This window comes from Chanos chanos, chromosome 5 (assembly GCF_902362185.1).
Source record: "Chanos chanos chromosome 5, fChaCha1.1, whole genome shotgun sequence".
Classification (NCBI taxonomy): Eukaryota; Metazoa; Chordata; class Actinopteri; order Gonorynchiformes; family Chanidae; genus Chanos; species Chanos chanos.
The window spans coordinates 46761548-46892643 of NC_044499.1; the positions used below are offsets into that span (position 1 = coordinate 46761548).

Below are 131096 nucleotides of genomic sequence, written 5' to 3' on the forward strand. Positions count from 1 at the left end.
TTAGGAATTGGTACAAAGTGGAAAATAAATATATTTAACTGACATGCTTTGAGAGGGAATGGGGTAATTTGTGTCTTTAATTGTCATGCTGAACCAGGGGGAATGTCAAAGCAATAAATAATGACTTTAAAAAAAATATTCTTGTGATGTTGCAAGTCAACCCACTTTAAGAATTCAGCAGCTGATCAGAACCTAGTGACAGTAACATGAAACATTCAAAATGTTGAGCATTTCTCCTACCATTATGTCGTACCTAACCAAAATCACAGATGGTTTTGAACGTGGGAAAGAGAAAAAACATTAATGCAATGACACTTTTACAGTACAGTCTCAATCTACTTCTGTCAAGATTTGAGAGTAATTTGAGAAAAAAAAAAAAACCCTACCTTTCACAATTTGCCCGTTTCCACAGAGGCAGACAGAACACGCACAAAGGCCTGTTTGTGCTACCGGTTGCTACATAGGTCATCACTAATGTTTCTCTACTGGCGCAGGTCTGAAACATGATAACTATTTGAAGATTCAGGTAATGCCATAGCAACCTGACCCCCAGCCCGTCATGATACTCTGTGTTTCCTGCAACTGAGGTGAGGGGAAAGAACACTGTTCGTTATTTAGCCTATTTATATTAATTAACTAAATATGTTCCTTGCTCAAGTGTTTAAAATATGACGTTAAATATTACGTTGAGTTCATGATTGAAATTGTTTCTTTTTCTTTCTATTGCTTAGAAAATAGAGTATGTGAGTGAGTGAATGAATGAAGGAATGAACAATGACATAAAAATGATTGTCTCCTTCATTTAAAATACAGTTTTCTTTATTTTTATTTTCTTAAGCCACATTTATATTTCAGAAACATTCACACTTGTGCCGTGTTCAATGTGGTTTGGCAACAAGTGGATTTAAATACCAATCCACATAAGACTGTGATCTGAGCATTATTTTAGTCGACACATTACTCAACGCACCCTGGTCTGAGATCAGTAATGTGTTTCGCATATAACAGCTGAGAACAGGAACTGACTTCGTCAAGCTGATCCTGGCTGTACATGAGGGGGCACAAAGCCGGTTAGGGGCAAAGGGTAACAAGTCAATCCACAATATTTCCCTACAGGAAGTGAAATTTATACACACCAATGACACACCTACGGGAAGCTGATAAGCAAGCATGAGGAAATATGATATAGGGATGATGCCTCTCAACACAATCTCTTCTTAAAGAAAGGTAAAAGACATTTTTTATCTATGATATGATTTATTGTAGACGTATTGTGACGCGTATTCCTGCCGACAGCGTTCTTCAGTTTAACCGCCTCATGCTACCCAGCTAGCTGTTGTTTTATTGGAAAGCCCTCTTAATTTGTGGCTCGCTAAGTGGCTAAATAGCTACGACAGTGCAACAGAATAAATGATAATGAAACTGTGGTATATTTTCTTAACTCGTTTCCTAACCTTATTGACTAGCAGACTGCACAAACATAAGTGAAGTGCCAGCAGTATAGCATAACTGCATATGAACTGTAAAACTGTCTATTGAAATCCTTCGGCTAACTTGAGTGAAAGACAACTTCAGAATATATCCGATGTATCTAATTTAATCTGGTCTCTATTGTGTGTGTTGTAAGGTAAACATATGGACTTCCTCTCTCTGTTTGCAATTTATGTGGCGGTCGTTCTGACCTGCATAGCCCTGGTTTGTAAATACTCCGGTCAGCAACAAACTCCCTTTGGACAGCTATTCAATGCTGTATCAACGGTAAGTGCTTGACGCGTACACTAGATGGAGCTGGGCGCCAACTGAAAAGAAACAAAAAAACTTATTTTTATTTATTTTTTAGATTGAGTATTGTCTCCCAGCTTTCTTGCTGTGCTGTTGAATGTCAATGAATATACTGTTATTAACTATGTAATACAAATACCGTTCAATTTTCGACTGCGTAGGTAATCTCTCCTTGGATCCCACAATGGCTTCAAACTGTTTTCAACAAAATTTTCCACAAACTTTTTCATCAAAGGTGAGACCTTCTAAAACAGGGTTTTTAAACATTTTGGCATAGATTTATGATAAACTATGAGATGTAGTTTGATCTCAAAGACAAAACAATGTCTACATGTTTGTGTGTTGTACATCCCCTTGGGAGTCATGAGTGCTGGGGACAAAGAGGTAACTTTTAGTTTGTCACAGCAAAAGTGCTTAACTCCCATTAGCCTATTATTCCCACTTGCTAAGTGTATGTGATTGTTCTATTAGTTTCAGTTACCGACCATCAAGTATATTTCTTAAAGAGAATCCAGCATAAAATATCACAAATCCTATTTACTTATTTATTTAGTTATTTTTATAACGTAACCATTCTTTACTCTGAAGTTATGTATTTTATCCAGGGAATATTTGATTCATCCAGTGAAGAATATCTCAATGAATATGCTCTTCTACCTCTTCTAGAACAACATCTCACACCACATATCTGTTAAATGCATATTTTGTGTTGTTATTGTAATTTGCACTTTTTTTTTTTTTCATTTTCCTGTAAAACAGTATTGTATACCAGACATCCGTTAAATTTGTATTGCACTGTTCTCATACTTCTCAATTTTGCTTCACACCAGGAACAAACTGTTTCTATACCTGCACCTTCTACTCGAGGTTGCAGTATATGGAGAATTTTCTTATGAGGTATTTGGCTTTTGTATGGAGATGGACACCAGTTTGATCAGCTTGTCTATCCCATACGTGCTTCTGGCACTGAAGTCTTACCTATTTTACCTCTGTTGTAGTAGAGACCCAGGTAAGCAAGAGAGAGTTTGTTTGTTCTAGTGGCCTGTGGAAAATTTAGGCCATGCCGTTGACCTTCTACTTTCTTTTCGTAGGTACAGTGACAAAGAAAAACCATGCTGCACTACTTAAAATGTATCCGTACGATGAGAGGTTGTTTCATCAAGGAACGAGCTGCCCGACGTGCCTTCTGACAAAGCCTGCCAGGTCGAAACACTGTCGTAAGTAAGAGCTAACTTACAGGATCGCTGCCGAAACTTATATTTTCTTTGTAGGAGCTAAAAGAATTTGATGCCGTCCTCTCTCTTGGTTTGATTGGCTCTTTAATGGATGTTCTCTGATTTATTTTGACCAGGGTTGTGCAACAGATGTGTCCACCGATTTGATCACCACTGCGTGTGGGTAAACAACTGCATCGGAGCTAAAAACACCAGGTTTTTCCTGTTGTACCTGCTTAGCGTGTGTGCCATGGCTGGAGACATTGCACTGCTGACAGGGGACATGCTACTGCACGCTGTCCTGCGGTCTGGTCTCATGCATGCTTACTACATTGACGAGAATGGTCAGCAGCAGTCTACAGGACTGCTCTTTGTGATTCAGGCAAGTGATGAATTACGTCGGAGATGCTGCAGTTTGATTCTGTAAAAATGAAATATAGTATAGTATAGAGTATGATGCTGTTTTCTGTTATTAAATATATCCGCTTTCATGAGTTCTTGCCATTATACTGTTCAGTACCACATTGAATTGTGATTCTTGTAAGATTATATGTATGCTTTATATAATTTTAATTAGCATCAATTGCAAATTAAAGGGTGAGAAATAACTGTGGTTGAATTTGCGGGGCAGGCAATAACCATCATTGACTTTGATTGCACATCCATGCTTCTGGCAAAGCAAAAAAGTCAGTTTTGCTCAAAGTGCTCCAGCTGACCTAAGAACAGATTTATAATGGAAGTATTGACACACCTGAATTTGCTCTTCGTTTTTTTATAGCATGCAAATGTACTCATATCGTTGTGTTTTCTTTTACAGCACCTCTTCCTCACGTTTCCTAGAATAGTCTTCATGCTGGGTTTTGTGATCTTCGTCTTTTTCCTGTTGGCGGGATATACTCTGTTTCACTTCTACCTTGCCTTTGTTAATCAAACCGCCAATGAGTGGTTCAGAGGGAGGGGCCATGGCTGTCAGCACTGCAATCCAATGTCGGGACATCAGTGCCGTCCATCGTACAATCCCCTCAGGGGTTTCTACAATAGGGGCGTCCTGAGAAACCTTGGGGAAATCTTTAGGCCCTTAGGTCCTACTCAGAAAAAAGTCAATTAGCCAGATTTCTAAAATATGGTGCTTTTTGTCTACTAGATGTATTTTTGTACAGATATCGATATTGAGTGGTTTGAAATAAATGTTTTATGCAAGCGACATACCCCTGTGTCCAGTTATTAAAACACACTGTTTGGTAAGATGTAGACAGGTAGGAGGCTAATCAGGTTTTTGGTGTGGGAAAGGTTATGGTTAAAATCAGTGTCAAATGTGAAATCAGTTGCTTTAATTCTTCTGAATCTTTTGAGTTCCTGTAACATATTAGATATACCTAGTCCAAACTAAGCGGCAATTCTGTGATGTTGAGCGCACATATATGGTTTGTTATTTCAAAAATTCAGTGAGATCGGCACCTGAGCGTATTTGACCAAAAACATGTCCCAACGAAAGCTCGTGACATTTTCAAAAAAGTGTCAGCAATATGACACCGAATGTAGCTTTAACGAGGTTAAAAGTGCGTTACTGTCTCTTTAAGCCGGTGCGGAAGTATGCATAAAGGATAGTAAAGTGACAAGGTCAGGATATGTTCTTTCGCCGCCTGAATGAAACGCTGCCCTAATTGTGAGTACATGTGGTAACTTTGCAGTTTTTCTTAAAACTAGGAGATTCAGCTTAGATACTGTGCTACTAAGTTAAACAACAGCCAGTTCTACGCTGAAACAGGGCGGTTATAAACAGAGGGTGGTATTTTTGGAAACCGGTGGAAGACGAGACTAACCGAAGGAACACCTCAATGGCTGTGTCAAAATGTACCCGGTTGAGCGGACCACTGATCAAGCAGTTGCTTGACTCTGTGGATAATGTACTCTTTGATTGCGATGGCGTGATATGGAGAGGTGACGAAGCTATTTCTGGGGCACCCGAAGTCATCAATTTATTAAAGAAAACTGGCAAAGGAGTGTATTTTGTAACCAACAACAGCACTAAAACCAGAAAAATGTATGCCGATAAACTGGCCAAGTTGGGATTTAATGCTACAGAGGAGGAGGTGTTCGGTACGGCATATTGCTCAGCAATGTACCTCAAATCCGTTTGTAAACTTGAGGGGAAAGTGTATCTTATTGGAAGCAATGCGATGAGACAAGAGCTTGAAAAGGTTGAAATCGAGCAGATTGGTGTTGGACCCGATCACGTCTCAGGCACTCAGTTCGACTGGGCTAATGTGGCTTTGGACCCAGAGGTCAAAGCTGTGCTTGTCGGATTCGATGAACATTTCAGTTATATGAAACTGAACAAAGCACTTCAGTACCTCTCTAACAGTGACTGCCAGTTTGTGGGAACCAACACTGACACTAGACTTCCACTGGAAGGTGGTAAAGCGGTTCCAGGTAGGTTAATCTGTAATGAGAATGAGGATGTAATAAATCTCTCTCAAATGTTTGCCGTGTCATGCATGAAATGCAAAGATATGACCAGTTGAGTTGATTATCTCGCCGTTGATTTTCCTTTTTTTGATACCAGGGACTGGATGCCTTGTCAAGGCAGTGGAGACAGCAGCACAGCGGCAAGCTCAAGTCGTCGGGAAGCCTAACAGATTCATGTTCGACTGCGTAGCTGGCAAGTTTAATGTAGACCCCAATCGGTGTCTCATGGTAGGGGACAGGCTGGACACAGACATTCTGCTTGGTTCAAACTGTGGACTGAAGACACTGCTGACTCTGACTGGGGTGTCAACGGTAGCTGATGCGGAGACACACCAGAAGAGCGGATGTCCAGTTCGTCAAGGCATGGTGCCGGACTACTATGTTGATAGCATCGCAGAACTCTTGCCTGCGTTGCAGGGTTAGAGTAGCTTTAAGTTATGAATGCTAACAGGCACACTCAAAATTATAGCGCACTTCACAGAATATCTTTAAAAGGCAACGGAACTTAATAAAATGAGCCCTATTTTTTTCAAGATATATATAAAAATAAATAAATAAACGAACAAGTAACTACATCTGTTTAGACCGGCAAATGATGCTAATGCTGCTAAATGTGTAATATTGTGATCAATCTCAAGCTGAATATGAAAGGTCGATTTATGAATATTTCAATGTTTCGTCAAATCACCACCAGTATGGAGCAGTCACTTCAAAAGCATTTGCTCTATCAACATGATCGCAGTAGACAAAGCAATTCATTCTTAAGGAACTAGCCTTGCCAAAAGTCCTAATTGAGAGACACGAGTCCTCTGAAAGCCAAACCTACCTCTGTCTCTTATTATTTTATAATAACATCAGTGTCTTTTGTGCAATTGTATGGCTGAGGCAGTATTCAGGGACTTGTACGTTTGTTTTTCTGAAGTTTTCCTTGAGGCAGTTATTGACATAGATCCAGTGTTGTAGGAACAGACGGAGCGTACCTAAGTTATTTTTTATTTTAATGGTACGTTATGTTCTTCAACATATTTTGTGGAAAGAATGCCCCATGACTAGTCCTTTGTGTTGTCTTGCTCATCTTAAACTTGAGATGATCTGCAGTGTAGTCTTACAGTTGTATGGAATGTGCGGATTGTGTTTTGTCAGAAAGTGTCTGTTCCGTAGACCACATGTTTATAATACATAGTGTGTGTCATTGTAACAACTTGCTTTTAGCAATAACAATACATTCATATCAAACATTCACTGCTTTCCGTCCATTTTCGAGCTTGAACTCAGTGTTTATCTTGTAACAAGTCTTCAATAAAAAAATCATACTTTCTGAACTCAAAAAAAAAAAAACTGGAAGCGTGAAATTCATTCCATGATGGTAATAGTTATGCTTGCATCAACATAGCCGTGTTTATAACAGTGGCAGAAGTGATTAAAGTCACCTTGGTCTGTCATCAGTTTCTAGATAGGAGCAATGCTGTAAAATTCCCATTCCGTGATGACAAACCCTGTCTTCAGCGGAGAACCTGTCTCCCCCCCCCATTGTCCATTGTCTAACGGAAGGTAGCTGACCCATGGGTTGGACTTTCACGTGTTTGACTGAGTGTGAAGGAGGGGTACAGAGTGTCAGGAACAAGCTGGGCAGGTATGCTAGCCTCAGTCTCTCTCCCTCAGTCCTGGTAATGAGTACAACCCAATGCAGATAGGCGAGCGACAGGTATTGTGAGGTGAAGCCACTGGAAGCAGGATGGTGAGGTGCTGGAAACGCTCAGAAGCCTGTTTGGAGTTCTCACGATGCATGGTGAGATATTTTGCATCCCTTGCAGTGTTCCTCTCACATAGGTTTTTTTTTTTTTTTCTTTCATTATTAGGTACAGCTGTTCCCTTGGTTATGTCCAATGAGTAAACCAAGCAATAGCTTATTTGAACTATTTATCACCGCGTTGTGATTATTTTGCATTCTATTTTTGATTGCCAAAGCATAGAGGATAATATTACCATGCTACCATGAATAGCCAAAGAGTATGTCAAATGCTATTCAACTATTATACTGTTTCTAAAGTTCAGATGAACTCTATTTTATAAAGAACCTGCTTGATTTTGCCATTGTACAACTCATCGTTACAGTCAGCAAAAAAAAAAATAAAAAAATACAATAAATCATTACCTGTTGTCAGAGAGGTTCTGATAGTGTGTGGTTTATCATTTCCTCCAGGACTGGGGCACAGTGAGGTCCCTAAAGCTTCCTCACGGGGTGTTTTTGGGGACCCTCGCAGCCATACTACTCATAGTTATCATAGCACTGGGTGTCGCTGGGCAGCTAGGGTTCCAACCCAAAACACAGGTAAGAGAATGGATATCAACTACAACTGTGCTACCATTCTGATTGTCTTTACATACCAGCTCCAATAAACAGCTTCCTAGACGCTCCAATATTATGCTTGCTTTTTAATACTATGGTTTTGTTGTTATTTTTGAGGAAAGATTTAGCACAAAAAGGGGCATGTTTTAACATATCAAAGCAAGCTATTTAGACTCTTGTTTATGATAAAAGTTACATTTCTGACAAAATAATAGCAAGAGCATATTATTATATTTATTAATAGTGTTAATATTATTATTATCCATATTATTAAACAGACAGCAAATGTTACTCGAAGTGAATGGACACCGAATTGCTTAAGTATGTGTTTTTATGCAGTCTACTTCGCAGATTGTCCGAATCACGTTTTCTGACCAGACTGGTGCTTTGATAAACCAGTCTGCATTAGTGGACAAGCACAACAGTGTGGTGACCTATTCTGTTTCATCTCAAATCAACCACACATCCACTGTGCTTTTTGACATGAAACATGTAAGTCCCTTTGTAAGTTTTTTATGGTGTGTGATGTAACTCCAGTGAAAGAATTAACTTTGGGGAATAAAAAGCTGTTTCAATCTCATTTCACTCATTCAGGGATTGATATGCTACAAACCAGACAACCAAGACACCTGTTTCCTCCGCAAAATGGAAAAGTCAGATTATGAAAATATGCACGTTGTCCTGAACGAGACAGAGCAACAGGTATTTCTCTCTAGATGTTTCCGTGTCTAATATCTACTGTGTAACGTGTCAAACATCTTCTGTTTAATATCTATTTAAATGAGTGGACGTTACTGTTAGAGGAAATATTCCCGTTTTAATTAGTATTCTAGTCATTTTGTCACACTTGTTTCCTCGTTAAAAACAGACAGGATCAGATTACACAAGTAATCAGCCTTGATTATGCCTTCACAGCCAAGGCACCTTAATGGCTTGAGGCTTGTGTTTAGGTTTGCTTCCCCTCCCTAACAATGTGTACATGCCAGGTGAGGTGGCAGGGCAGACTGACTGGACACAGCACCACCCCTGTGCTTGCAGACAGATTAGAGAGCTCTCGTTGGTTGGTTGGTTGGTTGGTTTATCCACAGTGACTCCAGAAAGGGAGTAATGGACCGTACAGTGCTTAGAGAGCTCAGTGTGGCTGGGCTTGAATTCCTCAGTACATCTGATCTCCCTCGATTCTCTACCCCCTGGATCTCATTACAGGATGGGACCAAAGGGTGCACAATAGCTACACTGTTGCCTTTTTTTTTTTCTCTTATAAGTCAAAGCGGGAAAGGAAGAGAACCCTTCCGTTAACAGGCAAGGACCTGCACTAGCCACACTCTTCTTGGCTCTTTATGAGGTGTCTTTGTGGTAGCTCATGATCTACACAGAATGTCAGTTGTTGTCGTTGTGTTTAAACTGATATATTTTTCCTGATTCCGATGGAAACCTCTTAGAAGTTCTTAGTCTTAGTGTTGCGTCTCTCCAGAGATTACCTAATTGCTTTTAACAGAAAATTACTTTTTAGAAGGCTGTAATTTAATCTGACCTCTTGAATAAAATTCACTGTCCAGTTCAAAAGGCTGTTGGGAGTAGATTTCTCCATTTTTGAGCACAATATGCTATTGACAACTGTAAATAGAAAGTTTTCGGCGTCACCAAAGCATTATGCCGTTCAAACCATCTAATCTCTCACAAGAGTAAATGGCGTAATTACAAATGCTCATTGTACTAAAGGAACAACACGTAAACCCCATCACACGCAATTATGCAATCCAGATTAATAGTGTCATTAGTGACACAACAATTGAAAGTGTTTGAATGACATCATACAGGTCTAATTTACTGGACACAGATATACAACGCAAGATATGCTTATTTTCTCAGGTTAGTCAGATCTGGCTGGTGGGAAATGAGACACAGAGACACACTGAGTTTTTGGGAGTCTTGGCAGGCAGTCGTTTGGATGCCTCAACTCTTCAGGAGCCCATTCAAGGCCTCTGTCAAGACAGCCCTGTCTACTGGACCAGGAGGGCTGAAGGTAAGAATTTCTACATAAAACCAATCCACACTGAAAAATATGTCTAACATATTAGTGAATGTATTACTCTCCTAAAGTACCTAAATGTAGCAAATACAGCCATTTTGGTATTGAACAGTTACATGTTCTTAAATCAATGACTTTCATTCATTGCATTTCTTTAAAACGGAATCTCTCTGGAGAGATACACAGAGCATTTTAGAGGTGCACACAGAAATCACAGGGAGCCAATTTCATAGGAAGGCTTTTAAAGAGCTCTGAGTGACTCCAACAGAAACATAATCCTTGACTCCACTGCATAGTGACCTTTTCCAGAGTAGGAGTGAGTAACAGGAAAGAACATTTGGAATGAACATTTAGTGTAGTGGATTTTTTTTTTCTCTGCCGCCACGATGAAATGTTCTGCTCTCTTTGAAGGTCCCGGAAAACAAAGACTGATTTACTTCTGCATTGATATCTGCTTCCCAAGCAACATATGTGTCTCTGTCTGCTTCTACTACTTACCAGAGTGAATGATTGTGGTAAAAAGTGAACCAGACACCAGGGCAGCCGACAAACATGCTGCCACTATCAGACTCTGCTTCAGGAAGAGCATCTGCACGGCCATCAAGAAACGCAACTGGAGCTGCTACTCCGCTCACACACACACACTCCTTTAATAAACTATCCATCTGTCTGAAAGGGTAAAAGGGTCATGTTATCTGCAAAATTTCTATCATCATCTTCTTTGGGTGTCTAGACCCATTTCTGCAGTGACATCTGAAGGTGGTTTGATTCAGTAACTTAATTCTTGCTTGTATTTCTTGTAACCTGATGCAGCTGAGTGATTGAAAGCATTGTTGGTTTGCAATAAAGCGCTATTATGTGAAATGATCAGTCTGTCTACGTATGAGAAACGAAATTCAACGATGGGAATGCAGCGAGCACGAATATGAATTGCTGTTTGAAATTCATAGGCATGAATTATAAAAATGAAAAATAAAAGCTTCTTCCATAGAAGGCGATTCCATGAAAACAATTTACAAGGCACCTCAATGTGCAGGCAGTCTTTATTTACACCAGCATCCATATCCAGTAGTGTACTTCAGTTCCCGCCCTCCACTTTTATGTACATTAAAAAAAAAAACAGTTATAAGGGTTGAAAACAAGTACTGTGATTTTGGAGGATGAGTCTTGGGTCATGTACAGTTTTGTGGAAAACACCCAAGCATGGATCTTTGAAATCTTTACACTTCTGATTAGCATAGATGCAAATAATTCTGCATTGACATATCACATGTATTATCAGAATCCCATAAATATGAAACAGTGACAAGGTATCATACGTGGTTGTGTCACACAAGGTCTTGCCCTGGTGGTTATGGTAGGCAGGACAGCTGGTATGGCAGAGAATGGTCCATGAGGTGAACAGTGTTTGTGTTTTAACCCAACACACTGTCATTGAAGGCCAGACACACAACAGCCTTCTGATGACCGCTGTACTCTCTTTTAATCTCTCCTGTTTCAACACACCACAGTCGAGCAAGATTATCTGAAGACGCTGGGGAGGGGAAAAAAAAAAAAAAAAAGAGTCATTGCCCTGAACAGACATGCATTTTGATCCTATCACTGCACTGAGGTAGGGCACTGAAACCTGTGTTCCTATCACTGAATCAGAAGGTAAGGTCACTGTTTATTTAGGACCTTCTGTGGGAAATTTCCACTGGGCAGCTTAAGTGCTGAAAACAGTCATCTGCACGCGAGTCGTTTCTACCTTATACAACAAGGGGGAGAAGGATGTGTCTAAAAGGAACTTAATATTGCTTAATATTTCACATACACCGATGTGTAAATCATTGAAATTTCCTAAGCACCAACTAAGTGTGTCGTAAGTTCCTCGTTTGTGTTTCCTAACGTAAAGGGAGATTTCTTTATGTTACGAAAAAAAGGTTTTAAATAAAAGCACTGCAACAAGTAACCAGACGAGTAACCAGTGTACTTTTGCGTCCAGAGGCATAACCAGGATTAATATACAATGACCGTTTACTGAGATAAGTCTCCTGATAAGCTGGTTTACTGGAGTAATTCAGGTGCTTTGTCAGTATGTTACGCGTGTCACACATCACCGACCTGTCACGATGTACTGAGAGTCTCCGGAGAAGGCACAGTCCCACATCCAGCCTCGAGACGTCTCGCCGGGATTATTACTCTTGATGCTCAGTTCCGTCATCAGAGAGAAATTAGAGGTCCTCCAGATCTTGCAGGTCTGGTCAGCAGAGCAAGTGGCCAGCAGTCTGTCACAAAATCACATGCAAAATGTGCATTTGTCGTTAACAGACCAGAAAGGACCTGCTGGCCATACACACGTTCCAGGGGACAGGTGTTGGGACAAAAGCAAAGAACAACAAATGTCTGCGTAAGACGTACATCTAACGTGATAAATGTCTCTCGTTCTCCTGAAATCAAACTAACTATGGTTTACAACCTCTTTCCACAGGGATGTGAGATTCCTCAGTGGGCGCAGCCCCATGTTAACCGCCATGCTTCAGGCTATACTTACGTTGAATCAGGGCTGAATTTGCAGCGTAAAGAGTAGCGTTTGTGTGCCGGGATCTTGGTCTTGGGAATAAGTTGTGTCACTTCATCACCCATTCCTCCAGCCAAATTCCACACATAACAGTTGCCCTGGAAAACAGCACAGCACAGAAGCAAGCACACCATTACCCTTCTTTGTCTTTAATACATAAGTAACTACACCATGCAGAGAACTTCATTTTTATTAAACAATGGTGTTACAAACCGAGCTATTGACGGCAGCCATATAGCTAGCATCAGGATCAATGTGAACCGAGTTGATGGACACTTCTGGCTCTGGGATCAGCTGTTCATTATGGTCTGTTTTCAGATCCCAGATGTGGATTACACCACTTTGGTCCCCAACAATCAGTTCAGCCTGAAAGAACCCCCATGGAAAAACACTTATTAGACTATCAGATTGTATTCATTTTCAGAGTGCCACGTTGCACGTACTGTGAAGTGTGCTGCTGTTCAGAATCGTTTCCATTTTCAGGCTGTTGGCCGATTTTTCAACTGCATTACTTAAGGTTTTGATAAAGAGAGAGTTACTGCTTGGACCTAATTCATTTAAAGGAAGATTCTCTGTTGTGCATTTGTTCCAAGTTATGGAGTTTCACTTACAAAAAATTACATTACAAAGACTTTTAGTATTTCTGCAATCATTTTTGTTAAATTGCCTCAAGTGAAATGGTTCTTGACCTGTTGTATGCAGACCACACCAAGAGCCCCCTGATGGCTTAATTTATAATAACATTTTGCACCACCTTGTTTAAAGAATAAAAGCATTACTACTGATATTATTTCATCTCATTATCATTTTTATATCACTCTTTAATATGTATATTCATAAACTGTCTCAATAACCATTTTCACTAATTTATTAACTGCTGCATAAAGCCAAACTACCTGATAAGTGTCATGTAACTTTTGTCAATCTTCAGCAGTCTTCACTCAAGTTCCAGAATAAAACAAAGCTGCACAACATAAATAAGGTAGAAATGGACTATGCATAGTATAGTAACAACCAGAGAGAATAAATGTATAATACTCATTTAAACATGCTCACCTGATTTGGATGTAAGCACACGCAATTAATGGGGGCATTGACTTGAAAGATTCTCTGACACTGTAGATTCCTGGATCTAAAAAAAAAAGATTTCATATAGCATAAGCATCCTCAATTTTTCAAAAAATTATTTAACTCCCGAATACAAACAACTTCAAAGCAAACAGGCTTAACATACCTCAGGTCCCAAATGCGAGCCATACAGTCTTCCCCTCCAGTATACATCCATCGGCCATCCTCATGGAAACCAACTGATGTAATATTTTTGCTAACCCCATCATAATTAATAACAGGGTTTGGATTGTTTGAATTTAGATCATACATGCGTATGTGCTGATAACCTGTAAAATACATAAAACATAGCACAAGAAACTAATAAATATCACTTTAGTTTAGATTTACCAAAGATGAAGTAAATGATTATGTGAAGGTAAAGTAAGCACTACTCCAGATTTGGGACTCACCAGCAGCTGCAATCATGCTTCGATCGGGTGTAACTTCAAGGGAATTTACCTGCTGAGGACTGGGTTAAGGAATGCTTCCTTTGATCTTGTGACGCATTCAGTGAACAGTTAATATGACAGTTCGCCTTCCTCAACCAGGTATAGATAGTCTGTGACACCAACACTTATTTACAGTAAATACACTGCAGTTGCAAAAGTAGGTTTCGAATTATTGTATTCTTTTTGTGATTGCTACTGTAGCTACTTGCTTTGTGTTCTCTACAAAGAGGATACAGAGTCTTGGTGCTGAACTGTTCTTGTGCAAATACCGCTGTGCGCTTGCCAGAACCGTACAGTGTGGTCATATCCAGCGGTGGCGAGGATCACCGGGTCGCTCCCAACTGTTCCTTGGTTCACATTCATGGTGAACGGTACAATTATTCCTGTCCTATAATGGCACAACAGAAGACCTTTAGTTACATTCTGTCGAGGAGCGTTGCATGAACAAAGCATGCGCTGACACAGTCGTAGACATCTGTAAATCAAACGGAATATTACATCTATATTAATATCAGAATAGTGTTGATGTAAAACTGAGCGATTATTTTGTTAATTCGAGTGGCTACTTTGATGAGCTACAGATGCAAACTCCTTGACAAGGGGCAACTGTAGCCATCAAGAAGAAAGCTGCCCAAACGCGTCATTCATGAACTTCTTTTCTTACCAAGAGGATGCTGTGAACAAAACAGATGTGACGCTGGACAGGATAAAGAAAGATAGTATGTCGGCCCGTCGATGTAATTAATTTGCAAGATTCACATTGTTGTTTTACCTAGTTAGCAAGTCCAACCCGAGTCCTACTGTAAGTTTGATCCGTGCTGAGACGAGCACACTAGAAGAAAGGTTCCGGCAGGCAAAGAATTTCTAGCTCGCATTGTAGGGAAAAGCATAGAGAGACCTATGAAGTAAACAGGTGGTTTCACATATTGAAATACTTAAATCTATATTTAAATACTTTATACTTGAGTGTAAAATCTATATTCATTTAGTAACCTGACATTAGTTATTTGATTGCAGTTGAAGCATAAAATGTATTTGTTTATGTTTTTACGAATGTTTTGTGGCACCATGGCGTTTTTCTCAATTCAGGTTTGCTCAGCTGTAATGCTATTAACTGTGGGCAAATGTGTGAAACACAACGGTACAATGCAACAGTTATTCTCAGCACTAGGCGCTGAGATCATATACTTCGGAATTTAACTTACATCATCTGTCGCAATTGGCTTTATTAGCGAGTTTAGGTGGCTTTCATGGTATGAGCACTTTCCTGTTTGAGTGCTCTCTCGCTATCAATTGTCCAGTGAGCTAAAGTACTAGAAAGAGGCCATACAATGGGAATCAACGTCAAAAGGGTGAACGGCTATGCAGGTACCTCGCAGCGTGTTGGAAACTGAGTGATAGATTAGATAGATTAAAATGGATTATAAATCACATTCTTGATATAATAATAAAGCGTGATCAATAAATCAAAGTGTATTTAAATGTGACTGTTTGCCCTGAACACGAGACAGGTTTACGTCTAAACCCGCACTCTGCTGAGCAAGACTGCTTTAACTAAAACATGCATTTCACGTTGTTGTTAAGCTTCTCAAGGTTCAAAATGACTCCTAGGAATAGCTGATTAAGGTAGTCTGTATAATAGTAACATCACAGAGCACAATATGGTGGCTCAATTACATCAGATCAGAGTCAGCCTGAGTATTTGATGTGGCATCATGTTCTTTTTAACTCTGATTTTAAATTTAAAAAAAAAAAAAAAACATACTTAGGGATTTTAACAGGGAGAGTGCAACTCTGCAAATTACCTTATATAGTTTACACCTTCTACAGGAACTGATGGCCTAAACCATCACCGATAATTCAGTAACATGGTCTTGTTCCTTTAATCTACTGGAGAACCACTTTTCTAATAGTCTGGGTGCTATTTTAAACAATACCATCAGTTACATGAAATAAATAAAAGATCTGTAAGAACCACATCTGAGGCTCCTGGCATACAAGTACAAAAAAAAAAATAAAATAAAATAAAAATCTTATCTTGAAGCCCCTTTTGCGTGGCTGTGATGCAGAAAGAATGTGAAAAAAACTGTGAAAACCATCCCTACATTAATTGTTCAACAGCACAAACATTTATGCCAATATTAATAAAAGACAAACAGACAAACAAACAAACATACAAACAAAAGACCCTGTAGCTTTCAGCACACAGATCAAGCCTAAATTTCAGGGTATAGCAGTTGTTTTTGTTTTTTTTTAGTTGAATTTAATTATTTGCCTTTTTTTTAGTTTAGTTCTATCATAATTTTTAATGAACTAGGCTGAATCCATGTCCACAAAACTGGGTCAGTGACTGCTGGCATAATGGTTTGGATAAGTTTTAAATTATAAAAATATTTATTGAAAATCATGATTGTTAGCCCTTGATAAAGACTCTTGACCTACAAAAAATTGGAGACTTACAGCACAAGGCAACAATGAGAATTAAAACAAAACAAAACAAAACAAAACAAAACAAAAAAACCGTCCTGCTAAAATTTTAGATCAGCAGGTGTAACATGGTATTGTAAGTTCATAAGAGGCCTGATTCAAAATAATGACTACAGCATGACAACAGAATAGACAGAATCTTTTAAATGTGACATTTAATGATAAAATATTTACAGTGTAAATATACTTCAAAACAAATCTTGAAACACTGAACCATCAAGCCTAATAAATGAGGATGTAGACTGACGTTGAGTATTTGCATCACATTGTCCTCAACCTATGTGAAGACAAAAGTGGAACATTCCATTTTTAAAAGTATTCCAGAGACCCATTGATGTGAAATCACAAAAGCAGTTCAGCTCTAAAAAGCCTCTATGACAAGCTGCATGGTCAGGAATTAACAACAATGGGGACCATGTATTCTTTGGCTTTGGTCCACTATAAAAGTAAGGGTTCCAGCAGCCTGGATGTCAGTGTACCTCCAGCATCTCTAACCAGAGGAGCAAACCACACTCACTACCGCAACCATGGGAAAGGTAAACTCTATGACTCTATGTCTTATCTATGAAAAATTTGTATTGAATCCTATGTAAAATTCTTATTGCTTTTCTGGGTTATTTCAGTCTTAACATTTCGCTTTCACATGTTAACCATAAAACAAATTAATAAATAACTCTATGTATTTCTAGATCATCTTTTACGAGGACAGGAACTTTCAGGGCCGCTCTTATGAGTGCATGAGCGACTGTGCTGACATGTCCTCCTACATGAGCCGCTGCCACTCCTGTAGGGTGGAGAGCGGCTGCTTCATGGTTTACGACCAGCCAAACTACATGGGTAATCAGTACTTCATGAGGAGGGGCGAGTATGCTGATTATATGAGTATGTTTGGATGGAATAACTGCATCAGGTCCTCACGCATGATCCCCATGGTAAGCTCATCAGGGTAATTTGGTTATCCTATGAGTTTTTTCTTTTTTTTAGGCCTGCAATGTGAATAATAAAATGTGACTATTAATGTGATGCATATATATTTGCTCTTCAACAGTACCGAGGATCCTACAGAATGAGGATCTACGAGAGAGAGAACTTCGGAGGTCACATGCATGAGTGCATGGATGACTGTGAGTCATTCATGGACCGCTACCACATGTCCCACTGCATGTCCTGCCACGTTATGGATGGCCACTGGCTCATGTATGAGCACCCCCACTACAGAGGCAGGATGATGTACTTTGGACCTGGAGAGTACAGGAGCTTCAGTAACATGGGATATGGCAACATGAGATTCATGAGCATGAGGCGTATCATGGATTCCTTTTACTAAATAATTGACCAAAATAAATTATCATCTCTGGAGGATCATCTCCATAATTATTTTTAATAAAATCTTTTACTCAATTTTACTTGAGAGTTATGTGTTTTATGTCAGCTATGGCTTACAGTTTTCTGTCCGTTTAAAAAACCTTTCAACAAATTTTTCAAGTTTTATTATGATATTTATCTACATTTTTAATGAATAGCCCTGATTAAATTGGACATTCACACAAAAACTAGTTCAATTTAATTAAATTCATTACAAAACATACATATCTAAAATGATTTTTAATTACATGGCCTGTTAGCACAACAATGATTATTAGTTTCTAGAGAGAGTTCTTGTGCTCTTCAGCACGAAAGTGAGAAGACTGCAATTCTATGACATTATATCACCAATCATAGTTATGTATATCACAATCATAGTTAAATGAAAGTTTAAGTGTTAATTTGATAAAATCCACTAGTATATGAAAATCTTCACTCTTTGCAGAATATGCAATTGTTTGTCTTTGGCTTATACAGATGGCAACACTGCATGTGTACTGTCATTGTCCTATTTTAAACAGAAAAGAGTGGTGTTTTGGTTCACAAATTATGAAGGATTTACAGAGCCTGCTAAATAAGAATATGAAAATGGCAAAAGCACACCAAGGATATACATATAACTGCTGTACTAGGCAGAGAATGCACTCCAATTCTAACAGAAATATGAATACTGCTGAAAAGTAGCTTGAATACTGCTTTAATGAATCTATAAAGTAATCAAACACGAATCAACTTCCAACTGCAAAATCACAGTAAACATCTTCTATAACATTTGATCTACTGATTTCCCCTATCTGTATGTTTGAATACCTCAATTGTGCTGCGGTTTTTACTGGTCCGAAGAACTGGAATTAACAGAATGCTTTACTTGCCTGTAGTAGACTAATCCAACTGTAATACCTGTCAGATACAATTTAAACATTTTCGGTTTAACAACAATAAAAAATGAGGTCAAATTAATCCATGAGTTCAGGAGTTAATTAAAGCCATAGATCTGGTTGTTACACATCTTAAAATGTGTTCTTTTTAAGATGGAATATACACATCACCGTGGGTATGACAACAAAGCCACCAGCCTAAAATGGCAAAGGATACTCATAAAATCATACACCAACTGGTGTCTCACTGGCTCACAATCAGCTTATATGAAGCTTATATGAATTTTTGGACTCAACATACAAAATGCAGAGAAAATGCCCTCTTTCAACTTATGGAGCAGCAGGCTTACGGTGTGGTAACTGCTGGTACATGAAAGTGGAAGGTGAGGCAAGATAAATATTTAAGGGTGAGAAACTGGAATTCAAAAGTGTCATCAAGATTTCAAGACTGATTTGCTTGCTTCAACTATCCAACTTTAAATTGGTGTAAGAAGTGTGATGGAGGCCCTGATACAGGGAAGAATGGAGTGAAACAGGTGCTGATCACTCCCAGAGACACTGGAGAGGTCTTTACTGCCTGGTCTTTGAGGATTGTGGAGGCACAGCTAATAGCCAGGAAGAGCCACCACAGGACTGCACAGATCCATCAATAGCAAGGATGAGTTGGCTTGATGATGTGGTGTTAGGAGAGTGTGGCCACAGCCAAATCACAGGAGAGCAGATCAGTCGCTGCCAAAGTGGTACAGGGTCATCTCAGAGAGAGTGTTACTGACCCCTTGGAGGGACTGACTGGCATTTTGGCCCAGTGATCATCCCCCTCACTGCTGTCCAGTGCCATGATCCCCACCCCAGCTGAAGAACCTATGTCCTCCTTGGATGTTTTAACACGTCCTCCTCCATCTAGACTGGCTCGCCTGCAAGGGACAATCATCTGGCATTCCAACCTCCCCTGCACCAACACCATCTTAGCCTGTTGCTATGTGAGGTATCTCCACTGTCTACACTTCCCTTGTGTTATTGAAGAATTCAGCTATGGAGCTCTTGTGAACGTGGGAAACCACCATATCTATCATCGAGGCAGGCTTCTCCCGGGCACAGACCATCCTTCACCCAGATTGTGGGAGATGATAATGTCCAGGCTGTGGTCTGTGATGAGGGAGGTGGTACCCATGTTGGAGCACTGACCACGTTGGACGGCTTTGTCAGAGTTCTGGCTCGCCAGTATCCTGGACTCAGCGGTTGGAAGAAAGGATGGACCTCTCCACAGTGGGAGCTGTGCTGGACCTGAGCAAGTGTTTGCTGCACGTGGTTAAGGTCACAGTCCCCTCGCCAGTAACCCTAGACACAGAGAATGACATGAACCAAGGCCACTGACTCCAATAGTTTGGTGGCAGTCTCCAACTCTGACATGAGTGCTGCATTAAGTGAAAGGAGCTGTTGCCAGATGACAACACCAGCAAGGTATATCATCATGCAGGGCTATCTCTGCTGCTCTGAATGAGAGTTCGAGAGTTCTGAATGAGAGCTTGCAGTCTCAGAAGGAGATGAGCTCCAGGCACAGAGAAAAAGAAGGGCTGTTCCTGCTGCTATGAACAAGAAGTTGATACAGGAAGGGGAGCAGGTGGTCCCAGAAGAAGACGGGAGCCTGGAGCTTGTGACAAGACAGGCTGTGACAAAGTTGTGGCAATGGAGCTGTGAGGGAGCTGAGAGCAAAAGAGTACACTAGTGCGAGACGCTGGTCTTTGCCCACCTTGGCACCTTTGCTGCCAAAGATAAAGACTGGCAGTGCAGCCTCCATCTAACTAAACGCTCACTGGCTTTCACCGGTAAAGAGTAAGCCAGTAGAGGAGAAGGAGATGACAGAGGCTGGCATCATTAAGCCATCTTGCAACCACTAGGTGGCGCCAGCTGTGCTTGTTAAAAAGAATGACAGTAGCTGGTGCTTCTCCATGAAGTACTGAAGTCTAAATGCCATCACTAACACTGACTCCTACTCACTGCTCCACACTGATGATGCTCTCAACACCTTTTCAATGTTGAGTCCAGGTGGTTCAGCTTACTTAACCTCCACAGCAGCTGTCCGGTGGCGCTTGTTTCAGACACCAGAGCAAAGATGGTTCACCCTTGTCCAGGGACTGTGGCAGTTCAGGGAGATGCTTTTTGGGCTGTGCAACACTCTGGACACATTTGCTGGATTGTGTGTTCTGTAGCTACTGCATAATCTACTTGGACGACCTCCTTCTGCATACCTCAGACATCAATGGCTGGGCCAGCCAGCCATCAGAAAGCCTGGGGTGAAACTCAGCCAAAGTGTGACCTACTTCAGCTTCAGGTTAAGTTTCTGGGGCATGTGGTGGATGGCAGTGGCGTTGCCATGGACCCAGAGAAGATAGCAACAATGCACAACGGGCCAGTGCCATGGTCTCTAGCTGAACTCCAGAGCTTCCTGGGCCTGGGGTCCTACTTTCACCATTTTTTAAACAGCTTTGCTGACATCGCTCCATTTGACAGCCAAAGGGTCCAGGTTGAAAAGGTCAGCAGAGTGCAAGGCTGCCTTCCAGGGGCTGAGGGAGGCCCTCTCCATTGTATCAGCGCTGACCTTCCCTGACCTAGCGACCCCATTCATCATAGACACTGAAGCCAGCAATTTGGGCACTGGGGCCGTCCTCTCCCAGGTCTGGGAGGGAGAGGAGAGGTTTGTGGAGTACTACAGGTATCATCACAGCAAAGCAGAGCGCACTTGTCAAGAGCTGCTAGTGGTGGTGGCAGATCTGTGCCACTTCTGTTCCTACCTGTCAGAAGTAGGGTGATGGTGATGGCGACACCTGGGCCAGCAGGGGCCACAACTGCAGGTGAGACAGCAGCAGAGACCACAGCTGCAAGGATGTCAACAGAACTTCACAGCCTCAGCCCAGTACAGGTGCAGAAGGCACAGGAAGCTGACCCAGAGCTGTCATGGCAGCTGGGCTAACACTGGGATGGGCATAGGCCAGGGAGGTTGGTCACTGTGTCGTATAGCTGTAGGACAGTCTGGTGGTGTGTGATGACCTTCTGAATCAGAGGAGGGCTTTCACCAGGACACTGCTCAATATCCATTACTGCAAAGCCTGCACAGCCAAAAAGGACCCAACGAGTGCTCCCATTCTCCTCTCCCGTCTCCCCGCAGACGGGCGCCCATGGAGAGGCTGGTTGTTGACATCCTGGGCCCTTTCCCCACCACCGACACTGGTGACTGCTTTGTCCTTGTGGCCATAGACTGTTTCATCAAGTGGTATGTAGCATTGGTGGCTATCCATCAGTACTGCCTCTGCTGTCTCTCTCTCTTCTCCTCCTCTAGTTTAATTGTTAATCATGTTAATATTGTTGTTAATTTTGTATCTTTTTTGTAACTGGTGAATTATTTTGCGGTAACACAGTGGCACAGTGGGTAGGTCCTGGGTTCGATTCCCGGCTGGGCAGCCAGGGTCCTTTCTGTGTGGAGTTTGCATGTTCTCCCCGTGTCTGAATGGATTTCTTCCAGGAGCTCTGGTCTCCTCCCACAGTCCAAAGACAGGTAAGTCTGGTGAATTAGAGACACTAAATTGCCCCTAGGTCTGAATGTGTGTGTGAATGTGTTTGTCTGTGTGTCTGCCCTGCGATGGACTGGCAGCCTGTCCAGGGTGTTTCCCCACCTTTTGTCCAGTGAGTGCTGGGTTAGGCTCCAGCACCCTGCGTGACCCTAATTAGGATAAGCAGCCTAGAAAATGAAAGAATGAATTATTCTGCTGTATAATTTCTTAATTAGTGTCACTGTGTTTCCCTGTCTGAGTGATTATCCTATCAGTGTGCAAACTCTTAGACTGGCTAAATGAAAGAACGCTGAAAATTAGGCTACCAGTTTTCTTACATCATTTGTAGTGTGGGGGCATAAATCATAAGTATGGACAAATTACTTCTATCAGTGCAAATTTTCCTTCCCATACTGCAAAAGAAGAGCAAGACAAAACTACTATCAATCAAAATGTTTATTTTTCTCCAGATATCGTTAGCAAGAACAGCTACCCTGAAATTTGCTAGGCAAAAGGTCATGTTATCCTATGATGGGATCTCTATATTTACACGTTAAAAATATCTACCCATGTCCTGATGATGATGAATTAACTATACATATAATATTACATTAAATACATTATTATATTTTCCAGTGGCAAAGTTTTACTGGCTTGAGCTCTCCAATCTCATCATGTCATCTACAACAGCGTAAATGTAATGTCAAACAGGGGTCAAAAACTCACATCAGGGGAGTTCTGTAGACAACTGAGTAAGCAAAAAGGAAAAGTAAATGTTTGTTTAAACATAATGGTGCATCATGGACAACTCTGCTCATCCATATATTATGTAAGTAAGTAGATCAGCCTATTTTTTCCATTTCTGTTCCTGTTTCTGTGTCTGGGGGGTTAACACTTGACATGTCTGCGGCTGGCCATGTTGTTGAATATTTACCTCCTGTGTGGGAATCACTTGTCTGCACAGACCTCACATGCCCATTTCATTTTAATAGTAGTGTCCAAAGAACAGCGGCTTGTTCATCAATGCCTCCCTTAATGGGTGTCAGCTTGAACAATGAAGAAGAGAATATAAAACATTTTTTGAGATTAAGAAATTAAATATGTTATGGTCACTACAACAAAAAAATTGCATTTATATTTATTCAATTAACAATCACTGTTATCCTAAGTGACTCACTACAGTGCATACAATTTAGAATATAAAAATCCAGTTTAGAATGTAAAAACTCTGCAAGGTTTAACTGAATTTAATACTTGTAAATGTTACCCTTGTTTATTTGTAATAAAACATTAAACATACGTTTAATGCTTTATTTATTTAATGTCATAGAAATCAAAAGTTAATTAAAAATGGGAATGTATTTAGTACAGGGGACAAACTTCAATAAGTGGTCAAATATGAATATTTAAACTGTGATATGCCTTCATTTAAAAACTCATTTAAATCAAAACATAATTCAGAAGACCACTGCGATACATGACACATTTCAGCTGCACATTATATTTATACTGAGAGCACATGTATATGTCAGTAAAGAGTGAAAGAGAGCACTTTAAAATAAGTAAACAATATTTTTTCAGTGTAAATAAGTGATCATTCAATTTCTAAGCAAAGAATCACTAACAAAAATGTCACAATGTTTTAGACAATACTCTGACAAAAGCTTTTGTAAGCAATGGTGACAAGACATAAATTAGCTCAAATAGGAGATGTAACATAGAATATTCCAACAAAACAAACTCTCTTGTATTGTCTCTGTGAATGATGACCATTGGGGTGAATGAGCCTACTTGCATCTGCTGGAACACACTGGAAACACATATATGTTCTGGCTGAGTGTCAGAAACAGTTTAACACAAACAAAAAAAACAAACAATGTTTTTCCTCTTTATCAATGTAAATGAGTGTTCATTTGATTTGGTTATGATGAAAGATAACAATCACTTGGACAGTTGTCAGTTAACACTATTTACAACAAAAGATTATGTAAGGGAATTAATAAGAAAGAAAGAAAGAAAGAAAGAAAGAAAGAAAGAAAGAAATCAAAGAATTTACATGTGCTAGGACATTTATTTATTTATTTATTTAGTTGCCTTAGCAAATTACTGGACACTATCTGGATAATTATCAGATTAATTATTTTGCTAATTAATCAGGCAATGACAAATAATATAGAAGAAAATGTGCCTGGCTTAAAATAGTATTCATATAGATCCTTACCAGTAAAAGAATAAAATGACATTTTGTATCAAATAGTGATCAAATGGGCTGGAGTAGGTGAATTCTTCAATAACAAACATTCTGCTTGATTTTATTATTGTGATGGTTGTTTTCATCCTGATGCTATGAGTCCAAACCAAAAATTCTGTTTTTAAAAGTGGACCACAGGACCATTGATGTGAAAATGACAAAAGCAGTTTGGCTCTGAAAAAAGCCTCTATTCCAAGTTGCTTGGTCAGGATTTAACAACAATAGGGACCATGTATTCTTTGGGTTCGGTCCACTATAAAAGTAACGGTTCCAGCGGTCTGGATGTCAGTGCATTCACAGCATCTCTCTCTAGACCAGCAAACATCACAACCAGCACCATGGGAAAGGTGAGCGATGATAATCCTCTACTTCTCAATGTCAAAATTTTACAGTAATCCCATGTAAAGTTCTGATGGCTGTTGCTGTTTGTCTAGGTGTTTTGCTTTCTAATAACTGCACAGTGATGACAAAACAAACTTAATTAATAACTTTCAATGTATTTCTAGATCATCTTTTACGAGGACAGGAACTTTCAGGGTCGCTCCTATGAGTGCATGAGCGACTGTGCTGATATGTTCTCCTACCTGAGCCGCTGCCACTCCTGCAGGGTGGAGAGCGGCTGCTTCATGGTTTACGACCGTCCAAACTACATGGGAAACCAGTACTTCATGAGGAGGGGCGAGTATGCCGATTATATGAGTATGTTTGGATGGAATAACTGCATCAGGTCCTGGCGCATGATCCCCATGGTAAGCTCAACAGGGTAATTTGGTTATTCTTTATCGAAAAGATGCTGCCAGTTGTGGGTCTACAAAGTAAATAATAAAAAAAATGCCACTGTTAATACGCCATGTACCTTTGCTCCTCAACAGCATCGAGGATCCTACAGAATGAGGATCTACGAGAGAGAGAATTTCGGAGGTCACATGCATGAGTGCATGGATGACTGTGACTCATTCATGGACCGCTACCACATGTCCCATTGTATGTCCTGCCACGTTATGGATGGCCACTGGCTCATGTATGAGCACCCCCACTACAGAGGCAGGATGATGTACTTTGGACCTGGAGAGTACAGGAGCTTCAGTAACATGGGATATGGCAACATGAGATTCATGAGCATGAGGCGTATCATGGATTCCTTTTACTAAATAATTAAATCGTCATCTTTTGATGACCACCGCATTCTGCTTCTCAATAAAGTCTGTTACTAAATTGTACCTGAGAGTTGGGTAGTTTATGTCTGTTTAGGCTAATTGTGTGGTTTGTGTATGCTCAGGTTATGTCTGCTCCTGAATGTTCAATCACTATATATCATAACTGAGGCTCATACAATGTGTTAGCCTCTGCTGTGATATTTATGTAGACCTTTCGCAAAAGACTGTGATCAAGCGAAGACATCACACCAAAACTCATAACTTGATTAAATTCACACACCAATCACATATGTGATTTTTTTTAAAGTTGTCCGTCAGTAGAACAATGACAATTTTTTTTTGAGGACAATGTTCTTGCTCTGACATCAGAAATGAAAAACCCTTACATTGCAGTTTAAAGAATAGTTAAGTTTAGGATCATTCCAAATCTTTCGTATTTGCAGAATAGAACCATACACAAAGTACTGTGCTGTTGTCCTTGGTTGTTTATACTAATTAGAGCATTACATGCATGCTGTCATTACTAGAATCTGAGACAAGATGAGGATCCACTAGTGTTTTTAGGATCACTTGTGCTCAGATTCCAAAGGCCTTACAGAGGCACACTGATCAAGAATATGAAAATAACAAAATGCATAATAGAAGTTGATATAGGTTCACATAGGTCAAAATCATATAGCTTCTGAATTAGGCAAAAACTGCACTATGATTGTAGCAGAATTATGAAAAGTTCTGTTATGCTGACTGCATACTGATTAGTGAAACCCCAGTCATATTAACAGTGAGATCAACTTAAAGCTATCAAAAAAAGGTCCTCTTTAACATTTGACCTAATAATTTTCTTGAGCTGCATACAGGAACACTTCCATCATATTGGAATCTAAATTGACCAAATATTGGAACAAGCAAAATATTTTACAAGTGGAAAACCAATTCTGCAAAACCTTTCTCTGATTGAACTGTCGAACTACTTGAAGGTTTATAACAACAAAATAAATAATGAAGTCACATTACCAGGTCAATTACCTTAACAATTAAAGCCAAATTTGTGTATATGTCTCAGAATGTATTCACCATTTCAGTTGGAGCCCTTTTTATATTTGTGATTAAGCATATTTATTTGGATGGTTCAACACAAATTCCAAGCAAAATAATTGAGAAAGTTAGGGCAAGTTTGCAAACAACTCAGAGAACAACATATTTATAACCTCTAAATGCATAGCTTTAATAGTTGTAACCATAAAATCCACACCATGAGACTGACAACACATACCATCAGCCTGACAGAGATGTCAATAAGGACACCTTGAAGGAAACGTTAGCAACTAAATGTCATAACGCTGAACATCATGTTATTCAGACATCATAATTTTACACCAAATACGTTTTGCTTCACTCCTAACCGGTTATTTAGTGATTGAATTGCTTCTCTTTACCATGTATTTCAATTTCATTGGCTGGCTGAGAGGCTCAAAGAGACAGCTTGTGAAGGGAAATGAAACATTGTCCACAAGAGGGGTATAGTGTGCAGCATAATATAACAAAAGTATAAAACCCCACATTCAGTGCCATGTCTTATTAGCTTATCAGCATTGCTTAAAAAGCAGGATGCTGAAGTTCCCGTATAACAATTTATATATTTACACACTTGTTCACACATGTCTGAGGGGTTTCCTTCTGCACGTGTTGGCACAGATCTGGATTTTCTAAGTGATTAGGAATTTGAACCTTTATTCAAAATGGTTGGCTGTCCAGGTTAGTATAACTGTAAATATAGGAGAGAAGTCTTAGAGTGGTGATGAACCCAAGGAGTATTTCCGAAAGTGACATGAAGAATATATCAAATTTTGACTTTTACCTCGTTCATTGTCAACACATCATTTACTGACTCCACTGCAGAATAAAGACAGTGATACAGGTTTACTTTTATTGACTTTGCAATACTGTTCATATAAATTCAAAAATCTAAAGGCAGCTTAATTTTTTATTTATTTATTTATTTTTTCATTTTTGATGCCATTTTATGGCGCTAAAGGAATGTTATTTCCTAGCTGTCTCTTTTGCTCATCCAGCTCCCCACTCTGTCATAACTCTCTTTTACAACTGAGCAGCAGATTAACTTCAACTGTGTCAGTTGGTTGAAAATTAACAAGGACAAAAAAAAAAAAAATCTTAACCTATGTCTCTATGTCACATTTAAAAGGATATAATAAGGATGTGTATAATATTTGCATTTGAAAACATGCAAATTTTGATTTCAGACACACTCACCACAGTGCACAGTTCTGAAGCAACTTCATACAGCATAAATATGTTCCTAGTTTTCTTAATAACGTAAAGCCTGATGAGTATTTTATAGTGAAGAAACTTTCTGAACCAGCATCTGGACTTTAAAGAACACGGGGCTGATACAGCTGTATATGTTCTGTATTAACTGTTTTTAGGCAGTAATGGCAGGGTTCGAATTATGGGGTGGGTTCAGGGGGTCTAACCCTGCTAATTAAGACTTGGACCCCCCCCCCCCAAAAGTGGTAAAAACAACGATTTGGGGGAATCGAAACATTTATATATCCTATGCTATATAGCCCTGGAGAGAAAGTTGACACCAATTGTGCCAACTGACATTGCATAATTCGCACTCTGAGTAATGGGATAAAGAATTAGAGGTAAGAAAAAATGGAATTCTAACTTTGTTTCCAGGTAGATGTTTTATGCATGAAAATGTATGCGAAATATTTAAAGAAAACTGCCTGAACAAATGAATGAATACCAGCTTTTATCAATAAATCATCTTGCATCAGTTTCTGCATTAAGAACCCTAACCACACCATGAAAAGTAGGAAAGCTACTGTTACATGTTCTGCCTGGAGGTTAGGCTATCAGTGTCCTTCACCATAAGCATACTGTTTGGACACACTTTCCCTGTTAACTCACAAGCCATTTTCTTCACCGAAATAGCAAAATGTGTCATTAAACATGAGCGAGCAATGCCAACCTTCATTTGCCAAAAGGGTACCTTAGGTGTCAGACAGGTTACCATCTACCATTATAAATTCAAATAATTGTAACATCTGTGAAAAGTTCCACCAGTTTGTATATTCTGTACAAGAGTAATATGACTACAACACCAACTACACATGGCCAATCTTTAATGTCAACACTTAGGCTAGGTTCACACTGTCAATCCAAATCCAATTTTTTGCATATTCGATCAGAATCTGACCTTCCTGAATGACCGTTTGCATTATATATTGCAAGTGATCAGATCCGATCCAAGTATCTGGGTGGCTATCCTCATTTTCGGTCTTATCCACATTGGTTGCTATAGTAATAAGTAGTTGATATAAACAAACTAAAGTGGAGGGTGATGAAATGGGCTTGCTTATTTACAACATGGCAATGTGGAGCGGCGGCACAAGTTTTATCAAAAATAATGAGACAGCATCAGAGACGGAGGAGGCTTGCTGCCTTGTTTTGTGCAGCCGTCACCTCCGGTATCACTGTCCAGCGATCTACAACCGCTCATCAATGGCTTCCTCCGCCACCAAACTAGCATGTTTCCTGTACGTGTGATGTACATGTGAACTTTACATGGTGTTAAAAATCACAAACATAAAAAGAAAATACCTTAGATCCGATCAGAGCAGTCAGACCTAAATGGATTTGCAAAAATGCGATTTAAATCGGTTTTCAAAGCACATACAAATGTGGTTTGAAACGTATTTGTAACAATTGGATCTCATGTGAGTTTTGGCTGTTCAGACTCGCTACATATGATCGGATTCCAATCGGATATGCACATAAATCGGATTTGGACCGACAGTGTGAACATAGCCTTAGACTATAAAGCGGTGATTCTCAATCCATTCCATGTGAACCTCGTGTCCTGCACATTTTTGTTTCAGCCCAGTACTAGCACACCTGATTCCACTGATCAACCAATCACCAAAGCCTTGACAAGCCCAATCAGCTGTGATACTGAAGTGTCATCACAAAGTTATGCAGTGCAGAAGGTCCACAAGGAGTGGATTGAGAGCCACTGCTTCAAAGCAAGAAAACCTCAATGCCTGTAAGCAGAAGCTGCTTAAGGGGAACCTAAAGAGAGCCCTGAATGAGCTGGAGCGTGGAAAGATATTTATCTCTCTTCTCCGGAAGGAGTAATGCGAAGCTTTGTCACTGAGCTGCTGTGGTAGGATGGTCAGTGGTAGGTGTTTGGAGTGTTTCATTATCTCAGCCATTATCTCATATTTAACTGAATATAATTAAATATGGCCCAGATCCGGCCTAGATCCATAAGTCGCGTTCACATCTCATCCAAATGTAGCACAGACTCTTTTCTCTTTCGGACTGACATTGTCTCTGTCTCTGTCCCACACTCCAATATCAACACTTTCATTTTTACCAGTCACCCATCTTCATTTCTCTTGGATAAATAGCACACTAGGTCAATTAACCTAATAAAACTGAAGTCAATTGAGCTGAAGTCATCAACAGTGACTGTACCGATTATGTTTCAGTTGTATTTCATTGTTATTGTTGACAGTGCACCAGCTAAGGACTCTGAACAAGTGAATTAATTAGACTTATTCCTATTTTATGTTACTATAGAAATTACTATTGCAGATTGTTCCTTCTGTTTATTGTTAAAACCACAACTCTAGCTACCCTGAATTGACCAGTTAAACAGTCTTGTGGAAATATTATCTCTCTCTCTGTGTACTTCTACTGCCATCTATTCACTTACTTACCCGGAATAATTCAAGAGGCCGAGCCCCTAGTACAATATCTACGTACAAACATATCATTAAAACTGTTTCACATAATTATTCAAGTTTTGGAATAGTAAATATTTCAACGAATAAGAGGAGACTGAATAACAACAAAAGTTATTGAATGTTTCATGACATTTTCACCCCATGAAAAGGTGCTGAGAATGCAAGCTGTTTCTTATGTGTGTGCAAAGTAAAATTTATTACATTTAACATATTGATCTTAAATCGCTTGATATTGACTTTACCGCTGCATGAAGTTCAGTAATAAAAACTTATTTGTGCTTTCATTCATTGTTCAACAGAACTGTGCAAACAACACCACCTACATCATCATGCCTCCCAACTTTATCTGTGAGCATGAGAATGAGCGTGATTTTTGAGAACAATATTTTTAGGAACAAAGAAGTCAGAATAGGTCAGGATTTGTAAAACGATATGATTACAGGGAAAGAGACGAGAATTACAAGTGTATTAATTTATTTAAAGCGTAAATAATTCAGCGTAAGTACAAACAATTTAAAATATAAAATTTCACATAAAACTTCTGATGATGTCTCTTGAGGTCTAAATGTGTCTTAAGCTATAGAATAGCATGTTTATTTCTAATAAAAGCTCAAACACACTGCAAGTGGCACAACATGAATTTTCAAAACTGTAACATGATTACTTGTGGTGCATTATTTCAAAAAGCACAGCCTCATAGCCATTCACCACAGTACTTGAGAAATAGCAACTGTATGATATAGGAAACATGTTCCCAAATCCCTGATAAAATACATGAAAATAATAGAAAATTTGAGTTTAGTCATTTCTTTAGGGGCGTTGATATGCTATGATTGAGATGTGCTTTATTTTATCACATCTTCTCATGTAACAATCTGTTTAAAAATTCAAGTACTATTTCTGTCAAGGATTGGGGTGGTGATAGAAAAGATTCAAAATCAAAACACTTTCTACCAGTTGTTAAGTTCGAGCACAAGTTTGTATTGGTTATGAACATCGCCATTGCCTTGGGTGTACTACCTTCTTGGACTGTCAAAGTGAAAGAACAGAGAATGAACATACTTGGTTCAAAACAAGTGTACAATGCTTTTTCTATGCAAATTTGTTATAATCCCATTCATTGGCCAAACATCATTGAAACAAGTATAACAGTAATAATATTTGGACACCATTTTCAAGTGCCTTTATCAAGACTTTACTAAGCAACTGAAATAAAAAAACCCCCAAAAAAACGGAAGCTGATTTTTTAAAGAACGATTTACTACTTTGCCAAATCTTGAGGATTATTAAACTAGAGTACATGAGCTTGTAATATTATACTGGTCTCTTTGTTTCTACCATAATAAGGAAGTATCCAGGTTTTTCCTGTTGGTATTCCTGTTTTCTTCATCATGCTGTGAGCTGAAACCAAAAAATTCCGTTTTTAAAAGTCTTCCATAGAACCATTGCAATGAAAATGACAAAAGCTGTTCAACTCTAAAAAAGCCTCTGTTCTAGGTTGCTTGGTCAGGAATTGACAACAATGACAACTACGTATTCTTTGAGTCTGGTCCACTATAAAAGTAAGGGTTTCAGCAGCCAAAGGTCAGTGTGTTCACAGCATCTCTAACCAGAGGAGCAAACATCACAACCATGACCATGGGAAAGGTGAGCTCTGTGATATCATCCACTTCTCTGTGTCAAAAAGGATGAAATATATTTACAATTCAAATGGATATTTTTGATTAAGTTTGGATAGTTTCTACAAAATAAAAAACTGATGACGTTCAATGTATTTCCAGATTATCTTTTACGAGGAGAGGAACTTTCAGGGTCGCTCCTATGAGTGCATGAGCGACTGTGCTGACATGCACTCCTACATGAGCCGTTGCCACTCATGTAGGGTGGAGAGCGGCTGCTTCATGGTTTATGACCGTCCAAACTACATGGGAAACCAGTACTTCATGAGGAGGGGCGAGTATGCTGACTACATGAATATGTTTGGATGGAATAACTGCATCAGGTCCTCGCGCATGATCCCCATGGTAAGCTCAACAGGGTAATTTGATCATGCTTTATGAAAAACAACTTTCAAGTTGTGGGTCTACAATAATAAAATGTGAATATTAATGCCATTTGTATATTTGTTCCCTGACAGCACCGAGGATCCTACAGAATGAGGATCTATGAGAGAGAGAACTTTGGAGGTCACATGCATGAGTGCATGGATGATTGTGAGTCATTCATGGACCGCTACCACATGTCCCATTGCATGTCCTGCCACATTATGGATGGCCACTGGCTCATGTATGAGCACCCCCACTACAGAGGCAGGATGATGTACTTCGGACCTGGCGAGTACAGGAACTTCAGCAGCATGGGATATGGCAACATGAGATTCATGAGCATGAGGCGTATCATGGATTCCTTTTACTAAATAATTAATTTAGTAGAATAAATGTTGATCTTTTGATGATCATCTTCAGATTTTTAATAAAGTCTGTTACTCAATTTTACTTGAGAGTTGTGTGGTTTCTTATCTGCTAAGATTTTATTTTTTCTGTTTGTTCCTAAATGTTCCATTCAACAGCTTCTACACCACTAGAATAAGCCAGGAATGATCCTATTTTAGCATCTATTATGAAATTCATGTGCATTTTTAAAGAATGGTAAGCCAAGTATTTCAAAAACTATTTCAACTCAGTTAAATTACCATCAGTTAAATCACAAAACAATCATGTACATATCTAAAATTATTTTTTTGGATCAATCTTAATATAGGGCTTTTCCTCTCTCCAGAGCAAAAATGGTGTAAGAGTGAACATCCTATCATGTACTCTTGCTGATGTTGTGGAACTGAAGTAAAAAAAAAATCCCCCTCTGATTTTACTCTTAAATTGTATGGCTAATAAATGTGACGTTTAGTGATATATCATTCAGCTGCTAACATTCTTGTAAAGGCGTCCTCATTGAACCCTTGGCTCATATATCAAATCAGTCCGGTAGCATTTGTTGTTAGTGCCATGAAGTGGATTTCATGGTTGCAGTTTTTAAGTGTGCACTTTTGGAATTATAATGAGTTTGCTTGTTGAATTTCAATCAATAAAACATATCTCTCATGGAAAACACTGTGGCAAAATTTCTCAAAGTTGTTTATAAAATTGTCCAAATCTGTTCTTTTATTGCTTGTAAGACTGTGCCTAATTATATAGTAAGCTTAGAATAAAGTTAAATATGTGGACTGTTGTGCCCATTGCAACCGGAACAGTGAACACATTTTAAGGAAAATACTAAGATCTGCAGTTTTATTGAACTGGTAGACTCCTTGATTTGTGTGATTTGACTTCCTGTTTTATTGTTTTTAATCTGCAAGTAGTCTAACTGCTCTTACAGAAAGAGGTGTTGCAACTGGAGTAGTTTGCCACAGGGAAAACAGAATATTTGTATACTTCCACTTCTCAAGGATAATATATGCTGCTCCAGGCAGCATGTATTCACACAAACATATAAAAAAAAAGATGAGATCAAATGTTGAAGAGGACCTCTCTGGTGATTTCACTGCTTGAAGTTTTTAATATTGTTATTTTTTTCATTAGAGTTCCACTAAAACAGTAGGAAAGCTATATAACAACAGCTGTAACATTTCTGTTAGAATCGGATTTCATTATTTATGTACTTGAGACCCTACCTTTATAGTGTTTTTTTGTCAATCCTCCATTCCTGTTCAGTGTGGCTTTGTAAGGAAAGGCTTTTTGAATTTGAGAAATAATATTCCTCAAAAATACTGTGGATCCTTGTCTTTTTTGTTCAGATGCTTCATGTGGCAGTATGTATGCAGTTTTGTAATTCAAAACGTTGAATGACCAAGGACTATTCTCATAACAGAGAATTAGAGTGTTTGACTTCCTTCACCTCTAACACTGGAACAGCAAATGTCTTCAGATGCTCAACGAGTATAGCTCTTTACAAAAATTATTTCAATCATCTCCTCTCTTATTTTAATGGCATAGATGTACACAGTCTAAATGCTAATGAGGAAAATAATTGAATTTAACTTTAATGGTATGAAAGCTGCTAAATGGGGGTAGACAAATATAGTGTAATGCATAACTGACATCAAACAGAAAACTCCCAAGTAAAACTGAGTAGTAGACTTTATTGACATCTGATGATGATCATCAAGAGATCAACATTTGTATCACTACATTGATAATTTAGAAAAAGGAGTCCATGGTACGTCTCATACTGATGAATCTCATGTTGCCATATTCCATGTTGCTGAAGCTCCTGTACTCACCAGGTCCAAAGTATCACATCCTGCCCCTTCCTCTTGTGACATGAGAAGACTGATTGTGTTGAGAGGCTCACCATTAAACTTCTTTAACTGAAAACTCTTTACAGAAACAATGTGTATCCCTTCCACTGATGTTCTTGGCAAAAATTCAAATGTCCATCTAAATTCTCTCAAAGAAAGTACAGTTCAGAACTTGAGTTTGACAAGATGTGGCAGCTAAAAGGATAAGTTTGAGTAATGAGCTTGATTTCCAGGCCCAAAAATTCAAATGATACTTTTGCCAAACACTGGGAAGGTGATAGAAAAGAAATAGAAATTTAACACTTTCTGACAGACTCTTTAACTATGAGCATGTGCATGTGTAGGCTACGAGCATCTCCAGTAATATTTTCATACGATTTTCTCGGACTGTCTGTGTGAAGGACGGATGAACACACTTGTATAAGTTTGAAAACAGTGGTAAAACTGATATATCTTTCTGTAAAAAGTAAAAAATAATGGTTTGAAACAAGCATACAATGCTTTTTCTATGTGCTTTTTTAAAATTTAAAAAGACTTTCCAAATCAGCTGAAATATTACATGAGATATTACCTAACATTTTACAAAAAATGTACAAACCAAAGCTGTTGTAAAGAGTTTTTTTTTAAGAAAAGACTCTAAGTTTTGCTTAGAAACTTAAAAATTTACTACCTTGCCAAAGCTTAAGACTTGATATATTAGTGGATACGAGCTTAAATCACAATGCTTTCTTGTTTTGCAAATTCATCAGGCGGTGAAAAATAGCACATAAGTTAAAAATAAACATGTGGCTTGAAGTAAAATGACAAAATCACACTCTTCCAAAGAAAGGTCAGACAATAAGGAATTTTAACATAATAGGGAAGCATCTAGGTTTTTCCTTTTTGTATTGCTGTTTTCTTCATGATGCAATCAGCTGAGACCAAAAAATTCCGTTTTTAAAAGTCTTCCAGAGAACCATTGCTGTGAAAATGACAAAAGCAGTTCATCTCTAAAAAAGCCTCTGTTCCAAGTTGCTTGGTCAGGAATTGACAACAATGGAGACAATGTATTCTTTGAGTCTGGTCCACTATAAAAGTAAGGGTTTCAGCAGCCAAAGGTCAGTGTGTTCACAGCATCTCTAACCAGAGGAGCAAACATCACAACCATGACCATGGGAAAGGTGAGCTCTATGACAACCTGCACTTCTCCACATCAAAAGAGATGAATACTATTTCAAACTCTTATGGATATTTTTGACAGAGTATTTTTTCACACTTCAGTTTTTACACAGCTTGTACTAAGTAAATAAACTGATACCTTTCAATGTATTTCCAGATTATCTTTTACGAGGAGAGGAACTTTCAGGGTCGCTCCTATGAGTGCATGAGCGACTGTGCTGACATGCACTCCTACATGAGCCGTTGCCACTCATGTAGGGTGGAGAGCGGTTGCTTCATGGTTTATGACCGTCCAAACTACATGGGAAACCAGTACTTCATGAGGAGGGGCGAGTATGCTGACTACATGAATATGTTTGGATGGAATAACTGCATCAGGTCCTCGCGCATGATCCCCATGGTAAGCTCAACAGGGTAATTTGATCAGGCTTTATGAAAAAGAACTTTACTTTCAAGTTGTGGGTCTACAATAATAAAATGTGAATATTAATGCCATTTGTATATTTGTTCCCTGACAGCACCGAGGATCCTATAGAATGAGGATCTATGAGAGAGAGAACTTCGGAGGTCACATGCATGAGTGCATGGATGACTGTGACTGCATTATGGACCGCTACCACATGTCCCATTGTATGTCCTGCCATGTTATGGATGGCCACTGGCTCATGTATGAGCACCCCCACTACAGAGGCAGAATGTGGTACTTTGGACCTGGAGAGTACAGGAACTTCAGCAGCATGGGATATGGCAACATGAGATTCATGAGCATGAGGCGTATCATGGATTCCTTTTACTAAATAGTTCATTTAGAAAAAAAGTTGATCTCTTGATGATCATCATCAGATTTTCAATAAAGTCTGTTACTCCATTTTTCTTGAGAGTTGTGTGGTGTCTTATCTGCTAAGATTTTAACGAGGAATGATACTCTTTTAGGATATGTTATAAAATTCATGTGCACATTTCAAGAATTGTCCTGAGTAAACCCAGTACTTCATTCAAAAACTTTTTCAGCTCAGTTAAATTCCCATCAGTTAAATCACAAGCCAATCACGTATATATCTAAAATGATTTTTTTGAATTACTCTTAAATCAGTTTAATGATGAGCCTCTCAAGACAATCAGTCCTCTATTGTCAGAAGTTAGAAAACTCAAAAGCCCTGACATTATTCATATAAGTTACATGAAAAGGTAAATTTAGGTGTCATTTTGTCCATTACAGTTTTGGGGCTTCGGAGGGCACAGGCCACACTGGAGATTTGATTGGCCATTCCGGATGCCATCCAAAAATCGTAGTCTATGATTGGCCATCAACCAGGTCGAAAGCAGGACTGCCACCCTTGAATGAATCAGTGCTCCACTTGGGCCACCCCAGTCAAAAAAGTCTAGAATCGCCACTGTCCTTAATGTACTTAACTGTGGGAACAACTTCAAACTGTGAAACTGCAGTAAAGGTCTTCTTTAGCAATTGATCTGATCAGTTCCTTCACTGGAATTGCCTCCATTTGGAGGGAAGGTAAACCGTTCAAAAAAAGTGCATCTAATAAGGGTATTTACATGCCTGGTAACAAGCAAATCCAGCAGCAATACCTTTCAACTGTAATACCTTACAGTTATACTAACCGCAATAAAATCAGAAGTGTAGTTACATCAGTGAATCAGATGATTAAAGTTAATTAAAGCCAAATATCTTGATATGTCTCATATAGTCACTTATATACACACCTATATTGTCATTTCATTTGGAATAGACACAAAAGTTGACTCATTTAATTTAACTATATGCTTGTCCTATGTTTAAATGAGATGTTTAAACGCAGTCTTACTCGCAATGTAATTTAACAAGTAGGGAACCTATTATGAACAACTCAACGTTGAAGCAATGTTCACCATTTTAAGTATAGTTTAATACTACACTGTCTCGTAAAACCTTACAGTTACAGGAACAACAAAGAAATATATTTCAATGCAATGAAATTAAACAATTATATTTAAAACTTCCAAATGAATACACAGTGACTGACGACAAATGTGACCACTCTGGACTAACATAAGAGTGAATGAAGACAACGTTAGCATTAAATGTCATATCTTTGAACAGTATGCTGATCAGCAGTTGTACTTCAGAGTAAAATCAGAAGGCTACGACGGCTTTTTCTTTGCTACACTGCATGTACAATAGTAGCTTTTGACATTCCACTTTTTGATATGCCACAATAGCAGCTTTGATATGCCACTTCTTTTTATTACTTTTTTCTTATTTATCTTTTTATTATTATTATTCATCTGCATGGGCTGGTGTGCATATGTGTGTGTGTGTGTGTGAGCGTGTGTGTGTGGGTGTGTGCGCATGTATGGAATGTTAGATGACCAGTTTCAGGAGCTGCACAACAAATTTTGTTGTATGATAATGTGCAATGACAATAAAGGCATTCTGTTCTATTCTATATTACACAGTACCAATCACACACAAGTTATTTCTGGTCCAAATTGCAGAGACAACCTGTAATAAAAGAATTCTTTTTGGTGACGCTAAAGTCACAGGCAAAGGCTCGAATACCCATGCCAAACTTTTCAGAGATATTACAGTTCAGAAAGCTGTTATACAGAGATGAGATGCATGTAGGATTGATTGCTCTATGAAAAGCACAGAGAATATTTTTCATTCAACTGCAGACAAAGTTGCCAGTCCCCCAGACCTTGATGTAAATTCCTCATCTCTCCAGCAGAACTTTCTATTTCACTGGTGTCTCCTAAGACTCCAAGAGTCTCATTAAATCTTCAGCTTGCCGAAGCAACAGTGAGTGTGTTCATAAGAATGGTATATGAATTAAAAATCGAACTAAATAAAATATGTTTGTAATAGTGTGCACTGACCAGGTATTTTGTCCCCTAATAGTCTCTCTTCCTCATCCAGCCCCCAACTCTCTCATAACTCTCTTGCATGACAAAACAGCAGCTGGCCTCAACTGTATGTGATGGATAATAAATAAATAGATAATTAAACAGCAAATGATCACACAAAAGCGACTTAAGCAAAATTTTGGGTAATTTCAAATACAATCCTGATATATCATTGAGTAAAAGGAATAACAGTCTGCACTTTGCAACAATTAAATACCTCTTCCAAGGTTGATGATAATAATCGTGTTTTTTTAAAAAAAAAGTTTCAATCATAGTGTTGTAAAAAATATTAAAGCGAACCAGAGGCTTTGTAATGAAGATCACTTAAAGGAAAGATGAATAACATTAATTTTACCATATCTCCCCCTCTACTTCCACTGGACCAGAAATGGATTTATTTAAGCAGTAACAGACTATGTATACCTATTTATCATTCAGTGTCTGTCAGTTGAGAGGATTGTTTCATCCCAACTACCTAGTGTAACTATGGGTATTTTAAGAAAGAAATACTTAAATTCCAAATGTTTGAACTGTTGTTCCTCAATAAGCTTATTGAGGAGGAAACATTTCAACAAATGGATGAATACGAATATCCAGAGATGTGACCTTCCTCTGGTCCATCATTTAAAAATTCATGACTTAACCCTTTTCTGTATGTATCACATAGCACCTGCCTGTCATGAAACAAACATGTCTCTTACATGTCTCAAGATATTTTACATAGACAAATTGACATATCAGTGCATGGTGAGCTTGTGATTTGGTTAGCAAGTTGACATAAGAAGGTTTCGATTTGTCTCTGTTCATAACAGCCTGTCATTCTACAATCTATACAAAAATTTGTATAGCCATTTTACTGAACCCTGGGGTGGTGAAACAGAGGAACAGAATGTTCTTACATATTTACATACATACTTACATATTTACTAACTCGCTAAAGCTGCGTTAGCAATGTGGGCTAGAATTTTTGCTATTGTATTCTTCATGATACTATGAAACCTAAATTCTATTTTTAAAAGTCTTCCAAAAGCGGTTCAACATGAAAAAGCCTCTGTTCCATGTTGCTTGGTCAGGAATTGACAACAATGGAGACCATGTATTCTTTAGGTCTGGTCCACTATAAAAGTAAAGGTTTCACTGGTCAGGATGTCAGAGTATCTACGGCATCTCTAGCTAGAGGAGCAAATATCACAACCATGACCATGGGAAAGGTGAGATATGACATCCCTCACTTCATTATGAAAAATTGTACATGAATATTTGCATTCTGATTGATGTTGTGGTTTGTTTGATTTTTGAAACTATTGTTTTGTTCACTTTTTACAAAATTGGAAAAGTAATAACTTGAAATGTATTTCCAGATTATCTTTTATGAGGAGAAGAACTTTCAGGGTCGCTCCTATGAGTGTATGGGCGACTGTGCTGACATGCACTCCTACCTGAGGCACTGCCACTCCTGTAGGGTGGAGAGCGGCTGCTTTATGGTTTACGACCAGACAAACTACATGGGAAACCAGTACTTCATGAGGAGGGGCGAGTATGGTGACTACATGAATATGTTTGGATGGAATAACAGCATCAGGTCCTGGCGCATGATCCCCATGGTGAGCTTATGTGTTTTATCTAGTTATACTTTAGAAAAAGAACGTGGGCCCACAACGTAATAATAAAATGTGAATATTAATACTTTTTATACTTGTTCTTCAACAGTACCGAGGATCCTACAGAATGAGGATCTACGAGAGAGAGAACTTCGGAGGTCAAATGTATGACTGCATGGATGACTGTGAGTCATTCATGGACCGCTACCACATGTCTCATTGCATGTCCTGCCACGTTATGGATGGCCACTGGCTCATGTATGAGCACCCTCACTACAGAGGCAGGATGTGGTACTTTGGACCTGGAGAGTACAGGAACTTCAGCAGCATGGGATATGGCAACATGAGATTCATGAGCATGAGGCGTATCATGCATTCCTTTTACTAAATAATTAATTTAGTAAAATATATGATTGTCATTTGATGATCGTTAAGAAAGGATCTTCAATAAAGTGTGTTACTCAATTTTAATTAAGAGTTGTGTGCTTTATTACCTGCTAAAAAATTATTTTGTCTGTCTCTCCCTGGATGCTCCATTCAGTAGCTGCCATGACACTACAATAAGTGGAAAGTGTGTTGACTCTGTTAATTCTGTTGACTTATATCATGACATTATGGATAGTTTACTGAATGATCCTGAGTAAATGTGGCACCTCACACAAAAACTATTTCAACATAAATTCATCACAAGATGATTACATACACATCTTAAATGATTTTTCTGAAGTGCTCTATCAGTTTGAATGGGTTGTTGCAACAAGCAACTGTTCCACTGCTATCAATACAAAAGAAAAATCCCATTGTCCTTATGAGTTTAATGAACAGTTCAGTTTAGGGCTGATGCAGACCATTAGTATTTTAGTGTTCCTGGTCATTTAAACTAAGTACAACACTACATGTATCCTGTCATGACTGTTTGATAATTTGTTCTCAAATAAAGACAGCCACACTGTTCAAGAACATGAAAATGCAAAATGCAAAATTCGTTTAAGTTCTAATTAAGGTAGAGAATGCACTCTTACAAAAATAATAGAAATGTCGGCGTATTTCCGTCTTGCTCATAAAGAGATTCCGAATATGTATAAGTGCAAACTAGAAAGCAAATCAGGCATCAACAGTCCTCGTTGACAGAACACTTAAGCTACTAACAGGTTGACAAAAATATGACAAGAAATGAAGATGGCTCAATCAGTTAAACAAGCCCTTCATTAAAGCCAAAAAATCAGGGTATATATTATAAAATTAGTTAATTGCTTCATTTGAAAAAGACACAAGAGTTCACATAATTCAGTTAACTGTACACTTCTTCAACATTCAATTTTAGGTTTAAAAAAAGGTTTTCCCTGCAATACAAGTGATTATGTTTGGGATAATTTGGCAAACAGCTGATTAGCGCAGAAAGGCTTACCACTTAAAATACATCTCATTCATTCCAGGAATATTTTCCATGTCACATAGATTTGCCCATTGAAGTTCTACCAGCATGGTTAAAAATTTCCAAATGCATACACTTAAGACTTGAATCCATGTCACAGTATGGACAACAAATGCCATCAGACAAAAGTGAATGGGGAGCAGACGAGAACAATTTAAGATACCATAAACCCTAAAAGTCATAGCCTATAACTGAAGACCATGTTGAAAAGATGGGCTATCCTGAAGTAAAATCAGTTTTCTTTACTTCCACTGCATCAGCCAGGGGACATTACACGATATCCTCAATCTATTTCTGCGCCGAGGAGCAGAGAAGTCCTGGAATAAAAGTACTCTTCATAGTGATAATACATGTCTCCTTATAGTGTCCACAGCAAATATTAAAGTATCCATCTAAAATCTACAACAGAAATTACAGATCAGAGGATCTATATGGTGCATGTTGGGCTGATCTTTACAGCTTGGTGAACAAGACAGGTGATTTTTCACTGACCTACAGCCCATCAAAGTAATGCTGGTCCTATTGCAATGAGAATGACGCAAAACTCAAATCTGCTCACAAAATATGTCAGTATCTGCAATTTTAGCGAACAAATAATCATTTTGACTCCAAATAAAATAGGAGCATCTGACTTTGAGGTAAATTCTGTCTATGTCGCTAAAGACATCAAAGTAAACTTGTGCATCTGTGATGAAGAGTGCTTAAAGGAAAAAAGAAAAACATTCATCTTTATTTACACCTCAATTTCATCTGGATCCAAAAATAATTTGTATGGATCAAAAACAGAATTCCCAATGTATTCCTGTATCTCTGTCAATGTCTGCACAACCTGAATGGACTCTTCATCCCAACTATATGGCTAAAGAATTGACTTTCTAAGAAAGCAATACTTAAATTACAGGTAGGACATGAATTCCAAGAAAGTACTTCTTGTAGGTGAAACACTTGGCTGAATATGAATATTCAAAGGTGTGATACACCTAATCTTAATCTCAAAGCAAGTACACACGATTTTATCATTTATGTAAATGGCCAATCTTTCAGTTTCTAAGCAATAATCATTAAAAACATATCACAACAATTTGGACAATTCTCAGACAACACCATTAATAAGCACTAGCCATCTTAAATATGAGGTATTACATCGAATACTCAAAACATTGGCTATAAAAAGAGTGTATATTAAAAAAAAACACACACACACCCCCTAGAGGCACACAGTGGTATGAGAACATACTTAACTGACATATTCTGAGAAACACACGTATTTACTATATTGCTAAAGTAATCTGCCTGAGAAAATTAGTGGACTAAAATTATGAGCTATTATATTGGTTATGTTTTTGCAAACTCATCAGACATTGAATATTAAGACAGACAAAAAACATGTATGGTCCAAAATAAACTTTAGATGGATCCTCACCAAATAAATAGTACAATGTGAAATTTTCTAGCAAAGAATACATGTCAGATGGGCAGTTGCAGGTAAATTCTTCATGAACAAGGAAATATCCAGGTTTTTGCTATTGTTATGGCTGCTTTTTTTAACAATACTATGAATCCAAAAATTCTATTTTTAAGTCTTCCAAAAGCAGTTAAACCCTGAAAAAGCCTCTGTTCCATGTTGCTTGGTCAGGAACTGATAACAATGGGGGCCGTGTATTCTTTAGGTCTGGTCCCCTATAAAAGTAAGGGTTTCAGCAGCCTGGATGTCAGTGTATCTACAGCATCTCTATCCAGAGGAGCAAACGTCACAGCCATGACCATGGGAAAGGTAAACTCCATAAAATCCTTCACCTCTCTATGACAATGTTTTATCAGAATATGTATTATTTTTATGGATACTGTGGTTTGTTTGAGTGTTGTCAGTTTTCTTTTAAACAAATTTTATAAAATAAATTAACCAGTGACTTGAAATGTATTTCTAGATTATCTTTTACGAGGAGAAGAACTTTCAGGGTCGCTCCTATGAGTGTATGGGAGACTGTGCTGACATGCACTCCTACCTGAAGCACTGCCACTCCTGTAGGGTGGAGAGCGGCTGCTTTATGGTTTACGACCAGACAAACTACATGGGAAACCAGTACTTCATGAGGAGGGGCGAGTATGGTGACTACATGAATATGTTTGGATGGAATAACAGCATCAGGTCCTGGCGCATGATCCCCATGGTGAGCTCATCAGAGTACTTTGGTTATTCTTTATAGAAAAGATGTTTACCAGCTGTGAGTCTACAAAGTAAAGAATAAATTGTAATTGTTAATATGACATGTACCTTTGTTCCTCAACAGCACCGAGGATCCTACAGAATGAGGATCTACGAGAGAGAGAACTTCGGAGGTCAAATGTATGACTGCATGGATGATTGTGAGTCATTCATGGACCGCTACCACATGTCTCATTGCATGTCCTGTCATGTGATGGATGGTCACTGGCTCATGTATGAGCACCCTCACTACAGAGGCAGAATGTGGTACTTTGGACCTGGAGAGTACAGGAACTTCAGCAGCATGGGATATGGCAACATGAGATTCATGAGCATGAGGCGTATCATGCATTCCTTTTACTAAATCATTAATTCATTAAAATAATGATTTTGCATTTGATGATCATTAACAACAGGTCTCATTAACAAATGAGAGTTGTGTGCTTTATTATCTTCTAAAACATATCTGGATACTCCCTTCAATAACTTCTATGATACTACAATAAGTAGTAAGTCTAATGATACTTAAATCTGCTGACTTACATTCTGGAATTATGGACAATTTATTGAATGATTCTGAGTAAACTGGCACCTTACACAAGACAATCACATACATGTATGTTGTCAAATACCAAAAACAACAGTGTACAAGAATGAGAAAAAGTCAAAATGCACAATTCATACAAGGTCTGATTTAGCTACTGAAACCATTCTTATAAATACATATATTAAAAGTGTTGATAGATGGCTGGGGTATGGCTTTAGTGAATCCCTAATTGAATTGACAATGAGAAAAACTTTAAGGTACCTAATTACAGTAAAAGTTCTCTTTAATATATAACCTATTTATATCCATCACATGCATGCTAGCATATTTCCATCTAGCTCATATCTAAATGGTTCTGAATATGTGTACATGCCAACTGGCAAGCAAATCAGGCATCAGTAGTCGTCATTGGCAGAACACTTAAGCTACTAACAGGTTGACAAAAATATGACAAGAAATGAAGATGGCTCAATCAGTTAATCAAGCACTTCGTTAAAGTCCAAAGAATCAGGGTATATGTCATAAGATGAGTTCATTGCTTTGGAAAAGACACAAGAGGTCACATAACTAAGTTAACTGTACACCTCTTCCCCTTCCACTCATGGGTTTAAAAATTTTTTTCCCTGCGATACAAGTGATTATGTAGGGATAATTTGGCAAACAACTCACGAAACCACACGAAACACATCTCGTTCAGTCCAGCAATACTTCCATCCTCAAATACAAGCTGATATGGAAAATAATTTAACAACTGACAACAAATACCATCAGACAAAAGTGACAGACCAGCAAATGTAGACAACTTTAGGAACCACAGTGCTAAATGTCATATAATTGAACACTGTGTTGATCATCTGTGACTTTCTGAGGTGAAATCAGTTTGTGAGAGCACACTTCTTTTGTATCACTTCCACTGCACAACTAGGGTACATTACACAATACTTACCCTTAAGCCACTTCCACTTTGAGGATGAGGAGAAAGGACTTGTAATAGAAGAATTCTTTTTAGTAACTACATATATTCATCCTAATAATGAAGTCCAAAGCAAATAGTCAAATATCCATCTCAAATCTATCAGAGAAATTACACATCAAAAGATCTATTTAGTGCATATTGCACTGATCTCTACAGCTTGCTGAACAAGATCATACAGTTTTTTTCATTGGGCTATGGAGCATCCAGGGAAATATTTACCAAATTACAAGGAGAATAAGGCAGAATCCAAATTCTGCTCAGAAAACAGGCCAGCAATCTCGGCAAACAAATATCCATTATGATGGAGAATAAAACAAGTAGATCAGACCTTGAAGTAAAATTCGTATTTTTATGTGTAGCAAAAGACATCAAATCAAACTTGCACATCTGTGATGAACAGTGGTTAAAGGAACAATGAAAATCATTCATCTTCATTTAAATCCCTATTTCCCCTGAATCAGAAAAGAGTTAATATGAATCAGAAACAGAATTCCATATGTATTCCTGTATCTCTGTCAATGTCTGCACAATGTGAGTGGACTCATCATCGCAACTACATGGTGTAGAAATTGATTTCTTAAGAAAGCAATACTAAAATTACATGTATTCCAAGAAGGCATTTACTGTGGGTAAAGGACTTCACCAAATGGCTTAATATGGATATTCAAAAGTGTGACACACCTTAATGTTGTCTATCATCTTAAAACTCTTGACCAAGGCCATCACAGCACTAGTCACATAGCACCTTAGCCTTATGTAACAAACATCTCCAAAATATCTCAAAATATTTTATGCAGACTTACTGATATATCAGTGTATGGTGAACTTAGTTATTTTATTTTGGAAGTTGATATAACAAGGTAGAGATTAGAATCTTTCCATAACAGCCTGTCATTCTATAATCTATGCAAAAACTGCAAAAAGTAGTGAGAGGGAACTCTTCAAAACACGTAAACACTTTTTTTAGCAATATAAATGGCTGATCTTTCAGTTTCTAAGCAGTTACCAATGGAAAACTATTACAATGCTTTGGACCGTTCTCACACAGCACCGTTTACAAACAATCATGACAAAAAATGATAAATCATCTCATTTACAGGGTATTAAATCAGATAATCCAAACAAATGCTGCAAAGGGAATGACTGACAAACCCTACAAGCAGACACTGACATTAGCACACACTTAACTTACATGTGTTGAAAAGCACACACGTTTACTACCTTGCCAAAGTAAGCTGCCTCAGCAAAATAGTAGATTATAAGAACAAGATATAACAACAGTTACTTTTTTTCATTGGGCAATGACAGATGAGACAGACTAAAAGAAACATATTTGATCTAAAATTGTCTTTTGATGAATTTTTACCCCAAAAACGAATAAAGTCAAATTTTCTTGCAAAGAATAAAAGTCAGATGGGCATTTGCAGGCCAATTCTTCAATAACAAGGAAATATCTCGTTTTTGCAATTGTTGTTGTTGGTCTTATCCTCACAATACCATGAATCCAAAAATTCTATTTTTAAGTCTCCAAAAAGCTGTTCAACCCTAAAAAAGCCTCTGTTCCAAGTTGCTACGTCAGGAAATGACAACAATGAGACCATGTATTCTGTAGGTCTGGTCCACTATAAAAGTAAGGGTTTCAGCAGCCTGGATGTCAGTGTATCTACAGCATCTCTAACCAGAGGAGCAAACATCACAACCATGACCATGGGAAAGGTAAGATCTATGATGTCCTCCACATCTCTATGACAAAATTTGACAGTAATCCCATGTAAAGTACTGATGGCTGTGTTGTTTCTTTGAATGTTTTTCTTCTTACAACTGCACAGTGATAAAAACAAACTACTAATTAACTAAATGAATATATTTCTAGATCACCTTTTTTGAGGAGAAGAACTTTCAGGGTCGCTCCTATGAGTGTATGGGCGACTGTGCTGACATGCACTCCTACCTGAAGCACTGCCACTCCTGTAGAGTGGAAAGCGGCTGCTTTATGGTTTACGACCAGACAAACTACATGGGAAACCAGTACTTCATGAGGAGGGGCGAGTATGGTGACTACATGAATATGTTTGGATGGAATAACTGCATCAGGTCCTGGCGCATGATCCCCATGGTGAGCTCATGTGTTTTATTTGGTTATACTTTACAAAAACTGATTTTTTTTCAAGTTCTGGGTCAACAATGTGAATTTTAATACAATTTATACTTGTTCCTCAACAGTGGCGAGGATCCTACAGAATGAGAATCTATGAGAGAGAGAATTACGGAGGTCAAATGTATGACTGCATGGATGATTGTGAGTCATTCATGGACCGCTACCACATGTCCCACTGCATGTCCTGCCACGTTATGGATGGCCACTGGCTCATGTATGAGCACCCCCACTACAGAGGCAGGATGATGTACTTTGGACCTGGAGAGTACAGGAACTTCAGCAGCATGGGATATGGCAACATGAGATTCATGAGTATGAGGCGTATCATGCACTCCTTTTACTAAATAATTAATTTAGTAAAATAATTGATTGTCATTTGATGATCATTAAGAGAAGATCTTCAATAAAGTGTGTTACTCAATTCTGATTACGAGTTGTGTGGTTAATTATCTGCCAAGACTTTATTTTTTCCTATATTTCTCTGAATGCTCCATATAACAGCTGCAATGACATTACAATAAGGGCTCTGTTTTAACAGCCTAAGTGCATGGTCTCAAGCGCATGGCATAAGCACATTTGAGTTGTGTCCAAATCCACTTTTGCTAGTTTAATGGCGGATAATTTGAGTGCAAACTAAGGCACAATGTGTAAAGGGGTTGTACTTAGTCTCTTACTTAATCGTAGGTGCGTTTTGGGCATAACATGCAATAAACCAATCAGAGTGTCAGCTCCCATTCCCTTTAAAAGCCGCCTGCACTGGCATCTTGACGGATTGTTATTACAACGGTGGACTTGACCAACCGTTGTAAAGACCAACCGCCCAGATGGACGCAAGTTCATTTGCTATTTAAACAACATGCGCACTGGACAGGAAAATGATAACTGCATCAGTTTGAAAACAGCAAAGACACTTTCCTTTCGGTATGCGCTGCGTTGCGCTGGGTGTAAGATAGAGCCTTGAATGTCTAAGAATACTCAGCCCCTTTAGCATCTTTTATGAAATTCATGCACTACTTTAACAAATGGTCCAGTAAACTGGTCAGTTCACACACACACACACACAAAAAATTCATATTTATGAAATTCATCATGAGACAATCACATAGATATCTAAAATGATTTCAGTGAGGTGCTCTATCAGTTGAACACTTTGCTTATTGACTCAATAAATATTCTGTCATGAGAAGTTAGACAAGACAAGAACTCTTTTTTTAGTGTTCAATTAAACATAACATTCAGGTTTGATGCAGTGTTTCTGCAGTAAACCGGTACTGCAATAATCTTTCAAAATGATTCCCTGTTTTTTTTTTTTTTTTACAAAAGTCATTTCCAACAAAGCCACAAAAGGTGAATTTGAAAGTGACAAAATGCAAGTCCATGTTGCTTCCCACTGAGGCATAGATTACCCTTGGTTTATCACTGAAATAAGAAAACTGTTAGATTTTTTAGTATGAGTACTGTTAGCTTTGTAAATAGCTTTACTATTGTTTTAAGTTAATCCCTTTTCTAATAATTACAGGGAATATCTTTAAGATGTGATCATTTCATCTGATCATTTCCTTACATGCCTTAAACATCTAGGTTGATTGTTCTCAAGAAGTGGAGCTAAGAAAACAATTTATATAACTACTGACCAGCGGCAATACATTTCAACTGTCTATTGGGTAACAACAGTCCAAATAAGAAGAAAGAATAAAACAATGGTCATTTGTGTAATCTTGGTGTACCATTATCTATTTTTACTTCTAATAAAACAGACTTAGAACTCAAGGTAAATTATGCTTTTCTCTAACAGAGATGTCTTTAGAGTCTCACACACACTTTGTAGCACATCAGTGGAACAGAAACCTTGTCCATAAGAGCTGTATATAAAATTAAAAATCAGAACACATTTAAAAAATCTACAATACTTAGTACAGATAAGATTAGCTTCAACTGTGTCTGATGGTTAATAAAAACGAAACCAAGCAGGCACACAGAAAACAACTTAAGCTAAATTTAGTATAACACTGGCATACTATATATTGAAACTGCTGAGTTGTTTAACGTATCAAGAGGAACAGTTTCTAAAGTCATGATGGCATACCAAAAACTATGGAAGACTAGTTCTGGGAAGTGTAACTCTGGACGGAAGCCAAAACTCTGCGAAGGTGACAGCAGAGCACTAAAATAACTCTGTGTCAAAAAAACACAGAACCACAGCTACTACAGTGACTGCAGAGCTAAACCAACATCTTGCTAACCCAGTATCAGCCAAAACAGTTTGTTGAGAGCTCAGTGCAGCTGGATATCATGGAAGGGATGCCATTCCCAAAACTTTTCTTTCCCCCATCAATGTTTGAAAACACCTAAAATGGTGCAAAGATCATCAGAGATGGACAATGGACCAGTAGAAGAATATCATCTTCTCTGAAAAGTCATCCTTCACGCTTTTTCCTTGTTCAGGACAAATTTATGTATGGAGGAAGCCAAAAGAAGCCCTTGATTTCAATTGCCTGACCCCAACCATTACGCATGGAGGTGGTTCTGTAACGGTTTGGGCTGCAATATCGTGGAATTCTCTTGGTCCTGTGTTAGCACTGCATGGTAGGGTTACCTCTAAAGAGTATTTATCAGTTTTGGGTGACCAAATTCACCCAGTGGTCCAAACACTCTTTCCAAACGGTGATGTCACCTTTCAAGACGGTACTGCGCCAATTCACATTGCTAAAATCGTTAAAGACTGGCATGAAGAGCACAACAGTGAAGTTGAACACTTGGATTGGCCCCCACAATCACAAGATCTTATCATAATCGAAAATCTCTGCTATACTTTAGAGCAGCTAGTAAGGAGCCACTTCCCTCCATCATCATCTCTGAAAGAGCTGGAACAGGTTTTGCTTCAGGAATGGATTAAAATTCCCTTAGCCACTGTCCAAAAGTTGTATGATTTCTTAAGAAACCAATACTGAAATTACACATGTGTGAAATGTATTCCAAGACAGTACTCACTGAGGGTGAAACACTTTACCAAATGGCTTAAACAAATGGATATTCAAAAGTGTGACACATCTTAATGTTGTCTGTCATCTTAAAACTCTTGGCCAAGGCCAGTATTGTACTAGCTACATGCCACTTTGGCATTATATAACAAACTTATCTCTAACAGGACTAAAATTAGGTGTGTGATGAGCTTAGTAATTTTGTTTTTAAGTTGACTTAACAAGGCTGAGATTAGAATCTTTCCATAACAGCCTGTCATTCTATAATCTGTAGAAAAAATTGCGCAACCATTTTGCAAACCCCCTGGGTGGTTAGTGAAATAGAGGATAAACCAAATGGAAACACTGTTTAGATGATTCTCTGTTGTTCAAGGATGTACACATCAGAATGAATACATACAGAATGTGCTTCTGCTGGAAAACAAATGTCATCCACACTGGGAACACAAACATTTTCCATAAAGTAGTGAAAGGAAAGTCTTCTAAAAGTAAACACTTTTTTATCAACCTAAATGGACAACCTTTCAATTTCTACGCAATTATCATTAAAAGCATGTCTATGATTTGGACAATTCTGAGACAACACCACTTATAAGCACTAGTGACGAAGCACCGTAAGTCATCTTAGATATATGGTATTACATTGAATACTTAAAAAAATCCAATATATAAAGAGAATGTATATGAAAGAAGCCTACAGGCACACACTGGTATGACAGCTTAGTTATCTTCCATCTGCTGAGAAACACACATATTTTCTATATTGCTTAAGTAAGCTGCCACCGCAAATTAGTGGATTATAAGTACAAGATATAAAACAACGGTTATTCTTTTTGCCAATTCCAATGACAAATATGACCGAATAAAAAACATGTCTGGTCCAAAACTATTTTTGGTGGATCCTTACCAAACAAAATGAACAAAGTCAACATTTCTAGCAAAGAATACATGTCACATGGGAAGTTGCAGTTGAATTCTTCATGAGCAAGGAAATATCTAGTTGTTTGTCATTGTTGTTGCTGTTTACTTCATGATACTATGAATCCAAAAATTCCATTTTTAAGTCTCCAAAAAGCTGTTCAACTCTAAAAAAAGCCTCTATTCTAGGTTGCTTGGTCAGGAATTGACAACAATGACAACTATGTATTCTTTGAGTCTGGTCCACTATAAAAGTAAGGGTTTCAGCAGCCAAAGGTCAGTGTGTTCACAGCATCTCTAACCAGAGGAGCAAACATCACAACCATGACCATGGGAAAGGTGAGCTCTGTGACATCCTTCACTTCTCTCTGACAAAAATTTATATGAGTATATGAATTCTGATAGAAATTGTGGTTTGTCTGAGATGTTCTTTTAAACAGCTCTTACAAAATAAACAAATCAATGACTTTCAATTCATTTCTAGATCATTTTTTACGAGGAGAAGAACTTTCAGGGTCGCTCCTATGAGTGTATGGGCGACTGTGCTGACATGCACTCCTACCTGAAGCACTGCCACTCCTGTAGGGTGGAGAGCGGCTGCTTTATGGTTTACGACCAGACAAACTACATGGGAAACCAGTACTTCATGAGGAGGGGCGAGTACGGTGACTACATGAATATGTTTGGATGGAATAACTGCATCAGGTCCTGGCGCATGATCCCCATGGTAAGCTCATGTGTTTTATTTGGTTATACTTTACAAAAAAGATTTTTTCAACTTCTGTGCACAACAATGCAAATATTAAAAAATTTAATACAATTTATATTTGTTCTTCAACAGTGGCAAGGATCCTATAGAATGAGAATCTACGAGAGAGAGAATTACGGAGGTCAAATGTATGACTGCATGGATGATTGTGACTCATTCATGGACCGCTACCACATGTCCCATTGCATGTCCTGCCACGTTATGGATGGTCACTGGCTCATGTATGAGCATCCCCACTACAGAGGCAGGATGTGGTACTTTGGACCTGGAGAGTACAGGAACTTCAGCAATATGGGATATGGCAACATGAGATTCATGAGCATGAGGCGTATCATGCACTCCTTTTACTAAATAATTAATTTAGTAAAATAATTGATTGTCATTTGATGATCATGAAGAGAAGATCTTCAATAAAGTGTGTTACTCAATTCTGATTATGAGTTGTGTGGTTAATTATCTGCCAAGACTATTTTTTCCTATATTTCTCTGAATGCTCCATATAACAGCTGCAATGACATTACAATAAGGGCTCTGTTTTAACAATCTAAGTGCATGGTCTCAAGCGCATGGCATAAGCGCATTTAAGTTGTGTCCAAATCCACTTTTGCTAGTTTAATGGCGGATAATTTGAGTGCAAACTAAGGCACAATGTGCAAAGGGGTTGTACTTAGTCTCTTACTTAATCGTAGGTGTGTTTTGGGCATAACATGCAATAAACCAATCAGAGTGTCAGCTCCCATTCCCTTTAAAAGCCGCCTGCACTGGCATCTTGACGGATTGTTATTACAACGGTGGACTTGACCAACTGTTGTAAAGACCAACCGCCCAGATGGATGCAAGTTCATTTGCTATTTAAACAATGTGTGCACTGGACAGGAAAATGACAACTGCGTCAGTTTGAAAACAGCAAAGACATTTGCATTTCGGTATGCACTGTGTTGCGCTGGGTACAAGATAGAGCCCTAAATGTCTAAGGATACTCAGTCCCTTTAGTATCTGTTATGAAATTCATGCACTACTTTGACAAATGGTCCTAAGTAAACCAGTCAGTTCACACACACACACAAAAATTCATATTTATAAAATTCATCATGAGACTATCCATGTTGCTTCCCATTGAGGCATAGATTACACTTGGTTTATCATCGAAATAAGAAAACTGTTAGGCTTTTTAGTATGAGTACTGTTAGCTTTGTTAATAGATTTACTACAGTTTTAAGTTAATCCCTATTCTGATAAGTAAAGAGTATATCTTTAAGATGTGATCATTTCATCTGATCATTTCCTTACATGCCTTAAACATCTAGGTTGATGGATCAACATGGTTCTCAAGAAGTGGAGCTAAGAAAACAATTTATATAACTACTGACCAGCGGCAATACATTTCAACTATCTGTTAGGTAACAACAGTAAGATAAGAAGAAAATAAGATGAAATTAAATCAGTCAGTAAGTTAACTGTTTAATCAAAGCCAACATCTGGATATGTGTATGTAGTCACTGCTTCATTTAGAACAGACACAACAGTTCACACATGTAACACAAGCAATAGAGGTAAGGTTTACGATGTAAAACATACTCTGTTCATTGAAATTACAGAGGCATGTTTAAAACCTCCAATGTATACAATTAACAGTTCTATAAAATGAAGTCTATGCCATTCACCTGTAAAAAAAAAAAAAAAAAAAAAGTCCTACCAGTCACAGAGTGACATGATGCAGTGAGTAAACCAGGACAACTTTAAGAAAACGATAGTGCCAAATGTCATTGTGTGTGGTGAGCAAGGGCAAAGGCCATTTTTCATTGGGTGAAATTTCCATTGTGGTTCTCATTGAAAATCCTCATCAAATTTGAACAATAAAACAACGGTCATTTGTGTAATCTTGGTGCACCATTATCTACTTTCACTTCTAATAAAACAGGCTTATCAGACCTCAAGGTAAAGTATACTTTTCTCCAACACAGATGTCTTGAGAGCCTCACACACACTCTGCAGCAAATCACAGAAACAGGAACAGAAACCTTGTCCATAAGAGGTGTATATAAAATTGAAAATCAGAACACATTTTAAAAATTTACAATACTTATGACAGACTAGATTAGCTTCAACTGTGTCTGATGGTTAATAAAAAAAAAGCAAGCAAGCAGGCACACAGAAAACACCTTACGCTAAATTTCTGTGATTTCTAATACAGTACTGGCATACTAAATATTGAAGAAGTAGAAAAAATGTCAACATTTTGCATTAATAAAGCATCCCTACCAGGACTGATGGTAATGGTAGTTTTTGAAGTGTTGCCACCCAAAAGGCTATAAAAGCTCAGGGCTAAATGGGGCATCTGTGGTGAAGCGCACTTAAAGGGAAGATGAAACAAAATTCCGTTCATCTTAAGGTCCATAATTACTGGATCATTGTTCAAGAATCTGAGGAAAATTCTGAGGGTAAGTCAGTGATCTTATTTGTGGAAGACAGGTGTCAGCATCTAACTCCTCATTAAATGTCATCCCTAGCTCACATAATTCTGAGCACAGGGAGCACAGTGTAGTACATCAGGTCATGATTTTAATACATACAGGAACTGCTAAAATCTGCTGCTTCAATATCTCCATAGAGTCGAGACACCATGGCAGTTGTTAAGATGTCAACTCAGTTGCAGTTGGTGGATTGTTGCCAGAACAATCCAAGAGTTATGCAACATTGCCTGGTCCATGGAGATGTATTGAATGTGAACAGGAATATGAAGAAACAGCTTCAGTCCTGATTAACCTGTTTCTCTCTAGGGGTGTGTAAGGGGAAACATCGTGAGCTATGGCTTGGGCTGTTCCTACAAGAACCAGATGTGTTTGAGATGCAATTAGAACCGCATGGATAAAATTAATCCATTTGTACTGTTCAGATTTTGTGAGACTGCACATCCTGCAAAAAATAGACCATGTGGTTTAGACCGTTAAAATAGAGCCCCATGAGTTTAATGAAAAGTTCAGTTTATTGTTCTGATCACTACAGCTTTTGGTTAAGATTTTTTTCATTGGACCACGGAGCATCCACAGAAATATTTACCAGATTACAAGGAGAATATAGGCCAGTGTCTGCAATCTCTGCACACAAATATCCATTATGATAGAGAACAAAATGAACAGATCAGACCGAGAAGTAAAATTTGTGTTGCAAAAAATGCGTGTTGCAAAAGTCATCTGTGATGAAGAGTGCTTAAAGGAACAATGAAAAACAGTCATCTTCATTTAAATCCCTATTTCCACTGAATCAGAAAAGAGTTTATATGAATCAGAAACAGAATTCCACATGTATTCCTGTATCTCTGTCAATGTCTGCACAACCTGAGTGGACTCCTCATCTCAACTACATGGTGTGCAAATTGATTTCTTAAGAAACCAATACTGAAATTACACAGGTGTGAAATGTATTCCAAGACAGTACTTACTGAGGATGAAACACTTCACAAAATGGCTTAACATGGATATTCAAACATGTGACACATCTTAATGTTGTCTATCATTTTAAAACTCTTGGCCAAGGCCTGTACTGTACTTACTACATGCCACCTTGGTATTATGCAAGAAACTCATCTTTAACAAGACTCTAATTTGAAGGATGAAGGATAAAACAAATGGAAACACTGTTTAGATGATTCTCTGATGTTCAAGCATGTAATCTGGAAAACAAAGGGTATCCATACTGGGAACATTTTCCAGACAGTAGTGAAAGGAAAGTCCTCTGAAAGTAAACACTTTTTTATCAATGTAAATGGACAACCTTTCAATTTCTAAGCAATTATCATTAAAAGCATGTCTATGATAAGGCCAATTCTGAGACAACACCGCTTATAAGCACTAGTGACAAAGCACCGTAAGTCATCTTAGATATATGGTACTACATTGAATACTTAAAAAAAATCCAATATAAAGAGAATGCATATAAAAGAAGCCTACAGGCACACACTGATATGACAACTTCTTTAACTTCCATGTGCTGAGAAACACATATTTTCTATATTACTTAAGTAAGCTGCCACAGCAAATTAGTGGGTTACAAGTACAAGATATAAAACAACGGTTATTCTTTTTGTCAATTCATCAGGCAAGGACAAATATGACAGATGAAAAAACATGTCTGGTCCAAAACCATTTTTGGTGGATCCTTACCAAACAAAATGAGCAAAGTCAACATTTCTAGCAAAGAATACATGTCACATGGGAAGTTGCAGTTGAATTCTTCATGAACAAGGAAATATCTAGTTGTTTGTCATTGTTGTTGCTGTTTACTTCATGATACTATGAATCCAAAAATTCCATTTTTAAGTCTCCAAAAAGCACTTCAACTCTAAAAAAGCCTCTATTCTAGGTTGCTTGGTCAGTAAATGACAACAATGACAACTATGTATTCTTTGAGTCTGGTCCACTATAAAAGTAAGGGTTTCAGCAGCCAAAGGTCAGTGTGTTCACAGCATCTCTAACCAGAGGAGCAAACATCACAACCATGACCATGGGAAAGGTAAGCTCTGTGACATCCTTCACTTCTCTCTGACAAAACTTTTATATGAGTATATGAATTCTGATGGATATTGTGGTTTGTCTGAGATGTTCTTTAAAACAGCTCTTACAAAATAAACAAATCAATGACTTTCAATTCATTTCTAGATCATTTTTTACGAGGAGAAGAACTTTCAGGGTCGCTCCTATGAGTGTATGGGTGACTGTGCTGACATGCACTCCTACCTGAAGCACTGCCACTCCTGTAGGGTGGAGAGCGGCTGCTTTATGGTTTACGACCAGACAAACTACATGGGAAACCAGTACTTCATGAGGAGGGGCGAGTACGGTGACTACATGAATATGTTTGGATGGAATAACAGCATCAGGTCCTGGCGCATGATCCCCATGGTAAGCTCATGTGTTTTATTTGGTTATACTTTACAAAAAAAGATTTTTTCAAGTCAACTTCTGTGCACATAATGTGAGTAATAAAATGTGAAGTTTAATACAATTTATATTTCTTCCTCAACAGTGGCGAGGATCCTACAGAATGAGAATCTACGAGAGAGAGAATTACGGAGGTCAAATGTATGACTGCATGGATGACTGTGAGTCATTCATGGACCGCTACCACATGTCCCATTGCATGTCCTGCCACGTTATGGATGGTCACTGGCTCATGTATGAGCACCCCCACTACAGAGGCAGAATGTGGTACTTTGGACCTGGAGAGTACAGGAACTTCAGCAGCATGGGATATGGCAACATGAGATTCATGAGCATGAGGCGTATCATGCATTCCTTTTACTAAATAATTAATTCAGTAAAATAATCGATTGTCATTTGATGATCATTAAGAGAAGATCTTCAATAAAGTCTGTTACTCAATTTTGATTACGAGTTGTGTGGTTAATTATATTAAGACTTTTTTTTTTCAGTATTTCTCTGAATGCTCCATACAATAGCTGCAATGACATTTCAAGAAGGGCTCTATTTTAATCATCTAAGCTCATGGTCTAAAGCACATGGTGTAAGTGCATTTAGGACATGTCCAAATCCACTTTTGCTAGTTAAACAGCAGATAATTTGAGTGCAAAGTAAGGCGCAAGGCATATTGGGGGTGTGTCTTAATTAATCTTAGGTGTGTTTTGGGCATAACATGCAATGAACCAATCAGAGTGTCAGCTCTCATTACCTTTAAAAGCCACCTGCACTGGCACCTTGATGGGTTGCTATTACAACGGTGGACAAAAAGAGCGATTCGCTGCCTCCGCTGTCTCCCAATCCTCTGTCCAATCAGGTACTCCATTTTTCAATGAAACAACTGCAACATTACTTTAGACCAAGTTTCTGTTGGTCTAAGCGCAGATGCTTTCAGTTGCATTCGAAATAGCAACACGCTAGCCATGTGTCTGAATACACTTCACTTTAAAACCAACCAGATGGATGCAAGTTCATTTGCTATTTAAACCATGTGCGCACTGGACAGAAAAATGACAACTGCGTTGGTCTGTATACATAATATATTTGTGGAAGTCAAGTTGTGCCAGCCATTAGAGGTTGTGTTTTAGTCAATGCTGTACTTAAATTACTTCACTTCTGCACTGTTAGCAGTTGCTGCTCCGTATAGATGCACATGCTCCAATTGGATATCTGCTGTTTAATTTCCTTCATACCTAGCATGAAAGTGCTCCACTGTTCCACTGGGGTAATGTATGAACTAACTGTCCAGCTACCCCCTAGTGATTACATACATCAAACTACACTGTGAAGGGATTGTTGGCTAATTCACAATTTCCTCTCTTTTGTTTCGTCTGTTTTGTTCCTTTTCTGTCGTTTTTGTTTGTTCCATTTTGTTTTTTGGGGGGTGGGTGGGGGTGGTATTGCTTTTACTCATTGTACTTTGTTCTGCTATGAAGTCAGCCTTTTACAGGGACATTTTTGGTGGAATAATTTGCATAGTAAAAGGTTCCCATCCCAGATTAACATGTTCTGTCAGTCATTACCTTTATTACTGGATCACATAAAGTGTTGTAATGTGTGGGGTTTTTTTTAGTGTTGAACAGTCCAAGAGAGAAAAAATGTAACTTTTAGCTGTGTCAATCTAATCTGGACTTTTGTGTTTTTTAAAAAAAGAAAGAAAGAAACAAAAAAACATGATGTTCTCCATCTAAGCTCAAGGTTCATAAACTAAATAAATACCTTTGATAAAATCCTTCTCTTTCTGTAACTATTTGCTGTATGTTTTCAGTAAAGATGCACGTTATGTGAGCCATAAACAGAATTATACATGTGTGCCACAGATAAATGGAATTTTTATCCCAGCTTTGTGGTGTAGATGTTGCTGTCTTTATAAAGCAATACTTTAATTGCAAATGTATAAATTGCATTCAAAAATGTGTTCTCCTTGGTAAAAATACATCAGTAAGTGACTGAATACAAATATTAAAAATGTGACATGCTTTCCCCTTGTCCAGCATTTAAAAACTCTTTGCCGAGCCCATTATTGAAGTTTCTTTTTCACATTCTTTTATCTATTAAGTTTAGAGTCTTCAAATGAAGAGGTAGGGATGTTGGTGTTGATGGTTCGTGTGGGTCAGGGTATGTAGTTTGAATATTCCATTAGAGTTTTCTCTGTTTTCAAAAACCTCTCTGTTTGTTCAGTGACCCCAAGTTGAGGGTAGTGGTAGTGGGGTTCTGTCTACATATTTCACAGTTTGGGTTATTGTTGTTCAACACAAGGGTTTAGGCTACTATTGTTCAGCTTTACCATTTGAGAAACATTTTTCAAAAAGTTTTGGTGTTAATTAGAGAAAATATACATGTCATATGATAACTATCAATGGCAATGGATTTACAACTAAAAACAGGCTTTTCTTTTAAGTTTCAGCCACTTAAGTTTCCAGCTTAAATCTGAAGAAATAATCATTTGTATTTGAATTTATCACTCCAACAAATACAAATACAGATACAAATAGTGGCCCCACTACACACCCATGTGAGGTATCACATCAAATATTCAAAAAAAAAAAAATCTGTATTCAGAATGTAAAAAAACTAAGCACACAGTGAACTTATACATACTAAAAACCTAGATATGTACTACTTCATTTAAGTAAGCTACTGTAACATATGTGTTAAGCATCCTATATCGTAGTGGTCACATTATATTGAAACAGCATAGAAGGAAAAAAAACCAAAACGCCTGGTCTAAAATGGTCTTCAGACAGATCATCTGCCTCAAAAAAGTTTTCAAGCAAAGATTAATGGTTGGAAAAACTGTGGGAGGTTAATTTTTGCATAACAAGGAAGTGTCTAACTGTTTTTACTATTGTAATTGCTGTGCTTGGTGTAATGAATCCAACCCAAAAATTCTATTTTAAGAGTCTTGCAAAAGCAGTTCAGCTCTACAAAAAAAAAAAAAAAAAGCCTCTGTTTCAAGTTGCTTGGTCAGTAAATGACAACAATGGAGACCATGTATTCTTTAGGCCTGGTCCACTATAAAAGTAAGGGTTTCACTGGTCAGGATGTCAGTGTATCTACGGCATCTCTAGCCAGAAGAGCAAACATCACAACCATGACCATGGGAAAGGTGAAATCTGCTTATCTCTGACAAATTTTATAGGTGTATTTGAATTCTGATGGATATTGTGGTTTGTTTGAGTGTTGACATTTTTCTTTTACAAAATGAATTAAACAATTACTTTAAATGTATTTCTAGATCATCTTTTACGAGGAGAGGAACTTTCAGGGTCGCTCCTATGAGTGCATGAGCGACTGTGCTGACATGCACTCCTACCTGAGGCACTGCCACTCCTGTAGGGTGGAGAGCGGCTGCTTTATGGTTTATGACCAGCCAAACTACATGGGTAACCAGTACTTCATGAGGAGGGGCGAGTATAGTGACTACATGAATATGTTTGGATGGAATAACTGCATCAGGTCCTGGCGCATGATCCCCATGGTAAGCGTTTCAGCATGATTTGTAAATGTAATTCAGTTATACCTTGTAGAAAATATTTTTTTCAAGTTGTGAGTTTGCCAGTGCCAATGTTAATACGACATGTATGTTTGCTCCTCAACAGTACCGGGGATCCTACAGAATGAGGATCTACGAGAGAGAGAACTTCGGAGGTCACATGCATGAGTGCATGGATGATTGTGACTGCTTTATGGACCGCTACCACATGTCCCATTGTATGTCCTGCCACGTTATGGATGGCCACTGGCTCATGTATGAGCACCCCCACTACAGAGGCAGGATGTGGTACTTTGGACCAGGAGAGTACAGGAACTTCAGCAGCATGGGATATGGCAACATGAGATTCATGAGCATGAGGCGCATCATGGATTCCTTTTATTAAATAGTTAACTAAATAAAATAAATGTTCTTCTTTTGATGATTACTACCACCAGATGTAAAATAAAGTCTGTTACTCAATTATACTTGAGAATAGTGTGGTTTATGTCCACTAAACCCTTATTTTTTTTGGCCTGTCCCTAAATGCCCCATTGAGTAGCTGCTACCAAAAAGGGGTTTTCATTATGATATTCATGCGCAGCTAGATGGTGCTGAGTAAATCAGGCACTTTATGCAAAAACTGCTGAAACATAATTCATCACAAGACAATTGTATACACATCTAAAATCATTTTTACAAAGCACTCTATCAGTTGAACAGTTTCCTCCTACATATAGTTACTCCTATGCTGTTGGGAGTGAGAAAAGTTAAGAAGTCTTACTTTGGAGTTGGATGAACATTTCAATTTAGGTTCTATGCAGTCAAGTGGTGCAATCATCTTAAAATACTGCATTGCTGTTGGTCAGTAGTCTGGGCACAGGTTTAGTGAATCTCTAATCTAATTAACAAGAAGAACAAACTCGGTCCTTGCTTCAAGTAGAACAGGCTCAGCTGCTCACATATTTAAATTACCTGTGTTCTTGTTCTTTCTCAATGTAATGTTTAAACACAGTTTTCCCAGTGATGTAACTTAAAGAGCTAAATGGAAACGCTCAACATCTGGAATAAACTGCATTTGTCACATCAATGTTTACCTTGTCAAATACATTTCATTCACTGATTGGTCTGTAAAGACGTGCCTACTTTCATGAGACAGGCCGCAATGCACGATGATCTAAGTCGATCGATGCAGGGTATATCGGCTGTACCCTACTTGTCACGATGCATTGTGGGATACTTTGAGTGCACGATACAGGGTATAATCATTCTCACTATACATTTGGACAGCACTACAAAAGTGCAAAATCACTATATAGTGATTTCAGACCCAGCCCAGGTCTTTTTTTTGCCAGTGCCTTGGTCAAGGTCACTGACAGGAGTACTAATGCTAGCATGCGCGTCTTTGTGGAAACCAGGGCAAACATGCAATCTCCACACAGTAAGGACCTGGGACGGCCGGGATTCAAAGCCAGGGCCTTCTTGCTGTGAGGCAACAGTGTTAACCACTAAACCACTGTGAATCCCACACTTAAATAAATAACTCATCTACTTGAGACGTCTGAAGAAACACCTAACTGAGGACTGATGATGAGGTCCAAAGTTTGAAACTGAGCCTTTATGGATCACGTGATGATAAAAACATATACAGTAACTTTAAGCTGGTAGTTTCTTAAAGATCAGGATGTCCTTTCAGCACAGATAATCCAGAGGCCTGGTAGATAAGAAGGAAAATACAGACAATAACACTCAGTCCAGTGTTGTTAGAGAAGCTGGGTCAATACTTGCTAAAAAGCCATTAAAGACACCGGGTGACTGATAATATTTCAGACACAAAGACACCACAAGGTAAAACAAGAGGTAAAACACTGGATGCAGTGGGTGTAGAAGAGTGGACTTCCAGGGAAATGGAGAGTCTGGTGCTACCTATGCAGGGTCCTTCAAAGGCTTCCTCCTTGTGGTTTAAGAGTTTCAAAAACAAAAAGTTTGAGGCAATGGAAAGAGTCACCAGGGGACATCTGAGAGGATGCCTAATTACGCCAAAGGAGCTTCAGCCATACAATTCTTTGTAGCTCAGACACCACGCTACAGGTCTTGCCACTGCATAAATGCTAGAACCTTAAAGTTAAGACATCCGTGACAGAGATTAGCATAGGCATAAAGTGGTAAACTGCTAGTGCAGTCAAGGAAGGTGAGCTAACATTTCACCACAAAGATGTTACTGGGACTGCAGCTACTGGAAGACTGGGGATAGTCTGCTTCCAATGCCCAAGTTGGGGACTGGCTAATTCAAGAAAGAGAAGCGAACTCACACAGTCGAATAATTGGCATGTGGTAGAAGAGGAGCTGCTGACAGTTGGAATGAGGCAGCAAGAAAAATGGACTTCAGTGGCGGGAGCCAAGGAGAAAAGATCACCTGGGCTGCTATGTGGTCTATGGAGGCCAGTAGAATCAGGTTCCTGCTTTGCAGTGTTTATGTCTGTCTCAGCCCTACAAATCTCGCCATCTGGCTAATGAAAAATGACCCAAACTGCACACTCTGTGAGAGGGTTGGCTGTGAGAAGCCAGCCAATGAGGTACATGTTCTCTCAAACTGCAGAAAGACACTAACAGAGAGGAAATAATACTGCAGATATGCTAAGGTATTAATATCACCGAAGGGCTACATGAAGGAGACGCAAAAAATGCAAGAAAATCCAAAGATGACCCATCTTCATCCAATTTTGACAAAAATAGAGAGAAGACCCCACACATCAATGAGCATAGCCACCTGGGAGTAGCTTTAGACTGGGAGGTAATGGCAAACATCAAACAGTATCTCATCTTCCTGCAGGACAGTGTCAGCAAAATCATATGGCCTGAGCTAATGATCTACACAAGCACAGTGAAGATTATTGCGATGTTTGGTCTCACGGGAGGAGTGTATGCAGGAGGCATCATGCTTAAGTATCACGTACCAATGGATGATTCCATCCTGAAAGGTCGGAGAGCAAAGTCCCTGCCACTGGTAGCTGGAGTAAGGAGATTTCAAGGACGGTCATTCTGGAGGGCTACTAGGATGACGGGCCTTAAAATACAGCAGGATAGGAAAATATACAGCACAGCAGGTCAGGAGGCAAAAAGGGGCATAACAGTGATATCACAACATGGCAAAAGAAGGAGGAATAGTGGTCCAGACAGCTGGATGGTGACATGCCACCCTACGGTGTATCATTAAAAAAACTCACAGCTTGACTTGTTACTGTACTTGCCACATCGGGCTCATTATTTAAACATGTCCCGGAATCTTTCACACAGACACATGGAAATATCGGTGTATGGTGAGCTTAGTTGTTTGTTTTGGGAGTTGACATAACAAGATTTAGATGTGTCTCTTTTTACATCACAGCCTACTATTGTGTAATCTGTGCAAAAACTTGTGTAATCACTGAATAAAAAAACCCAAACCGAAACACTGTTTAACAGATAATTTAAAATTGTAGGATATGACCATCTTGATTACTTTGGTTGTGCTATCCTATCAAGAAAGTGTAAAGGCAGCCATGGGGAGTAATGAGCATATTTCCATCTGCTAGAAAACAGTGGAAACACATATATTTCAGCAAAGTAGGAAAACTTCAGAAAAAAAAGTACACTATGCTTTTATCGATGTAAACTGGTGATCATTAATCTGTTTGCTGTTGAACAGTTTGTTTAACAGCGAACAGTTAACAATTGTTTGCTTTAAACAACCATACACTGTTAAAATGTAACTGAAACAAATATTACAATGATTTGGATAACTCGTGGACAACAAATAAACACTAACAAGAATAATAACTCAATAAATCAGATATAAGAACTTTCAACAAATAAACACTAACAAGAAAACAACAAATATGCCATCAAAAGCTGCTCTAAAGAGAATATGTTAAACAAATAAAAGCACACAAGCAACTTTTGATGAATTAAACTATTATAAACATTACCAAAGAGAGCTGCCTTGGCAAATTTTTTAACACATGGAAGTTACATCACAATGGTTATATTATAATGTGAATTCAATAGGCAATGAATAATAACACACAAGAATACACAAATCTGGCTTAAAATGGTCTTTACGGGAATCCTTACCACAAACAAAAAAGGAAAAAGAAAATAAACTGAAGTTTTCTCGCAATGAACAAATGTCACCTGTGCTGTGGCAGGTGAACTTTTCTATAATGAGGAGTTTGTTTTTACTATTGCTGATGTTGTTATCTTTATGACGCTATTAGTCCACACCAGAAGTTCCATTTTTAAAAGTCTTCCACAGAACCATTGATGTGAAAATGACAATAGCAGTTCAGCTCTAAAAGGCCTCTGTTCCAAGTTGCTTGGTCAGGAATTGACAACAATGGGGACCTGGTATTCTTTGGGTCTGGTCCACTATAAAAGTAAGGGTTCCAGCGGTCAGAGTGTCAGTGCATGTACAGCATCTCTGCCCAGAGGAACAGACATCACAACAATCACCATGGGAAAGGTGAGCTCTGTTACATCCTGCATTTTTCTATTACAAATTTCACATGAATCATATGTAACATTTTGATGGATGCTGTGATTTGTCTGAGTGTTGACATTTGTCTTATAAAGCTGTCACAAAATAAATTAACCAATGACTTTAAATGTGTTTCTAGATCATCTTTTACGAGGACAGGAACTTTCAGGGTCGCTCCTATGAGTGCATGAGCGACTGTGCTGACATGCACTCCTACCTGAGCCGCTGCCACTCCTGCAGGGTGGAGAGCGGCTGCTTCATGGTTTACGACCGTCCAAACTACATGGGAAACCAGTACTTCATGAGGAGGGGCGAGTATGCTGACTACATGAGCATGTTTGGATGGAATAACAGCATCAGGTCCTTGCGCATGATCCCCATGGTAAGCTCATCAGAGTACTTTGGTTATTCTTTATAGAAAAGATGTTTACCAGCTGTGAGTCTACAAAGTAAATAATAAATTGTAATTGTTAATATGACATGTACCTTTGTTCCTCAACAGCACCGAGGATCCTACAGAATGAGGATCTACGAGAGAGAGAACTTCGGAGGTCACATGCATGAGTGCATGGATGACTGTGAGTCATTCATGGACCGCTACCACATGTCCCATTGCATGTCCTGCCACGTTATGGATGGCCACTGGCTCATGTATGAGCACCCCCACTACAGAGGCAGAATGTGGTACTTTGGACCAGGAGAGTACAGGAGCTTCAGCAGCATGGGATATGGCAACATGAGATTCATGAGTATGAGGCGTATCATGGATTCCTTTTATTAAATAATTAATCTAATTCACCATTGTCACATGATGATCATTAACAGCAGATCTTCAATAAAGTCTGTCACTTAGTTTGACTTAACAGTTGTGTGTTTTATTTTAGCAATGACTTACAATATTGTTGTCTGACCGTGAATGGTCCATTTAGTGGCTTCTGTTCCATTGGAGTTCAATTCGATATTTGCTTCCTTTCTTACACTTAGTTTGTGTATATCAGATGACTCTGACTACATTTAAAAAATTACTCTGTGATTAGTTTCTGACATATTTAACTAAAATAGAGTAATTCTAAAGTTAATTGTATGCAGGAAAATTACAACCCACACCTAGAGACAATTACACCTCTGATGTCAGAAGTGAGGGTTTTTTTTAAGCCATATTAAACAAGAATGTGAAAATGGCAAAATGCATGTAGATCAGAAAATACACTCTAGTCAGAGAATGCACTCTGGTTATAAAATCAATATGGAAAGAGTTAATAAATAGCTTTAGTACTGCTTTAGTAAATCCCTAATTTCATTAACAACAAGAATCACTTCAAGCAGTAAACTCACAGTAAAGGATATCCTTAATATACAATAATTTAGATCAGACATTTAATCATGTAATATCATTTCCTTGACTTGTTTAAATACTTCCAACTTGTTGCAGTCTAAATAAGTGGATCTAACAATATATTTCAGGTGTCCAGAGGCAAACTATCTCACTGATAGAACAACTGGACTCCTTGCAGGTTAACCACTGCAGAAATTTAGCAACATCAATTTAGAGGCTATTCAGTTGATTGAAGCCCTAAAGCTGTGTGTATTAAAGTATAATCACTGTTTCAGTTTTAGCATACACAGCAGCTCACATATTTAAATGAATTCTATGCTTGCATTGTTTTCAAGTGATATTTTAAACACAGTTTCCAAGCAAAACCTAAGTTGGGACAATTTTGCAAACAGCTCAGAGAAATCTATATCATATATAATAATAAAGGAGGGAGTAACAACAAATTTAACCAGCTTAAGGTGACACAGTTGCCTGAGGATGACTTAACGAACAATTAACAGCTAAGTCATGTCAAATCATTCAATATCATGTTTATCAGTTGTGGTATTTCAGATTATCAAAGCAGACATGTTTTAATTAGCTTGAATGAGGTCAAATAGTTTATATGAAATGGCACTCACCCTCAGGCCATTTTGAGAGCAGCAGGAAAGACCTATAATAAAAGAAGATTCATTTTAGAGAAAACACAAACCCTGATATTGAAGTCTTATGCATAGATAAAAATAATCACAAAAATCTATCACAGAAATCAGAGTTTAGTAAATTTGTATGATAATTTTTCAATGATCTCCATCATGGTTCATTGTGAAATCTCTGACTGCAAACAATGCAAAACAAAATTTGTCTTGGTTTGGTGAGAACATGGTCTCTGATGAAATCCTACTTCTACTCATAATATAATGTCAATGCCTGTAATAATGGTAAAACTGATTATTACAGGACCATTATGTTGGAAACATGTCTACAACTACTTTACATTATTGAACCATATTTACAACTAATAAAAAATAAGTTCACTAGACCTTGAGGTAAATTTTGCATCTCTCCTGAAGAAATTTCCATTTCATTGTTGCCCTCTGAGAAACTCTCGAACTTATCAGCTGATCAAAGCTGAAGAGCTTCAGCTGTTCATGAGTGGCACAGTATGTGGGATAAGATAAAGACATAGACAAATACATGCAGTGCAACCTTTATAATTTATATTACCTCTACTCACTGTAAAGCCAAACGTCTTCTCCACCACAGTCCCCCAGATGAAACCAAAACTGTGAAGCTTATATCCATCAATAAGTAAAGGTTTTGTGTTCACATCCAAAGTCTGTCTATAACCAGAACAAGAAGGATTAGCACAGGTCTGGATTTCCTCAGTGATTAAAAAATTGCATTTGGAGTTAAAATGCTGATAATACCCATTAAAGTAGTCGTTCATATAAAGACTATGAGTCTCTTTTAAAAATGTGGCTCTGTTTCTCAGTACAACCAACAACAAGAGCAAGCTAAGTATGACTGGAAACAGAAGAGGGCAGTCCCAGAGTGCTGATTACATGAGGGACATCAAAATTTCTTGGATTAATGTTTTAACCTGGTCCACAATCAACACATCAACAAAAGAAAAAAGACAATGATACAGATTCAGGTTCACTGACAGAGTGCAATACTACACACATAAATGTAAAAAATAAATGTGTCTCAAAAGTTTAAAATACTTAGCACTGACCAGCAATGTTATTCACTTGTCTCTCCTTGTCGTCCATCCCCCCTTCCCCGATTATTCTCTCGCATGACTGAAGAGCAGATTAACCTCAACTCTGTCTGATGGTTAGAAAATAAACAAAGACACAAAAGCCCTAACCCTAACCCTAGGTGTAACCTTTAGCCTAAATTTTTGTGAATTTTAAAACCGATCCCAGCCTGTGATATGTTGAAGCAACGGACCAGCTGGATTGATAACAGGGGTAAAAGTATTTTATGACAGTACTTAAGTAGTACATTGGCGGGTTTGTACTGTGAGTATCAACAAGCGCAACTTTCACTTTCCACCTCAACACATCTATTAAGAAATTATATCATATTTCTCGCGGACATTTCTGCCGACAACTCTCATTACTTGTTTCAGTTGACATGCTCAGTCATAAGACATTGTTTTTTTTGTTTGTTTGTTTGTTTTTGTTTTTTCATTCTCTTTTGTTGTATGAGGTGGTAACTCAGTGAAAGTCTGTGGGAATACCAATACTTGCATCAGATTTTAAGCATCGCTGGTATTGCGCTAAATGATGTGCACTAATTCAAAGGCCTAGCTACTTGCCCCAGCACGTACTTATCCTAGCCAGTGTGAGTGCATCGGCAGGCGAGCTCAACAGCAGCATGATCTGTAATCAGGGTTTAAAACCGGGATTTTTTTCAATCGGTTTGCTCCGGGCAGAATCGGTATTTTAGCGTTTCCGGTTTTCCGTTCCACGATCGTTCCCGAACCGGTTAGAACCAAATGAAATATCGGTTAATAACGCTCCATGCAGGTCTGTGTGACATGACAATAGCCTATGTATCTTTCAGACGGTATAAAAATGTCTGTTGATAGATATTTTACCTAAAATTATCTATTATCTCTATTGCTAATGTCACAAAACATTACAAAAACGCATTGCACCACTAACTAGGAGCGCTGTAGTACAACCTCCACTGTGGCTTCCCGGTCATTTGACTGTTTTGCGATCGTAATCAGTCACAAACGGTTAAATGGCAAAAATGAAAAACTATTTTAACGCTGCAGTTAAAAAGCTTGCTAATAGGCTATGCAGGTATATGTTTAGCCTGACTAGAGCTATTTTCAACATTAGTTCTCTTTACATGGTAGACTATCTATCAAACATTGATGAAGCTGATGTCTAAGATCAGCATTTTATAAGCATACCATAATATTTACCTCCTCTGGCTGCAAATGAGGAGATCACACCACATTTCACTTTAACGCTATATCACGGCCCACCGCCGGTAAATTTATGTCCGCTATATGAAGGCGTGAGTGACATTCAGAGGAAGACAGGATACTCTTCACCAAAGCTATAAGCAGAAAGCATTTTAATTTGTTGTAATAAATAAAAGAACGAAAAAATGTTTCTGTTCCAGATTATTAAAAAATACAAAGTTTCTGGCTTCGTTTTTGTTCCTAACGAAACCGATCGATTGTTTTCAGTCGCGTCTCAAATGTGCTATTTCCTCTTCTAACGAAAATAAAATATTGTTAAAGCAATATTTACTCATGCTCATGTTTTTAAATGTTTTGATCTAAAGTTGTCCTGTGTTTTTGGACTGTACCATTAGCGTGGGGGCACGCACAGGAGAGAACCGATTAGGCATACTATTTCGCTACGTAGCGTTTGTAAACAGCAAAACAGCACTGATCAGAGAAGTATTTTTGCAGCATCGCAGAGAGTCTCCAAGCACAGCCCTAACTTTTGGCGTAAACGATTTCGCGGGCAAATGATCTTTTTAATGTCCTTCAGTCGCGTTTATTATCATTTATTATTTTGTTTATACCATAGGATATGATCCATAGAGTCTAGAACATTCAACTAAATTTAATGAGATTTTTGGTTATAAAAACAGGCCACGCGCTACATTCATTCAGCAAGCATACTACAGTAGGTGCGATTAACTATGACTCCCCTAGGCAGGTGGTACAGTCCCAGACATCAGAGGACCTCGGGCCAGAAAATGAAAAAAAACAAAACAAAAAAACGGAATATATGGGTCAAACATATATAATCATTTTACGGTATCTTTTTTTCAAGAACGACATGAATGATTATTAGACGTGTTAAATCACTTTGCTCGTTTTCAATGTGAATTATGGAAAAGGACATCCAAAATAAGTGATATACAGACGTAGTTTGCTCCAAGCCAATCCACCATGAAAATGTTTATGAATGGAGATTTTCCGTGTCTACAACACGTCGAGAGTAGAAGTTCGTGATTGCCCTCTACAGCACTGAACACGCATTAATCATTTCTCCTCCTCGTTTTTGCTGACACTCACCATTACAATACCGAGCAGTAAGGCAACTGTTTGGTAGATGTAAACATCTAAGGGTAATGTTATATACAAATTTACATGTGCCTTATAAACTGAAGTAGGCCTAAATTTTTTCGTCTTGTACTACTGAAAACCTGAATGGTTAAAAGTCTGATAGCTACTTAAAAGATTTTGACTTTAGAATTGTTTGTTTGTTTTTGTTGTACTTGCACTTCTAGAGTCATTTAATGGTTGTTTCTTTAACTCAAGACTAATATCTGAATACTGTAGCACCCGTGATTAGTAACATATCATCAGAGAATTGATGGCAGTAATTGTTTTTGAAATTAAGTTAACTGGATGAGATGAACCATGCTTAAAGCAAAGATTAACAGCACTGATTTTCCTTTATCTCCATCCCCATCCACACTGGATCAGAAATGATCAGAAATCAAAACCATAAATAAAATGTGTATGATTGTTTCTCTTGGTGTTGGTGTCTGCACAATATGATTGATTTGTTTATCCCAACAAATGTATTTAAGTTCTGAATCCTTTATCAGTACCAAAATTACAAATGTATAAACTATATTCTACATTGACCACACACCTCAAATATGTGAGCATTTCACAAAGTCGATTTATAGAGTTGTTCAAAAGCCTGACATATCCTGCTGTTGTCCATTATTTAAATACTCATGGTTAAGTTGGTGTACTTGCCACCTGGCACCTGTTCATTATGTTAGACACATCTCTACAGCTACTTTACATGGATACACAAAAAGATCAGAGGACAGTGAATGTTATAGTTTGTTTTGGAGGCTGCACAATTAAACCCTAGATGTGTCTATTTTCATCATACCCTGTCATTTTACAGTCTATAGAAGAAATTATGTTCTTGTTTTGGCAGATCCTGGGGTATTGAAGCAGGGAAGGAACCAGTCTGAAAGAATGTTTAACAGAGTCTTTAACTTTGTAAAATATGAGTGTCTCCAGTGATTTCATTACACTTCTCTATCAGGATTGTGCTTGTGGAGGAATGGCACTGGGAAGATTGCATCTGCTTAAAAAGAAACACACAAAGAATCACACATACATTCCACCAAGGAGTCGAAGAGAACCCCCCCCCCCCCCCCCCCCCAAAAAAAAATGAATTAGAAAAAATCTATGTAAACCGGTGTTAGAAATACAAGCAACAAGACTTCAAAGAAATCAGTACAAGTATGAGATATTACAATGAATATTCCAACAAAAGTTGCTGTAAAGACGCACACACACACACGTGTATATTGTATGTATGTATATATTTATGTATATATACACATACATGTGTGTGTGTGTGTGTATATATATATATATATACACATACATACATACATATATATACACAGCACACAGTATATAAGCTGCCTTAGCAAATTATCTGGCACTAGCTGTTAATTAAATTACATTCATCAGACAATGACAAATAAATAAATATACAAGAATATAAAACACCTGATTTAAAATTGCTTATATGGACCCATAAAAGAGAAAAGAAAGACAGAACGGCATTTTGTTCCATTTGAACAGAAGGTTCAGATGGGTAGGGGCAGATGAATTCTTCCATAACAAGGAAGTATCTAGTTGTTTTTTCCTTTTCGCTATTGCTGTTTTATTCATGATCCTATGAGTCTAAACCAAAAGTTCTGTTTTTAAAAGTCTTCCAGAGAACCACTGAATGTGAAAATGAAAATGACAGTGAAAATGACAAAAGCAATTCAGCTTTTAAAAAAAGCCTCTATTCCAGTTTGCTTGGTCAGGAATTAACAACAATGGAGGCCATGTATTCTTTGGCTTTGGTCCACTATAAAAGTAAGGGTTCCAGCAGCCTGGATGTCAGTGTACCTCCAGCATCTCTAACCAGAGGAGCAAACCACACTCACTACCACAACCATGGGAAAGGTAAACAGTATGACTCCTGCATTTATCCATAACAAAATGGAACGACTCCTGCATAAAATTCTGATTGACATTGCTGTTTGTTTTGATGTTGACATTTTTCTTTTACACAGTTATCACAAAATGAATTAACAAATAACTTTCAATGTATTTCTAGATCATCTTTTACGAGGACAGGAACTTTCAGGGTCGCTCATATGAGTGCATGAGCGACTGTGCTGATATGTCCTCCTACCTGAGCCGCTGCCACTCCTGCAGGGTGGAGAGCGGCTGCTTCATGGTTTACGACCGTCCAAACTACATGGGAAACCAGTACTTCATGAGGAGGGGCGAGTATGCTGACTACATGAATATGTTTGGATGGAATAACTGCATCAGGTCCTCGCGCATGATCCCCATGGTAAGCTCATCAGAGTACTTTGGTAATTCTTTATCGAAAAGATGTTTCCAGTTGTGGGTCTACAAAGTAAATAATAAAATTCCAGCGCTAATGCATATACCTTTGTTCTCTTCAACAGTACCGAGGATCCTACAGAATGAGAATCTACGAGAGAGAGAATTTCGGAGGTCACATGCATGAGTGCATGGATGATTGTGACTCATTCATGGACCGCTACCACATGTCCCATTGCATGTCCTGCCACGTTATGGATGGCCACTGGCTCATGTATGAGCACCCCCACTACAGAGGCAGGATGATGTACTTTGGACCTGGAGAGTACAGGAGCTTCAGCAACATGGGATATGGCAACATGAGATTCATGAGTATGAGGCGTATCACGGATTCCTTTTATTAAATAATTGGATAAAAAAAATGATTGCCTTGTGGTGATCATTAACACCAGTTTTTCAATAAAATTTGTTACTCAATGTTACTTGAGAGTCATGTGCTCTGTTTCAGCTATGCCTTATATGATTGTCACCCTTTGGTTGGCCTTAGTTGTTTATAGTTACACTGCCAATGTTAGGGAGTGTAACTATATCCTAAATTAGGCAAAAAATGCACTAAGGTTACAATACAAACTATTGATAACTAGCCTGGGTATGGTTTTAGTGGATCCCTCATTAAATGAATAATCAGAAAAGCTATGAAATCACACCAAAGGTCCTCTTTAACATTTCATCTGACAATTTCTTTTGTCTGTATTTTTGAACATTTCTGTCTTGCTGGAAACCATATTCTGATGAGGTGTAGTAACTAAAATACCTTTCATGTCCAGTGACAAGCTCACACAGCTGCAATACCTCTCACTTACAGTTAAGCTAACTGCAAGTTAATAACAATAACACCAGGATATCCCATTAACCAATGAGTTAAGGAGTGAATTAAAGCCATGGATCCAGGGCCAACTGCAGGGTGCAATGACTGAGGGGGCATCTGAGATTTGCAAAGGGGCAAATGTGTACATTATGATTAGGCTACAGTTAAAACTGACGGGGCATACATTTTATCTGAGGGGGCAGCCCCCCCTTTTGCCCCCCTCCCCCTGGCGCTGGCCCCACATGGATCTAGGAATATCTTCCCAAAATATGTTCACTGTTCCAGCTAGAGTACTCACAAGAGTCCACATCATTAATTCTGTGCTTCTATTTTCAAGTTAATGGTTTAAAGTTTCCCAACAATGTATATGAGTAAGCTGGGACAGTTTTGCAAACAACTTCGAGAATTCCGCAGCAATGTTTGTCATGTGAAATAAATTTTATTCAATTAAATTCAACAAGCATTTTTAAAACTTCCAAAGAAACATACTTAGTTGTTGTACAAACACCACAGGACCGACAACAAATATCAGCAGCTTGAAGTGACGCAGGAGTGAACGAGGACAATGTCAACAACCCATTAGCACTAAATGTCCTATCTTTGTATGGCATGTTGATCAGCTGCATTATTTAAAGTAAAGTTAGATTGCCAGAGCAGACATGCTTTGCTTCACTTCCACAGGGTCAGCGAGTGCACATGACAGAATACTCACCCTCACGCCATTTCTGCTTCGAGGAGCAGAAAAGACCTAAAACAAAAGGGTACACTTTAATAAGAACATAGCAAATCCCAACACTGAAGTCCTAAGCAAAGATTCAAATAACCCTATCAGACGTAACATAGAAATCACCGTTCAGACATTTAGTATGGCCATAGGATGTGTATATAAAGTTGATTATTAGAGCTTGGTAGACTAGAGCATACACATGGTTTTTCAAGAATTGTCACCATGGTTCAATGACATTAAGAAAAAAAAAATCCTATTTAGGATATACATAAGTGATTTGAACAAATGATCATTTCTTGAGACCTTGAGGTAAACCTTGCATCTCTCAAGCAAGAATTTCCATTTCATTGCTGTCCTCTGAGACTCTGAGAGACTCATAAACTCTTCAACCTAGCAAAGAGAAAGAGACCTCGCCCATTAGTATACAGGAAAATACAGAAAAATACACAAATGCAGGTGATTTAATATTAACTTTTGTATTGCCTCTACTCACTGTACAGCCAAGTGTCATCTCTGCAACAGTCCCTGAAAGAGAACAAGATTGTAAAGTTCCCGTGTGATCGCTGATATCCACCAGTAAGTCAAAGCCTGTGGTCACGTCCAAAGGCTGTCCTTGACCTGGGCAGGCAGCGTTAGCACAGGCCTGGATTTCCTCACTGATCAGAGATTTGCATTTGGAGCTGCAATACAGGGATCACCAATTTAAGTGTTGATATAAAGTAGACGTCAGTTTCGAAAATGGGTGTCTGTCTCTAAGTTATACCCACCACCGACTTCGTATGACTTTGGGAACTGAGGAGTCCAGTCCCAGAGTGGTGATGAATCCATAGGTTATTCCGTAAGCAACATCAAAATTCTCTTGGATTTTGGCTTTGACCTGGCTCACAGTCAACACATCACTGATTGACTCCACTGAAGAATAAAGACAATAACAACAATTGAGTTTCATGGACATAGCACAATGCTGCCCACATACATTTAAAATCTAAATGCATGTCAAAAGTTTACAATCCTGCGCACTGACCAGGAATGTTTTCCCCCTGTCTCTCCTGTTCATCCAGCCCCCCACTCTCTGATAATTCTCTCGCATGATTGAACAGCAGATTGGCCTCAGCTGTGTCTGGTTAAAAAAAGAAACATACAAAGGCACAAAAACCCTAACCCTAACCGTGACCCTCAGCGTAAATCTTTAACCTAATTTTAAAAACAGTGCCAGCATGCGTTATATGGAAGCCACTGAACAGACGTAAACATCTTGCATCAGCAAAGAATTCTTACCAGGGTTGACGGTGATAACTGTTTTTGAAGTGACAGTCGCAGCCATAGTATTGCGAAAGGTATCAAAGCTAACTCGAGCATCTGCAATGAAGAGCACTAAAAGGAAAGATGAGAAACATTCTGTCTTTTGTTAATCTGTGTATGTATTCTATTCTCCATTCCTATTTATTAAGAAACAAATGTATGAATCAGGAATGGATTTCAACATGGGTACCTGTTTCTCCCGGTGTAAAAGTCTGCACAAGTTGAATGGCTTCCTTATCCCAGCTACATGAAATTAAAAGCATACATTTAAGGAGAAATGGAAAATGAAAAACTTATAAAGCTATCAAAAGACTCACCTAACTAAGGGAAAAGAGGTCACAGTTTCATCAAAGAGTTTAACTTCCAGCCTTTGTCCCTTGCGCCCATCTGACGTAGTGAAGTATTTTGGCTCTCCAACCTTATTTCAGCATATATTTCACCAAGAACACATTACAAACTGTTTACACTGCAGGTCTGCAATGGTATTCTATTCGTGGGCAGTGCTGACTGAACAGATAATGTCAAACTCACTGATTGCACCGCTGCAAGTATATTAATCGTGTTAGCATCCAGGCTTTGGCCATTCGCTACAATATCTCCCAATGAATAGAAGTCCCTCGGATCTTTCCCGGGCACGTGGAGGAGAGGAAGAAGCCTGCTCTCCGTGTCTAAATCTGAACACATTCTGATTTTTGAGTGAGTCTCTGTCACCAGTAACCTGTACAAACTGAGGAAAGATTAAAGTAATGTGTGTGAATCTCTTTTTTTTTTTTTTTTTTGCACTTTGTCTATAAATAGTGTATTGTTTCAAATTCAACATACAGCCTCTGTGTTAAATGTAGGCATGCATCAGGTATTACATGCATAAAGTAATTTCCTGCATTATAACAATATATTAATAGCTTAACAATTTTTCATATAGTTAAGACAAATAGCGTATGCTATATCAATACAATGTAGAACATGTGTAGAAATGTCCCCAAGTTTTTTTTTTGTTTGTTTTTTTTTCATCTTACGTTGGTGTTGATGGACTGAACCTGTCATCCTTCTCTGGGTCTTTAGAAACCACCAGTGGATTTTCAATTATGACTGAAGAGGAAGCAGATGTATTGTTCAAGAAAACTCTGTTGCTATAAAGTTTAAATGAAAAATACTCTCATCATATATACATTAAAAAAAGATCTCTATACTGTTGGGAGATGTATTAAAGATGGGTGTACAATATCCTAAATCATGCAAATTTCTATTTCTGACATGCTCACCACAGTCTCCTATTCTGAAGTGACTGCACAGGCCATAAATATATTCCTCACTGCCCCATGAGGACACATTTATGAAATGATCTGGTGAGTCTTTTATGGCGAAGCCAAATGTGAATCGTTCTGATCCAAAATCTGAAATATAAACAGCATCCACTCTGTAACTGCAGATCAAATATGTGTAACTGCTGTTACTTGAATACAGGATAAATGCTTGAGGGGATAACACTGAAGTTCTAATTTGTGAATCTCACAAATAGTGAATGCGAAACTTCAGTTTTTTGAATGAATGAATGAATGAATTTCACCAACTTCTCCTATTAGGAAATCCCCTGGCATCAGTTTTCGCAATAATAACTCCAACCACGTTCTGGCAAAGGGGAAAGGCAACTATTACTCATTTTGCTCGAGGTTATGGGCTGCTGCACTGTGGGTTCAAAAGGAATAGTCCTGCTTTTGCAAATTTTGAAATTGGTGAAAGGAGAGAAGATTCTACTTCTAAACTTTACTCCTAGGCTACTACTGTTTCTCACCGCATGTGTAGTGTTTGGACATAAACTGGAAATAGGGACAAATGTCTCTGCCAGCATATAAGCCATTTTTCTCCCTGAAACAGCAAAAACATATAATTGAACATGAAGCGACCACTTGCGTTTACATTTATTTGACGTTACAGACCGCAGCTGCAATGTCAACTATGCTAAACTTTACTAGCCCAAAGTTTACGTGAGCCTTTGGACATGACCACCCAATTTTAAATTCACACAGCTATCATATGGACACATGGACATACCGTTTAAGAACCGCCTTATGTAAATATTCGGGCTGTTATAATTCTTCAAATAATAAAAGAATATTAAAAATTCCAGAAGGTGGCATAAATTCCGTTACGCTTTTACCACACGAAGCGGCCGCGGTAAATGTGTTCCTTCACGTGCGCGTGCCAAATAAAAGTTATTTGAGCTGAATTCGGTTAATGATGTCCTCTTAGTGCACCACGAAGTTGAAGGAAATGTATTATCATCGCCAGCATGGCTCATTTCTTCACGTAAAATCCGAGATAATGGCTCGGAGGCTTGCCATGAAGTACGAGTTGAATTATGTGAAGTTCTTTGTACAACGTTATGATGCATAGATCGGCCTACAGATTTCAGCACAAAAGTGGGTAGAATCTTACGCATCCCATGAAAGGACAGACAAGATCAGTCCGGCAACTGTCTTTTTATTATCAAACATAAATCTAAGAACATGAACCTTAACTTGGCCTTTCGGACAGATATACTGCTAGTTTCACATTAATAAATGTGTTTGCCGACAACATACTTCTGCATATTCTTCAAGCCAGTTCCACCTCATTCTAAAAGTAATTACTATGTATTTACAACAAAAAAAAATCACACTATTAAAAAATATATATTTGTATTTCTGCATAGATTTCATTGCAAAACGATCAACCTCTTGAGTTCAACCAGTTAAGACTCTACATAGAACTTGTGTTTCAGTCACAGAATGATACTACTGTGACAAGCTACATTTTGCAAATCAGTTTGTTTTCACGAGCAGTAATGACATACATCTGGGAGGCAACCTCTTCCTTTGCAAGCTTGCAATATTATGACAGTAAATACAAACATTGGTCTCTGTCTTTATCAGGATAAACACAAATATCAGTGTGCAGGATCTCCTGTTTAGGCCTTTCTCCTGTCCACTTCATGGAGTGAGCATCCTCTCAGCAGAACTGTTCAAACGACAGTGATTTGGTCTTCATTCCTCGCTTTACTGTTTGTCAACTTTATCTATGAAGGAGAATATGCACAGGAGAGAGACAAAAAATGTAATTACAATGAGTCATTTCATAGTAACTTTTGTCCAAAGTGACTGACACTTCATACTGTTAAAATATTCTGACAATAATGCTCTAATTCACAGTTGATATCACAGCTCTTGCACATAACTTCTATTTATGATTAAGAAAAAAAATCTTAGAAATTGATAATTACATATCACAGTACACTTACCTTTAGGGACAAACTTCAGCGAGTGGCTGAATATTCAAAAACGTGATACGCCTTCTTCTGGTCCATCATTTAAAAACTCATGACCTAGGCCATTGCCACACTTGCCACACAGCACCTGCACATCATATAAGAAACATGTCTCAAACATTCCTCAAAATACTGTATAAAGACACACAGAGGTATCACAACATGGTAAATTAGGTAGTTTGTTTAGAATGTTGACATAATAAAGTGTAAAGGTGTCTTACATCGCTAGAGCTTGTAATTCTATGATACACAAAGACATAAATGCAATCTTTGTGTCAGACCCCGTGACAGTAAATAAATAGGTCTGAATCAAAACTAAACTTCTTTTGACAGACTTATTAACCTTGTAGGCTGTGAGTGTCTCCATTAGTTTAGTGACACTATCCTCTCGGATCGTCTCTGTAAATGCAGGCCATGGGGAGGAATGAGAATATTTGCATCTGCTGGAAAACAGTGGGTGCCCACACTGGGAACAAACATATATTCCTACAAAGATCCAAAGACAACAGTTCATTAAACATGTTTCTTTATTTTTTTTCACTAATGCTAACGTAAATATTTAAGTCATCGGCAAAACGTCACTTATAGGCCTAAATACTACAATGACTTGGGCAGCTGTCGAATACTATATACAAGCACGAGTAACACGATAGCGAAATTGTCCCAAAAAAGGGACACGGTGAGATGAAATATGATGGGGGCCGGGGGTGTTGAAAACGGGTTGTATTAAAATTTTGAGACAGATTAATATGAGTTAACCTGTACGTGTTGAGAAAACTCCACAAAGCACTTTACTTCCTTGCTCATGTAATCGGTCTTAACAGGTAAATTGACGCTAGCTAGTTACATCATGCCGGTCACTTTGTCTAGCAAATGCCTTAGGCAATGACAAACAGCAAAGGAGAAAAAACTTACCTGGTTTAAAGTGGTCCTTATAATGCTCCTTCCCAAAAAAAGAACAAAATGACATTTTGGACCGAAAACACAAGGTTAATAGTCCTGGACGGTTGTGTACAAACCTTGTGATGCCGACTGTGGGACAATAATATTCCGGTCACATGATCATTACGCAAGGTTGACTCGCCATGTACCTCAATGGACACTTGGAGGCGACCTTCGACAATGGTAAAACTTGTACCATCGTTTTCCAGACAGCATACTGATTGTTCGGTTTTCTGTATATAAAAAAATTGCATTTTCCTGTTTATCTTTTCTATATTCCCTGGGGCACGTTACTGATTTCCCCATAACTGTTAAACTTTGTTTAGCTGTAGGTTATTTTAGCATGATTTGCAACTGTGTGCACGTTTCAAAATACACTCATTCTTGCGTTTAAGAGTACCATCTTTTATTTGATGATAACAGCCACAAATCCAAAAGAAAAAAATTCTAATGGAAAATTGCATGTAATGTTAAAGAATTACTGGATAGATTAACCAGTAATATTGTAAATCCTTTACGAAACACATGTTTACAAAACATAATGTCACTATATTGAGGATATAGGTATTGATGCTGGTAAGCCCCTCCAGAATGAAAACTGAATTCGACACTGAAGATTTGCATAATCCCTAGATGCAGTATAGTTATTTTTTACTATATCTGTCTATAAAAATTGATTTACTTAAATAAATTGCAGTTTATACAAACAAGTTTTTGTAAGGCTTTGTTGAAGAAAAGTCCTCATTCGGCTGTGCATTCACAAGCAAATCAGTCCACAACAAGAAGGTATCTAGTTGGGGGGGTTTTTGCCGTTGTTTTTACTGTTTTCTTGAAGACACTGTCAGTTGAAAGCACTCTGTCACTCGTACTTGCAATAATGTTTGAGTAACTCCGGAAGCTCCAGCCAGTCCAAAGCCATTCTGTGAACAATGTGCTTCTGAATTGTTTTCCGACAGAGAGTCTGCAGTGAGGCAACTAAAAGAAAAAAAAGAGAGAGAACAGGTACAGGAAACAGAAGAGGAACAGTCAAACTACCAGTTACTATCAAAGCTATAACACCTATTAGTAAGGAACCACTATGGTTACAGATGTTGCCTTTTAGGAAAAGGGGTACTTACAGCCGTATTCCACCTGGACAATACGAACACATTTGGTAGCGGCAAATACATCTACTACAGCATAGAGGGGCCGATCGGTAGGAATCCTTTTGGCAGAGGCGCCCATGTCTTCTCCATTGATGACAATGTGCATGTCAGCAAAGCCTTGTCCTTTTGGCACATACAGCACCCCAATACGACTGCGACGAGCGGTAGGAGGCAGGGCATTGGTTTTGTACAGGTCATCTAAGATGTGACTGAACCTTCCAGGACGGCTGCGTCCCACAAGCTTGTCTCTGGGGATGCACACACTCTCGATGTGCAAGTGCGAGTCGGTGAAGAATGTTTTAGGCTTGCTGGCTTCCTCATTTCTACCATTATCCTCTTCTGTCCTCCTCTCTTCCTCTGGCTCTCCATCCTCAATAATTTTATTGTGATTCCGAGTAATTGCAAACACCCAACTGTCTCCTTGGTCCACTAAGTCGGGCAAGGAGTATTCTGGTACTGTTTCAAAAGTTCGAGGATCATGTGCAGTAAGTCCAACTCTGAGGTGGCCACACCAGCCAAGTTCCTTCTCCTCAATTTCAATGAGAAAAATTTCACCGGGCCCTAAAGGGTGTTTGCTGAAGCAAATACCATTTGCAAAGCTTTCAACACGTGTGGCTTGGGTTCCAGAATAATCAAGTCTCACATTTGTGCCATGAATTGGATGGAATTCCATAAACTGGCCCAAAACAGCAGCCATTTTTAAAAGCGCTCACAATAATAATATATGAAAATGTTGGCTTTAGAGTTTCAACCAGACTGTTTCGGTTGCAAGGCCTGATGCAAATGTTTTACTTACTTATCCAGTAAAGCGTGGGAAATACACAGTATATAAAAAATCCGCAATTCTTTGCTCGGTGAAGAAGCTTGGTCATTAGCTGAGTCACGAGGACTTCGGCAAAAAGTCTAACTTGCTGTAGCTGTGAGAAGCTTCTAGTTCCTTCGTCATGGCTATTTTTGAACCACTGCAAGTGTCATTGACTATTTTCAACAGATGGTAAGGCATGCAGAGTAGATATAGTAGACTGGGAGGGACCAGAGCCTCCAAATAAAACAGACCCCTCCCTCTTTGTCCTGCAGAAAATTACCTTTGCTTAAGAAATAAGAAAACAATTCTTATGCCTGTATTGACATAATTATATACAGTCATAATACATAGCGTAGCATTGTGCTGTTGAGACACTTCCCATTCTACGATAAATAAATAAATAAATAAATAACAGCTCTGAATCACAGATCTTATCTAGGCCATGAAGCCATTCTCTTGCCCTACCTACCTTCTCTTCTTGCTTTAGACCTCATTACATGCATGTAGGTAAAAACTGGTTGATAAACCAAAACCATTTGATCTGAACCTTTCACAGTGAGGTATACTTCATTCTAAAGTTAAGGGAAAAAATCATTACATAAATTTAAAAAAAATGTCACTGCAATCTGGGAGAACCTTTCAAATCTTTGTATGTAAATCTGAGGAATACACTGGACCCCATCGACTGCATATGCTATTGAGGACAATTTTATGTCATCTCCAGTGGCTCATTTTTGCACTCTAGTGTATTTGTGTGTGTGAGAGAGAGAGAGAGAAAGAGAGAGAGAGAGAGCAAGAGAGAGTGAGAGAGCAGGAGAGAGAGAGAGAGAGTGTTGGGACTGGTATTTTTAAGCTGGATTAAAGTGGACTGCAGCCATGCTCTCCATAATCAGATTGGTGAGCTGCTGTTGGTCAAATCACATCTGGATGGAGACAGCAGGAGGGAGGAGTTTGTTCCTAAGAGCACGAAAGATTCAAGACCTGTGTCATAAAACATACACCCACCATTCAGTCTTGCATGAAATATACAGACCAGGTTTTCTCTCCGTTAGTTAGTTGGACCAGATTTGAATTACTGTACACCGACACCGCTCATCTGCACTTCCCGGGGGGCTCTACGTGTATTCATTGGATGCCATATGGACTCCCTCGTGGATGATGGAAGAGCTGTGGTTCACTAGTATTTGGAAAATACATGAAAAAGTCCAGTAAAAACGTGCCAGTTTATTTGATCAAAACAGTTGCGTTATTGTCTGCGCTGTGTAAATCTTGAAATCGCGTATCAGTTATGGCTGTCATACAAACATAAGAAATTTTGAAGTGGAGCAATATTTAATTGGAGCAAATCGTGGGATGCACCGGTCAGTTGCGAGCTAATCGAAACGTGCTTCTAAGACACCGGGAAAAAAACGCACCGAAGAGGACTTTACCCATGTTGCAAAAATCAGGTTAGTTGCCTTCATTTCCAAATATCCTCGTAGGGTCCACTGTATACACTAAGCTGCAACGAAATTATCCGCAGTAGTTGGTTATTACTGTAACTAAGTACACTGAATTTATACGTTCCATTGACTTCAAAATATTTTGGTATTTTCACACCCACACATGACTACACTCACTTCAACAATTTAAACTGTGTCTTTCCCCACAATATCCGCGGCCACTGTATTACCACACCATTGATTAATGACGCACAGGTAAATTCAAATGTGCTGCTTATTTTTGTGGACATTGCGAATAATCCAGTAGTCTGGGTTTTAAAAAAAAGAACAGTTGATAAGTGTCTGTGTGTGTTTTCGGACTAGCCTATATACTGTAGTAACGTATCACACCCTTTGAGGAAATTTATGTAAAGCGTTAATGAGTCAAAATTTAAAAATATTCTCTGGACGCATGAATTCATTTCCTTTTAATACTACATAAAAACAAGATGACAACAGAAGCGGCAAATGTTGTTGATCATAATTTGAACGACTGTTCAAGGGTTTTGAGATATTCTGAGAACGACTGTTGTGTAGTTCTTGACGTGATTTTTTTACAGCTCTCCTAATATCATAACAGTATTGCATGGGCACATACACAAAATATATTTGTTCGTTAGAGTGGTTTAGGTAGTGCTGAATGTTCAATAAGCGCTACTGTATTAACTCTCATAAGGTGCTTATACCACCAGAATAATCTGAAATACTCGCATTATTTAGCCTTGTTGTATTACCAGAGAAGATTTAGTGTCCCATCACTAGCAAAAACATAATGGAACATGCTAGAATGTAAGCGTATTTGTTAACTGCAACAGTTGACAGAAGAATGATGGTCCTTATATTTTTACCGTAAATGGGTATTCGAATGTCTGCTTCAATCCTTTAATAGTCAGTGCGCCGTTATCTCCACAAAATGATTGTGCCTTCATTTAACATGATTAGGATATTGACAGAAAAAACATCTCTTACCCGATTATGTTAGAGGAAACTGTTTACATTCAAGCTGTTACTCCAATACGCTTATGCAAAAGTGTCTGAAATGGGGGTAGAGGATGGAGCTGTGATCTGCTAGTACGTGTTGTGAATTTGGTTTAACACTGTCAGTGGTTTTATTATTTCATCAGTCCATTTTGGGTAGAGGCGAGGATTAAAGGGAATTTGCCAACTGCTGTAAACTGTGTGTCAGAGTGTTACATAATGGTAGGTAGTCTCAAACTCACTTTAAAATGACCTAGAAAGATAGTGGAACTTCGATGCTTTTTATACAGACTTACCTCAGTCTCATAATGTGGAAATTGTTTGCCTCTTCTTGAACTAAGCCTCCTTTTATGGTAAGGAAGTTATTTTAAGGTGGTCTTTTTTACTTATCAGGGATGTAGTTAAAAAAAAAAAAAAAATCAGTTAGTCACAGACAGAACTCATCCTGTTATGATCAGATGAGCAGCCTGTTCCATGCATCTGAAATATTATGTAACATTTCTCAAGCAACTCATGGAAGCACCAATGCACAATCACAGTGTCCTTCTTAACATGTGCAGTGGAACATGTACTTTTGTATACGATCACTGAAAAGCGCCCTTCGGCTGTTTCTCTTTGAGGTTAAAACGAGTGACCTACAAATCTTCTGGGGAAAATGTGTTACTCTCTGCTTAGATAAACTAAATATGCTGCTATGCATTGCAACATGTTTACAAAAAAAAAAAAAAAATCAAACCAACCATTCAGCATATTTAAGATCTTACTCACGTATGTAAAACACCTGCACATATATGAATTTGCAAAGAGCATTATTTATTAAATTTACCCCAAAATCCACATTCTTTCAGCACCAGTGCCCTAACAGAACATGAATGTATGTAGTTTTGTGGCAATAAATTCCACCTGGGGCTCTGCCCTACTTTTCACATGATTTCAAAAAATGTCTTGGATTTATTTTTGTGGGCTATATGTTCAAAACTCCTTGAAAGTTTTCCAGCTTGGTGAAAGAGGAAATCTTGGTTATTTGCGTGACACAAGAGGATCCAGGCAATGTTCAGGATGCCATTCCCCAGGGCCTGCCAGGCTAGATTCCCACAGTTTAACAATCTGGAGCTTCATAGGGAAAGAAAAGTGCTGATGGATTATAATCCATAAACATAGTATGACAAAGTAGTCTGTATTCCTCTGTCTGAATTTTCCATTGTCTTTTTTTGCTCACTCAAAGGTGCCTTACCTCTGAAATGTAGTAATAAGACATGGCACAGACAGGAGAAAATGAAGAAAGTCCGAAATTGCCCTGTGGGCCCCAGAGACAGGATCTCTATCCTCTGCCATCTGAGTACCAGGACACTGCCAAGAGGGCCATAGTTATCCAGCTGACAGGCACAGAGGGTGAATGGGACAGCCTTGAGGACAGCGAGCTCATCTTCACTCTAGACAGAGATGGGGAAGGATCCCTACAAAAGGAGAGGTCAGGCCCCCCGGAACTGCAGCCAGATGAGGAGTGGGGCCTTCGTTCTCCCGTGTTCCATGTCCCCCTCTCCCCCTCTTCCCCTGGATCCCTGGGCGACTGTTCCACCTCAGGTTCCGGGCTTCTTTCTCCAGGTGTGGCCTCACCCACCCATCGACCACTGGCGAGTTTAGTTAAGTCGCTGTCCACAGAGCTGGAACTAAAAGAGTCTTCCTCTTCACTCAAACCCAGGCCCTTGCTGAACTTGGTCAAGTCGATTTCCACAGAGCTCTCCCGCTGTGAACCTGAGGTGTCGCAGTCCAAATCAGACTCAAAGCTCAGTCTGCATTTATGGACTCAGCTCACACAGCCTAAGGGTCGCAATGGGGATTCCCGCACCGCCCCACCTTCCCCTACTAACCTCTCCCCATCTGAGACTAAAGCAGGCTTCTTTAAAATGGAGCTGGAAGACACACGCCGGAAACTGTCTGAAGCCATGCAGGAACCCCTTAGCATGTTCAATAAGATCATGCGTGAGGACAGCACAGGCAGCCCAAAACACCACAGGACCACTGGCTCAGTTGACTCTCCGAGCTTTAAAGGCTTTGGCGGAAGCGGCGTCAAATCAAACAATGATCCGCAAGTGACCGAGTCTCCTATGAAGACCACTAAAAAGCTTGAATGTGAAGGACTTCCTGTGTGTAACTGGCCAGTAAGACACCCCAGGAAGTGTCTGAGGAGATCCTGCCCTTCCCATGACCAGCACAGCAGACAACTCGATATCAGCCCTGCACTGGAGATCAACACTAATGGTGATGCCATGCAGGTTGTGGAGGTAAAAGGAGGATTTGCAGGAGACCATACCCCAGGACAAGCCTCTTTTCCAGTACCTGGTATGACTCTCTTCTGGGTGGCAGCTGCATCCTATTGCTATTTTGTCTTGCCCTTACCCTCCTATTGGTCAGGTTGGTTCTTTGGCTTGGCACTTGGGTTCATGTTGGGACTCCTTCTCATCCGTTTGGGATCAACGCACCATGCCAGTCAGTCTCAAAGACGTATCGAGAACCTGTACAGTTGTGCTCAATGCAATATCAATGGTGAAGAACATTTCCTAAAGGTGAGCGAGAACTCCATAAACTTTCTCTAAAAACTCTTCTCTAATTTTTAAAGTTTTACTTTTTCACTTTGAACAAAGTAATTGTCAGAATAGCCAAGAAGTAGTCACGTAGAGGCAGTTAGATGCAATGAAAGTGAAACTCAGCCTTACACAGCAAGACGTCTGTGCAAGAGACTATTTATGTCAGAGTATTTCAAAGAATAACAGTGTTTCAAACAGTTAGCTGCCAAGAGAAAAAAAAACTCTGTACCTCAGGCTACAGCCAGACAGAATAGATCGCTATTAAACTAAATCCAGTGTTTCTTTCCTTGTCAGAACTCAGAACTTAAAAGCTTAATTTTTCCGGTGTGGTGCACAGAGTCTTGGTGTACGCAATTAATGTCTCCCATCTTTTCTCCTGAGACACCTTGAGGCTTACATTACTGCTCTGTGCTGTGAATCATTCAGCTCAACAAAGTCTGATGCAAAATTAAAGACACCCACGGTCTGTCAGTTTCAGGCATATACAGAAACCCCACTTTTCTTTCATGTGTGCAACTTACTAGTGAAGCTATTTTTGACTGACCCTGTGTGCATCACTACGCTTTTGAATCTGCATTAATTTACCCTACAGTTCAGCAGTGGCACAAACAATCTTCTCCTCCACTGAGTATCACTTAACCTAAGCAGGAATAATGCATCACAAGGAGGAGTGATACGTCTGTGCTCATGCATTTCAGGGCTGGATGAATGAGATGTCTGCTTACGATCCAGAGACCTTCCAGCCATCCCTCATGCAGTCAGTGCATGCCACACTGGAGGGTTCTTGTCTGCGACTTGACTACCCTCGTAATAACATCCAGCGCTGGGCCACATTTGACGAAGCACCCCACGAGACTATATTTGTCCACTCTCGCACCTTCCAGTTGTCTGGCAGCAAGGTCAGTCTATCGTTTCTTACAATGCTATACGAATGATGTCAGTTTCTATCTAGTTTGGGTTATGTAGGTTGTCTCTCTAAATCTAGTTTTACCCTATTTTGTGCTTTGTCTCTGAACCTGACCTGAATTGCGTCTCATGCCTGAGAAATGTTGCATAATTACATGTAAGACGCTACTTCTGCCACAGGTGTTCTTGTTGCCTGCGGCTTTGGCACGGAAGAGGGTGTGGAATAAAAAGTATCCCATCTGCATCACTCTGGCTGAAGGAGAGGAGGTGGTGGGGAGAAAAGAACCAGAGGCTCCAACAGAGACACAGAAAGAAGACAGAAGTACTCTCCCTATGTCTAAAGCCAGCCACCACACCACCCTTTATCTCTTTGGTCGCACAGGAAGAGAGAAAGAGGAGTGGTTCTATCACCTTCTCTACGCATCGAAGCAAAAGAAAGAAGACCAGTGTGAATCCAGATCTGGTAAGAAAGTGGTCTGTTACACCTGGAAAAGTTCAGACAATGTATTGACCAGGTTTACTTCACCTGATTCTGTCATGATCTGGTGTGCAGTGGTTAAGTGATCAGGTAACATAGCTTCAGATCTTGATTCCTTGGGAATCTCTTAGCTCATATTATATGCTGAGACGTTAGAACGTAAGCCTAGAACATAAAACTAGACTATGAAGTGGAGTCATATGGTAATGTAGAGCATGAAACATTATGGCACTCTGGTCTGTCAGCAGATATGTCTGTAGGTGAGGACAGCTGCTCAAATTTGGTGCAAGGCAGTGGAAGTTCAAGCAGAGCGAGCATTGAAGACATGGCTTCTGTGCCTCTGTGCCCACGAGACCTGGTGGGCAGAGTACGAGAAAACATCTTACTGGACTACACCACATACATGAGCAATCTCATCACCTCAGCATACACCAGCGCACCGCATAACCCATACCACTGTAGTGCTCAGAGCAGCCCAACTGACAAAGAACAGGTACACTGGTTCCTCTCTCTGCGGGATAGAGATAAAGCAAATGAACTTCTGTATCTAATTTAACTCCAGGAACTGTGGGAATTGCTAAATAGCAGCTTAACATGATGAACGTCATACCTCAATTATAGTGAAGACTTCAGCCGCATGAACAATGAGCAATGAATGAACAAAAGATATGAAGTTGAGATATGAAGAAAGATAATTAATGTAATGTTAAAATGCCAAGCAGCAAATAATTTTAGCCTCTGGGTGAATGTTTTGAAATGGTGTCCTAGTTTTCCTCAGGTTCCAGAGAATTACGGTATTCTCAAAATGTTCTTAGAACATTATTCGCAATAGATTTCCGTTTATTGCTTTTGGAAGACATTGTCTTAATGGTATCTCAGTGATCCCATTTTGATTTCATAAGAATTTGTGCTGCCTTGGGTACACTACTTGTTAGCTGGTTAGATGATTTGTGTACATTCTGAAGATTATTAGAGTGCTTCTTAGAACAGACAGAGAGGAAAAATTTTAGCAGTACATAATTTTCTCTCCTCACAGCCTCTCTGTTGTCATGGGGACCAAAGGCAGCCCGTCTGGATCAATGCTCTCATTGGCCGAATATTCTGGGACTTCCTTCGGGAGAAGTACTGGGCAGATGTAGTCTCCCACAAGATACAACGAAAACTGACCAAAATCAGGGTAGGAAAAATGATAACTGAATTATAGATAACGTAGTTTGTTATATATCAAGCAATAAAAATAAAACACTTCTGATGAAAATATGATCTTATAGGCCGTTACTTGAAGAACTTTATATTAAGTTTTGTGTGTGTGTGTGTGCATGTGTGTGTGTGTGTGTGAGTGAGTGTGTGTGTGCGGGCACACGTGTGTGTGTGTGCGGGCACATGTGTGTGTGTGTGTGTGTGTGTGTGTGCATGTTCACACATGTTTTGTTTTTTTTGTGTGTCTGGACAGTTACCTTACTTCATGAATGAGTTGACGCTCACAGAATTGGCCATGGGTTCTTGTATGCCTCAGATCACAGGCACATCACCACCGCAAGTCAACGGGAGAGGTGAGCGCACTGGCCATGCAGACAGCTGCCTCTAAAGCCTAGATTAAGCCTGTCTGCCTATGGGGAAAGATGGCCTGCTTGTTTATTATTATGTCCCTGCTCTGAGCCAAGAATGAGATGTCATTATCCTGTTGTAATCTCAGAGAGCAAGGGAGAGGACCGTAATGTGTTGCACTGACCTGCATGTGGTTGTGTATGTGCTTGTGTGTGCGTGTTTGTGTGTGTGCTTGTGTGTGTGTGTGTGTGCGCGCGCATGCATGTGTGCGCACGAGTGCGCGCGTGCGTGTGTGTCTGTGTGTGTGTGTGTGTGTGTGTGTGTGTATTTATTAGTTCTACAGTGTGAACCTGTATATTGTGATCGTTCTCTTTTTAAAGGATCTGCATGTATTGAATTGAATTGGATTGGAATTACAAGATATTTGACTAATGGAATGCAGTGCATATTTGCATTTAGTTTCCTGGAATTAGCTCATAAAATTCACAAGCATTTTCGTGTGTGACAGTATGTTCTGTGTTACATCAAAAGAATTTAAAAATGAAGCCTTTTTGGATACATTATTACATTTGATTACCCTGTTACCTGTTGAATGCTAAGTGGTGTAATTGCTTAGTGGTTTAATTGCAGATAATACCTCTATTGGTGGTGGAATTACATCAAATTGAATTATGTTACCTCTAATTTTAGTTCAAATTCAGTTTTGCATCCTCAACACTGGTAGAAGAATAATGGGATTAACTATCAATTCTCAGTATAGCTCAGAACTGTTTTGGTGGAGAGGTGTGTGGTCTGCACCTTTTGCCCCCCCGCCCCCCTGACATTCAGTTGCGTAACTCCATACGTCACAGCCCAGCTAACCAAATACAGGTCTCATCCCATTTACAGATTTATTATGTTCATTATCAGACATTTGGGATTTGTAATCTGAGGTCATTTCAGCAAGTCACAACCTGCAAAGTCAAATCGCATTCTTCTAATCCTCTTCATATAACCCTCAGATTATGTGTTCTTTGACATGTCATTTGCTAATTTGTTCTCTCTGTCGTTTTGAGACTCTGCTGTAAACATCAGAGAGAGAGACCGCAGTCGCTTTAGTTTCGATGCTAAAATGTTCATCTTTTTTTTTTTTTTTTTCCCTACAAACTAAAATCAACAAAATTATTGAAAATATTGTGATTATGAAACAATGATCATATTTAATCCTCTTTAAAAGACAGAATTTTGTTGCATTATGCCTTTTTATGACAGGCCTGTGGCTGCAACTGGAAATAGAGTACACAGGAGCCCTGCAGATGTCACTGGAGACCAAGATGAACCTCTCCAAACTGGGAAAGGAAGGTGGACTTGATGCAGACAGCAATGTAGACACTAGCTCTGTACGGTGAGTTTCTCAAGATTAACGCATTGATAATTCTCTGTGTAATTTTGCACTTTACAGCATGGGCAGGGTGTGAATTATGGGGGGGACTGGGGGGGTCTGATCCCCCTAATTAAGACTTGGACCCCCCCAAAAGACTTAAAAACAACAGTTGGGGGGGGGGGTCAAAACATTTATATATCCTATGGCGCACAGCCCTGGAGAAAAAGTTGACCCCCCCCCCCCCCCCCACACACACACACACGTCATTGTATAATTTGCACTCTGAGCATGGGTATCTTGGGTTCATTGTATCCATCAGTCTCTGAATACGTGTTTTGGGTCTCAGCTCGGTTGTGTCAAATCTCAGCAGTGGGCTGACTTCTCCAGACTACACGTGAGCCACTCTGATGAAGCTCTGTTTTGCTCTGCTGTACAAGCACCAGGTCTAGGCTCTCAGTGTTGGCTGATAGTGATGAGGAATCATCCAGTGCCGGATCCTCGGACGAAGAGGAAATACCATCCACCGAGCTCCAAGGAATTGTGGGGGAGAAATCAGCTCAAGTTGGTGTTGAAGGGTAATATGTGTTTTCAGCAATAAGGGACCAGCGCTGGTTCTTTGAATTTATCCTGTTAAGCCTGCTAGTCACCGCTGGCATGAAATAGAGCTGACTCTATAGAGCATGGTTTTTACCAAAAGATTTACCATTATGTGACAAAGATTTCAATCTGGCCATGCTTTGTGATAAAATTGGACATGGCTTGGTAAATCTTATGACAATTAAAGAGAAAGAGGTCTTTGGAAAAAGACGTTTTTAATTTGGTCAACAGTGTCAACAGTAGCGCTAAAGTCAAAGTTCTCTTTAATCTTACATTGCGTTCTTTTTACAGACTGTACCCTCATGAAATTACTTTACACTTAAGTAGAGTAGCAAACCAGGCCACCTAATGAGAGATTTTTTTCCTTTTCTACAGAGCCACGGGTGGTGGCAGAACTGGCAGACGGATTTTGAGATTTGTGGACAAAATCGCTAAGTCTAAGTACTTCCAGAAAGCCACAGAAAATGAGTACATCAAAAAGAAGATTGAAGAGATGTCCAACACTCCTCTTTTGCTCACAGTGGAAGTTCAAGAACTTTCCGGAACTCTGGTCATCAACATTCCACCACCTCCCACAGACAGAATATGGTGAGGTCTATATGAATACAAATATTTTCAAGTTTTATCAATATATTCGGCTGATACACATTGTTATTCAACTATCATGAATTTGTTGGGGTTTTTTTTTTAACTTTTGCTGTTTCATTGATGTGAGTGATGATTTGAATTTTGAAATTATTTCAGGTATAGTTTTTGTGTACCCCCAAAGCTTGACCTGAGGGTCAGGCCAAAACTAGGAGAGCGAGAGGTGACTTTCTGTCATGTCACAGAGTGGATTGAAAAGAAATTGCAGGATGAGTTTCAGGTACATCATATACTTAACTCCACTTCTTCACCGTACGGTTGTCATGGCTACACTGTTATAAGAAAAACCTTTGGTATCACTGTAAATAAACTGTATTTAGTTCAATTAATTTGTTCAGTTTATTTAAAACTCTTTCACCTCCAATGCTCTGCTATTGCTTTCCAGGATGTTTTTGTCTTTCCCAACATGGATGATATATACTTGCCCCTCATGAACTCTGGCATGGACAACCTGCATACATCCCCAGCACAGCCATCCTGCAGTTCATCCCTGAATGCAAGTGAGGGGTCCACTAAGAACCATACAGCGGAGATAGAATAGTGCCTCCTTGTGGAAAGACTTGGAATTACACTGGTGTAGATGCTAGTTTGGATGACTGATGAAGCCAACTAGTACTACCCAAGTCCTGTAATCCAGTCTACCATGTACCTGCAGTTAGTTAAGTCATAAGCCTGACTGTAACTGAGTCAAATCTAGCCTGGTCTGTGCTTGTATCTTATCAGTATGTAACTAACCAGCCTTAGTTTTCATGCTACTTTAGCATCTAGCCTTCCATTAATAAAATGTAGCAGTGTTGCTTACTTCAATGGGGATTTTTTTTTTTCATTTTGTTTTGTTTTGTTTTGTTTGAGTTTATATGCTGGATTGCTGATTTGCTGATTAGCATAACAAATTTTTTACATTCTTAAAAGTGTATTTCACCCTTGACCCATTCTGTGTTTTATATATTTCCTGCCCTCAGTATAAAGATTTCAACAGGACATACTTTACGATGCACTTAATATTGCTTCATTTAATATTCCTTAGAACCATTATATATTCACACATACAGAATGTGTATTGAAGTATGATCTTATGAATGCTTGAGGCCGTTAGAGAAACGCACAGCATGAAGCATGCACATGTAAATGTTCATGAGTAAATCCAAATGGTGATCATATTTTCCTGCATAGTGTGATGTTCTGCTGTTTGTAAATGAACATTTTTATGATGATTGTGAGTCTGATTATATTTGGTTTGCGTTTTGGTTCTTTGTTTTTTGTTGTTGTTGTTTTTTTTAACTTTTTCTGTGTTTGGTTTGCATTTTTTTCCGCTGCATATGTATTTATTGATTAGTATCAGGTCCATAAAATAAGCCCATCTCATGGTAAATTTTTGTAAGTTTCCAATTTTAATACAGGACTAAAACCTTCAACAAATACAACTACACAGTCGCAAAACCCCTCATAAGTCAAACATAAGCAAGAACAAACTCAAATTTGAAGCCAAATTTGAAAGAAATGTCCTCAGTGAAACACAAGTAATTGTTATTTTTAAAAAAAAAAAAAAAATCTTTTTTTCCTTTATTTAAAGGTTTTCTGTTTCAGGAGCTGCCAGCGGCGCTTGCGCTGGTTCCTTCTCCTGCGTTCTCTCCTCTCTCCGGCTCTTCCGTGACCTCCAGGCTTTCACAGATCAGCCCAATCTGCCTTCTCATGTGGGCCATGGTGTTCTGCATACGCATTATTTTCCTGCGCAGGGCGGCAGCGATGGCGCGGTGGGTCTGCCGCTGGGCCTCGTAACGCTGCTGCAGCTGCCTGTAACAGTTATGCTGGGCTTGAGTCGCTCTACTCAAGACCGTGCCACACCCCATGGGGCACATCTGCCTCCAGTGCGGGCAGCTCTGTTCGTGGGCACGAGCGTCTTTACGTAGCGCGCGCGCCCCGCAGCCCTGGTGGGGGCACAGCTGCCACTCAAACGGGCAGGTTGAGATGTGAAGGTACTCGTCAGAGAGCGGGAAAGTCGCCGTGCAGCCTTGTACCTCGTTATGGCACTGGAGACAAACAAAACCCGTACTTCAGAGTTAGGCAACTCACTGCGATTTCAGTTGAACGACCATAAAACAGAGCTGGAATTATTTCAAGGAATAAGACTCTGTTAAACATTCGTTAATTGATGCCACTGGCTTTCCACTGGCTTGACATACCTTTATTCGTAAACGACCGATGGACTTGCTCAGCTTAAACAGTACGAACATGAGGTTCTGGTTGATAGGCTTCCTGCAGCAGGGACATGTCTCCTGTCTGTGACAAATGAAAAAGGCTCTTATGCTCCATTTTGTAATATTATACATTACACATTATAATGGTATCATTGAGGTTTTTCCTTTTTAGACAGTCTAACAGCTTTATACTCATACATCAAAATTTGTATATTATATATTTCACTACAGACAGTCTAAATGAGAAACTATAAGTACATACAATGTTATTACATCACATACCCTAATATAACACTCTCAATCCAGGCCTTCTATATCTATACATCAGAACCATACTGCAGAGGATCTGTCTTATAACACATCTCACAGTTTCTTTGCTTTAAAGCCTATTGAGAAAACCTTTTGAAACATATAGGAGCCGTTTGGACCTTTTAAGCCACTGTAGAATGCACTTCTTGCAGAAGATGTGGTGGCATGCTACTCTGACAGGGCACTGTAAGACACCTCTACATATGATGCAGATCAGATCATGGTCTGGTGGGGGTCAACAAACAGGTCCACTTCATATCCGCCGCTCTAAAGCCAAGCACAATATCCACACGTTCATTAAAAACAAAAACTCAAGATCATTACACAACTAAATAACTCAACAGCTGTACCAAAATGACACAAATTATGGGCAAAAGGTTGATGTCTAAAAAATCGGTGATTTTTAACAGGGTCTGCTTACTAGGCCAACTAGGAAGTGTATATTTGGTTATTTAGCATAAATACCACGATCATAACTGATCTAGCAAAAAACTTTTGAGTGGTTTCTCACTGAGTAAGAGGTCACTGCGTATGTATTTTTGAGTTGTTAGATATTGTTCACAAAAAGTAGACGCACATCCAAAAGCAGATGTTTTTGAAGTCATGTTTGAAGACTCATAAAGTTTTCTGAGAGTTATGTTACAAATTAAAATTCAAAACTCACCATATTTTACTGCTGTCTTGTCACAGTATCACCGTGTCATTCCAGCTGAAGAGACTTGTGCCCAGTTTAGGGTGAACAAAGCAATGTGCAGTTATGTCGGGCACTAACAATACACTGTTAAAACAGCCCCAAATGAGATCATTTGACCTCAAATAATTCACAGATCTATCACACATTTCCATTTCCCTCTTGTTTTACATTCTAGCACAAGTGACTAACTCCCGTGCTTAGCACCTGATAGCATCCAGAGCAACAACCAGGGTCTAGTTTTGGTACCATCCAGGTGTTACCACCTGGACAAAGCCGTTGCCACGGAAACCACCGAACTTTTAAATGGCCTCTCACTGTAGAGGTTCTATTGATCATTCTGTTGTTAAGAGCTTCCTGAATGGCTCTTTGTAGAACAGTGTGGTATATTCTTTTCAGCACAGTGCTGGTTTACTCATTATATTCACAGCTCATTGTTCCTTGTGCTACAAACAGCAGGACTACCGTCTTTCACACATTGACGCAAATTATTGTCCGTCTTAAATGGTTACTGAGTTTCTGTCAAAAAAAAGAAGCAAGCTGTACAGGGCCCTGTAGCAAAGTAGAGTTCTGTCCCTTCAGATTTTCAGAACATTTTTTTGACATAGGAACAGAGAGTATGAGAGATTGAGTGACTGACTGTGAGAGTATGTTTTGTCAACTGTATTTTGGCAAAGTAGTTATAATGAGTTGTCATATTGTTAATTCCCTAACGCTGTTTCCCAGGAACCAGTATATGGATTGGGTGTGTGTACAACTAAGCAGCAGATGGCAGTGCTACCACGGAAACAAAAAAGAGGTAACATGTTCTTGTGCCTGTATCTGTGTACTTATTCCAGAGTCTATGTAAAGTCTACATTCTGTGAAACAATTAAGGTTTTTGTCTTACTTTTCACTTTATTAATGGATCAATTTTTTTTACCGTGAAAATTATATGTCGAGTAGCCTACATAACAAAAAGGTTGGTGTGGGAGATTGATGGATCATTTCTGTCACTCTTTCAAGGTTTTGATAAGTTCAGGGTGTACTTGATGCTGACATATTGTTAGGTTTGTTTTATTCAATATGAATGCACTTTTGTGAGTTGCTTTGAACAAGAACGACTGTTAAATAAACAAAAGTGTTCACTGTAATTGACAAAAAAAAAAGAAAAGAAGAAGAAGCAAAAAATATGAAATTCAAACTTAGTCATTGCACGAATTTCAATCCTTCTGATGTAACATTCAGAGAGAGAACATTGGGCAGAAACTGTAGCTTTGTGTGCTGGGTTATGCCTTTTAATAGATCTACACTGTTAAGACATCTGTTACATCAGCTGTTACAACACTGTTCCTGTTAAGTCCCCGGGGCTGAAAAGAACAAGGATTGCTAATTAATGTTATGTAGTTTCAGTTGCCCCAAAGCCAATTGTCTATGTCACCTGTGTGTCACCAGGGTTGTATAAGCTGTGCTCTTTAATTTATCGTGCTGTACTGTAACCTGCTCTTCCAGATATGGCTTTTGTTGTAAGCTGAAGACTTGGTCCAATCATATTTTCACCCTGACTGGTTTTTGAGTTTCTGCCAGTACCTCATACCATATATCTTGCCAAGGTGACAATAAAAAATGATATTTTTTAGATAATGCGCTTTAATACATTCATGCCAAAACCAACATTTCACATTTAAATCAAATCAAATCAAGTCAAATCAAATTAAATCCTAAATGTAAACAACTGTTTGACTACATTTTAATTCTGTGCTGAGTTCTGAGCAGTGTAAGGTGAATGAAGCATCACATTGTCACTGCGCACACAAGCAAAATGATAATCACCTCCCTCCTCTTTGGTTATCTGTGCAGGTCTATGACTCCTGTACATCTTACATTTTATTGGGATTCACGTCTTATTCAGAGAGGTCAGGAAGTGACATGAAAAGATCCCAGTGCACGTCTGTACATGCACGTACGCTGCCACCGATTCAGCTTCTTTCAGTTCCGCATTGTCCAAACAGTAATAAAGATAAAGTGTGTTCCCTTAAGGAAGTAAGAAAGAGTCCACATGCGCTGAGGAAAAAAGTTGACTGCCCCCCCCCCCCAAATCTCTCTTACCCTCTTGGGTTAATGTTTCTCCTTTGTTTCTACACGATTATGGATCGTCTCTGTACTTTAACATCATATGGATATAAATGGTAAACAATGTATTGTTAAATGTTCTTGTAGCTTACATCCATTTCGTCTCTCAATATAAAACCATGACCTTCGTTGTAAAACATTAGGTTTGGTGCATGTGTGTGTGTGTGTGTGTGTGTGTGTGTGTGGCGGGGGGGTGGGGGGGGGTGCAGTGTTGTAGTGTGCAGTGGAGTGTTCAGCATTCCTAATGAATACCTTAAAACCTTACATAGACATATATTCCTGTACACTTTGTAATTGCAGGTAAGTCCTTCCTTCTGGCAAACGTCAAACAAAATTGGACAATGTGGGACTCATTGTCATAAAGGTTTTTGTCCTTTATCATGTTCATGAGTATGACTGTAGTTATCATACTATATGTTATCATCTCTGGAACTTTATTCATATACTTACCTTTTTTTTTTTTTTTAGAGCCATGTGTGTTTATGTCACAGGACACACCTTTTCCCTTCAGTGTGCCTTGAAACTTTGTTTCCTGGTTTACACATACTGGAATATCTCTGTAAGGAAGAGCATAGATACACCCTGAGGGCCAGCAATCATAGTCCAAAACAAAAAAAACCCAGGAAAACATTTGGAGTTACAACAATTCCTCTACACGCCAGCCACACCCAGATGATGTCACGGGCTGTAGTCAAAACTGATTTCTGGAGAGTAGTTTTATTATCTCTATCAGAGATAATAAAACTACTGCCTTCAATGGTCACACACAATCGTACACATTGGATTACTGTTGAATTATCAGTAACGTTGTAAACTGTCGTGCTGATGTTAGCACTGCTTATGAACCTGTTTATATATATAAAGCTTTAACATTTTTTCCTCACCAATAATCATAGGGTATCTCATGAAAAGCAGGCCTCAATATTTAGGGAAGCATAGCTCTGATTGGAAAATCACCTGTTGAAAACTTAAACAAATTCATTTTGATCAGCTGTAATCAGCTATTTTATGGGTCAATGCTGTTAAGATTTTCTCATCCGTCAAGTCAAGCCTGATGTTACAGTAGCTCATTGTTTTTATGACAGCGGAAATGCCACGAAACCGAAAAAGGAGAGCAGAGGTTATACTAGCCAATGCCAAAAAAAGCCTGATCATAACAGAAACATGATGATTTCCATCTCTCGTAAATTTACCACTGTCATGTACACCTGTTAAGTAACCTTCTGTTAGGGACCAGTATCAGTGCCAACACTCCCCGCTGAAAGGGAGTTTTTCGTGATTCACTGTAAAGTTACATCCTGTGAGTTTGACAGCTGAGACAAAGCTTTGATTTGTGTATGTGATGTAGGATTCAGCACTAATTTATCTGTATTTTTTGATCCACACACAAAGAAATCATGTGATCCCACCAATGTTCATGGGGCATTGGGTTGCAGTTGTTTATGCTTTATTTGTAGGGCAGAGCTAGTGTTGAACTTAAGAGAGAATTCTGTGATTGGTTTGTGTGTGTTTTAGTGCATGAGAGCGTGTGTGTATATACATTAGTATATATTTCATTGCCAGTAATTACTTGCTCTAAAAAACACCTGGTGGAGTAAATAAAGTTTATTTAAGAGCAACATCTCATAAATACAGTTACACAGGAGTATGTGAAAGAGGTCAGTAACAATTTCAAGTGCGGAATACAAGCAATTTCAGGATCTGTCTTTCTTTCATTCCTTCCCTCATAAAACTGACATTTAACTATCACTCTCATAAAAAAAGTGACATTCAGCATTGAAATGAGTCAAATCAGGACATTAACGGCGCAAAATAATTCTCTTCTCTTCTTGCCTCTAATGCGCCTGGATTAGAACTCGGTCTGGGAACAGGAATGTTCTGGAAGCCATTGCATCTGTTGAAACAGTTATAAGTATGGTGTTATGAAGTATGTCAGACTAATAGCATGTAAACTAAGGGCAGACTTTGTTAATTGACCATAAACTGGTCATGAAGTGACAAAGTATTCTTAATTGCACAGTAAAATCTTATTCATTCATTTTACATGCAACCTCTTAACTGAATCAAGTTAAATCTAATAAATTAATTCATGTTAAGTTTCACAAAAATGGCTGAGATCAAGGTTTTTTGGGTTTTTTTAATTGGCTAACTAATTGGGCTTTGTGTTGAACAAACAAAACAAAAAGATAGAAGGAGAACCCTCTCCTAAGTGATTCTAACCTCTTTACAAAAATAGCTTTTACAAATATCTCATGTGCAGTATTTCACATTAATCTACTCACATCGAGACAGAGGGACCCTGCTACCTCTGGCATCAGTTTGCTTAATGTGAACTGACTGCATAACATTTCTGAAGGAATCCCCCGTGTCTCTAAGCACAGACAGTTTAAATTACCCGATAAACAGGTGGGTGTTGGGCTTGACTGAGTTACTTTACTGATTGCTCATTCCCTACTAACTCTTCTGATCAATCAATTCAGAGCGCACCAAACAGAATCAAAATGGATATTGTGATGTGGTCTGATATAAGTCTTTACTGTCAGTTCTCACAAACAAAGTAGAGTCAGAATTCCACTGTTGTGTTAGTGAGTTAGTCTGGGCAACCTTCCAACTGTCATTCCAGGATTACTGTTGTGGTGCTGAAGAACAAGGCTGTCCAAATGTAGACCTGAATCTTATGTTACCTGAACCAGCTGTGAGGAATCAGGAAAGCATAGTTTTGACTTGAAGATGAAATTATCTCCGGTAACTGCAGTTGTGGAAAATACCCAACGCATGTATGATTGAGGCCACTGGCCATTGCACTATACATTTCATATTACTATTTCAAATCCTTGCAAGGTGGTCGCTATTACCATGTAAAGGTTGGTGCCAAAGCTGTTGCTATACTCTGAGGTTCAGAGAATTACCCAAGAGGCAAACGTAGGATTCGGCACTAATTTATCTGTATACTTTGATCCACGCACAAAGAAATGATGAAGTCCCACTATCTGATACCAAGTCATGTTTAAAGTCATTCATGATTTATTTATTGGTTTTCTATAGGACTACATAGGGCTCTTCCTCAACTTTAATTTTTTGTTAGTTTATTCACACTGTTTTTGAGCAAGAACACTACATTTTCGAGCGCCATGATCAACTAAGACAGACAGACTTTGATCGACATCATTTCTGCACTGGATGTGCATTTTTAATGCCAAGGGTAATTCAACTGACTGGTTGCTTAAAAATAGGATTAAATCGACCATGCTGTTCTCTCTAACTAACCCGTTCTCTTCCAGCTGTGATAACTAATCGTAGTTAATGCATCTGTGCTCTACATTCTTTATTTGCTTCATTTAGTTCTGATACCCCACTGCTCTCCTTTTCCCCCTCATCTTCTGCGTCTGTGTGTCTCATGTGCTTGAGTATGAATGCCTTGTGTGAGTGTGACTGTCTTCCTAGCAGGTGTGCGCCACTCCCCCTTCATCCTCTTCATTCCTCCCCGTCAGCCTCCTACTCATTGCCATCCCCCTCAGACTGCTTTTGTTGTCTTTATTTTGTCTGCTATAGTTTTTGCATTATGATTGTATTACTTGTAATTGCCCACTAGGTACCTACCTATTGCACACCTGTCTGGCCAGAGAGGGGTCTACTCTCTCTCTGTGGTCCTTCTCAAGATGTCTTCCATTTTTTTCCCTGTTACACCTGGGTTTTGGGGAAGTTTTTTTCTTTCCCGCCGTGAGGATTAAGTCAGGGGGTGCTGTCCTGTTTTGTTTGCTGTGGGCATGTAAAGCCCTTTGAGACTTTAAACAGTGATAGTGGGCTCTAATAAACTTGAACTTTGAACTTATTTTTGTGGTAGGAAAAGTGTGGTACTTAAGCATGTGTGTCCGTGCGTGCATATATGAGTATGTATTCCATTTCAAAGAATAACTCGCTCTAAAAAGATGGAGTAAATAAAGTTTATTTCAGAGCAACATCTCATAAATGTAGTTTCAAAGGAATATGTGAAAAAGATCAGTTAACATTTCCAGTATGGAATATAAATAATTTCCAAGACATACATGGGAAATAGCATTTCTGAATAAGATCCAAAATAAAAAGAAAAAAAATATATGAAGAAAATTAAATTGCACATGCAATAATACAGTATACTGTTTCAAATAAACATGATGTTTTTTACTTCATAAAAGTGACATTTGACTGTCTCCTTCATAAAAAAGTGTCATTTAACATTTAAATGAGTCAAACCTAAATGAACAAAAGCATCCCAAGTTAAACTGCAAACCTTTTTTCAAAAAGGACAAAAAAAAGACAACAACCTATTGGGTATACACAGAGTGAGGACGATGAGCATCAAAAGAGAAGGATATTTAATATACTACATTAATAAGGCAAAATAATTCTCTTCTCTTCTCTTCTCTTCTCTTCTCTTCTCTTCTCTTCTCTTCTCTTCTCTTCTCTTCTCTTCTCTAATGGGCCTGAATTTGAACTCGATCTGGGAACAGGCGTGCTCTGGATGCCATGGCAGCCTTCCGGGTATAAGTGGTACAGCGGGTAAGGATCTCCTGGGTCTGGGGACGAGGTGGCACCTTGGGTGCAGCGAATCGTTTGGCAGCAACGTTGCTGTCAGAACCAGCTGAGCAGTGTGGCTCAGAGGATAGGCCACTATCTGCGCTGTACTGATCTTCCTCCTGGGACTGGCTTCTTTGCCTCAGATCCTGATCTCCGTCAGACTGGACTAGAGATTCAGAGCCAGAGGAGCTAAAGCTGAAGTCAGTGCCTGTACTAGTGCTGCTGATGCTGCTCTTGCGGCTGTCACACTCTTCTCTCGGAGCTAGTGTGTCGTGCTGATGTCGGGTCTCTGAAAGAACCTCCATGGAGCGGAACTTTTGAAGGTTCCTGAGCCTTTGCTGTAGGCTCTGAGGCCGGGCTGCCTGGTTGAGCTCCGGCTGGGGGGAGCTGCTGGTGGACAGGTTGAGGCTGGAGCCGTGAACGTGTCTTTGTAGAGTACGGAGGCCAAAAGCAGGGCCCGAGTATGGCTGCAGGTACATGGAAGGCACATAGCCAGCCCTTCCATTGTATCTGTTAGTAAAGAGTAATAAACATAGTCTTATAAAGCATGTCAGATTAACAGCATATAAACTGAGAGCATATTTTGTAAAATGCTCATAAATCGGCCCTAAAATGACATTAAATATCCTTGATTGCATAGTAACATTTAATTAGTTCACTCGACTTGAAAATCTTACTTGAAATATCTGCTGAATCAAGTACACTTTACCAAGTTAATTCCTGTTAAGTTTAACAAATATGACTGAATCAAGGCAGCTAGTTTTTAGTTTTTTTTTAAATTAGCTAACTAATTAGATTTTACAGCAAACAAACAAAACAAAAAGGGGAACCTTCCCCTGAGAGATCTTATCCTTTAAACAAAACTACCTTTAACAAACACTTCACGTGTAGTATTTCACATGAATCTACCCACACCAAGACAGACGGTTCCTGCTATCTCTTGTGTGAATGTGCTTAATGTGAAGTGATAGCGTGACAGTTTTAAAGGTTCCACTGAGTCCTCAAGGACAGACAGTTTAAACGGTTTTTACCTGACAAGCCACCAGCCGTTGTCAGACTTCTGCATCACCTCCACCACAGCACCAATGCTGACTGATATCTCATCTGCTTTATTGGATGTGTAACTTCTTGAGGCACAGAACACAGATCCTGGGGATAAGTAGTGAAAAAAAGCATGAGATTATTTCTCTTTTCTCTCTCTCTTTTTTTTTTTTTTTTACCTAAAATGAATTCATTCTGCAATTTTTGGATTTTTAGGAATTCATATTCTGCTCGATATGAAGGAAAATGTCCAAACAATTCACCTTCCACAACTGCTGTGTCAAAATCATCATCTTCTTCATCATTCTCAACCAACTCCAGGTATGGTGCAGGGAACCAGGCTAGTTGTTTATCGCTATTTTCCACCAGCCACCAGCCTGCGTGAATACACACATACATTGTGAGCAATTTCACTGACAACAGCAAGCGTCTTTCCCGTGCCTTCATAAGCCTATCCAATTCCTCTTTACACGGGTGAAGCTCTATTGTAATGCATCTCAGTCTAGGATGACTGCATCTCTGTCAAGCTATACAGGACCAAAAAACACAAGCGCTACAGCCACACATAAAACGGTTTGACTCATATTTGACTACGTACGACTAAACAGAGGAAACGTACCAGCTGGGTCTTTCATCAGCACATCCACGACTTCATCCACAGAGACTCTGAAGGCTCGATTCTTGACATCCTTGGTTTCATAAGATGCTATGCAGCGGCATGTCATGGTAACAAAAGGATTGGTCACATTCCCGACGCTCAAACGTTTGCCATAGACATGACCTTCCCCTAGATCATTAGGGGACTCTCCTGATGTCAGGATCATTAGGCTAAATGAACAAAAAGCGTACAAGTGTCTGCATTAATATCTATCTGCAGAAAAATGAATGACTAATACAAAATAATGAATTGAAGCAAAGTTTGAAATGCACACCTGTTCTTGGCAAAATCTGGCTGAAGTTCCTGTTCCTTAGGCAGGAAAAACTGAAAGACTTCTGAGCTTAACGTGACGCTTGGATCACACTGGAGCAGCTCGGAGCAGTACCTCTCCAAAGCCTTTACGCGGTGCACTGATTTGCTCGGACCCTTCTTCTGAAAGTTTGGCTTCTTCCCCTGGCCTGTGAAGAAAACGCATTTCATGTTACATGCATCTCATAGACGTGCCAATGATTGGAGAACGCTTGGTTATCAAGATTAAAGTCTGGCGCTTCTGGAGACTATACCTTTGAATTTGGGAAGCACTCTCTCTCGTTTGCGGAGCGGATTTTCCACAGGGAATTTCTTTTTTAGTTGCTTCTGTTGAAATAAAATAAAAAAAAGAATGTGACACACATTTCTTGATGCTTTTGTTCAAAGTGACTCACAAGTGAGAGAGAGAGACAGAGAGAGAGAGAGCGAGCGAGCAAGAGACTTGTAATGTATCTCTAATTACACTGTATACTCACATGAAGTTTCTTAAACTCCTGGAATGATCTGTACACAGTCACCTCACTCTGATCTGACCACAGCACTGATGTTATGTACATCTGTGAGAAAATCAGTTTCGATTAGGCTATAATACATTTTGAGGTCGATTCACAACAAACAAAAGTGATGTTCTTGCAAACAGAAACGTTGTTTCGGATGTTCTTACTTTGTTCTTGTCTTTGTGCATCACTCCTATAATTCTCACGTTCGCAGGATACCGCTGATCGCTCATGATGCTTTGCTGAGACGACTGAACAGGATAGGAGTCGAATTTACTGCCGCTATTGTTCTATTGTTGTTGCTCACTTGATGTAACGTAGAACGCGCAAATATATATGCCACGGGAAGGGCGGAGATAATTTGTTTTCTCACGTGGGCGAGAAAAAAAAAAATTAATAATGGGCACGTGCGCACGTCCTGCACTGGGGATACCGGGAATGCAGTCAAACGTAATCAAAAGCCAGAAAAAAAAACAACTTTGAACTTTAGCGGAAACTCCATTATACGCATATACACAAACGAACAGACACGTTCCCATATGTGTGTGTGTCTGTGTGTGGCGTATTGAGTGCGTTTGTGTTTGTTTACATATATGAAATAAGTGGTGAGAGAATTTAGCCAAAGATTCCAGTAACATTCTTACGCATAAATGGTATCTGCCTGTTTAAAGTCATATAGACCACCTTCAAGAAATACTTGCTTAAGATACTCTCCCAGAGGGTTACCATTAATACCACTGAGCTGTTGTCAGTACATTTTACTCAAGAATGAGTAATGAGTTACTCATGTTAAATGTAGCCCATGTCATGTTGAGCTCTGTCAGTCACACGATTTTTTTTTTTTTTTTAATGTTTGACCACTTGCAACTTATGTGGACCAGGAATTTTTATAATGACCAGAAGTAAATAGCTCATGGGTAAGGCGTCTACCTGTTTTGAAAAACTTCTGCACATATTCAGTTCAGACTCATTTACACTTTTTAAGGCACCCAAAATAAGCTGAATCATTGAGACCTGAGCCCATGTGATGTTTCTGGGTCTCATTTTTTTCCCTCGGCATTGGCATTACATTCCTAAAGCCCTGCTCTCTCTCTCTCTCTCTCTCTCTCTCTCTCTCTCTCTCTCTCTCTTTTTGTAGGTTCTTAATCTAAATCAGCTAACGTGAGCAGTTGATTCATGGCTGTCATCTTTTTGTAATTTCTCTGCGATGACCTATTGGGTCTGTTGCGGCGGAAAGCATTGGGAGAGGGCTAACAGGTGTGTCTTCAGACTGAGGGGTGGTGAGAGCCAGCTGGCTGTGCTGACTGTCAGGTAAGTGATCTAAGACCACGCGTGTCACACGTTCCTGTGATGAGCCGCCAACTCCACGACAGAAACCTCAGCTCAAGGTCAGCGGCTCTCCGCGCTGTCAGGTCTCTGGGTCAGCGACATCATCACCTGCAATAAATATCACATCTGCACGTTTCTCGTGAACTGTGTCACCCACATTCGCCATTCTGAGGAAAATATGACTGGAAAGAAATTGTTTTGGGGAAAGATGAAATGTTTCAAGTTTCTGTGGTATGTTCCCAATATCACAGACTTTCGTCTCTCTGCAGTTATATCTATTTGAATGTTTTGGTACTTGCATTTTGAGCCCAATAAATCTACAAGCAAAATAAAATGTTTATGTTTTGTGCTTGAAAGACATTTTCCAGTGATGGCTCTTGAAACGTATTCTGTTTGTACCATTTCAGACTAGCTGTTTATTTCTCAGTGATTTCACAGGACGAGTAGTTGCAGTTTAATAGTCTTTTATTCTTTTTGTGTACTTTTGAAGGACATTTGCATCCTGTCTCGACCTACTTTCATTTTCACACATGCTTATGTTGGAACTGTATTCCTAATTTGTTTGCTTGAGGCTTTGTGTTTTGTGATAAAACCCTCATTCATTAGATGCTACGGCTATTCTAGCAAAAAGAAAGAAAAACGTGCGGGACTTCATTCATAGCTGACACATGTAAGCCGTGCCCTGTCTTTCCTTTCTTCAGTTATGTTGTTAAAGGTTGGTCTATTGGAATTTCATTGTTGCATTCATTACACCATGTTTTCCGCATAATTTCTGATTCTATCTACTTCCCATTACTTTCACTCTTTGTTGGGGCAAACAATCCAGAGCCTTAGATACATTCATTCCATCTTCTCTTCATTAAACTTTGTGACTGGTCACGCTGAACACTGGATACTTCCCAGTCTGCTTGACCAGATCTGCTGTTTTGTGCTCTTTTACTTAAGTCGCTATGCATGAAAGCTGACTACATCAACGAAACCACTCTTGATTCTAAAAGTTGCCACAGGGGATCTAATGACACACATTCTTTCTACCCACACCTGTGATACCTGCCAGCATGTTCAACCATTACTAAGAAGTTAGTTGCCTAAAGACCTGATAAATGCCTCTTTGATCCGTTGTGCTGACTTCTGGACCAGCTTGCCTGCTTTGCGACCCGTTCATCTTTTGACGAATACCTGCCCCTCGACACCAGCTTTGACAAACACTTACCCTCATTTTCTTTGCTCTTACACAGCCAATATCCTGAGATATATTTCTTTTAGCCAAGATTTTTCTGTTTCTTTACTCTCTAAAATAGATAAACCACTTTAGCCAACCCAGTGCCATCCACAAGAGGATACCTTTTGGTTTTTCTCAAGGTTTCTTCCAATCCAAGCTGAAACCGGGCGGAGAATTAATTGGCAGAGAGGACAGGCTCCTATCAGATCTGGAAAGAATGCTATTGCAACAGGGTCCTGTCTGACCAGACTACATAAATAAGCTTTGCTCTGAGCAATATTTTGATGAGAGTGGTCTGAAAGTGCATTTTATGGCCTTTTCTGGTGCCAGGCCACCGAGATCTCATTTCTGATAATGTAAAAATGCTGTACATTTAATAGATTTGCATCTTTAGTTAAGTGCATCGGTGCCTGCTAGCAATTCCCATTTCCAGTATCAAAAGGCGTGTTGAACTCAGCTGGACTCAGGACATGTAATACTTCCTTAAGGAAGTGGTTCTCAAAAAAACTGATAACAAACATTTATTGTTATCCTTCTAAACAAGGAAAGAACTCTGACTCGTTTCTGGTAAACTCCATTTTAAATTAGAGCTGATTCCGATCCAACACGTTCTTGTTTGCTTTTCACAGGCGTGCCAAAATCCACCTGAAAGAAGAAAACAGTCTCGTGATCAAACATTATAAAAATCTGACAGCTGTTAAAGATTCTTAGGTGTAGCCATGAAGACAATGGCACAACTGTTTTGCAACCCAATGGGTGTCCAATCCTTTTTGGCATACTTGAGCTATGCAGGAAGCACAAATCCAATTTTAAGGGTCATTCTAGAACTGGAGGACAATTTAGGCATCAAAACTTTTGAAAAATTGACACTTTATTTTATCATGTTTTGTTACGTATTTCAGAAAAACAGGTAATAATCCATCAAATAATGTGATTCATCCAGCTCAGGCATCAAAGGTATACTTTTTATGAAATGTTTTATTTGTTTTGTGCTAATACTTTTTTTTTATATATATTTTCAAATATTTGCTCTAATACATTATGTATATGGAAAATCATTTAAGATTATTTTAATAAAAATTGCACGGTAACAGGGTGTCAGAGAGAATCACGATGCTGAATACAAGTGAGGCTGAACAGGAGTTTTAATGACAGATGTAAACAAGGACAACAGCAGCAGGCTGAACAAAAAAAAAAAAACAGGGTTACCAGGGGTCCGAAGAATAACTAACAGAAAATAGGGTAACGGGCGGCCAAAAGGCGATGGAATGATATATGGCTCAGAAAACACATGGAAGGTGCAGACTTCGATGCTGACTGGTCCAGCGGAGGGGTTTAAATCGTGAAAGGCATCAGGGAAAACTAAAGTGAAGGCAGGTATGCAGAATGAGGGTGATCAGACCGGTGATTAGTAAACTGGCGATGCTGAGAGTGGAATGGCTGAAACCGGCGAGGGAGGAGGCGAGGTCGTTTCACAGGGTTGAAAGTAGAGTAACAGGGTTTTGTAAAGTAAAAGGGTTGAATTGATAAATTACTTTTAATTGTAGATTGTGACATAAATGTGACAAATAAATACTCAGGACCACAGGAATGTTGTTTAATAATATTTTATATATCTTTTCGAGGATGGATCAACAGGATTGCAAGGGTAACAGTAACAGAGTTGCAAGTTAAAGTAACAGGGTTGCAAATCAATGCTAATGTTGGCTTTTTCTCAGGAATAGATGCTAGCTGTGAAATGTTACTGTCAAGGTCAAGGACAAACGTAGTTATGCACATAAAGAAAAAAAAACTTTGAAATTCATTTGTCTTATTCTGAATTCTGATCATCTGAGCAGCAGTGCTGCATTGGTTAGAGCAACACATTCAATCAGGGCTGAAAAGATTGGAAAAGTATGAAAAATAGAAGAGAGGACTTACCTTTGGTCTACCCATGGTGTTAGCAAATGGCTTGATAATAACATTTCCACGATGTCACCTAACTCACCGTTAGGTAACTCCTCTGCCAGGCTAAATAGGTTTCGGTAATACGGTTGTGTGCATGTTGCGGGACACAACTTGAGTGCCTAATTACTATTATTTAAAATAAGCTGATGGTTAAACAAATTGTTTTAACAATTACAAGAGACACATATCAACAAAATTGTACCAAAAAAGTCGATTTTACCTGTTACATTTGATAGGCAAATTGATCATCAGGAGTGTGGGACAAGAGAAAAATGCCATTTTAGGGGGTGCTTGAGAGCTATTTGGTATTTAAAATAATATTTTGGAACCACTTTTTTCTATAGCTATATACATTTTGTCTCAGGACAAGTCATTTGCACAACAAGTGCATGTTTTAGTATTTTGTGCATGGACTGTTTGGAATTTCATGGGTGGGACAGAAAATGTCTTCCAATTCTGAAATTTCCCTTAACATTGGATGTTTTGAGTAATTCTGCTCTTTACTGTCAAAGTTGATGTTGGCAAAGTTGATGCTGACATTTAGAAAATCAATCAACATTTGAGGACAACATTACAGGGTTCACCGAAACCCAGCATCCTTATTCCATTCAAAAATAATTTTGATTCCGATTCAGGATTACAATCTGTTACAAGCACTTTAAGGTCATAGGAGAAGCCTAAATGCTTCTATTTAATTTAGTCATGACGTTTCATTCTTTTATTTGCCCCCTGACTTTTTGGAAGCATTATATACTGAGAATGAGGCACAGTTTTACTGATAGATTATAATAGGAGTTAAAAGATATCCTTTTGTCAATATATTCATTAAACTATCACATTGTCTGATCTGAAGAGGGTTAACTATGCACAAGGAAAGGAGAGATGGGGGAATTATTCCTCAGTGCAATTTTTCTCAGTTACCTAGATGACTTAAGTCAAACTATCCAATCGGAATGCTCCGACAATTTTCCCTATTGGACAGTTTGGAGTTTTGGTTCATAGTATATGGCCACCAGAGAAATTTTGCTTTGTGGATTACCCTTTTGGCTCCAGTCAGATTTGAAGCAGTAGTGTCAGCATTCTTCCCTGACCAGCTTGCTAGTAAACTTATTTTCCAGAATCCAGTTTTGAAGTAAAAGATAAGTACATATGATTAATCATAGGCTAGTTAACGCTAGATAAAGGGCAAACAGGAAAATGCTCCACGGCCATCTGTAAACTTTGCTTTTGTGCCATATGAATGTGTGCTGCTCAAACAAAACAATAAACCTTGACATGAGTGTCAACATTAGTTTGTCTGCATCTTTGAAAAATGAACATGCATGGGTTCACTGAAGACAATATGAGTTGTTATGCTCCCTCAGAAGATCCTTGAGTAGTCTTTTAGTTTTCCTTCCTCGTGGTAGTTGCCATGTGTTCAGTTGTAGGTCATGCACAAGGTCTGGAAAGGTCTCCAACAGAATTCTCTTGTGTGTTCTAGATACTGGACGCAAACATAGTGATTAAAGGAAGTTCCCTAAAGCAACACAGATTCCAGCTGCTCAGTAAACATCTTTCCTCTTCAACTTTTTGTGAACCTCTGCTCTCAGGATGTTTCCAGGATATCTTGGTCATGTCTTTAGGTTATTTGTTCATTGTTTGCATAGACTTAGCAAACATACAGGTGAGCTATGGCCTTTGATCATGGTCGGTGGAGTCAGGCGAACATACTCAGTTACTGGGGTAGGCACCAGGTGGGGGTGACAGGACGGGTAAGAGGCACCCATGACTGATAGGTCACTGAGGCCATTTTTCAGGTCAGTACAACATTAGGTTTGGAAATTCCACAGCAGTTACTGACAAATGTAAAAACTTGATAAGAATCAGTAGAATAGCAAACCTGGTGTGTTCTCTCTCTCTGTGAGAGAATGACACACCGTTGATTACATTATCATGTATTATTATGTCACATTACAATTTGTGCTGTAACAAGTAAAGAACAATTGCTCTTACCGTGGTTATGCAAACTGATCTAACGAAATTGAAAAATACATCAAATAGCACTGATGTTACTCACGGTGCAAAACACACTGCTCACACACTGAGGAGCGGTTTCTTGGAACAACCTTAAATATAATTGAGACATTTCAACTCTGATTCATCTAATGTTTCATGTTTATCTGACAAGCCTTTTCCAAATCTGTTGACTGTCCAACACCGCTCTTCTTCATCCCAAAAAGAGGTCAAGAAGTTATCTTTTCAACTTTTAAAAGCCATTTACTGGATTTTATTCTGTACTTTAATGTGGTAAGGGGACCATAACGATCACTGGTCAAAGGAATGTCTTCAGATTTTAGAAAATGTGTAGCACATCCCTAGGTCATGTAATGTCATCCTTCAATTAGAACGATGGAGAATGCCTACCTTGTATCGAATTTCATAATCTATGGCACAGGCGCCTGGAGCCTGTAAGACTATCAAATTTCCACAAGATCCCATTACACCAAACAGCTTTAGTGTTTGTAACCGAACATTTCCTTATGCATTTTTTCCATCATCCTTGACATAATCCCAATCTTTACTATGCTCAGGCCATTTTCATAATAATAATGATTGTTGATTCTTTGTGACTAACTCATTCATAGGAAGTTCATTCCTACAATGACTAGAATGTGGTTAAGTGGAAAATCTGCTAAACAAAGAAACCTTCTCAGAAACAAAAGAGGGTTTTCATTCCTCAGAGGGAAAATCAAAATGAACCTTTAAATGAGCAAGAATGTTGTATGATATGATCTTTTCTCAAGGTCTTTCAAAGGGAAGAATGCATAAAGTAAATGTGAGTAACGTTAAATGCCGGAATCATATAAGGGCATACCTGTCAGAAGAGGCATACCCCAATGGTTTTGAATTAAGTATGCCCTCAGCCTCTGGGCGGACAGTAAAGAGAACTTCATCCGGTAATGACTGGTCTTTTAGAACCACCTGGAGGGATGCGTCGATGGACCATATTTCTCTCTCCCAGGCCCCTCCAAAGTGAGGTGCCTGGGGTGGACACAAGTGAAACAGTATGCAGTGCTTCCCTAGCTGCTCTTTTAGGGAAGGTTAAAGGGCTTCCTGAAGTTCCTTTTCTCCCCCCACGGAGGTTGAGGGCATACTTAACTCTAAACCACCTTTCTGACATTGCTGATCTCGACCCTATCACTCCAAACATCCTACTGATAGGGCGACGGGACGCCTCTTTACCCCAGGCCCTATATGGGCCCTGAGAACTACTAGGACGCCGTTGATGGAGACACGGTCAGGTCCTCGCAGATGGAAATGGCAAAGAATACTAAATGGCAAAAGGATACTAAAGAGATTGATGCGGGCCAAGCTGTCATGATACTGACCCACAGTTACTCAGGGCCATGTGGCTCATTGCCAAAGTCATTGGTGTCATCCCAAGTAGTGATGGCAGGATCAGGGCAGTGGACATTCAAGTCAAAGACAGCATCTGCACCCGTCCTTCGGCTAAGCTAGTCAGACTACCACAGATACCCGAGGACAGTCCTCACAGCAGCCCCTCTTGACAGGGACTTTTGTGTTTACAAATTCGCTTTAAAAATTTGGGGGTGACTGTGCAAAAGTCCCTGTGGCAGAAAAGCTGGCAGAAAAGATGAACTGACAAACTACATGTTAATTGGCATACAAATCAGGGCTTGGGAGCAGTGCAACAAACTGAGAGGGATTCGTGATGACGCAGTGTGCGTCATCGCCCCGACAACTCTAATAAAAAACGGTCTGGCCACAGGGAGTTTTACATAATACTTCTCACGTTTTCAAAATAGATTGACAACATAAACAACAAAAACATAAGCTTCCTCAAAAAAATTCTCTCTGACAGCATTGAGGACTAAATGTTCACGTTGACAAAATCCCTCATCTCTTGTTACAATAAAAAATGATTTCTTTCAGTTTTCCAATGTATATTTCTACATGACCCAGAAGATAACACTGTTAACAATGATGTGTACTCAACACAGCTGAATCAATATAACTGTCCTCATTATAATCTTATCATGTTTTTCATGTTGTGGTTCGCATGCTAAGTAGAATGTAACATTTGTACACTCACTCCAGGGATGACAAATATTGATATGAAACCAAAGCCCTTTTTCTCTGCTCAACTGAGGGAAGATTATGCTTATGCTGCCATCTGCTGAAAAGGTTTGAAAAGTGCTGATGTCAATGAAAGCGCTAGGGTACATGCAGAGGAGGTCTCAGGATTTCTCTGTTCTCTCATTTTAACAGTTAAGCTTTCAGCAGTCATTCATACCATCACAATATAAAACTGAGTGGACACACACATACACATACATTCTTTGCATGCTGTGACTTGTTAAGGACTTACACTATTCATTCTACTGGATTAACAAGTCCAGGTGTGGCCAATTGACTAATGGTGAAGCTAAGGCAGTGACAAAGAACACACAATGATTGTTACATCAATAATATTCTGCTTTCTTCTGTTATGGTACCATGGTAAAATTAAGCTTTTGGGTGTGTTACTTATTGTTTGCACAAGTTTAAATGGAAGACTCCCAATGGGGAACCTGTAAGAAAAACTCTCTAATTGGTGCTCACCTTCAAACAAATATTAAATAAAACACTATTCTGATAGCTAAGCTTTAAATCTATTTTGGATACAACCTTCAACAAGGGATATTTCAGTTTGTTCTCTTTAACTGAAGTGTATTGCTAAAAACTTACATGACCACATGAGCTTGAAAAATAGTTGGTTTGATTGAAAGAGAATATGTTGTTTCACCTCTTTCCCAGATACATCCAATGACTCATGTTATTCATACAAAATAGCATTTGAATTCACTAGTCTGACTGACAATTCAAACCTCCAGGACTGTGGAGCAGAAACCAGCCCGTCACAGTTCGTTGCTCTATAGTGCAAATTATGTACAGTGGACACTTGACTCTTTCAAGGAACTAAGGGCTCTATTCCCTGAAGAGAAATTTTAATAAAAACAGATTTAGCAAAAAATTAAAACTGTCCAACAGCAAAACAGATGAGGAGCACTACTATGGGACAATCTTGATTTTGGCTCTAGATGTCTGTATAATTGACCAATCCTGATTTGCAGAATATCCCCATGCAGTATCTGTGCCATTGTCAGTGCTTTGATTTCACAAAGAACTACAAAATATATACGGATGCCGTCCTACGAATGAAGTTATGGTAGCAATGCTTTTATAAACCAAAATATTTTACATGCTGTCTGAATGAGACATGCTTCAGGACTCTAGTGTATCCATCTCATAAAAATCATTCTTTGTATTGGTAAAATAAGAGCAGTGAGGCGAAGTTATGTTGCACTGAAGAAATCTTAGTCTGGGTGAAGTATGAGCACAAAAAATCATTAGGCATGTGAGAACAAAAGAACTGGTGATGAAATAAACATTAAATAGTCTAATATATTTGACTTTTTTATATAGCTTCCAATTTGGTACACCGTGTTGTCTTCAGAACCAAGATTTATGGTCATAGACTTTACACAACTCACAAACATTCCACCAAGAACATTGTAGCTTTCAAATGTCGAATGCCATTTGAGTCACTTATTTCTCTTTCACTCATAAAAACCAAAGCTTTGTTCACCAGTAGTAATTAGCAATCAGACAGAACAGAAAAAAAGGAAAAGAAAAACTTCTGTTACTCAACAATGAGGTCATTCCCAAATCTACCTGGCATTATCAAACTTCAACTTGCATTGCTGCAGGTTTCAACAGACACTAACTATGCTCTACATAACAAGTCTGTGTTGCCCTGGAGCTCTATCACAGGCCAGTCATGTGCCAACTCTGCATAATCCTCAACCTTAACTAGGTGTCCGTAAAAAATCAGCAAAAATAAAAATTAGCTCAGAAAACTGAAAACTCTCGAAAAACAATAGGCTGTTGTCAGTCCCAAAAAATATCCAACCGTCTGTGTGTCATCCTCTGACACAATTTCAAACAGGTGAACTTTCAGCAGCATTTGGTAGTTTCTGTAGTTCCACTGTCTGTTTTTGGCTATCCATAGATAAGCGGACACAAACATAAGTCTTTCACTGCCAAAAAAGCTGGCAGGTCGGGATCACCGGAACTCATATATAGCCGCGCTGTGCTCTGGAACATGGGTGAGATTCAGGGACTGATACCTGCAAATGCAAATACAATGACAGTTACAGCAGAGAGGCAGAGGAGAAGGATTTTACTTCTGAATATCCCTTACACCAGCCCAGTGTTACAAGTAACTGTCACGCAATTTAGATTTAGTAACTAATCATTTACTGCATGTAAACATGATGAATTATTACAGAGTTTTGTCTCACTCAGATCTATCGATGAATAAGATTAAAAACTAATTTTAACAATTAAGCACTAGAATTTCCATTGCTGACAAGTTGATGATGAGTTCTGCCTTACCATTCAGAACTTCTGTGATAGTAGTAACCCTCTATGGTGGCTGTGGATTTCTGAAAGCAAATGTAGTAGAAGCCTGCAAAGGAAGCCCCACTTATGTCTTTGATGGTGTGGTCTGGGACAAGGAACTGCTCCTAAAGGAAAGTGAGGTGTGAAGTCTTCTAAGACCCATCTTATACGTGCTTTTTACATTTGGAAGTTCCATTTCTTTAAAACTCAGGGGGCGATGCTGGGTAATACACTGGCCGGCACCACAAAATTCCAAATATAATTCTCACCTTCCATCTCATAAAGATATAATCACTATTCCTCAGTTCTTCATAGTCAAAATCATCTGAGTTGAATATTTTGGCATACTGGTAAAAGGCTGGGAACTTGCCCTGGACATTGACACAGACACAGACAAGTGGAAGTAGAAAAAAAAAAAAAACATCATTATATCATGTCCATGTGGGTCTCTGGAAAAAAAAAAATAATAATAATAATAACCATGGCAGATACACTCTCTTCTTGCACCAGATGACATTTAGTTTTGTGTAGCTTTTTGTGACAGTTGATGGTGTTTCTGGTAAGTTTTGTCTTTATTTGCAGTGTAGTGGAAAAGGCATCAAGGAATCCCTCATACCCAGTGTTTTCTATCAACATCTTCATCGGCATCCCATTTCCTTGTCAGAAATGGACACCGCACACTTATGATCTCTCCAGCAAAGAATGTCGTCAAAGTTGGATACTCCTGTAAAATGAAGAGCATTGTACTGAGTGAAAACTAAAACAAAAAGAGTGTTTAGGGGCCAAAGAGGAGATGCTGAAATAAAGTGCAATACATGACAGTTGAGTCAGCACACTCCTTCGACTGCTTGGGGGAGAGGGTTAACCATATCGTTCAATTGTAAAATTTTAAAGATTTCTTGTCATTTAAACTGTGATATTGATCTCACCTCTGTCAGACCTCTGATCTTCAGGTATCCACACAGATATGAATCTTCCATTGTAACGTGCTGAAAGGGAGGCAAATTATATTAAGCTGCACAGCATATCCATTAATGATGCATGGAGCACTGAATGTAATGACATATCATTTTCTGATTTTGTTAAACAGGAATCAAGATAGAAATAGTGGGACAGAGATAGTGATAGAAACAGTGACTAGCAGTTACAGTAAACACAGGTACCGGATAAAAATGAACTATATACAGTGCTGCTCAAGTCGGTGTCTCCATAATGAGATCTCAAAAATGCAAATTGTTTTGGATGCAATGGTATGACAGCGGTACTTAACGTACTATAAACCTGCACTCTAAAACTCAATGCATGAATTAAACATGCTGTCATGCCATGTCCAACGGAGCCCAGGGCGGAGGCGTTCAATGTTCTCAGTGGGCTATCAGTTCAGGGAGACCGCTATAGTGACTGCTAAAAACAAACTGTTGGCGGGTTGACTGGCAGATCTGTCATGCGTACAGAACACCACTTCAACAGCAGGTTCATTACCTGAAGTACAACCTCAACATCGTAAGAATTCCCTTTGCTCTTCTGATATCCACGAAATTTGGACCCGCTGTACAAAAGTGATGTAACGACACCAGGTTGAAATGTGTTGATCGGAGGAGGAGGGATAAGCGAGGCCGAGGACATGAGGGCCATAGAGGTGTTGCAGAATTGGTCAGCAGGGGCCAGCTTTACTTTCATTCCGTCAGAAAAACTGCCACGCAAGACACACTTTAAAGAAAGCGCTTATGTACTACAATAGGGAGCATTAGAGAATCGGCTCAGCTTACCAAGCCACCATGACTGCCAAGAGTTTGCTGCCTACATAAGTTCCCTTTTCCTCGCATAGGAGGAGGTCGAACTTCATCTTAGCGTAAAAGGGGTTCACAGTTTTTCCTTATTAGACGAACGAGTTCATGGCTACATACGAATCACCGCTGATTGGTTAATTTCCCGCGATACTTTCTGGAATTTAAAGGCGACGGTTCAACTATTTTGTTTGCCCACACTTGTAACTTGCCTCACTCGTTGCTCGACCGGGTCTTAACCATTACAGTAAATATATCAAAGAAGTTCTCAACAAGTCAATAAAATAAGATCCCATCTAGTCTGAACTTTATTTGCCATAAACTGGCGAAGCGTTTACTTTTAACCGTTTTCACCCCTCCATTTTTTTTAAAATTTATACTATTTCTTCAATCCCGTAACATTTTGTCCTTGCTTTTTAACTATGATATCATGGAAATATATTTATGACAAATTTTTACCTCTCAAATTCTTGGTGACACTACGTTGCCAGAATTCCTCGTAAACACAAATTAAAAACTCTTATTTTCTTAAGTCCAGACAACTTTGCATTAAAAAGTCATGTCCTGGCAACTAGTTCATCATTTTTTCTTTCTTTTTTCCAATCTTTTTATATACCTGCTGACTCTCTTGGCGTTACCTTACTAACAGTGCAAGAATAGCTACAGAATATACAACAACTAGTCGTAGTTGAAATCACATCACCATAAGGGGCTACTTTCACAGTATGCCTCACTGTCGCGCTCTCTGTATTTGCCTTTCTATGTATAAATTGTTGCTTCAGAATACTCGTGTATTTTTCACTGAAATAAACATTTTAAGTTGGATTAAGAGTATCCTTCAAAAACTTCACTTCTCGTAAAACATGATGAGTGGGTTGTTATCAGCTTGGATTGATTTACTCCTGTTCACTTTTTATATACGAATATATTCAAGGAAGTAACATTGTTTCATTTTGCTAATGCGTGTGACGTGTTCAGTCGATAAAAAGCTTTAATTCCAACACCTATCAGAGAATGTCCTTATGTTTATTCTGACTATTTTAACTGGGGGATGCAATGAAATATTAACCTCCTAAAAACTGCGACTCTGAAATTAAACTTTTATTGTGACATTTGTGGAGGAAAGCTGTAAACGGAAGTGTTCCGTACATATGGTTGCATGCATGCTCTCCTTCACCGCTGTAACGGTGCAGGTTCAATAACGTTTTCTCTATATTTTGAAATGTTATAAATATTGCGGTGAATTCCAGTTGTTGATAGACTAGCACGATGTCCGAGCTATGATAGGTTGGTGACAGTTTTCGTCTGCTTCCCCTGTGTATCACCAAGGCTGTAGCAAGCCTGCTATAGCCTGACCTAGCCACGGTTACCTTACATGCGAATTGTTGTGTATATTATTTAAATATAAAACTCTTTTGCACGATGTTACGGCCATTGTTTAGAAACTATAGTCAGATAAGTCAGGCTTTGTTACCTTTTGCAAGCCGCAAGCTTCGCCATGGACAGGGCTTAACAACACATTGTCAAAGAGCAAACGCTTATGCCAGCGCAACCATAGGTAAGGTCATGGATATTCAGCCGTTTTCATAAGCACTTTCTCTTAAGTCCATTGCTTTGATTAGCGAAGTTACATGATGATTTTTTTTTACCTCTACAGAACGAAAGAAGTTTTATGAAGATGTTACAATTTCGCAAGGCGAAGGTAAGCATCCCTTGGAAACATGTAGGGTAGCAGGCATAATCTCTTTGGGGCGATAGTCACTCGCAGCATTAGGAATATGTAAAAACGTGCTTGGTTACTTCCCCAGCAGCCGTATGTTGCGAGTAAAGCCAGTGAGTTAGAATGTGCCACCATGTCAGTAGATGGCAAATATTGGTTGTCAAATATTATCACAAAAGGTCAACGGTATTGCAACAATATCTTAATATTGAGGTTAGATTGCCAGAGAACTCAGACCCAAGCCATTCTGTCTCTGCAGGGGGCTTGTATGAGATAAACCTGGACCGCCGCAAACTGAAGACTCCCGGTGGGAAATTGTTCACTGTACCTAACGAGGCCCTTGCCATTGCCGTAGCAACAGAGTGGGATGCTCAGAAGGACACACTTAAGTTCTACACAATGCATCTAGTAAGATGTTGTTTAAAAGGACAATGTGAAATCTCTTCTTTATTTCCATTGTAAATGTTCAATAGGGTCTTTTAATATGTATTTAATTTTCTCTCCCTAGACTACTTTGTGTAACACTGCACTTGATAACCCAACCCAGCGTGACAAGAACCAGATGATCACCGCTGCACTGAAGTTTCTAGAGACTGACACTATTTGGTATGCTCATGTTCTTTATAGCGAGTTTAACAGGTTTTTGTAAGTGACCTGATTGCCTCTGATCCTTACTGTTGGTGTATTATTCTTTAGAAACAAACAAAACGCTAATTTGCATAGTTGTGCAACACCTTCATGAAGCAGACTTATATCTCCTCAGACAGGACTGGTTTGAGCTTATCTGTGATTTTCCAGATTGAATAAAGAAAGGAAGCCTGTATCTTGTGCACCCTGTGTCATAAGTCTGCCTTTGTCTGTTCAGAAGCACACATATATACACATATTCACACATATTCCGCATGCACTAGTGTGTTCTCAAAACAAATATTAGTACTGAGCTAATAATCAGTGGTGTTTTGTTCCAGTTATAGGGTAGAAGAGCCTCCAGGTCTGGTAGATCTTCAGAAAAATGAATGGGACCCAATACTGGATTGGATTGAAAATAGGTGAAATTCAATTACGTGCAGATATGAGTAATATTATTGTTATTCATTAATCATGTAATATCACCCTTCTTTAAAGATTTGCTTATTATAAAAATACAATAATCATCTATTATGTTGTGATCACAGCACTTAACAAATGATTGCCTACCCTGCATATTTGCAGGTACAATGTAGTCATTGGCTCATCCTCCAGCATAATGGGCCCCCAAATCCCAGAGGAGACTAAGGAAACATTTCATCAGCACCTCAACTCCTACAACTTCTGGTCTCTGACAGGTACGGCTAACCATCAGAATATCCTTTAGAGATGAACTTTTAATTTATTGTGCTCAGAAATGATTTGGCCTGCCTTGCACTGCCTAGGCTTGCATGCAACATACATATGATCGCTCATTCTGAATGAAATCATGTATAACAGGTGTTCAGAATACTCTATTCATTTACACACTAAATGAAGTAAGCCATGCACAGGAACAACACTGTGATGCTCTCTTCTCTGAATGAGAGAAACACAGGTTTGTGTGGTGCTTTATCAGGTCGTCTTAACACGAGCATGTAATCTGTGTTTTTCTGTAGGGCTTGAGTACATAATCACCCAGCTGAAGTCAGTTATCCTTTCCCTTGGGCTGATTGATAGACACCTAACTGTGGAACAGGCTGTCCTTCTGTCCCGTTTGGAGGAGGAATACCAGGTATTGTTTTCGTTCTGTAGTTAAAAGTAGGCCAGTAGTTGTTTTTTTGGTGGTTTTTTTGCCAATTAAGTAATATTTTAACATGGAGGAATGCGCTTAAAACCAAGGTTGGTGCTGTGGCATGTGACCTCTAACAGACAGTGTAATAACTGAACATTGCTCTAATTCTTACAGTGTTACAATGTCCTATGTTGTTAATGTGTAGCCATGATGTGAATTAACACACCGTGTACTGTTCCTTTTCTCTTCATGTCCTGAGTAATTATCCATGTCTTTTGTTTGCTGTAGATAAAGAGATGGGGAAACGTTGAATGGGCTCATGATTATGACATGTACGAGCTGCGGGCTCGCACGGCTGCTGGTGCCCTGTTTGTGCATTTGACCTCAGAGAGCGCTACAGTGAAACGCAAGCTACTGCAGGACTGAAACAAAAAGACACGAGGGCCATGCGCGTATGCTGGATAGTAAACACCTTCAATCAGTTTCTTTTAGAAACAATCCTTGTTGTTTTGGGATTCTGTGTAATAGCTGTGCAAGACATCTTTAAATTTTGTTCTTTAGTGGTTGCTAACAAACAAATGGAAACATCCTGGCAACAAAGATATTCAGGAAATATGGACAAGACAATAGACGATTACAAAACTACCTTTGCGTTTAGTCATGCTATTGTCATTTGCAATTATTTTGTACATATTTTGTTTGTGAAGATCTGATAACCCTGTCAACTGTAAATTTCATAATTAAAAGGGAAAAGAACTAACGTCACTCCATGCTAATGTTGGGTATCAGTTACATAAGAGATGTGGATGACATTAAATTAGTCACTCACCTCCTTGTAACAGAGTTGTTAAGACAATGTTATGCCAGAATCAGTTGACCCAAATGGGTCTCCAAAGCACTGAAAGTCATTTTTCCAAACAACATACTCCTTCACAGAGTCCCCCTACAAACCTGTCTGTCTTCTGGAACCAACACCTAAAGAAACTCTCCAGTCATCGCAGACCTGCTAATATGTATCATCCTTACTTTTTTAAGCATATATACTGCTCACATTTAGTACAGCTCAACCATGAAGGGTTACTGATTTTTTTTTTTTCCTCGTCAAGTGAAATTGTTTGGTCGTATTGAGCTGTTTTATTTGTGATTGTTGTTGTAAATTCTTGAATTAAGAACGTTTCCTTACATCTTTCTTTCAAATCATAGTGGTGACCTTGAAATGATAAATGGTGTTCTTATTTTCGCTCACTAATCTCAGGGTTGGCTCCTCTCTGAGCAGGGATTTCATTAACAGTGCTGGTGGCAAGATATGTCTTGTGCCTATTTCCAGTAACCTGCACAACATGTCACACAACATTATCTGGTTCTTAACGAGCAACACAACTCATTTTCATAACATCAGAGTACAAAGCTACTTCTAGACAAAGCTACTTCGTTTCAAATTAACATTTAAAAAAAAGTCAGCCTTTTACACCACAAACCATGGAGGTTCACATAACTGTGGGAACTCTAAACAAACAGAAATACAGCCAGATTGAAACTATAAATAGAATGGTATCAAGCCAGGACCGCATTATTTATGTGGTTTTTCATCTTAGCATAATTCATGCCACAGACTGAGCATGGGAGAACTTTAGTCCTCTGACATATTTGACAATCATTTCTGAATAACTGGCATTTGAGGTTGAGGCTAAGATAACAAAAAAAAACAAACAAACCAAAAAAAAAAAAAGGTGTTGGTTAGGTTTGGCTAAGTTCCAAAGCATTCCTTCTTGTCTGGGTCAGGAATGGGCTCCAGGCAGATGAATGAAATGCCACCACAGTGCTCTTTTAGAGGCTCACTTCCATCTAACTCCAGCGCTTCAGTTCAACTGAAAAACTATGCCATGTGATTTCTCTAAACGTCCTCACCGTGCCGTTTCTATAAGGTGATCTGTGTCCACTGTATCTGTTCAAATCAAAGAGATTGCATTATTGGAAACTTTACCTGTGTGGAAATTACCTCAAGTACAATTTGCTATTGTTTAAATATATTCGCTTCATGCTTTTTTTCCCCCCACAATATATATCGCTATAAAGTACACTGGATACGTCACACTACAGTAAGGCCAGCGATTGCCCAGTGGATTTTCTGTGAGAACAAATGACTAAAATACAGCATTCCAATCAAACTTAGCCACAGACAGAACATTCTTATAAAAAATGCGTTGTTGTAAATACATGCACGTCTGCATGAGTATGAAGTAGGGCTACCTGTTTCATATCTTCACTAATGTGCTGGCATCTCCCAGCACTGCTGTGCAACGTCTTACATCCACTTAAAATGCTTTGAAAGAGATTCAGACGATGGATGAGTGACCTGACACATATATTCCCCCACACGGTTCACCTTGTTCTCCATTACCCAGGGGGACTAAACCCACCATACATATTAGGCTGTCCACCTATAAAACAGCTGCTGAGGATTATGTGTGCCTGTAAGGTGACTGAACAGTTTTAAGTATTAAGAGTAGACTTGCTATAATCCATGAATTTCAGCTATTAGTCTCCAGATATTATGTCGTCTATTAGATCATGTAGTTTATTAGTTTGTTTTCCCCCAGAAATTCTGATCTTGGGTCGTTCAAGCTTTTATGGTCTATCCTAAGGTGACTAGATTTCTGGAAAGAAAACCGGGGACATTTACAGTTTGGCGGTCAATATATCATTAAAACATCCAATGTTTTTATCTATGAAGTAAAAAAAGGGGACAGTTTTTTTTTTTTTTACCTTTCCACTTAATTCCACTTACTCTATTAGACTTGTATTTTAGAATAATAAATTGACAGGCTTTGTAACCATTTCTTTACCTTTCCTCCTCTACCTACTTCACTCTTCTTCCCATCCAGTCGTCATCCTCTCCTTCCTCTCCACTCTCCCTACAGGGATTAAAGCAGAAAAAAAATCTTCAGATTTTTCTGGCTTCAAAATAAATCTAGAAAAGAGTGTTTTTCTTCTTTGTCAGAACATCTCCTTTATAGGCCTATTTATGGACTTGGCTCAGGCCTGAGTGAGGCTGACTGGAGAGAGGTTACAGACATTCAGAGACTGTCTAGCCCTTTTTCGCAGGGGAAAATTTGTGTATCTCAGGCTTTGCAAAAGGCTGTTGGGGCTGATGGCCTCAGCCCTGGTGGTGGTCTCAATGGGACGCCTGCACATGAGGGGAATGCAGCATTGGGTGGCTTCTCACAGGTTAGACCCACATCGTCTCTTTGGCCTGCACAACAGCACTAATCCCATGGAGAAGCACGGGCTTCCTGACTCAGGGAGTGCCTATGGGGGTTGATTTGTGCAGAAAGTGGTCACAACAGATGCATCCCTATCGGGGGGGGGGGGGGGGGGCATGTTCGAAGGGAGAGCAGTGAATGGGATCTGGGATCCTCAGATGCCCTCGCCTCATGAAAATTACCTGGAATTGTTGGAAGTTCATCTCTCACTGAAACATTTCCTCCCTTTTCTGAGAGGATATCATGTGTTAGTCCAGACGGACAACACCAAAGTGGTGGCTTATATTATATCAACAGACGGGGGGCTTGAGATCCCTTCAGCTACACGTGCTGGCACACAGACTGATTGTCTGGAGCAGCAAACATTTTCTGTCCCTGAAGGCCACCCATGTGCCGGGGACACTGAACTGTGGAGCAGATCTTCTGTCTAGGGGAAACCCCCTTTATGCAGAATGGAGACTTCACCCAGGCGTTGTGAGTCTGATTTGGGAGCATTACGGGGAGCCATCCGTGGACCTCTTTGCGACACGGGAAAATACTCAGTGCCCTCTGTTTTCCTCCCTTCATGATCAGAATGCACCTCTGGGGGTGGACGCACTGGCCCACCGGTGGCCTCGTGTTCTTTTGTATGCATTTCCCCTGATAGTTGCGATCTCCCTGACCCTAGCCAGGGTGCAGGAGGAGGGTCTGTTGAATATTCTCATAGCTCCTTACTGCCCATCAAAGCACTGGCTGGCAGAGATAACCCAACTTCTTTATCAAGAGCCATGACTTCTGCCAATACACAGGGACCTGCTGTCTCAAGTGCACAGAGAAATGTTTCATTCCCAACCAGAGAGGCTGGCTCTGTGGGCCTGGCCCATGAGTGGTTCAATCTGAGGACCATGGGCCTTCCTCTGGGCATTACTGAGACCATCCAGAATGCCAGGACACCCTCAATGAGGTCCCTTTATGAGAGCAAATAGTCAATTTTTGAGAATTGGTACTCAGACTTACAGGAAGTTCCCTTTCAGTGCTCTTGGGCTGTGACCTTGTCTTTTTACAAGACACAGTGGACAAAGGGAAGGCTTTCTCCACTGTCAAGCTATTTCTGCCTGCCATATCTTTTTTGAGGAGGTGGCTGTGGGTCAACATCCCTTGGTCTGCCCCTTCATGAAAGGTGCACGTCGTAAACTCCCAGCGTCGAAACCACTGGTCCTATCCTGGGACCTTCCCACCGTGTTCGATGCCCTTTCCGTCTCACCTTTTGAACCAATGGAACAGGTGGACTTGAAAATGGTGGCTTTAAAGACAGTCTTGTTGCTGTCTCTTGTTAAACGAGTGGGCAAGATTCATGCTCTTTCAGTACACCAAGCATGTACAAAGTTCTCTTCGAGGAATGTAAGGGTGACCTTACAACCTAACACTGCCTTTATGCCTAAGGTGTTAGGGTCATGTTCCCCGACTGACCTCGTGTCCTTCTATCCAGGAGTCAGTATTTCCCAATGTGAGACACTAAAGGAATGCTATGAAACAGCACAGGTTCTCCGGGTAGCATGAATAAGTGTATCACCAGACCACCCTCCTTGCTCAGTCGTAGCGAGGAAGAGGTGAGCGTTTTTTGAATGACTGGAAGCACAGTGTCAAGCCCTTTCATGAGGAGGGAGTCTCCACACTGCCCTGACACTGACATTCTTAGTTCCAGCCAATCCTGGGTGGCAGAATGCAATATGAGCTTCAGATGAGGTCACGCTGTGGGCATTCCCAATATGAGACACTCACTCATGCTACTCAAAGAACCAGGGGTCACGCAAGTAACCCAAAGTTACCTCCTGGCTTGAAAAGACGTTTGTGGTAATGTTGTGGATTCACTTGACACTGGGCCTTTTTCATGTAAAGATGGCGACTTTCCGGTCTGAGCCAACAGAGGGTGTCTTTAATTCCGGACAGCCATCCTCCCTATTACTTTCTCAAGTATGTTTTAATGGGCAGCTATTTTTTGGTATCATCTACAAATTCATTTTGATCATATGATAATGTGAATACGATGGAGTGTTAGGGCCACATTGAGGGGGAAAAATTTTGGAGATTTTGAGAAATAAGGTTGTGATATTACAACAATAAATTCGTGATATTACAATAATAACTGAGAATAATTCATAATATTACGAGAGTACAGTCATAATTTAATGAGGAAAAAGTTGTAATTTTACAAGAAAAAGTCATAATATTACTAGAATAGTCGTAATTTTATTTAAAAAACATAGTTTTTTAGGAAAGTATTTTACCAGCAACCAACAAATGGGGAGAGGACAGTCAATGGCAGCCTGAGCCTGCTTCTGGCAACTGCTATTTGTCAGCCTGATACTTATGATAATGTGGTGCTGATGTTTGTGAACCCTATACTAAAGTATAACTTCACACAGTGTGCCACATTCCTCATTTTAACCCAGGCAGCAGGCTGCTCTTTCCCTGATATAACACATAGCCTAAAATTACGACTTTATTCTCATTACATTACAACTTTATTCTCGTAATATTATGACTTTATTCTCGAAATCTCAGAATTTCTTCCCCCTCAATGTGGCCCTAATACTCCTTTGTATGTGAAGGACAGATACACAAGAAGCTTTTACAGCACGATATGCCAGCTTGGCTATTGTTTGTCTAAGGTTTCTGTGTGCCTTTTGGGTAGCTAACTTGCTAGTTTAAGACTCCTTACTGCTGCTTTAGTTTAGTCCACAAAGGAATGTGCATTTGTGGGTGGGTTATAGGTGGTGTCGTAGACCTCCTCCTCGGTTGAGGGATGGTTGCTCTACTTTGACGTAGATGACCTCCTTCACACCTCTTTCAAGCCATCTGTCTTCCCTATCCAAAATATGCACCTTGTTGTCCTCGAAGGAGTGTCCCTTGTCCTTCAGTTATCGGTACACCGCTGAGTCTTGACCTGAGGAGCTGGCCTTCCTGTGTTGAGCCATGCAGGCTGTTTTGTTTCCCCGATGTGCAGGTCTGAGCATTCTTCATTGCATTGGATTGAACATACTAGATTGCTTTTCTTGTGTTTGGGTGTGCGGTCTTTCGGATGGACCAGTTTCTGCCTTAGTGTGTTGCTGGGTTCGAAAAACACAGGGATGCGGTGCTTGTTGAAGATCCTCCTGAGTTTCTCAGATACTCCAGACACATATAGGATGACTATGTTGTTTTGTTTATTCTTCTTTTCTCTACTAACTGCAGTATTGTTGTTCTTCCTGGATCTTATGGCTGTTTTCACAAAGGTCCAGTTGGGGTATCCACAGGTTTTAAGTGCATCCTTCAGGTGTTAGTGCTCTGTCTCTCAGGCCTGGACACTTGTTGGCACACAGTCAGCTTGGTGTTGCAGGGTTCAGATAACTCCAAGCTTGTGTTCATGTAGATGGTGAGAGTCGAAGAGTAAGTATTGGTCTGTATGAATGGGTTTCCTGTATACTTCGATATGCACAGCAAAGTCCAAGAAGGCCAATCTGTTGTTCTTGACATCCTCTTGTGTGAACTTCATGTTATGGTTGACAGAGTTGATGTGTTCTGTGAAAGCTTACACGTCCTGGGTTTTAATTTCAACCCATGTGTCATCCAATGTGAGACACCAGTGAACCCAGCATGCAGCCATGCTTTTGTCTGTAAAACCCACTGTTGTACTGGGAATAGCAGGTGTTCAGACAGAGGTCCAGCAGTTCGCATGAAGTTGGTTCTATTCTTGAGGGCATTGTCCTGCAACAGTTGTTTATTTATGGTTTTCGCTGTCTCTATGGCAGGGATGCAAGTGAACAATGAGGTTACATCATAGGACAGCATGGTTTCATCTGGATCCAGTTTTAATCCTTGTTCACAAAGTCCATGGAGTTTTGTGGTGAAGATGTGGTGAAGAGTGTTGACAACCAAAGGAGCTAAGATTGTAGCAACATACTTGCCAATGTTGTAGGTAACTGAGTTGATGGGCCTGAGGGGGGCTCCTTCTTTGTGAATCTTGGGGAGCCCATACATGCATGGGATGGCTTCCCCGATGCAAGCAATGGTATTGTTCACGGTTGATGGTTTCCTCCTTCTGTAGCTGTTGTAGACATTCTATGGCCTTCTTCTTGTAACCACTAGTGGGATCTCGCCTCAGTGTTTCATATGTATTGGTGTCACTGAGTAGTGTGGTAACCTTGGCATGGTAGTCCATAGTGTTGAGGATTACCGTGCATCTTCCTTTGTCGGCTGGTAGGCTGGTGATGTTTTGGTCCTCTCTCAGTGATGTCACAACCTTTCTTTCCTTGGAAGGGGGTGCACGTTGGAGAGGGCTGCCGACACTTTCAACCTGAGCTGTTCCGCTCCCGTTTCTGTTAGGTTGTTTTTCCTTATGGCTGATCCTGTTGCTGTAATGGAGTCAGCTATGGGGAGTTGCTGTGGTGTGATGGCAAAGTTTAATCCTTTGGCAAGGACATCTTTCTCTGGTTGGGTGAGTTCTCTGTCTGACAGGTTCTTCACCCATCTGTTGTATGTATCACTCAGTGTGAAGTCGTCTTTCTGTTGCCTCCAGATAAATATTTCTGTTTTCCCAGAGTTGCTGGCTCGTGACTGTAAGGTTTGGAATTTAAGTGTTTGTCTTTCCTTGCTCCTGGCATGTTGAGATAATTGTGCCTTCTCATTGAAATCTGTGACCTTCTCCAAGACTGCACTGGGCAGATGTGATGTCAGTTTCTGGAGTAAACAGCTTGCGAAGCATTTTAAGACGAACACCCTCAGACAGGTGCAGGAAACAAGAGTGCAGAATAACTTATTGTTTGCATCAGTCTGTTGAAGGAGATGCTTTGGCTAAAATAATATTGAAGAGACGCACAACAGATGGCTATGGTTTGTCACCAAAATTATGTTATCCATTGTATGCACCAATAATCAACAAACGAATGATACGTCCTGTTTGTTTAGTGCTAAATGCCATAGGTAGCTTGATCTAATGTTAGCCATCTCTCTGTAGCACACTGACATTACCTTCGTAACTAAAGATAAAGTGTTCATGGAACAGTTTATATCCACGATCCAGTTTGGATCGTTTTGTTTTGCAATATACAGTATATCCACCATTTCAGCAACTTGTGAGAGCTGGAATATTGGTAGATTTGCCAAAGATCTGGAGAACATCAGAGAGATACCCAAATATTTGCCAAAGGTAGCCATTGTTGAGCCCCTGTTGCTTTCCAATATGGCAGCATGAAAGGCCTGTTGCTGCCTGATTTTGGGCGCTACCCAATTTGCAGCTGAAGTATGAAAGACTGGAAGTCCGGTCTGCAACACGCATGCACGGCAAGAATTCTAATTGATTTGCTTTACCACATTGTATTTTTAGGACACTGGTAATGCCTGAAATCGGGCATACAATCTCATTCAGCTAGAAAATGAGATAAGTTAGAAAATAAGAAAATATAAAATAAGAAAATAAGTAAGGACATATGGAGGGTAATGAATTCTCCATGATCCAATCAGTTAATTGTTCATATCCACTTTGTATGTTTCATTTTATTTTTTTATATTTAACATCACATATGTACATTGTGCTGTTTTATTTCAATGAGAAAAAAAACGAAAGAAACTTAAGTCACTTTCAGCGCATATTCATTGTAAAGTAAGAATGGACAGTTATCATAAATAGAAAACTATATTTATATTAACCATTTACTAACTTACTATTACTATTACTACTTTAATTACTACTCTAATCTATTTTACTATTACTATTACTTTACTATTACTGAAATACGATTTATAATTTACTTTATAGTTTACTAGAATATCTGGAAATATGATGGCTCAGCAAAAATAATGATCATTAATAGTAGACCGGACCTCCAAACTTTCTTACTTCCGCTGCAAATCGGGAAGAGCCCAAAATCGGGGAGCGAGAAGGCCTCTTGCTAGTTTCTGATCGAGTTTTACACAACACTTTTCTCCTAAAAAAAAAACAAAAAACAAAACAAACGAGCATATGGTTATTAGCAGAGCAACGGCTCCCATCCGTATGATTAGTACCAGAAGAGTGATATGAAGCTGTTATAGCGAGCAGCCAGCACCCTCTGTTGGCCAAAACAAGCACAACACAAGACGTCTGTCTCTCTGTTCTGCTGCCCGGTCTTTCTTCCCGGTCTGTTTTTTAATTCATGGTTAAAAACGGGGACACTTCTGGGGACAGGCCTCCACTAAAAACGGGTACTGTCCCCGGAAAACAGGGACGTCTGGTCAGCGTAGTCTATAATGTGAGAGAGAGTGCAAGTACTGATTTTACTATGGAATAACACGACTGTGTCTTTTTAAACGGTTCATGATCTCTAAAGCCAGCTAAGAAGTCCATAAAAAAACTTCAACCTTAAGCCTGATAGAGGTTTGACATAATGACTTCATTTCTCCTCTGGAAGCCACACTTTTTAATCTTCATAATCAGCTTTGCCACTTTAAGTGCTGGGACTGGGTAAGAATCAATTAACCAGTACATGGAGGATGTGACGCAGAGTTTTAGATATGTATTGAACACAACAGTTTGAATTAAAGTGTCATCTTCAGCGTGGTCAAAACAGAAATTTGA

General features: G+C 39.2%; 24 protein-coding genes and 1 pseudogene across 25 annotated transcripts; 17 read left to right on the forward strand and 8 right to left on the reverse strand.

Annotated features, from left to right (window-relative positions):
• Positions 1 to 1185: 1185 nt before the first annotated feature.
• zdhhc4 (zDHHC palmitoyltransferase 4) lies at positions 1186 to 4104 on the forward strand. Its single transcript, XM_030775625.1, has 7 exons — positions 1186 to 1227; positions 1628 to 1758; positions 1944 to 2017; positions 2613 to 2791; positions 2874 to 2999; positions 3134 to 3378; positions 3814 to 4104. Exons 2-7 carry the CDS (start codon positions 1636 to 1638, stop codon positions 4102 to 4104), a joined length of 1038 nt encoding a protein of 345 aa, XP_030631485.1. The 5' UTR covers positions 1186 to 1227; positions 1628 to 1635.
• Positions 4105 to 4650: 546 nt separating this feature from the next.
• On the forward strand, positions 4651 to 6764 carry pgp (phosphoglycolate phosphatase). The gene is made up of 2 exons (XM_030775323.1): positions 4651 to 5429; positions 5563 to 6764. The coding sequence occupies exons 1-2, from the start codon at positions 4835 to 4837 to the stop codon at positions 5886 to 5888; spliced, it is 921 nt and encodes a 306-aa protein (XP_030631183.1). The 5' UTR covers positions 4651 to 4834; the 3' UTR covers positions 5889 to 6764.
• Positions 6765 to 7200: 436 nt separating this feature from the next.
• Positions 7201 to 10353, forward strand: bricd5 (BRICHOS domain containing 5). The gene is made up of 6 exons (XM_030775112.1): positions 7201 to 7254; positions 7669 to 7797; positions 8155 to 8307; positions 8410 to 8517; positions 9688 to 9841; positions 10259 to 10353. The coding sequence occupies exons 1-6, from the start codon at positions 7201 to 7203 to the stop codon at positions 10351 to 10353; spliced, it is 693 nt and encodes a 230-aa protein (XP_030630972.1).
• Positions 10354 to 10943: 590 nt separating this feature from the next.
• On the reverse strand, positions 10944 to 14750 carry mlst8 (MTOR associated protein, LST8 homolog (S. cerevisiae)). Its single transcript, XM_030775287.1, has 9 exons — positions 14631 to 14750; positions 14201 to 14354; positions 13928 to 13979; positions 13642 to 13804; positions 13464 to 13539; positions 12621 to 12773; positions 12381 to 12505; positions 11951 to 12114; positions 10944 to 11381 (listed from the first exon to the last, which is right to left on the reverse strand). The coding sequence occupies exons 2-9, from the start codon at positions 14327 to 14329 to the stop codon at positions 11263 to 11265; spliced, it is 981 nt and encodes a 326-aa protein (XP_030631147.1). The 5' UTR covers positions 14330 to 14354; positions 14631 to 14750; the 3' UTR covers positions 10944 to 11262.
• Positions 14751 to 16965: 2215 nt separating this feature from the next.
• Positions 16966 to 17780, forward strand: LOC115811247 (gamma-crystallin M2-like). The gene is made up of 3 exons (XM_030773366.1): positions 16966 to 16989; positions 17143 to 17385; positions 17502 to 17780. The coding sequence occupies exons 1-3, from the start codon at positions 16981 to 16983 to the stop codon at positions 17778 to 17780; spliced, it is 531 nt and encodes a 176-aa protein (XP_030629226.1). The 5' UTR covers positions 16966 to 16980.
• A 7053-nt stretch (positions 17781 to 24833) lies between these two features.
• Positions 24834 to 25646, forward strand: LOC115811402 (gamma-crystallin M2-like). The gene is made up of 3 exons (XM_030773577.1): positions 24834 to 24842; positions 25002 to 25244; positions 25368 to 25646. Exons 1-3 carry the CDS (start codon positions 24834 to 24836, stop codon positions 25644 to 25646), a joined length of 531 nt encoding a protein of 176 aa, XP_030629437.1.
• A 6413-nt stretch (positions 25647 to 32059) lies between these two features.
• On the forward strand, positions 32060 to 32843 carry LOC115811227 (gamma-crystallin M2-like). Its single transcript, XM_030773343.1, has 3 exons — positions 32060 to 32074; positions 32209 to 32451; positions 32565 to 32843. The coding sequence occupies exons 1-3, from the start codon at positions 32060 to 32062 to the stop codon at positions 32841 to 32843; spliced, it is 537 nt and encodes a 178-aa protein (XP_030629203.1).
• A 3023-nt stretch (positions 32844 to 35866) lies between these two features.
• LOC115811217 (gamma-crystallin M2-like) lies at positions 35867 to 36676 on the forward strand. Its single transcript, XM_030773330.1, has 3 exons — positions 35867 to 35881; positions 36037 to 36279; positions 36398 to 36676. The coding sequence occupies exons 1-3, from the start codon at positions 35867 to 35869 to the stop codon at positions 36674 to 36676; spliced, it is 537 nt and encodes a 178-aa protein (XP_030629190.1).
• Positions 36677 to 39976: 3300 nt separating this feature from the next.
• LOC115811357 (gamma-crystallin M2-like) lies at positions 39977 to 40769 on the forward strand. Its single transcript, XM_030773519.1, has 3 exons — positions 39977 to 39991; positions 40142 to 40384; positions 40491 to 40769. The coding sequence occupies exons 1-3, from the start codon at positions 39977 to 39979 to the stop codon at positions 40767 to 40769; spliced, it is 537 nt and encodes a 178-aa protein (XP_030629379.1).
• Positions 40770 to 43575: 2806 nt separating this feature from the next.
• On the forward strand, positions 43576 to 44386 carry LOC115811636 (gamma-crystallin M2-like). The gene is made up of 3 exons (XM_030773926.1): positions 43576 to 43590; positions 43745 to 43987; positions 44108 to 44386. The coding sequence occupies exons 1-3, from the start codon at positions 43576 to 43578 to the stop codon at positions 44384 to 44386; spliced, it is 537 nt and encodes a 178-aa protein (XP_030629786.1).
• A 2860-nt stretch (positions 44387 to 47246) lies between these two features.
• On the forward strand, positions 47247 to 48047 carry LOC115811490 (gamma-crystallin M2-like). The gene is made up of 3 exons (XM_030773718.1): positions 47247 to 47261; positions 47419 to 47661; positions 47769 to 48047. The coding sequence occupies exons 1-3, from the start codon at positions 47247 to 47249 to the stop codon at positions 48045 to 48047; spliced, it is 537 nt and encodes a 178-aa protein (XP_030629578.1).
• A 3879-nt stretch (positions 48048 to 51926) lies between these two features.
• LOC115811651 (gamma-crystallin M2-like) lies at positions 51927 to 52722 on the forward strand. The gene is made up of 3 exons (XM_030773945.1): positions 51927 to 51941; positions 52087 to 52329; positions 52444 to 52722. Exons 1-3 carry the CDS (start codon positions 51927 to 51929, stop codon positions 52720 to 52722), a joined length of 537 nt encoding a protein of 178 aa, XP_030629805.1.
• Positions 52723 to 56542: 3820 nt separating this feature from the next.
• LOC115811403 (gamma-crystallin M2-like) lies at positions 56543 to 57675 on the forward strand. Of its 2 annotated transcripts, none has more exons than XM_030773580.1 (3): positions 56543 to 56551; positions 57030 to 57272; positions 57397 to 57675. In XM_030773580.1, the coding sequence occupies exons 1-3, from the start codon at positions 56543 to 56545 to the stop codon at positions 57673 to 57675; spliced, it is 531 nt and encodes a 176-aa protein (XP_030629440.1). The 2 variants fall into 2 exon arrangements, with proteins under 2 accessions (XP_030629440.1, XP_030629438.1); XM_030773578.1 differs by lacking the exon at positions 56543 to 56551 and adding an exon at positions 56869 to 56883.
• A 2766-nt stretch (positions 57676 to 60441) lies between these two features.
• On the forward strand, positions 60442 to 61228 carry LOC115811354 (gamma-crystallin M2-like). Its single transcript, XM_030773517.1, has 3 exons — positions 60442 to 60456; positions 60586 to 60828; positions 60950 to 61228. Exons 1-3 carry the CDS (start codon positions 60442 to 60444, stop codon positions 61226 to 61228), a joined length of 537 nt encoding a protein of 178 aa, XP_030629377.1.
• A 4086-nt stretch (positions 61229 to 65314) lies between these two features.
• LOC115811426 (gamma-crystallin M2-like) lies at positions 65315 to 66119 on the forward strand. Its single transcript, XM_030773608.1, has 3 exons — positions 65315 to 65323; positions 65478 to 65720; positions 65841 to 66119. Exons 1-3 carry the CDS (start codon positions 65315 to 65317, stop codon positions 66117 to 66119), a joined length of 531 nt encoding a protein of 176 aa, XP_030629468.1.
• Positions 66120 to 72606: 6487 nt separating this feature from the next.
• On the forward strand, positions 72607 to 73424 carry LOC115811294 (gamma-crystallin M2-like). Its single transcript, XM_030773445.1, has 3 exons — positions 72607 to 72630; positions 72785 to 73027; positions 73146 to 73424. Exons 1-3 carry the CDS (start codon positions 72622 to 72624, stop codon positions 73422 to 73424), a joined length of 531 nt encoding a protein of 176 aa, XP_030629305.1. The 5' UTR covers positions 72607 to 72621.
• Positions 73425 to 74528: 1104 nt separating this feature from the next.
• Positions 74529 to 77766, reverse strand: meiob (meiosis specific with OB-fold). Its single transcript, XM_030775845.1, has 13 exons — positions 77710 to 77766; positions 77489 to 77546; positions 77180 to 77311; positions 76934 to 77006; positions 76449 to 76644; positions 76235 to 76335; positions 76108 to 76160; positions 75894 to 75989; positions 75640 to 75735; positions 75383 to 75527; positions 75109 to 75295; positions 74919 to 75005; positions 74529 to 74636 (listed from the first exon to the last, which is right to left on the reverse strand). The coding sequence occupies exons 1-13, from the start codon at positions 77764 to 77766 to the stop codon at positions 74529 to 74531; spliced, it is 1389 nt and encodes a 462-aa protein (XP_030631705.1).
• A 616-nt stretch (positions 77767 to 78382) lies between these two features.
• Positions 78383 to 80215, reverse strand: LOC115813105 (methionine-R-sulfoxide reductase B1-A). Its single transcript, XM_075353576.1, has 4 exons — positions 80137 to 80215; positions 79565 to 79707; positions 79195 to 79309; positions 78383 to 78972 (listed from the first exon to the last, which is right to left on the reverse strand). The coding sequence occupies exons 1-4, from the start codon at positions 80189 to 80191 to the stop codon at positions 78953 to 78955; spliced, it is 333 nt and encodes a 110-aa protein (XP_075209691.1). The 5' UTR covers positions 80192 to 80215; the 3' UTR covers positions 78383 to 78952.
• An 807-nt stretch (positions 80216 to 81022) lies between these two features.
• Positions 81023 to 82005, reverse strand: neurl2 (neuralized E3 ubiquitin protein ligase 2). The gene is made up of 2 exons (XM_030775930.1): positions 81282 to 82005; positions 81023 to 81138 (listed from the first exon to the last, which is right to left on the reverse strand). The coding sequence occupies exons 1-2, from the start codon at positions 82003 to 82005 to the stop codon at positions 81023 to 81025; spliced, it is 840 nt and encodes a 279-aa protein (XP_030631790.1).
• Positions 82006 to 85828: 3823 nt separating this feature from the next.
• Positions 85829 to 93238, forward strand: tex2l (testis expressed 2, like). The gene is made up of 11 exons (XM_030775635.1): positions 85829 to 87139; positions 87859 to 88059; positions 88247 to 88581; positions 88839 to 89037; positions 89581 to 89721; positions 89998 to 90097; positions 91344 to 91476; positions 91893 to 92030; positions 92428 to 92640; positions 92797 to 92917; positions 93083 to 93238. Exons 1-11 carry the CDS (start codon positions 85829 to 85831, stop codon positions 93236 to 93238), a joined length of 3048 nt encoding a protein of 1015 aa, XP_030631495.1.
• Positions 93239 to 94280: 1042 nt separating this feature from the next.
• rnf151 (ring finger protein 151) lies at positions 94281 to 98105 on the reverse strand. Its single transcript, XM_030775113.1, is given in 5 exon segments — positions 94281 to 94727; positions 94881 to 94977; positions 95324 to 95436; positions 95439 to 95471; positions 98100 to 98105. Coding segments are annotated over 5 exon segments (696 nt in total).
• Positions 98106 to 102461: 4356 nt separating this feature from the next.
• noxo1b (NADPH oxidase organizer 1b) lies at positions 102462 to 105302 on the reverse strand. Its single transcript, XM_030775114.1, has 8 exons — positions 105237 to 105302; positions 105049 to 105129; positions 104822 to 104899; positions 104538 to 104716; positions 104225 to 104433; positions 103869 to 103982; positions 103596 to 103713; positions 102462 to 103074 (listed from the first exon to the last, which is right to left on the reverse strand). Exons 1-8 carry the CDS (start codon positions 105300 to 105302, stop codon positions 102462 to 102464), a joined length of 1458 nt encoding a protein of 485 aa, XP_030630974.1.
• Positions 105303 to 115042: 9740 nt separating this feature from the next.
• On the reverse strand, positions 115043 to 117850 carry LOC115812867 (glucose-induced degradation protein 4 homolog). The gene is made up of 6 exons (XM_030775414.1): positions 117494 to 117850; positions 116941 to 117000; positions 116628 to 116735; positions 116281 to 116382; positions 116006 to 116136; positions 115043 to 115737 (listed from the first exon to the last, which is right to left on the reverse strand). The coding sequence occupies exons 1-6, from the start codon at positions 117689 to 117691 to the stop codon at positions 115674 to 115676; spliced, it is 663 nt and encodes a 220-aa protein (XP_030631274.1). The 5' UTR covers positions 117692 to 117850; the 3' UTR covers positions 115043 to 115673.
• Positions 117851 to 118984: 1134 nt separating this feature from the next.
• atpaf2 (ATP synthase mitochondrial F1 complex assembly factor 2) lies at positions 118985 to 122005 on the forward strand. The gene is made up of 8 exons (XM_030775665.1): positions 118985 to 119356; positions 119456 to 119500; positions 119778 to 119926; positions 120027 to 120124; positions 120487 to 120567; positions 120731 to 120843; positions 121144 to 121259; positions 121548 to 122005. The coding sequence occupies exons 1-8, from the start codon at positions 119221 to 119223 to the stop codon at positions 121683 to 121685; spliced, it is 876 nt and encodes a 291-aa protein (XP_030631525.1). The 5' UTR covers positions 118985 to 119220; the 3' UTR covers positions 121686 to 122005.
• A 5225-nt stretch (positions 122006 to 127230) lies between these two features.
• Positions 127231 to 129697, reverse strand: LOC115812631 (uncharacterized; annotated as a pseudogene).
• Between the last annotated feature and the right edge of the window lie 1399 nt (positions 129698 to 131096).

Excerpts from the sequence above, each read along its gene's own strand:
- zdhhc4 (XM_030775625.1), top strand. The coding sequence starts at position 1,636 with ATGGACTTCCTCTCTCTGTTTGCAATTTATGTGGCGGTCGTTCTGACC. Across the intron at positions 2,792-2,873 it reads CTGTTGTAGTAGAGACCCAG|GTACAGTGACAAAGAAAAAC; the intron begins GTAAGCAAGAGA and ends TTCTTTTCGTAG. Across the intron at positions 3,000-3,133 it reads TGCCAGGTCGAAACACTGTC|GGTTGTGCAACAGATGTGTC; the intron begins GTAAGTAAGAGC and ends TATTTTGACCAG.
- pgp (XM_030775323.1), top strand. The coding sequence starts at position 4,835 with ATGGCTGTGTCAAAATGTACCCGGTTGAGCGGACCACTGATCAAGCAG. Across the intron at positions 5,430-5,562 it reads AGGTGGTAAAGCGGTTCCAG|GGACTGGATGCCTTGTCAAG; the intron begins GTAGGTTAATCT and ends TTTTGATACCAG.
- bricd5 (XM_030775112.1), top strand. The coding sequence starts at position 7,201 with ATGGTGAGGTGCTGGAAACGCTCAGAAGCCTGTTTGGAGTTCTCACGA. Across the intron at positions 7,798-8,154 it reads GGTTCCAACCCAAAACACAG|TCTACTTCGCAGATTGTCCG; the intron begins GTAAGAGAATGG and ends GTTTTTATGCAG. Across the intron at positions 8,518-9,687 it reads TGAACGAGACAGAGCAACAG|GTTAGTCAGATCTGGCTGGT; the intron begins GTATTTCTCTCT and ends TTATTTTCTCAG.
- mlst8 (XM_030775287.1), bottom strand. The coding sequence starts at position 14,329 with ATGAATGTGAACCAAGGAACAGTTGGGAGCGACCCGGTGATCCTCGCC. Across the intron at positions 13,805-13,927 it reads AAGCATGATTGCAGCTGCTG|GTTATCAGCACATACGCATG; the intron begins GTGAGTCCCAAA and ends TGTATTTTACAG. Across the intron at positions 12,506-12,620 it reads TGGCTGCCGTCAATAGCTCG|GGCAACTGTTATGTGTGGAA; the intron begins GTTTGTAACACC and ends GCTGTTTTCCAG.
- LOC115811247 (XM_030773366.1), top strand. Across the intron at positions 17,386-17,501 it reads CCTCACGCATGATCCCCATG|TACCGAGGATCCTACAGAAT; the intron begins GTAAGCTCATCA and ends GCTCTTCAACAG.
- LOC115811402 (XM_030773577.1), top strand. Across the intron at positions 25,245-25,367 it reads CCTGGCGCATGATCCCCATG|CATCGAGGATCCTACAGAAT; the intron begins GTAAGCTCAACA and ends GCTCCTCAACAG.
- LOC115811227 (XM_030773343.1), top strand. Across the intron at positions 32,452-32,564 it reads CCTCGCGCATGATCCCCATG|CACCGAGGATCCTACAGAAT; the intron begins GTAAGCTCAACA and ends GTTCCCTGACAG.
- LOC115811217 (XM_030773330.1), top strand. Across the intron at positions 36,280-36,397 it reads CCTCGCGCATGATCCCCATG|CACCGAGGATCCTATAGAAT; the intron begins GTAAGCTCAACA and ends GTTCCCTGACAG.
- LOC115811357 (XM_030773519.1), top strand. Across the intron at positions 40,385-40,490 it reads CCTGGCGCATGATCCCCATG|TACCGAGGATCCTACAGAAT; the intron begins GTGAGCTTATGT and ends GTTCTTCAACAG.
- LOC115811636 (XM_030773926.1), top strand. Across the intron at positions 43,988-44,107 it reads CCTGGCGCATGATCCCCATG|CACCGAGGATCCTACAGAAT; the intron begins GTGAGCTCATCA and ends GTTCCTCAACAG.
- LOC115811490 (XM_030773718.1), top strand. Across the intron at positions 47,662-47,768 it reads CCTGGCGCATGATCCCCATG|TGGCGAGGATCCTACAGAAT; the intron begins GTGAGCTCATGT and ends GTTCCTCAACAG.
- LOC115811651 (XM_030773945.1), top strand. Across the intron at positions 52,330-52,443 it reads CCTGGCGCATGATCCCCATG|TGGCAAGGATCCTATAGAAT; the intron begins GTAAGCTCATGT and ends GTTCTTCAACAG.
- LOC115811403 (XM_030773578.1), top strand. Across the intron at positions 57,273-57,396 it reads CCTGGCGCATGATCCCCATG|TGGCGAGGATCCTACAGAAT; the intron begins GTAAGCTCATGT and ends CTTCCTCAACAG.
- LOC115811354 (XM_030773517.1), top strand. Across the intron at positions 60,829-60,949 it reads CCTGGCGCATGATCCCCATG|TACCGGGGATCCTACAGAAT; the intron begins GTAAGCGTTTCA and ends GCTCCTCAACAG.
- LOC115811426 (XM_030773608.1), top strand. Across the intron at positions 65,721-65,840 it reads CCTTGCGCATGATCCCCATG|CACCGAGGATCCTACAGAAT; the intron begins GTAAGCTCATCA and ends GTTCCTCAACAG.
- LOC115811294 (XM_030773445.1), top strand. Across the intron at positions 73,028-73,145 it reads CCTCGCGCATGATCCCCATG|TACCGAGGATCCTACAGAAT; the intron begins GTAAGCTCATCA and ends TCTCTTCAACAG.
- meiob (XM_030775845.1), bottom strand. The coding sequence starts at position 77,766 with ATGCTGGCAGAGACATTTGTCCCTATTTCCAGTTTATGTCCAAACACT. Across the intron at positions 77,547-77,709 it reads GTCCAAACACTACACATGCG|AACGTGGTTGGAGTTATTAT; the intron begins GTGAGAAACAGT and ends CCCCTTTGCCAG. Across the intron at positions 75,528-75,639 it reads ACAGGGGGAAAACATTCCTG|TGGAGTCAATCAGTGATGTG; the intron begins GTCAGTGCGCAG and ends TTTATTCTTCAG.
- neurl2 (XM_030775930.1), bottom strand. The coding sequence starts at position 82,005 with ATGGCTGCTGTTTTGGGCCAGTTTATGGAATTCCATCCAATTCATGGC. Across the intron at positions 81,139-81,281 it reads TGTCCAGGTGGAATACGGCT|TTGCCTCACTGCAGACTCTC; the intron begins GTAAGTACCCCT and ends TTTTTCTTTTAG.
- tex2l (XM_030775635.1), top strand. The coding sequence starts at position 85,829 with ATGGCACAGACAGGAGAAAATGAAGAAAGTCCGAAATTGCCCTGTGGG. Across the intron at positions 88,060-88,246 it reads TCCAGTTGTCTGGCAGCAAG|GTGTTCTTGTTGCCTGCGGC; the intron begins GTCAGTCTATCG and ends CTTCTGCCACAG. Across the intron at positions 92,918-93,082 it reads AATTGCAGGATGAGTTTCAG|GATGTTTTTGTCTTTCCCAA; the intron begins GTACATCATATA and ends ATTGCTTTCCAG.
- noxo1b (XM_030775114.1), bottom strand. The coding sequence starts at position 105,302 with ATGAGCGATCAGCGGTATCCTGCGAACGTGAGAATTATAGGAGTGATG. Across the intron at positions 104,900-105,048 it reads AGGAGTTTAAGAAACTTCAT|AAGCAACTAAAAAAGAAATT; the intron begins GTGAGTATACAG and ends TTATTTCAACAG. Across the intron at positions 104,434-104,537 it reads CCAGATTTTGCCAAGAACAG|CCTAATGATCCTGACATCAG; the intron begins GTGTGCATTTCA and ends TTGTTCATTTAG.
- LOC115812867 (XM_030775414.1), bottom strand. The coding sequence starts at position 117,691 with ATGAAAGTAAAGCTGGCCCCTGCTGACCAATTCTGCAACACCTCTATG. Across the intron at positions 116,383-116,627 it reads ATGTTGATAGAAAACACTGG|GGCAAGTTCCCAGCCTTTTA; the intron begins GTATGAGGGATT and ends GTCAATGTCCAG. Across the intron at positions 115,738-116,005 it reads TATCACAGAAGTTCTGAATG|GTATCAGTCCCTGAATCTCA; the intron begins GTAAGGCAGAAC and ends TTGCATTTGCAG.
- atpaf2 (XM_030775665.1), top strand. The coding sequence starts at position 119,221 with ATGTTACGGCCATTGTTTAGAAACTATAGTCAGATAAGTCAGGCTTTG. Across the intron at positions 119,927-120,026 it reads AGTTCTACACAATGCATCTA|ACTACTTTGTGTAACACTGC; the intron begins GTAAGATGTTGT and ends TTCTCTCCCTAG. Across the intron at positions 120,125-120,486 it reads CTAGAGACTGACACTATTTG|TTATAGGGTAGAAGAGCCTC; the intron begins GTATGCTCATGT and ends GTTTTGTTCCAG.